The sequence below is a fragment of the Pinus tabuliformis genome, chromosome 9, assembly GCF_031772625.1.
Source record: "Pinus tabuliformis cultivar Carrire ecotype Pingquan chromosome 9, CPIR1, whole genome shotgun sequence".
Classification (NCBI taxonomy): Eukaryota; Viridiplantae; Streptophyta; class Pinopsida; order Pinales; family Pinaceae; genus Pinus; species Pinus tabuliformis.
The window spans coordinates 1,626,262,531-1,626,406,709 of record NC_142307.1 but is presented as its reverse complement, the minus strand read 5'-3'; the positions used below and the strand labels follow the sequence as shown (position 1 = coordinate 1,626,406,709).

Here is a 144,179-nt window from a genome sequence, read left to right as displayed (position 1 = left end):
CATGGGTCAATCATGGCTAATCAATACTACATGCCCAAAACCATAACTTATTTCACAAATCAAAATATTTGATAAATAATTTAATTTACTTTAATTTAATACCATTTTTTTTATTAAATCTAAAAGGAAAAAGGTTATAATTACTTTTGAGATATATCTAAACCCTCTATCCTCATGACTACTAAAAATATTCCCATAGAAATTAAATCAAGGTTTTAATAAAACTAAAATGAGAATACCTTTATACATAGAGATGTGAAATTTATATAATATAAATAATATTATAAAGAACCAACATAGATCCATCTAACTATGATCCAAGCGACGAGAGCAAGGAAAGTGACTAACAATACTACAAGAAAAATAGTGCATGATTCTTTGAAGTTTATCATTATTTTATTTTCTTTGAGATGGTTGATCCAAAATATATGTTTAATATTTTACAACCAATTGAGTTTTTTTAATTTAGACACTTTCTTAAACACGATATAATGGGATCACATTTAAGAGAGGTGGAGTGGAGAGAGAGAGGGAGGGAGATAGTGACACAGTTGGAGGTTGGAGAGAGAGAGAGAGAGGAAGGAAGAGACAAAGGAGGGGAGAGAGAGAAGGAGAGATGGGGGGAGAGAGAGAGATGGATTTGGAGGGTGAGAGAGAGAGAGGAAAGAACAAAGACATAGAGAGATAGAGTTGGAGAGAGAGAGGGAGTACAAAGGAGAGATGGAGGGAGAGTAAGGGAGAGAGGAGAGGAGGGAAGAGAGAGAAGATGAGTGGATAGAGATAGGGAGAAAAGGCGAATAGAGAGAGAAGAAGACACATAGATGGATGGGAGAGAGACAAGAAGAGAGGGAGGGAGATAATGTTAGAGTTGGCGAGAGAGAGAGAGAGAGATTGGGGGAGAGATAGAGGGAGGTGGGAGAGAAAGGAAGAGAGATAGGACTCAAGGGATAGAAGGGGAGAGAGGAAGGAAGAGAGAGAGGACTCAAGAGAGATAAGGGGAGAGATAGGGAGAGATGGAGTTGGATGCAGAGAGAGGGGGAACAAAGAAGAAAGACATATAATAAGAAAGGTGGAGAGAGAGGGAGAGACAAGGGAGAGATAGAGAGAGAGTGAGGGAGAGAGGAGAGCGGGAGGGAAGAGAGAGAGAGTGTGAGAGAAGGGGAAGAGAGAAAGGGAGAGAAGGGGAAGAGAGAGAGAGAGGGAGGGAGAGGAAGAGGGAGGGAGAGGAAGAGAGAGGGAGAGATAGATAGATAGATATGGATAGAGATTGTGTATGTTTGGGGTGTGCGATAGAGAGAGGGATTAAGAAAGAGACACATAGATACAAATATAGATATTATATAGTATTATACAACCATCCTAAATCCATCTTAACCCTGGGTCTATCAAGCACGAGAGAATCAATTCTGTCTAGGTGCAAACCTTTCCTCAAGTTTTTCACTCAAAAAAGAGGTGTGCACCTCAAGAGATTTTATCCCTCTCGGCGCTTGATAGATCTGAGGTTAAGATGGATCTAGGTTGGTTATAATTGTATCCTTTGTCTCATATATATATATATATATATATATAATCATCAAATATTGTCTTGTACATTGTATTCATTGTAGAAATAGGTTTCCCCCTTGAAGAGGACGATAATTTTTGGTTTCTTATCATTTTATGGTGCAAGGTTCATAATAGGAGGGGTCAAGGAAGAACTCATAAAGACACTAAATATCCTATCAAACGAGGATATCTATTTGATGGACTACAGAGACAAGCACATTTTCAAGAATCACCCTAGGGAAATTAAGAAAAAAGATAGAAATGGTAACAATATGCTAAATTATTCTTATCCTTCCTTTGTAATCACAAAAAATGAGACAGGTAGAATGTTAGAAGATATGAAAACAAAAATTATGTACTAACTAGCCCTATAGATGGATATTTTACAAGAAAAGAAAACATTGTTATAGATACCAAGAGAAATTAAATAAGAGAAATACATTTATGAGCAACAAAACACACATATAAACATAATGTTTATCATGGAAAAACCCTAATTCAAGGAAAAAACGAGCTAACAGAATATTCGATCAGTCCCTTGGCGAAAACCCATCCAAGCCAGCCAAGTGAGCCTTCATTGGTCACATCCATGACACCTTACAATGAAGTCTTCCCAAGCCTTTTAAAGGCTTCATTACATGTAATCCATGAGCACAAAACCATGGGCAACCAAAACCATGTGCCCAAATGCACCATTTTTGACCAAGTAACTTTGACTCTTTCATCGAGTCAAATTTACCTAACAATTTGCCCTTAAAACTTTGTGGGTTTCCCTTGACCAAATCTAGGAAAACTGACCAAGTGAACCAACACCACTCGCCTACAATCCCTAACCCCATCAATGTTTATATCCAAGGTTTCTTATAATTCTGGATGCCCCGTATCACCTAGGTCTAACTCCAAAATTTACTAGTAATTTCCCAGGGGTATGCATGCCTTACCAGGCCTTACAACAATATGTCCATTCACATGTAAAAATTTGCAACTCCATCATAACATTTTTTTCATTTATTTATTATTGGTGTTGTTTACGATACACAACTAACATCTCTTTCTTGAATAGATCACCCATTTCACCACTAAAAATATACAATATGAAGCAAACAAACCATGGAAAATCATATCGTTACAACATTTCGTCTAACACTTTGCTTGTTTCTTTAACATAAATACAGTCTCAACAACAGGCTTGGCATGGGTTTTCTCTTACACCTCCTTGCACATATCCATGAGCCTTGTCATTCTCACACTTCTTGATCAAAACAGATCAAGCTTTTCTCATGGTTTCACCTCATCTCATGGCTCTGATACCATATTAAAAAATTACCAAGAGAAGTTTATTGAGAGAGATAAAAACCAATAATAACAACAAAACATGCACACAATATTTAATCTAGAGAAATTCCAATCCAGGGTAATGCACTGACTAATATAATATTTTATTAATCCCTTCGCCAAAACTTGACCAAGCTGGCCAAGTGAGCCTTCATCACTAACATTCTTGGCACATTACAAAGAAGTCTTCTCAAACCTTTTAGAGGCTTCATTACATGCAATCCACGAGACAAGCCTGTAGGCAACTAAAACCATGTGCCCAAAACCACTATTATTTACCAAGTTTGACTCTTTCAATGAGTCAAGTTTACCTAACAAAAATAAGAGGAAGTAGAAAGGACATTAACCATATTTTCCCCTAAATTCACAAGAATGTACCCTTGCAATGAAGGTCCACTTAATGTTGTATAAATATGTGGCTTTTGTGAAGAGACTACCCAACTAATAAGTGCCTCTCATTGGTAGGATTCAAATTTGTGTTTCAGGGAGCAAAATGAAGTGTGGAATTAGTGTTCTTCATTAATAAAAAAAATAACAGGAGCACCAAGGCCATTTAAATAAGGCATGAACCATATATCTCCACAATATTTAATTAGTTATAATGCATGTTTTACACACTAGCCTTTGTATCAACCTAATCCACCTTCTTGGGCTATGACCAACCACTAGCATTACCCAAGTCAGCCCATTCCCCCCTATCAACCATTTTAGAATGAAAACCCACAATAATCAATAATTTTATCCTCCATAAGATGGAGGCCTCCACTTCCTCAATAACTAACTTTGATTCTTACACTTCCTCTTCAACCAAAACAATATCCCTCAAAGTACTACTCCTCCAAAACAACCTCAATTCCCTACCCAACCAACACCAAATGCCAAAAATAAAAAAACACAACTAGTTTACAACAATGAGGCTACTTATCAAAGCTACTCTCTTTCTTTTCAATAAATCAACTTAAGGTTAGGAAAAGTACTTCATGATCCTCCCACACCTAACTAAGTAGAAGAGGAAGAAAATGATAACAGAGACATTTTCACCCAAAAACTCATTCCTCTCCAAGTTCCACCTTATCTTAAGAGGTTAAACATTAAGAAAACTGATATTTGAAGAAAATATACTATTAGGAAAAATTAAAATCTCGTGTATCAAAATTCCCCTTTTGCAGGTTATCAAATATGTTCCCATATACAACAATTTCATCAAGGAGGAATACTCTAAAATGCTTGGGAGAAAGAAGTACTCATACCATAAATGTCACAGAACTAATAGACCTTATGCTTGGAGGTTGATTACTCCTAAGTATTTGGAGCTAGGTAGCCTCGTGGTCTATGTCAATTTCAACCAACTCTCCATATAGAATACATTAATTGATTTAGTTTCTATGATCACTGTTAAGACTAAAGACACAAGGATAATATTAAACCTCCAAGATTCATTAAGGAAAACCGCTATTGCACTTCATCTTGTTGATAGGTCAATAATACAACCTGAAGCAATGTTAGAAGATGTTATGATCTCCATTGATTATTGGGAGTGTGCAACTATTTTTTTAGTACGTCAACCATAAACAAAAATTCAAGGTCTATCAAATCATATTAGGTATGCCTTGGTTTGCAACAATAGATGCTTACATTAATTGTAAAACATGCAACATGACCATCACAAATGGTCAATATGAAATTAGCATGCCGTTTACCCTCCTACATAGCGATTAGTCAAAGTAGAATTTCCAACATCACTGGAAGAAGTAGAAGAAGTCTATGTCCATACTTCAATCTATCACATTTGAATAATTAATCAGGATTTGAGCACCAAATAGGTTGATGAAGATACATTTATTTATATTTTTTTTTGCAAAATCAATATCCCACTATTATACAAATGATTGGCTTAATTATACAACAATTTACATTTTTCAGATAACCGAGAAAGAGATGTGTGGGCATAATTGTTCAAATCAAGATCTGATAAGCCTGCTACCAAAGCCACAGAAATATGCCCCATTAAGACCCTAAAAATCAACATAACCATCATCGATGATCATGATAAGAAATTTCTCATTGTTTTGAAAAATCATGTTACAAGATTTGCATGGGACTATAAGTAAATAGAAGGTATCCACCCCTCCATTTGCATCCACCACATCTACATCAAAGAAGATCACAAACTTTTCAGACAACCCCAAAGAAGGATGGACCCTATAGTTAAAGATATTTTAAAAGAGGAACTACAAAAATCCTAGATGTTGGATTCATCTATTGAGTCTCTAATGGTGGGTGGATCTCACCTTTGGTTATTGTACCTAAAAAAATGTGTGTAGACTACATGAAGCTCAATAAAGCCACTAGGAAATGTCATTTTCCCTTGATATTTATTGGCCAAGTCCTAAATGTTTTAGTAATAAATGAATACTTCTCATTCTTGGATGAATTTAGTGGGTACAATCAGATACATCTGTCTAGAAGACCGAATTAAGACTACCTTCACCTATCCTTGTGGTACATTTTTTGAGAGGGTACTTCACTTTGGTATATGTGGTGATATTTCCACCTTCCAAAGAGTTACATTGAATATATTTGCAGACCTCATCCATGATACTATAGAATATACATGGATGAATTCACATCTTATGGCAGCTCCTTATTGGAAGCTTTAGCCAATCTTGATAAAATCCTTCATAGGTTTGAAGAACTGGACCTCTTCCTTAGTATTTAGACATGTTATTTTTTTAAGAATGAGGTGGTTGTCTTAGGGCATCATTTTTCTTCCAGGAGAATTGAGGTAGGGGCAAGCAAATTGGACATTATAAAACATCTTCCCATTCCTCATAAGTTGAAATATGTCAAAAGTTTCCTTGACCATGTCGGTTGTTGTAGGATATTTATCAAAGATTTCAATAAATTGGCCTCTCCTTTGTTTCCCTTATTAACCAAGGATAGAGAATTTTGTTGAACCCTACAGTGCCAGAAATATTTTGATTGCATTAACTCGCATTAGTGCCCATCCTACAAGGCCTCAATCGAAACCTTCCTTTCCATATTCATATTGATGCCTTAGATAAAGGAGTAGGAACAATACTGAGACAACAAGAGAATAAGACACCTTATGCTATTCACTTCATCAATAAGAATTTTACCAATGCAAAATTACATTATGCAGTAATTGAGAAATAATTCCTTGTATTGGTTTATGCTCTTAACAAATTTAGGCATTATGTTACTAGCTACAATGTATTTGTGCACATAGACCATGTTACCATCAAATACCTCATTTATAAATATGATATTGATGGAACAATTATTAGATGGCTTCTATTATTACAACTTGATCTCACTATAGTTGACAAGCGAGGGATCCAAAATGTCATTGCATATTTTTTGTCAAGACTAACCAATCCTATAGATGGAGAAATGATAGATGATTAGTTCCCAGAAGAACACTTCTTTTCCATCTTGCACATACCCCTTGGTTTGCTAACATATCCAACTATTTGAAAACAAGGAAGTTTCATTGACATTTTTCTTACAAGGAAAGATGAAAACTTGTTAGGAAAAGTGCTCCATACACTTGGATTACATGAGGTTTGTCCAAGCTTTTAGTAGATCAGATCTTGAGAATATCAGGGAGGGAGGATGAACTTCATGATATCCTCAATGCATGTCATTATGAGCCATATGGAGGGCATATGCTGCAAAAAGGACAACTTACAAAATCTTGAGGGCTAGCTACTTTTGGCCTACCCTAAATATGGATGCCTTGAGATATGCTTCTCACTTTGATGAAAGTAAAAGGATGGGGAGAACCACTAGAAAAAGTGAGATGCCACTTTAGCCACAAGTGTCATTGAAACCTTTTGATAAACATTGTATGAATTATATAGGTCTTCTAAATCCTACTTCCAAGAAAAAAATATATATCTTGGTATGCATTAATTACTTAACCAAATGGAGTGAAGTCAAGATAATTAAAGAACCTACTGAACAAAAAGTGGTTGAGTTTGTAAGAGAGAACATCTTCTATAGATTTGGATTTATAAGGGAAATAGTTACTTACCAAGGCACTCAATTCACTTTGTATCTGATTTAGCAGATCATGAAGTAGCACCATTCAAAATAGGAAGTTCACTCCTTATCACCCATAGGCCAATGGATAAGTTGAAGTAACTAGTTGGGAGTTGGAGAACATTCTCCCGAAGACAATCAACTTGAGCAAGAAAGATCAGGTGAATAGGTTGATAGAAGAAACATGGGCATATAAGATCGCATGGAAAACCACCATAGGTTTTACTCTCTATGAGTTGGTTTATGGTAAGAAGGCCATGTTTCCCATTGAGTTTGAGTTTTCTACCTTGAGGACAACTTACAGGATGGGCATGGATTTTCATATGCATAAGAGGAAATGAGATAAAAACTCAATGCATTAGATTAAAATAGAATGCAAGCTATATTCCATAGGTATACAATCCAACTACAAAGCAAAATTTGGCATGATAGGTGCATCAAACTGGGAATTTTCAAGGAAGGAGACTAGGCACTACTATATGACTCTAAATTCAAGGATTTTAAAGAGAAACTCATGACAAGATGGCTTGGACCATACTTAGTTGAAAAATGTTATGATAATTGTTTTGCAAAAATCAAAACCATAGATAAAGAGAAAATTCCATTATCAGTGAACGGTTTTGGGCTTAAAATTTACAAGAATCCCTTCACAAAGGAAGAACATGTAGAAACTATAAAGCGATATTCGGATGTGAATGACTACAATAGTTATTTCAATCTATCTTACTCCTGAAGAAGAGAAAAAATAAGGAAAAAACAATAAAATTCCTACATGAAAACACCGATGGGGCATCTGGGACAGGCTTCTAGTTGAAAACCTCCTTGGATACAACTTTAAGTCTATAAAGAAAGAGAAAAAAGGGGAGAAAAAGAGAAGGAAAAATAGAAATAAATATCATGTCTTATTTTTTGTGTGTTTGGAGATATCTTTTTTCAAGTCAACACCTACATAATAAAAGGAGCTTTAGTGACCAAACAAGAATTGAACAACAAAATGATCATAAATGCTCAACTTCAACACAGGAATCCATAAGCATACCATGTTGCCTTAACAAACCCAACCTTTTTTTAAAGGAAATTGGTACCCTCTACTTATCTTCCTTGTCAACATCACCTCTACCTCAATCTCCATATCCATTTCTTCCTTGCACTTAGTTGGTAATGGATTGCATGCCACTCAATACGTTACATCAAGTCCATCATCTTACATCATTTTGAATTTCCAACAACATCACCACCTTGTGTTATCAATCATATCTTCAAAATGTATCACCAACATGATATCCAATTCCACTCCATAATACTTCATGCCCTTATTGGCACCTGTGCACCATTCAAGGATCAAATCAAGAAGAAAAATAAAAAAAATTTACGCGTATAGGGTTTCCTATAGGAAACTTTGAGAAACCTTTAGGGAAGTTATAAGTTTACAAATGGGTTACAACAAGGACTCCTTATCACTTAATGCAACTTATTTAGCAACAAAAAATTTCATATTATTCAATAGAGGCCTCACCAATAGTCATATCTAGAGTCATGAACCTTCTACAAAATCCCTTGTATTTCTACAGGAACCCCAATATCTAGGAAACGTTGCAACAACAACACTATTTTATTACCAATCAAACTAATAACCACTCCAACAACCTGAATACAAAAAATTACACACACGTATGACATATTTAGTGCAACTAATCTTCTTTGATTTGCATATAAATAACACTATGCATGTTTCAAGGTCAACAATAAAAAGAGTGGTAGCAAGAATAAATTCATAAACTGATATCACCAAAGCAAAGCCAATAGCCACATGTGGTAGCAAAGAGAAAGTATGAAAAATATTCATGGGTTCATAAGCAACACGAATCTGCCACTTAAACTAATGATATTAGTAGCGGGATGAACAAAAAGGCAGGAAAATTCACAATAATTGAACTTGATGATAATAGGACATTGGATTGAAATTGCCATCATGATATGTTATGCACCAATCTTCACATCAAAGCTATCACCTTTGGATGGAGTCAATTAAAACATTGAGCTTCCATGCAATTTCCCTGAATAACTCTTATTTGGAAAAATAATGATCTACAATCCTCCTCCCTCTTCTATAGGAATTCAAAGCTACACAATTATAGCTAGAACCAATAATGGCATACACAGAGCATCGCATGGCAACATTAGTGAACATTTTAATCTTCTAGTTTAGCCATTAAATTTGAATTTATTATGTCCCTACCCTTCGTCTATATTTAATTGAGCACAAAACTTATGCCAATCAATTACAATATATACCTATAGCAAAGGAGGAAGTATCTTAGCTAGAACAAGTACCCCAGTTAGGCCTAGAATCCATAACAACAGTAGGAATTCCATGCCTAAGCATAATTATTCTTGCATTCCTTTTATTGGGCCACACCATAGTTGGACTTTAGAAAGCTAGAGTTGAAGCACATGAGTGAAGAAAAGCAGCCACAAACTAAGGGATGCGAGATTATGTAAAGCTAAAAGAGCAACTAAAACAATAAAGAGAAGACATGATGGTTTTGAGATTGCAAGAGGAAAGAAATAAACAACACTTCCTAAAGGATTAAAAAACACTTAGGTAAGAATTACAATAAGTTAAAAAGGAAACAATAGTAAAATATCATATAATTGGAGCATTGGAAGCATCTCTAGGGAGAATGGCTCATTTAGATATGGAAATGGTGAAATATATGTCACTAACCAAGACCTATGCCTTGTTTCTTAAAGAAAAGTGGTGCAAGCATCAAATTTATATCCTGACACAATAGATGATCCAGGAGGATCCAAAAATGCTCAAAATTTGAAGAATCTTAGTAAAAATGGCACCAATTTGTAGATCTCATCGAGATCTTTCAAACAATGCAAAGGACACCTCAAAAGGTCTCCTCATGAGGAAGTTATGGCATTATAAAGGTTTGATGAAACAAAAAAAGGGGCACTAATAGTGCCATGTGGCACCCCTAGAAGAGGCCACATAGCACCACCCCGTACACTGCATGTGGCATTGCATCAATATCCTTGTTGGAAATCACATGGACCAATCAAGGCTGTTAAGTGGCATCACCTAATTGGCTGGATAATTTAGCACAAGAGACAGATTGGTTGGCCACGTGGTGGCACCACAACAATCCACTATGGTCAAGGAGGCATATAATAGTTGCATGTTCATATATATATATATATATATATATATATATATATATATATATATATATATATATATATATATATGAAAGAGATCTCAACCAGTCTGCCAACGGACCTCGTTGGGATTCCACTCGTAAAAAAATATTTAAACCTTATTCTATTCATTTGTTGGGAGGAGTGACCCATGGGCATAGTCATGAGCACAACTTTTGAGACACCTTCAATCATTGCAGAGTATATTCCGTCTATGTGGCACAGTCTATGAGGCATAGGATTTCAGAGGAGTCTAGAGGTGATGGTGACAAGACAATAGGGTGTTTAAAGTCATTTTTCACAATTTTTTGAGACAAGTCCACTGGTGCAAACAAAATTTGGATTCGAGCAACAAATTTTTGGGTCATCTCTAGATTTGAGGTATTGTCATTTATTTTGCGAAAAATTTGTTGAGATAATATAAAAGTCCTCTCCACTAAAAGCAAGGGTCAGAGACGTAGTCCCTCTTTGGACAAATTTATTATCAAATTTTGGTGCAAACATCCTCATTGTCATTTCTTCATGTGGAGAATGATGAATTTCCTATAGAGAATGAGAAGGATTTCCAAAAATATTTCTACCAAATTTCAGACACGGTGGATAAATTGTTTGCATATTATCAAGAGAGAGCGGCAAAGAAGGAAAAGAAGAAGGAAGTTAAGGTTGAGGATAATGCTTCAGTGAACTAGAGAATTGGAGGAGACCCTCCTAAGCCTCATTCTCCATATTCAAGTTCAATTTCTTCTTCTTCCTCTCATTCTCATCTTTCAAATGGTCATTAGAAAAATGTTAGATTTTAAGCTTCTGTGGCAGTGTTTTGCAGTGGCATGATCCGGATAATCCACAGTATTGTTTTCATTTTGTCGACGTTCAAACCCCAAAGGGGGTCCATCATCAGGACTAAATTTTTAAAGAATATGAATGAAAGTTCTTTGAGAGAAGAGACTTTCGACCTGAGTATAAATAAACCTAGATCCCTAATTTTTATAAAGAAGCCGACACTTACATATGATTTCTTATTTATTTATTTATTATTTTTTTTATTTTTTATTATAATAATTTTATAATAATTTCTAATTTAGTTTATTAATTATTTAATTCAGATTATTTAGCTTTAATTATTCCAATTTTTACCTAGTTGATTAATTGTAAGTTTATTTTAGTATAATGTAATAAAAAATTAGTTTAATTAATTAATTAATTTATAATTCTTTCTATTGTTTTTATTTTTATTTATTTAATTAATTTAAATTTAATTGATTAATCAATTAATTTAATTTTAATTAACTTTATCCTGAGTTAATTTTTGGTTATTATTAATTATTTTAGTTTAATTAATTCACTAATTTTAATTAATTTTTATTTTTATTTTATATATATATATATTTTAGAATTAATTAAAATTAATTTAATTAATATAATTAATTAAATTAAATTAATTAAATTAAATTAATTAATTTTAATTAATTTAATTAATTTTTATTAATCTGATTTAATTAATCTAATTAAATTTTATTTATTTATTTATTGACTAATTTTAATTAATTTTTATTTTTAATTAGAATTAATTTAATTAGTATAATTAATTAATTAAATTAAATTAAATTAATTAGAATAGATATCTATACCATATGAAAAAAGAAAATCGACCACATTAACATATTGACCCATACCTATTTATTGACATATGTGTATATCCTATCTGTATATGTATATGAATATGAATAAATATCCATAATTAATTTTTATTAATTTTAATTAATTTGATTTAATTAATCTAATTAAATTTTATTTTTTAATTAATTAATTAATTAATTAATTTTATTAATATGAAAACCCTTTGATATTATACTTCTAAAGGCCTTGAGGGGTTTATTTGTCTGATCAGGGGAAGCCAATTTCCACTAATTTCACTCCCATTGTCCTTGTTGAGGTTTTGAGGAAATTTCATAATTTCGATGGCCTCCCTGATTTTCCTTTTTTGATAATTATCCTCTCTTGCAATTATCTTAGCGTCTTCCAAACACACATGATGTTTGGTTTTGGACGAGTGTTCTGCAAGGGCCGATGTACGGGATCTCTCATTCTTTATATCAGCGCCGTGTTCTTTAAGTCTTATTTTCAGAGACCGACCTGTTTCCCCAATATAACTCTTGCCACAAGAGTAATCAATCTTGTACACACCCTTGAGTTGTTAAAGCCAGATCACTTTCCACAGTAGATTCGCTGTCAACATCAGAGTTTTGTTGTAAACCTACGCCTTCTTCTAACTTGGCCAGCTTCCTGGACTGTCTTTCCCGGGCAATTCTACCCTCTGTCTGGCCCTTCAAGGCAGCTTTTGCATCAATTATTTTCCATAGATCGAAGCTAATTATCATGGTTAGTTTTAGATGAGTGGAAAGGGCAGAGCGACTGAGCCTATCTAACGCAGCCCTGGTTCTTCTGATTTCACTTCGAATTAGGGCCAAACTTAATTTTAAAAACAATTTATTATTATATTGATTAAATAGTCTATGATTTACCTTAGCAAAAGGAGGAATGATTTTCTTGTTTCTACATTGTTTCAGAAATTGCAGGTCTGCAGTTCTCCTCTCAATTTTTATCCTTAAGATTTCGAGAAGACAGATCTCCTTCCATATATCCCCTCCGTACAGGGAAGTTATGTTAGATTTTAAGCTTCTGTGGTAGTTTTTTGTAGTGGCATGATCCGGATAATCCACAGTATTGTGTTCATTCTGTCGACGTTTCAAACCCCAAAGGGGGTCCATCATCAGGACTAAATTTTTCAAGAATATGAATGAAAGTTCTTTGAGAGAAGAGACTTTCGACCTAAGTATAAATAAACCTAAATCCCTAATTTTTATAAAAAAGCCAACACTTACATATGATTTCTTATTTATTTATTTATTATTATTATTATTATTATAATTTTATAATAATTTCTAATTTAGTTTATTAATTATTTAATTTAGATTATTTAGCTTTAATTATTCCAATTTTTACCTAGTTGATTAATTGTAAGTTTATTTTAATATAATGTAATGAAAAATTAGTTTAATTAATTAATTAATTTATAATTCTTTCTATTGTTTTTATTTTTATTTTTATTTATTTAATTAATTTAAATTTAATTGATTAATCAATTAATTTAATTTTAATTAACTTTATCCTGAGTTAATTTTTGGTTATTATTAATTATTTTAGTTTAATTAATTGACTAATTTTAATTTTTTTTTTTTTTATTATATATATATATATATTTTAAGAATTAATTAAAATTAATTTAATTAATATAATTAATTAAATTAAATTAAATTAATTAATTTTAATTAATTTGATTTAATTAATCCAATTAAATTTTATTTATTTATTTTTATTTTTATTTTTAAAAATCCATTGTTAAAATTAGTTTTTCCCATGTTTAATGGATAAGCTAATGTAGATAAGTTGAACAATTAGATTAGTCAGATTAAAGTTTATTGTCATGTACAACAAATTGAAGAGGAAGAGGTGAAGATCCAATTAACTTCTCTTAGGCTGGAAGACACAACTCTTGTATGGTGGGAGAAAAAACTACAGAAAGGTAGCAAACATAATGGTAAACTCCTTTCATCACAATATGAATTTACATATGCATTAAGAAATTAATTTTACCCATTGGGTTATACACAAAAAGCCATGATGGAGTGGCAAATTTGAGAGAGGGTACAGGTTAGAGTGTTCAAAGTTTCACATAAGATTTTAGAAAGTAGGCATTGGCATTGCATGTTCCTTTAGACTCATCAGAAACTTTGATGAAATATGTTGGCACTTTACATAGTTACCTTTGTCACTCATTGTTGTTGTCTAATCCCACTAACCTAGATGAAGAATGTGTGAAAGCAACTGTTCTTGAAAAGAGGGGGAAGAGAATATCACACAAAGAAGCCTTCATCCAAGTTCCAAAACAACAATTTTAAAGGAAAAGGAAAGGGAAATAAGACAATGAAAACAAAGAAAGAGGAAGGAAAACCCTCTTGCACTTATTGAAATAAATATGGGCATGATGAGGAGCACTACTAAAAACTATATCTTGAGTTAAAGACTAAGAAATATGGTGGAAAAGGGAAGCATAAAACTATTGCTACAGTGCAACAAGTCCTAGGTTCTAATTCAAGTGATGAGATGAAGATCACAATTGTTGGCGTACAAGGTACAAATTCATTTCGTGCTATTTCAAGTTATGAAAATTCATCTTGTGAGAATGAAAGAAAAATAATTGAATTATTCCATATACGAGTTGTATCAAAAAACACAAAGATAGATACTATGTTTGATCTGTGTTCTCAAGTTAATTTGATTTTTGAAACAATTGTTAAAAATTTGGGTTTTGCCAACAAGGCTTGATCCCAAACCTTCCCCTATTGGTTGGGTATGCGATAATGAAAAACTCAATGTCACCAAGCAATGTAGGGTTTGATTTGCTATTGCTTCAAAGTGGATAGATGAGGTTGATTTGGATATTGTCTCACTTGACATTTGTGGCATAGTTTTAGGAAGCTTGTACTTATATGATAGAAAGGCAATATTCTTCAAATATGATAAAAAATACCATCTCACCAAAGATGGAGTGGAGTATATCGTCAGAGCTTATTGTATGAAATTTAACTCATCTCTTGTTAGTGCAGGACAAATGAAGAGACTCATCAACTCTAACAAGAAATATGTGCGCATGGTTATGAGAGAGAAATATGTTGAGCCATATGAGGCTTTCCAAGGGTGTGATCCTCACAGGAAATAAATGTTTGATATTGTTTCTAGCTATGATGAGATTTTTAGGGAACTAGGTGGATTGCCTCCCAAAAGGGAAATTCAACATGAGATCCATCTTAAACAAGATGCCCCTCTTCCAAATGTGGGCATGTACAAGATGTTAGTTGTGGAAATGGTAGAGATCAAAAAGTAGGTGCAAGACTTTTCGGGCCAAGGAGTCATGAGGCCTAGCTCATTTCCATGTGGTTCACCAATTGTAATCATGCTGAAGAAATATGACATATGGAAGATGTGTGTGGATTATCATGATCTTAAAAAGATCACAGTGAAAAATCGATACCCTTTTCTTCGTATAGATGATTTTCTTGATCAATTAAGGAGTGTTTTTTATTTCCCTAAGTTGTATTTGCGTAGTGGTTACCATTAGATCAGGATTGCAGAAAATGATGTGTGGAAAATTGCTTTCAAAACCAAGTAGGGTCTACTTGAGTGGTTGGTGATGCCATTTGAGATTTGCAAAGCCCCAAAAACTTTCACGCATGTAATGAATGATTTATTTCAACCATTCTTAGATGACTTTATGATTGTGTACTTAGATGATATTCTTGTCTTTAGTAGAACTTAGGAAGATCATGTATGAAATGTTAGACAAATGTTAGATACTTTGCAAAGGGAGAAATGTTGGCTTATTGGGGCCTGACCCAGGTTCAGAGTTAATTAGCCAAATAAATCCCTGTACTACTGACCCTTTTGGCAACAGTCTGCAGAGCGCGGACTGAGATCTCACCCGAAGTAGTATGGGGGGGGGGTGTTGGAACTAGGTTTCTGCACCCTTGAGATGTCCAAGGGGTTGATTCGGTCCAACTGTTAGTTCCTTCCTGCAGGTTACTTCATGCACTTTCCTAGCCTTCGTGCCCTGATATATTCACCTTTGCGCAACCCTAACTAGGGGCTGTAGGGCTTCCGTGCTACTGGAGCAGTGCTCTGCACTATTTCCCTAAGTCACACCTGAGATCTTACTTATCTTCTTACACCAGTTAGTTATCTTTGCGTAAACAGATGCCTTATGTTATATTTACTTATTCAGCACATTCATATGAGTTCGCTCAGTAAATAAACAGTAAACTTGCAATTCATACCTAATAATACATGAAACAGGAAAAGATACACAGAAATATGATATAACTTCTCTTTTATTAATTCCTCCCATGGTTACAGACTCGACCTGCCCTACGCACTCAGCTGCAGGGGTCCGCGCACTCAGCTACGGACTACTAGGCCTCTACACACACAGCTGCAGAGCCTTCTCCTACTCTACGACCCAAAGACACAACTTACACTTCGACTCAATCAATTCCTTAGACTCATATTTTTTTCCTTTTATTCACTTAGAGCCTCGCTCTATTTATACAATCCCGTGGTCCGCGAACCATGGGCAGATATTTCAAGCCGACATTACATTACAAAAACAAGGGCGGACAACCCTGTGACTCTATTATGACTTCGCGATCTACGCCCACAAATCGCGGAGTCTTTACAATGGACTTATTCAAAACTTGTGCTTTAAGCCCCAAAACATGCCTTGGGGGCATTCCACGCCCAACAGGCCCCTAACACAAACATCGTGACTCACCCTCGAGTCACTCTATTGGTGCAGAGATCTTCACGTGAAGGCCCTCCAACTCTGCTCAAACAGCTACAAGGTCGGCAACGCACTGAGCGACTACCTGCTGAATCTCTTGTACATGTTGTTCTGAGACCACGGTGTTGGAACTGCTTCCCTAGATCTGTTCCTGCGTCCCTTGCATTTACGTGAGCTTGCCTTCAGTTGTTGCTGTAATGATGAAGGCCTCGTCAATCCAAGGTTGAACGCGTGCCTTCAAGACTACTTCTTTGTGCCGTGCTGCATCCACCTACTCTTTCAGTGCTTTGGCTTGTTGCATTCACGCGAGCCTCTGAGTGAGGGCCACCGTCTGCGTGGTCCCTTTGACACTGTCATACTGCTACTGGAGCTCACACACCTCTGTCTCTAAGCACTAGATGTTAGGGTCCTCCTGCAGATTGATGGGGACCTCGAATGACTCTTCCAACATCCTGGTGCAGTCCCTCACGACACTGCTGATCTCTTCCATCCCCGATGTAATAGCGCTGGCGCGCTGTTCTCTTACTTTCGGAGGGGTGGATGGCTGCGCCTTCAACCGCAGCTCTGCTATCTGAAGGTTCAGCTCCAACTGAACCTTGGTCATTTCTTCTCGCGCCTCGCGCACCCCTGCTACTAATCTGTGGATGTGCGCCTCTACTAGTGTGTCTGTTGGGATGGCCAGCTCAAGGACCATCTGACAAGCTTCTTCCAGTACCTGTACCATTTTCCTGTTCTGTGACACCACTTTATCGCGCTGCAAGCTCAACTGCTCCATGTTGATCTTTTGCTCGCTCAGCACTTGCAATGCACGGCTCTCCCTAGCCCGCAGTTCTGCAGTAATCCCATCCTGCAGAACATAGAGCGTCTCCCGCAGGAGCGCAACCATGTTGATCCCTATCCCTTTTAGTGCACTAATTGTAGGCCTGTTGGCCTCATTTGTTGTAACCAGTGCCCCCTCTGGCAGCACTATGGTGTTGGTTGTCCGAGTGCATAGCATTTTCTCAAATGTAGCTATCCCAACTATGAGGCTGGTCGAAAGCGTACTAGCCTGAGGAGTACGCACCTGCAACTCCTGAATTTGCGCTCTGAGGGCCCCCGACACAATCTGGTTCTCCTCCATGAAATTCTGGAGGGCCTTTGTGGTGACATCGCGCATTGTTTCGCCTATGTCATGTAGATCACCCTTAGTAAGGGTGATTGGGTTTATTTGGTAGCTTGGATGCTTTCATCTTTTTGCACGGCCCCATCCGCTCGCTCGGGTGTTGGCACTTCAGTGGTGTTGACGTTGTTTGTGGGTCCGCGCCACCCTCTTCTTCCTCTATTTCCATCTCTTTCTGCTGCCCATACGAAGGTGACTTCTGGCCCTCACGCGCCTTCTCGTTTGCCTCCTGTGCCACTGCTATTGCGACCTTTTTCTGTTCTGCTGCTGTCTGCACAGGTGTCTCGCACCTCTTGCGCTTTTGCTACTGCTGCTTCTTGCTTTCTCTTTTCTGCCAACTGCGCCATGCGCAGTTTGGCCTCCTCTTTCTTCTTCTACATAGCAGACTTCTCCACCACAGTGATATCTGGGGCACGCCACTCCGGCAACCATGTCTCCAGTACATAAAAAATTACATCATCTATGGCTATGAAGGGTAGCTCACTCCATTTCTTGGCCGGGTCCTTGCGCGCTCTGATATATATGTTGTGGAAGTCCGCTTTAAATTATGCAAAACTTTGCAGGCTGTTGTAGACAGTGGGTGATAACCGCGGTTTGCAGTTAATCCCCATTCTGATGTTCATCTCCATGAACACCCAGAATATCTTACTGTTGCGGATTCAGTTCGCGTCTTTCGTGGCCCACAACGAAGTGTACTTCGCGGCCTCCGGCAAATCCCTGTCAATTATGGGGAACTCGCTATCCTCCAGTAATTCTCCTGTCACCAGCACTATGGACATCAGAAGCCATGAATAGTGGAACGTTTTTCGTTGTTCCTGGGCCTCGCGACAATTTACCAAGAAATCTTTGCATAAGAACTTGGACTAGTTAAACTGGATCCCCTCTGCGCACTGCTCAGCAAGTGCAACCATCGACGTGGGAACCTCGTCCACGCAACACTTCCGCATGAGCTTGCTTGCTAGTATCTGGGTCACCACTTTAACTACTTTGTTTTTGATGCTAGATATGGCGTAGCCCTTTTCTTATTCTCCAACTTGTATTTCTTCTTCATGGCCTCGGCGATGGCCAAATCACTACTCTTCCCCTCCGAGATGTCTACGGGGTCCTCTCCTTTGCACGTGAGCCAGGGAATGTGATGGATTAAGTGGTCCGTGATGGAGATGGGATCCTCCAGCCACAAACACCCACCATGCACCAGGCAGAGTAGCTGCCTGATGACAAATATCATTATTGGGGTGCGGTGGAAATGCGGCACCTAGAGCAGGTTTAATAACCCTGCCTTTTCCACTCCGCATAACCACTTTCGTGGCTCCAATTCGATAACCCCCGCCGTGGTGTTCTGCTTGGGCTTCATGAGCTGTGCGGTCTCTAGATGAGGGAATTTCTCGTGGTTAGCGAGATCCCAATCTTCAAACTTCAAATTTGGCACGCGCCCCAGGTGTGTGCCCTCAAAGGTGATGTCGTCTGGGAGGAGCGGAGTTTGGAGAGAGCTCTTGCTCTCGTCGAGGTCCTTGGGCACTTTTGCCTTCCCCTTCCGCGGAGGGATATACGCGGGCAGCTTGGTTGGAGGGTGCGCAGCCTCGGTTTCTACTTCCATGCCCTCATCCTCGTCTTCTTCAATTATGAAATCCTCCAAGTCTTCCTCCTCCTCGTATATTTCTAGATTAATTGCTTTCCCTTTCTCCTCCATTGTTAATCTGGTGCGGAGCGGATTTCGCGGGGACACATGCACCGGGATCATCGATTGTTTGTCCTTCTTTGGCCTCGGCGTGTGTGGTGATTTAGGGATTTCTACCACAATCCTGACGCCTTTAGGGGCATCTTCCACAGTTAGGGCCTACGTGGCCTCTTCGGCGGTCATCTCTGCAATTTCCCTAGCTTCCTCGGATGCTGCCATCTTGCTCGTCCAAAAATCTCTCAGTTGCTTAATCAGGGGCTCAATCAACGCTCTACACAGGGAAAACAGGTCTCGGCTTAGAATATGCGGGGCATATGACAGCTCAATTCGCAAATGACAAAGTGTTGTTTGTTGGGAAACCCTTTGTAATTTAAAGCGTCTTTTGAATTTGAATTTCATTGTTCCCCCCAAATCTGGTTCGTTAATGCTCCCTTGGTGGCAGATTTTCCCAAATCTTGCCCATAAAGCACATCTTAAATGCCTGCCACCCGCTCCATTTGGTCTCAAGTCGAGCATCACATTGTGAATAGTGACTCCAACGGTCACTTTCCGGCCAACCCGCGCGGCAGCGCAACCCCCCTTGCACGGTCGCGAACCTTATGACACTTTGCTCCTACGCACAGCTCCAACATCGCACAGCTCCTGGGCAGAGTAGTTTATAGTCCTACACATCCTTTCAACTGCTTGGAGCACTAAGACTGTACTTCCCATGGTTAGTCAGGTGGCCGCGCCACCTGTATAGGGTTTCGATTGGTCATCCATCACTTTTCCTGGAAAACCTCCACCTTTTATTGTTACTGGTTGCATCGCACACTTTATCATCTGCAACACGCCACCATGGTTGACCCGTTTAGTAATATGCGGTCCAATCCAAGGCATCAGGCTGATCAACTCTCAGCGGTAGTCCCCAAATTCGTCACTGTGATCGTGCGCACCCTGTTTTATCACCCTGGGTTTCTTATCGAGAAAATCTTCCTTTATTTCTTCCTCAAGCTTCTTGACTTCCGCTTCCACCAGAGTGCTTTTCTCCCTTAATCACACCCTTTCTTTCATAAGTTCCTGGAGCCTAAGCGCATCCTGTTGGATTGCTTCGTCAAGTCCCAAGCATTCTACAATGTTTAGCTACACGATCCCTTCTTCCAAGGCTCTGCGATCCGTCATATCTACTGGCGTTGCTATGCGCAGACTAGGCATTTTATACTCTATGGGGATTATAGCATTCACTCCATACTGCAACCTCGGAGGTGTCTGTGCCATCAGTTTCTTGCACATGGTCCTATAAGCCCACAAAACTGCTAGTACATGCAAGTCTCACTCTGTTTGCTGAGCACCATATACCTTGTTCAGTGCTTCGCATTTTTTGTTAAAAGCTTCTGCGTGGACAACCTTCTGCACACTCATTCTTTCCATAATTCGTTGTTCCAACTGGGGGGGGGGTCGTTCGTGCAATTGCCTCAACCACACATGCTTATTGACCATGTCTCCTAATGCAAAGTCTGTGTGCATCCGTGCAGGTTTTTTAAAATATGCCTGTATCCATCTGGATAGGTGTGCGCGCAGATTGTTCCGCCCAACAATATTGTCTGTTAATCACATATGAGGCTTCCCAAACCGTATGCGCATCATTCTCCTACATTCGTGCCAGTCCTCAAAGCTTCCTTGGTGCGTACCCCATGACCTCGCAGGCGTAGCGCGCAGTACCCATTTCAAAGCTTCAAAACGTTGTTGTTCCGACACCTCTCTTTCAAATCTGTTCAGGAAGTCATCTACCTCGCTTAACCCATCATACATAGGCAGATCCCTTACCTCCGTTGATATGCAGTGCAACAATCTTGTCATCATGTTGCAGTTTAGCATGGTTACCTCATGTAACCAGTTCTACCATCCCTCTATCTCTTCGTCAGAATCTGATGTACAGGAGCTTTCGCGCTCCCATGAGATTCGTCCATCTGCGGTGGGATTTACCCAGTCTTTCTCTCACGCGGTTATCTTGTAGATGCAGTCCAAGTCGTCGTTTCTTTCATAATCACACACTAGCTCTGTGTAGTGCGATCCTTCTGCAGGGTCCAAAGGTACAACTACGCACAAAGACTTTTTCTCAAAAATCATCTTGCGCTTCTTCAGATTTATCACCCCATTCATATCAGTGGCCCAATCTATCCCTAATAGCGCAAGGTAGATATTACTGTAAGCAACAATCTCTATCACTTCGAAATCTGCTAGCACGCTTGCTCCTTCGATATCCACTGTGATTCCCTGCAATCTTCCCATAGATAGGATCTTTTGCTGGTTTGGCATTCGCAGCTTGATAGGAGACAATTGTAGTGTAGGCCTTCCCATGCGCTCCCATGTCTGCTTCGGCAGAACGTTCGCGTCTGATCCTAGGTCCAGAATCACTTGGTCCATCTCATATTCTTCAATCTGTGTGGTCAATATCATCTCCCTTCCCGTCCTCGTTGCGTGCTTTCTGATCTTCCGGACTACGCGTTGTTGAAAATAGCAACAATAAATGCTAAAAATAGAAATTCTATAAATATCATTGCTATAAATAGCATTTCAGGTACCAGTGTTGGAAATAGCATCAAGGAATGATAAAATAGAAATGCTAAAAATAGCATTGCTATAAATAGCATTTCGGGATAGATTCCAATTCTAATTAGTCCCTAAATTAAAATTCAAATTTGAGCTCAACAATTGTTTGTAAAATAATTAATTAATTCATCTTGTTTAATCAGTTGGATAAAATCAAACATGAAGTCTATGTGAAGACATGCAACAATTATCCCTTTGATTGAGGAAGTTATCCCTTAATTAAGGAGATCAGGATGAGTTGTACTTTGAGTTGTAATTAGTTAGCTCAGTTAACTGAGTTAAGTCCAGTTAGATTAGTTCCAATAGTTTGTGGAACTGATTGTGAGTTCAGTTAGTCAATGCATGCATGCATGCAACTAGTGTACTTCAGATAACTGAATATTCTCTCATAAATAACTCATGCATGTCAGTTCAGACAGAGACCCAGTTGAGATCAAAGGAAGGGACAATGTACTATCAGTTGGAGGAATTTTCCTATATAGGAAACTCATCCATGCAGAAGGAATTATCTCCTTCAAGATTGCGCAGTTATTTCAGAGGTTGGTGAGCAGTGTGTGAGGTAATTACACACAGGTGGCAGCTTGAGGACCCAGGAGAAACTGCGCAAGGAAATAGGAGGCTTGGAGGGTAGAGGAGAAGGTTTGTGAGAAGCCTTTGACTGTCTATGAGCAGCAGTGAGGGATTTTACTGAGAGTTGGATAGCTTGTGAGCTAAAGCTTTGTGTAATCCTGAGATATTTCCACTTGTATGATAATATAGATAGTGGGGTTTTTAGCTGAGGCTTTCCTAGAGTATTCTTCTGTGTTTCATGTGTGATTGAATCTTCTTCTCTGTTATGTGGGTTCTATTTGATCTTCTTTAAAGTCGATTAAGCTTCCACAAGTTTGATTGTAGAAGTAGATTAAGTATTTTTCTTTATTACATTGCATAATCAGTTTAATCTATGGTGAAATTTCTACATGGTATCAGAGAAAATGTGATCAAAGCATAGAACAATATACAAATAAGGGAGAAGTTCAAAGTTTGAAGTTCTTGATTGTAGAAATCAAATTCTTATCACATCTCAAAGTTCACCAATGGCGTTCAATGGTTTGAGACTCAAGTATGCCCTGGATGGCAGCTCAAATTATATAGCATAGAAGGATCGCATGGAAGCGGTATTAGAGGACAACGGTTTGAAGGACTTCATTGATAAAGAAGTCCCCAAGCTAGCAGCAACTAATGCCCAAGAATTGGCGGAATGGAAGAAATGTGTGGCTAGAGCAAGGAGGATTCTTCTAGAGGGAGTTCGAGACCATATTGTCTCGAGTCTCCATGGGAAGGAGACATTGTTTTCAATGTGGAAGACATTGAAGGATCTATATCAGAACAACAACAATCAGAGGACGCTGGCGCTGAAAGACAAGCTTCAGAAAATCAAGTGTGAAAAGGGCTACATGATCTCTACATATTTGAACAAGATCACCACTTGTAGGGATGAGCTTGGAAGTGTAGGAATCACGATAGCTGATGATGACATGGTGAGTCTTGCTCTCCTCGGTCTTCCTAAGAGCTGGCATAGCTACTAGGACTCAGTGAATGGAAGAGAGAAACTTCCAGATTGGGAACAATTGTGGTCGGATCTGACACAGGAGGAGATTAGGAGAAGCATCAGAGATGGTTATTCATCCAAGGAGGATGAAGAAAATTGTGCCTTAGCGAGTAAGGCAAGGAAGGTGAAGGAGAAGGATTCTCATCCCAAATCGAGTTCTTCTCATGGAGGGAAGAAGATTGAAAAATCTAAAGTGAGATTCTTTAATTGTCATGAGGTGGGCCATTATGAAACTAATTTTCCTTTGAATAAATCCAAGAAGGGATCCAAGGAAGGATATGAAGGTGAGGCATTGGCCTCTCAGTTCAAATTGGATTTTACCCTCATTGCATGCATGGTTTCGTTAATGATGGGTTGTGGTTGGTTTCTTGACAGTGGAGCCTCATTCCACATCACCGGCGATAAGAGTCTGTTCAGTACCATGGAGGAGAAAGACCTCAAGATACTCATAGAGATGGGTAATGATGAAAAGTATAGTGCTTCAGGTGTTGGCACGGTTTCTTTTTAGAGGGAGCATGGAGCTCGCATTACCTTGACAGAAGTGAAGTATGTGCTAGGACTGAAGAAGAACTTGGTATCGATCGCAATGCTGGAGGACAAAGGCTATGATGTAGTCTTTAGTAAGGGAAAGGTTTTCCTTAGACACATCGCCACGAGACAGGTGAAGTAGATCGGTTCATGAGTCAAGAACCTATATGCTCTTGAGGTTCAAGATGCATGCAAAGCCTTGAGGAGCAAGGCAACTATTGGAGACTTGGTGGTTGAGAGGGAGAGTACATTACCTCTCAACATGCAGCGCTAGAAGAAGTCTCAAACAATTTTGGAGGAGCCACAATTGGTGAAGTAGCTTCAGGAGGTTGTGGAGCAGCCACAACTAGAGAAGCCGAGAGGAGACCGAGTGGAGGCATCCACTCATGCAGAGACCTCTAGTAGGGGGAAATTTCGAGCCAAGTGGGCAGAGGGATCACATGCATCCATACCTCTAGGTGGGAGGTGGGGCGATGTGGAGTGATAGTCCCAAGAAGGCTGAAATAGGGGTAGGATCCTTGAGGTACCTAGCCTCTTTGATTAGAGCTTGCTACGGGAGCCTCGGCAAGGAGTAGCAAGACTGGCTGAGTGGGTAGAGACAGATGCGGATGGAGTGACAGAGGGAGCTTCAGCATCAAAGGGTGTTTTGAGCCCAACAGGGAGGTCAGTCGGGAGATCAGTTACTTACTTCTCAGTAACTGAGTTGCAGTGCAGCAGTGGGCAGCACGATGCAACATAATGAGAGGAGGTGCAGTGCAGACGCAGTGCTGGGAGACAGGACTAGCAACAACACAGATGCAACAGGAGGAATCAGTGTGATTGGTGTAGTCAGAGATCAAAGTGAAAAAGGCTAGAGTAGTCAGATACTGAAGGGCATAGAGGTGCAGAGCTTTTAGTCGACAGAGGCAATAGTAGTCAAAGACTTTGATGACAGAGGCATCATTCTAATTCAAGTTGGATATTTTTGTTTCTAGAGTTGCTGGAGCAACAACACTTGAGAGAAGTGTTGCATGCAGAACATTCCAAAGGTTCAGGATCGGGTTCGAGTTGAATGCCTTTCTTGTTGAGAGGGAGTATTGAAAATAGCAACAAGAAATGCTAATACTAGAAATGCTATAAATAACATTTCAGGTACCAGTGTTGGAAATAGCAACAAGGAATGATAAAATATAAATGCTAAAAATAACATTGCTATAAATAGCATTTCGGGATAGATTCCAATTTTAATTAGTCCCTGAATTAAAATTGTGAATTAAAATTCGAATTTGAGCTCAACAGCTGTTTGTAAAATAATTAATTAATTCATCTTGAGTTAATTAGTTAGAGAAAATCAAACATGAAGTCTATGTGAAGACATGCAACAGTTATCCCTTTGATTGAGGAAGTTATCCCTTAATTAAGGAGATCATGATGAGTTGTACTTTGAGTTGTAATTAGTTAGCTCAGTTAACTGAGTTAAGTCTAGTTAGATTAGTTCCAATAGTTTGTGGAACTGACTAAGAGTTCAGTTAGTCAATGCATGCATGCATGCAACTAGTGTACTTTAGATAACTGAATATTCTGTCATAAATAACTCATGCATGTAAGTTCAGACAGAGACCCAGTTGAGATCAAAGGAAGGGACAATGTACTATCAGTTGGAGGAATTTTCCTATATAGGAAACTCATCCATGGAGAAGGAATTATCTCCTTCAGGATTGCACAGTTATTTCAGAGGTTGGTGAGTAGTGTGTGAGGTAATTACACCCAGGTTGCAGCTTGAGGACCCAAGAGAAACTGCGCAAGGAAATAGGAGGCTTGGAGGGCAAAGAAGAAGGTTTGTGAGAAGCCTTTGACTGTCTATGAGTAGCAGTGAGGGATTATATTGAGAGCTGGATAGCTTGTGAGCTAAAGCTTTATGTAATACTGAGATATTTCCACTTGTATGATAATACAGATAGCGAGGTTTTTAGTTGAGGCTTTCCCTAGAGTATTCTTCTGTGTTTCATGTGTGATTGAATCTTCTTCTCTATTATGTGTGTTCTATTTGATCTTGCTCAAAATCGATTAAGCTTCCACAAGTTTGATTGTAGAAGTAGATTAAGTATTTTGCTTTACTACATTGCATAATCAATTTAATCTACGGTGAAATTTCTACACGGTTCTCCTGGCACGGTCCCAACACATCTATTTATGAGTTCCTACAGCCCCTTTACAGCCTTGCTGTCGCGCAGCAGCTTCATGCATGTTTCCAGGAATGTTGTGAGCATCGATGGGTCCATTTCCGTCTCTGGTCTGTCTTTGCTTCCTGAAGTGGAGGCATCAACGAAGCTTTTCCTAACTTCCATTAAGGTTTCCTTAGCGTGCTCTAAATCGAACTCTGGTTCTTTCGTCGGAGCCTTGCGAACCCAAGTACTATCTTCAGGGTGCTTGCCTTTGTCATCCCCTGTTGTAATTCCACTTCGGAGCACAATGTTCACATTAGGGTCTTCGTCGTGTGGCTCAGACCTCATTTGCATGTTCTGAGTCGAGGGAGGTTGGAGCGCTCCCTTGTCGCGCAACCTTACTTTTAGTGTGGGACAATCCTCCATTTCATGATCAAACAATGTACAATACAAGCATGATGGACGCATCGGATTCGCACAATCACGGGCATAATGTCTTGGCCCTCCACAATTGTAACATATTAGTTGTCTGCGACCTCTTCCAGGTTCTCCTCCACCTCGGCCTTGTCCGCGCCCTTGAAATCTGGTTCGTGCCATCCCTGTGTTCTGGTCAAGGGGCCGTGTTTTGGCCTGAACTCTATAGGTAGGAGTGCTATCCATCATCAGCTCATAACTTCTACATTTGCACTCATCATGTCCCAATGACCTACAAAAATTACTGAACTATTGCTGCGAATTTTGCGTGTACTTCTGCAATAAATGGCAGTTATCCGTAGCATGATTTCCTCCTATTTGACAAATCGCGCACCACAACGCAGGCGCTGCGCTAGGTCTTGCTTGTGCCTCCAGTATCAATGGCATTGGTCCTCCTCTTGCAAGGTAATTCATGAACACTAGGTAATGGTCCTTGTCATGTCCCTGACCCTTGCACTTTACGCACCATACCTCGTCGCGCACTTCTGGGCGAGCTGTCTTGTCTTGTTTCAGACTCTGCATCTCAAGGCACAAGTTTTTCAACTGCGCGTGAATCTGCTGAACTCCCAGGTTGGGATCCTGTATTGGGGTCTTGTGCAGTCTCATCGCGATCTCCAAGGCCTCGACCTGAGTTGTTAGCCTTTGTTGTGACAACGCGTTCCTTAGATGTGGCATTAACGATGCTACAAACCATTCGCGGTGTTGTCCATCCATCAACGTCATGTTAGCTTCGCAAATTGTGCACTTCAGTCTCTGATCCAACTCCCAAGGGGTCTCGCTTGGTAGCATTGTGATTTCCTTGAACCCAATGATCGACTGCGCCTCTGACTTCAGCCTGCTAAATTCCCTATTCAACGTAGTTTGGATGTCTGTGATCCCCGCATTCAGATTGTCATTAGAATGCTTAATGTACCAGGTCACCGCGCGATCCTGTAGAGCACTAACCAACATTGCTTTCTTTATATTGTCATCCGTGACTTCTTGCACTTCCCATACAACTTTTATCATGAACCAAAACTAGTCCATATCTTCATTTCCTACTCCCTTGAACACTGGCAACTTTATCGTGCTTTCCATATTAACTCGCGGTGGTGGTGGAGGTGGTATGGGTGAAGATGGGGGTGAAGATGGTGAAACTAGTGGTGGTGTGGGTGGGGGTGGTATGTGCGGAATCCTCTGCCTTATCAAATTGATTGCACTTCTTGGTGAGACCTTCGCGAGCTCTTCCTCGTCCCCTCGTGGAGGTGAAATCAAGGGGCTAGTTTCTAGTTTTGTACTACCTTCGTTTATGTAAATTCTCCCACTTCGCGTAGCCCCAAACATCAATTTATTTGCATAACCCATTTTTCACACAGCAGCATTTTAATCCAAGTGTTCAAAGACTTAACGTACTGTTGAGGCCCCGAAAATCGGGTCGAAAACAAGGGGGATACCCACCCGGTCCGGACCTTGGTTGGCAGCTCCTTATCCGTTTGGTATAGCGGGTCCGACTGGGGATAATGGGACCAGTTTCCCAATCTAAGGGTGTGTGTGTGTGCAGAGTTGGATGATGCTGATCTAAGAGTTCTAATCTAAGATACTTTAATCTAATTCTATGCTATTGCAATCTAATGAAAACAGCACATCTAATCTATGCTAACCCGGGGTGTATTTCTTCTATTATGCGATCTAAAGAGATTTCAAACAATAACTGGTAATAAAGATCATTCAGCTATCATAAGAATGGAGATCAATTAAGATGAACCACTTTGCATAAAAAGTTAGGCAAAACAGTTAGGCAAAACAACATATCACATAATAAGTTATTCATATATCAAACATAAATAAATGACTCCACTGTACAAAAGTGCCAAATGGTAACTCATGCATTCATGCAATAACATATAAACAACTAAAACTGTATATCACTTTAAGAATATAAGCAGAAATGGCCAAGAGATAAAAGTACCATTTATGACTGGTCCTACTCATAAGCTTCAAGTAACAATGATTTATCTCTCCTTGTTCTAATATCTACCAAGAGTACAGAAGTGCAACATCAGTAGCAGATATCAAATGCAAACATTAATAAACCTCGATCCATCCATTCATCAAAACCTCCTCTGAGGGTGCAGAAGTGCATGTTCTGAGGACAAGTTTTTGACAAATTTCTGGACCCTTCTCCAAATGCATGAGAAGGGTTAAAATACTACTTCCTAATTCTAATAATAGTTTATTTACAAAATTTAGGATGCGGTTTTCAAATGACCGTCCTTTTTCTAATCTAATTTTAAAGAAAAAACAACATTCTAAATAAAGTTACTTCTGAATCTGATCCTTAAAACTACATGCATTCATCATGGGTTTGAGGAGAGTCGGCTGGCTGACTTCTGCTTTGAGCTGGGCTGAGAAAACAGAATCTATGAGAGCTGGCACTACTTTCTCGGCCGCATTTATGATACATTTCACAGTCATTTGCTGACTATGCGGCTTCACCAAGTATGCCTAGTAACACTCCCAATTTAACCTGTCTAGTGCTTGGACCACTTTTTCCTTTTCTTGTGCCTTCTGTTTCCATTCTGCTTCTAGTCGCAGTTTATTTGGTAAATACCCTGGGGTGGTCTCTGCGATTAAGTTTTCTCTGTGCAAATTTTCATTTACACAGTCGACAAGAATGCTTGCTGTCGTGGCCGCTGTTTCTGCTGCTTGTTCTGCTTCCCTGATTTGATCGTCCCATTTGTTGAAGAGCAAGTCTTTATGATTTTCATTTATCTTGGGTGCGCCTACTCTTTTTCCCTCGTCTTCTTCCTACCAAGACAAGTACTCCGTCACTCGTTTGTCAATCTGATCATAGTCACTTCGCAAGTCTACCACTTGATTGGTGATTTTATCACTCAGTTCGCAATAATAACTCCACTGTGATATCTTCTGTCCCAACTCTTCCTGTTGCTGCAGTAGTTGTTCGTTCAAGGCAATAGACTCTGAAATAAACTCTGTAATTTTGGGGTCGTCTCTGTGCATCTCCTGTACATCCTATAATTGTTTTCCCTTTTCATCCAAACTTCTTTGATAACTTATTTGCATTTGCTGGAAGTCTTCCTGCAACTTTTCAAGCTATTTGCGTACCTCATTATTGGCATTGGCTTGTTGCAATTGTAGTTGCAGTACCTGTATCTGATTTTCTTGCTCTTTCAGCAATTGCTGTACTTCTGACACTTTGTCAATAGTCGCAGAGGCATACGCCCCTGCGATCTGAGACAATTTGGTGAGATTTTCAGTTGGATTATTGACAGGATCTTTCCACAGGACATCTAAATGCTCAGCATCCTGAGAAAGTGTGTTTTCTAACTTTCTCTTTTTTCTTTGCCTTCTTACAACTGCTTTATGTTGGGGATTGTAAAATATGTCCAGTGGGGGAATTTCTTCTACATTTAGTAGAAGCTCAGAAGATGGAGCGATAGGAATATGATCCGTTTCTGTGACATTGCTGACCATGGTTGAGCACACTTCTTGTGTTACCTGTGTATTGCTCACAGGTGTTTTTGGGGCCTGTCCTTCAAGATTGATCAGTTCGTTGAAGGTTTCCCATTCTTTGTCTAATTTTGTTGTGACGGGTGGTGCTTCAATGATGAGAGGGGGAACATCTCTTGACGGGGAGGCGATAACTTGCTGCTGTGGAAATTCCATTGACTGAGCGGTGTCCTTAGCTGACTCTTCGCCTCTATCTTGGTCATTTTCGGATTTTTTAGAATGCTCAGGCATCTCTTGTCCACTCTTAGATTTAGATCCGGAAGTGCTTGAATTCCCACTAAGGCTAATGCTTGGAGTAGGTTCTCTGGCAGGTAGTTGCAGCTTTTCTAGAGGAACAGTGGCTAGTCTTCTTTCCCTGTATACCATGAATTTTTGGAGGTCATCTGGAGACAATCGCGATTGAGCTTCCCGCAAAATTTCCCGGAGTGAGCTTTTATTTTGAAATAAATCATCAAATAAATCCTTCTTTCCAACCAATACTTTTATCTTGACGTTCGTTGTGAAATCTTGGGAAACTTCATTTGGGTCAAATGGCCTTGCCGGGAATTTAAATAATTGTAGACACGTCATATTCTCCACTTCGGTGAACGCGTGACCTACATCGAACAATGAAAAGGCCCCACAAGCTACAGGAAACTGGGGCCATATGGCCTTCTTTTTGTCTTTTAGGTCTTTGGTTAGGCCGCCTTCTGAACAAGTTTGATATGCAATTTCTCGAGCCAGCAGTTTGTCAGGAATATACAAAGGTAGGACATGAGGAGGGACGGTGCTTCCAAATACTCTAATATAGGTGAACCATTCTTCTCCGAACCATCTTGCGATGGGGATGATATCTATCTGTGCCTCAGGTGAGCACCTCGGGGGTTCTTTATCATACATCATTCTATACATGGGTAAGATAAGCCCATGACAAATTTGGTAGAAATGTGGAATGAACTGAGAATCCCATAATATCTTATGATAAACATGGATGGGTAATGGGTCCTGAGTTGTCCATTTCCAACCCATAGAGGGAAATTTAGACACATAACAAATAGAATCCATAACATATGCAGATAGGTAAAAAGGAGGATAGATCCTTTGAGACATGGATCTCTTAGACCGGTAATTGATAATAGCCGTGAATAGGTTATCAGAAAAGATCTTGGCCCAATCTATAATAACGGCATTTGTGGCAGCATCAATCAATGGTAACCATTCAGACGAAAACTTATTGATATCTGGCATCCCAAATAATCTACAAAGCATGGCCGCAGCAAAACAATACGGAGAGGTGAGGGAACCAGTGCTGTACATACCGTTTTTATCCTTTTTGAGCGGTTCATCTTTTCTGGACCAATCTTTAGTGGTCTCTGATAGGTTTGGGTTCTCCGCCACAAATTTTTTAATGAATTGTGCATTGTAAGTCACCTACGGTTCAGGAAGATGATACATGAGCTTTAAGTCTTGTGCAGCGAATGACCCGATGAGCCCATGTCCTTGAATCTTGAACTGTTTGTTGTTCATTTTTGCATTGTCAAGTATCCACTTGATCATATCCATATATGGGAGAATTTTAGGCCTTGCTGCTATCCGATGAAGGAATGAGCACGCTAGTTCTTCTAAGGATGCTTCAGAAGAGCCCTATGAATCTGCGACAACGGTAACCTTCATTATTCTGGGGTTTTCTTCTTCAAGCAGTCTGTACATGCTTTCCCACGTCGATATCCCTGCGTCTCTGTTACAAGCTGTGTCTGTATATAAAGGTGCCATCTCCTTCACCTCAGAGCCCTGAGCCTTACTTTTCTTTCCCATTTCTTCTTGCGTATGGCTTGGTATTGCCCTTCGTTCTTCGTTCCTGCAGCTCACAAATGGAAATGATTGATCAAGAAAGGTGATGGGAGAGTCTTAAATGCAGCAGATATATCAAATATTCCACCTTACGTGAAGTAATTCTTTGCAAAAGCACGCGTCTATATTTAATAGATGACAACTAATTCCTTTATTATCATTAAAAGTGCATGATCTTAAGTCAGATTATGGTAAGTGGCTTTTCTTGAATAGCGCGCCCGAAATATTTGTGATGGAGTGATTTTGCGATTTGGTTCGCAATCGTCGCAGATCGCGACATCGCATTATTGCACCATCGCGCTCTCGCACCTATGCACAAATAAAACATCGCAGAGTTGATTTGGCTTAATATCGCAACCATCGCAGATCGCAAAAGTTTTATGCTTGCCATATTTTGTTAGCCCATTCCCTGCGATATGCGATCTTGCAATCGAGTTTATCGCAAATCTTAAAATCTTGAAGTCTTTCTCATTGGCATTACCTTATTGCGATGCGATATATCGCTTTAGTACGAGAATCTTGCACATACCAGGATTATACCCAAATGGAGGTGTTTTTCTGTCATTTTATGATGCAACTTTTTAAAGTTTTTTCTTATCATAAACTTAGGTTTTAAAGTATTCAAAAGATCTTCCTAAGCTTACGATGGTAACCTTATTTTGAAGAAAGGAAACTCTTGCTTTTCCTAAGGTTTTAACTAAGGGTCCCCATTCATTTAGTATTTTGGACAACACTTAAATGAAAAAGGGGGGGGGGGGGTTGTTGCTAGCCACAACACGTACTTACCTCGCGGTCCTTTGAGGAAGTGTCGCTCTGCCTTGCTGTAGCTGATTGAAGTATCTACTGCGAATTCAGTAATGAATCCTCCTATAATTCGATCGAGCCAGTGATCAATAGCGCACATGATCTTATCCTCCGATGCTTCCAATCTGCACACCAATTCTGGAGTCCACATAATAGGTCTGTCGAGCTTGCACCTTCCTTGGCTATCTGCTAGCTTTGTGATCCACTCGTATAGCTCAGTAGGGAAAGATGTGAAGAAAATTTCATGGATCTCTGTGTATAAGTAGCAGTCTAACCACTCTTCTTTTGATAGTCATGGATTCCTATTCTCCTGCGCCGCGAACTCGTGAATCTTCCTATCCAACAAATCTTCAATTCCTTTCTTAGTTGAATTCCAGTGATACGACATCATACATCTCTATGCAGATCTTGGTCCCAGCAACAAAACCATTTGTTGGCTTGTTGGGACCTTACCCAGGTTTAGAGTTAATTAGCCAAACAAATCCCTGTACTACTGGCCCTTTTGGCAACATTCGGCAGAGCGCAGACTGAGGTCTCACCCGAAGTAGTATGGGGGGGTGCTGGAACCAGGTTTCCACACCCTTGAGATGTCTAAGGGGTTGATTCGATCCAACTGTTAGTTCCTTCACACACTTCCCTGGCCTTATTGCCCTAATATATTCACCTTTGCGCAAACCTAACCAAGGGATGTGGGGCTTCCACGCTGCTGGAGCAACGCTCTGCACTATTTCCCTAAGTCACATCCAAGATCTTACTTATCTTCTTACACCAGTTAGTTATCTTCACGTAAACGGATGCCTTATGTTATATTTACTTATTCAGCACATTCATATGAGTTTGCACAATAAATAAACAATAAACTTGCAATTCGTACCCAATAATACATAAAACAGGAAAATATACACAGAAATATGATATAACTTCACTTTTTTAATTCCTCCCATGGTTACAGATTCGACTTGCCCCGCGCACTCAGCTGCAGGGGTCCACGCACTCAGCTGCGGACTACTAGGCCTCTATGCACACAGTTGCAGAGCCTTCTCCTACTCTACGACCCAAAGACACAACTTACACTTCAACTCAATCAATTCCTTAGACTCATCTTTTTTTTTCCTTTTATTCACTTAGAACCTCGCTCTATTTATACAATCCCATGGTCCGTGGACCATGGGTAGATATTTCAAGCTGAAATTACATTACAAAAACAAGGGCGGACAACCTTGTGACTCTATTATGACTTCGTGCTCTGCGCCCACAAATCGTGGAGTCTTTACAATGGACTTAGTCAAAACTTGGGCTTTAAGCCCCAAAACATGCCTTGGGGGGATTGCACACCCAACAAGAAATTGTATGTAAAGTTGTCCAAATATGAATTTGGAAAGACTTATTAGTGGACTTGGATCATCTTGTTGGAGGAGGACAACTCAAGGTTGATCCTTCCAAAGTTGATGTAATTGTAAGATGGCCTAAGTCTACAAATGCAACATCAGTGAGAAGCTTCTTGGGAGTAGTTAAGTATTGGAGAAGATTCATAGTTAACTTCTCATACATAGTATCCCCTTTGCATGCCCTGAATAGTGTGAAGCAAACCTTTCAATGGAGAAATTTCGACACCTTGAAAGAGAAGATTAGCACACCACCAGTATTAGCCTTGCCAGACCCTCAACAACCATTTGAGTTTGAGACTGATGCTAGTGGATATTCCATGGGTGTATTATTGATGCAACATAGTAAGCCTATTTGTTACCACTTTGAAACCTTTTCTCAAGTTGTTGCTAAATATCCCACACATGACAAAGGGTTGTATGCCTTGGTTCAAAGTGTCAAGAAATGGAAGCACTACTTGATAGGTAAGGAGACAATCATACATACAAACCATCAACCCTTACAACACCTCTAGTCACAGACCAAGTTACAACAATATTGTCATTTTAGATGGATGGGTTTTCTTCAATAATTCTATTTGGTATCAAGTAAAAGAATGGTACAAATAACAAAATGGAAGATATGCTTTCTAGGCCTCCTATTTCTACATCTATTATTTTTAAGAATGCTTCTTTATCGCATGATAGCTATGTTGAACAACATGCTATTGATGATGATTTTAAAGATGTCTATGAGAGGCTAACCCATGGTCCATAGGTGGAGAAATATTCTTTGCAAGGCAAGTTACCATACCATCTTGTAAATCTATGTATTCCTACAAGTGAAGTAGTCCATGTAATTTGAGAAGCTCACACTTCTCTTGTATCTAGGAATTTTGGGGTAGGAAAACTATGGCTCATATACAAAGGTTTTGTTATTGGCCTCAGATGAAAGAAATTGTAACCAAGTATGTAAAGGGGTGTGTGATGTGCTCTACTTGTAATCCCACTAATAGAAAATTAGGGCTATACACACCACTCCCCGTTCCTTCTTATTCTTGGGAGAGTATCTCCATGGATTTTGTAGGGGTTTCAAAAGGGGGTCATGACTACTTGTATGTAGTAATGGATAGGTTTAGTAAGACGTGTATCTTGATGCCATGTAAAAAGTAGATTACTGTTGAGAAAACTACTCACCTTTTCTTTCAACATGTATGGGTCCATTTTGGACTGCTCACAACAATTATCTTGGATCAGGATTCTCGATTCCTTGAGGATTTTTGGACAAGATTGTGGAGGATGATGGACACCAAGTTGAAAAGGATTACTACTTTCCATCCACAAATAGACATAGGTAGTCAATAGAACAATGGTTCTTTTGCTCCGAGGGTACTGCAACAAGCATCCTAAGTTGTGGGATGGATAGATACATTATGTTCAACATGCATACTACCAATCCTTGCACTATTCCACCCAAAGTTCACCATTTGAGACATGCTTTGGGTAGTTGCAAAAATCACCATTACATATGATCTTTGGAAAAGATGTAGATTCTAATGAAAATAGTGATGAAGACAAAACTCTCAAGTTGATCCAGAGGATCCACATGATACATCAGGTAGTGAAGGAACATTTGGAAAAGAGTCAGGCAAAGTATAAAGCCTGACTTGACAAGCATAAAATTGATCATTAGTTCTAGGTTGAAGATCAAGTATTGTTTCACATCAACAAAGACAAGTTGAAGGGAGAAGGTAAAAATCTCAAGTCTATTAGATATGGACCATTCACCATCTTGGAGAAGATTGGCACAAATGTTTCCTGCCTTGATCTACCACCCTATAAATAAATCTATTCTGTGGTCAATATCGAGAAATTGAAACTTTATGAGCCTCCAATGATCATGGATCCAAAGGAGAGTGGTCAAGTTCCATTAATAGATGACTTTGCTCCAGAGTAAGTACGCAGATAAGTTGATGGAAGACATCATCCTGGAGAAAAGGACAAGGATTTCATAATGAAGTGACGTGGAATACCTCTGAATGGGTTTCAAAGGAATGCATCCAAGAAAGGCATGATGGATCAAGAAAGAGAAAGTGAGGGAGAATTTCCTCACCTATCTATTAATTGATAAGGATTTTGGAAGCCTAAAAGCTTCTTAATGGGGAGGAATGATCCGGGAGGATCCAAAAAGGTTCAAAATTTGAAGTCCTCAAATCAAAACAAAATGGCACCAAGTCGTAAAGCTCGTCAAGAGATTTATAATGGCACAAACAACACCTCAAAGGGACTTTGTATGACGAAGTTATGGACTTTTGAATATTTGGTGAAAGGACAAAAAAGGGGGACTGACAGTGCCACATGGCACACTGGAAGAGGACATGTAGCACCACCTCATGCACCTCATGTGGCATCATTGTAGCAACTTTGTTGGCAATCATGTGGACCAATTTGGGGCCACTAAGTTGCAGCAACATATTGGCTGGATAATTTGGCACATGGTCGCAGGTTCTCTCTCTCTCTCTCTCTCTCTCTCTCTCTCTCACACACACACACACACACACACACACACACACACAAGCCAAGTTGGGAGGCCCAGGAGCTTGACCCCAAGACCTCCTCCAACCATATGCTTTATTATAACTCTGCCAGTTGATCTACCAACGGACCTCATTAGGATATCCACTTGTAAAAACTTATTGTAGCAACTTTGTTGGCAATATTGTGGACCAATTTGGGGCCACTAAGTGGCAGCACCCAATTGGTTGGATAATTTGGCACACAGTCGCAGGTTCACACACACACACACAAGCCAAGTTGGGAGGCCCATGAGCTTGACCTAAATACCTCCTCCAACCATATGCTTTATTATAACTCCGCTAGTCGATCTACCAACAGACCTCATTAGGATATCCACTTGTAAAAACTTATTTAAACCTTATTCTATTCATCTATCGGGAGGAGTGGAAAGCGCGCCCAGTCATGGGCACAATTTTCTCGGCACTAGCAATCATTGCAAAGAATATTCCATATGTGTGGCACAATCTATTGGCATAAGATCTCAGAGGGGTTTTGAGGTGACAGTGTAGATTGTGTTTTTCATGGTTTTTCGAGATGAGTCCAATAGTGTAGATATAATTTGGATCTTAATAGTGAATTTTTGGGTCATCTCTAGATTTGAGGTATTGCTATGTATTCCAAAATTTTGTTGAGATACTATAAAAGGCCTCTCCAGTACTAGAAGCAAGGCCCAGAGACATAGTCTCTCTTTAGACAAACTCCATTATCAATATTTGGTGTAGTTTTCCTCATTAGCATTCTTCATGTGTTTTCTTCTTCATGTATGTTGCACTTATGGTTATTTCATGCTCTTTCTGCAATTCGTTTAAAGTCATCGAATAAAATATCCTAGATCAATAACGGAGAATTCAATATTCAAATGCCATAGAAATTAATACAAACATATCATAATAGAAATGTGGAGGAAAAGGCAAGGCTATATGACTTCCACCTTCACAAATTCATCCTTTCTCACCCACATACTTGGGACCCTACCTTTACATGGAAGATGTACAATTGGTGGCCCTAGCCTCATGGCTAAGGTATGAAGAATTAATATTAAGAGATGAAGAAGTATATAGAAGAAGAATTATATAGCTCCCTATGTATTAGAGATGAACCCCCCAAACCAAAGATAATCTTAACAACCTGTGAGATTTTGTCCTATGATCAAATAATGGCTCCTATTTGGAGAAGTAGATAGGAATATGTTGTATCACATCTAGAGGATACACTCAAACTATTAGGGGATGAGGGCACCCTGGTTTTCCAAATAAGATGAAAATATATACCTTATAGCCTTCAAATTAAAGGACCCTAATCTACATGCTCCTATAGTAAGGACAACACTATATAAGAAATCAATACAAACTATGGGTAGAATATGAGTTGGACTAAATTTTAACCCAACTCTCTTGCTCATGCCAAAATCAAACTTGGATAAAAAGGACAAAGAGCATGAATGGAAGATTGTTGAAGAATCAACAAGTTTCTACCATTAGGGAGACTTCACCAAGTACATCACCCAAGATATTAGGAAAGAATGCAAATATTAGCATGACCAAGAACAACAACAAAGGGAACAATATGACTAGAAGGTACAATTGCGTAAGGATGTGAAAAGATCTAAGTTAGGGGTACGATGAGCCTTTGTAATGAGTACTCTATGGGCCCATCTACAATGCAATTTCTACCTAAAACATATATTTTTGTCCTTGTCAATATACATTTTTAATATTTTACATGACAAATCATGATGTTAAGTAGGCGACTCAATTAGTATGATAATGCTTATGTTTTTGTTCTTTTTCGTAGGAATAGTGCATTGGATATGGTAGAATACTATGAGGGACCTTTCACCAACAACCATGCAAGCAAATAAGAATCCTGCTCTTGAGATTGCTAGAACTTAAACTAAAGTTGCTCAAGTTACCCAAGGACATATCACCAGTTGAAGATCAAATATGCCAGTGAAATTAACTCCAAATGAAAACTTCCGCAAATTTTAAATTTTTTGGAGGGAATCAACCCCACTTATTAAGGGGGGTTGTTCCCTATTACATGGATAAATTTAGGAATTAAACATTAGAGTAGCTAGTTAATTTTTTTGCTCTATAAGTTGGTTTTAGTCACATACAATTTTAGACTTTGAAAGCATGTATTCAACTTTATCATGTTAATGAAGAAAGTTCTCTATTTAGTCTATTGATGGTAATTTTCTTAGTTTCATGAGTACCTTGGGGAGGTCCCACACATAGTACTCCAAGAAACCTTTTGTACTTTGTTTTTAAGTCCTCTTTTCTTCTTCATCATCTACTTATAAATCGTTGTTACAAAATTTCTAGACTTACATTTATTTACTTTGTTGTAGAAAGATAAATTCCATGATATGACTCCTATATTAAGTACATATTTGATTGTTATGACTTGTTTTAGGTTAGTCAAGTAGTTTTTATGAGCATAAAACAATTTCATCTTTGTTTACAACTTTCTTGAACTAATTGGGTAAGTTTCTCGTAGTTTTGCCATTGTTTTGTAGAACAATTTAGAACTCTTTGTTTTAGCATATTTATCCACAATAATGTACATTTTGTTTACAACGCTACTAATTATATCAGGAAATGGGGTTCAACCTAAGGAAAATTAGGATTTGGGTAGTCTTCCTTTAAATTGTTTTTGTGGGTGTTTATTCTTTCCTTGCATTTTGAATTTTGATTTATGCAAATGAGATAAATAACTCTTCCTTTTTACATGCAACAATTTCTTCAAGTTGAAGTAGTTATAACTCATAAATTAAACTTTTGTTCCAAGCATTGGTTGGTTTCCCTTGCAATTGAGTTAGATAACTTTCCAGTAGTAGCCATGGGTTTATTTGCATTTACTTGAGCCATTAGAGTAAGACCTAGGGTTCCATTTGCCCCTTCAATAGCTAGGGTCATTAACATATGTAGAAACAAAATAAGGGAAAATTGTGTGGCTTACACATATAGTGCACAACACCTTTGAAGTTTGTACAAATGTTGGGTTGATGATTAAAGTTAGCAACTATATAAGGGTAGCAATCTTGTTGCAATTCTAAAGCCCAACACAAGGCTAACATGAAGGACAACTTTCCCCTCCAATATGGATATTATCTCACAACAATTTGTAGGATCACAAATGATGCCTATCCTTGATGGATTTTCAAGTTACTATTAAATTCAACTCAAGGGATAAGACCAATATAAAACAACCTTTACCACTAGTTGAGGCACCTTTTCTTATGAATGTGTGTTATTAAGCCTGATTAATGTAATTGACACATTTCAAAGGGATATGCATATAGCCTTTGACAATTTAATTTGTATGATAATTTAGATTTATATTGATGACTTTAATGTTTCTTCTAAGTTGTGACGAGATCACTTTGAACATCTTGAACAAGTATTTTTGCTTTGCAAAAGATATGGTGTGTCTGTTAATCTAGCCAAGTTTGTTTTTGGTTTTGTTTCAACGAAATTACTTGGGCATATTGTATCTAATTTTGCCACAAGCATAGTCCCCAAGAGAGTTTGAGCTATTCAAAAACTTCCCACCCCATCTTTAAAGAAGGGAATTTAGTCCTTCATGGGAAATATTAACTTTATTTGATGAGTCTTCACTGAATTAATTGAGATGGTTAGACCTATTCATAATTTTCCAAAGAGAATTATTTTTTTACCTAGACATTCAATTGAAAGGGTCATTCTTAAGATAAAAAATGATCTCTTTTTTTCACTGATGCTTGCTAAACTTGATTTTACTAAGGACTTTATCAACTAAACATACTCTATTGAGGATTCCATCTCTACTACCCTCTTACAAAATGTTGACAAAGGTTCCAAACAACCGACAATTTTCATGGACCAAATTCCTTATGATGCTAGGTTGAAATACACTCCAATTGAAAAACAAACATATTATCTAGTTAAAAAATATTGAAAAAAAATAACATTTTATTCTTGGTAAGCATACTAAAGTCAAAGTCCTTTTATCTGTTGTTAAGTTTTAACTACTTCAAACTTTCCTTTAAAGGAAAATCACCATTGGCTTACCAAAACCCAAGAACATGACTTCACTATTTCTACTTCTCATACTATTAAAGGAAGGGATTTAGCCTAGGCATCCTAAACCAAATTTGAGAACAAATCCCAAAGATGATTCTCTATCTACCTTGTTTTTGTTGAGGAAGAGAATGGAGATGTGGTATGTCATTCTTAGTACTGAGATGTGGTTTATTACTTGCAGAATGATTAATGTCCTCCTCACTTTGAAAGTCATGAATGAAGAAGGTAGAGGTTAGAAGCCTTAAGGAATCTCATTTTGGGTATTTGTTGTTTCACAAATCCCCTAACAACATGCTCCTATGTCGTGTTGATGAAGAAAATTTCCCATAGTCTATTGAGTGTTTTACATGGTATGGCTACTGAGACTATCCATATTGGTGGGAATTTCATAGAAAAAGAAAGTATTTACAAAATTATTTACACTAGTTATTTTTGGTTATCAATTTTCTAGGATTCATATAAATTTGTTCGTTCATGTGATGCATGCCAATGAATAACAAGGAAAGAAAAGTTTCCTACAATGATTTTGTAACCAATTATTCCCAATTTTCCTTTTGTTAAGGGTGGTTTAGACTTCATTGGTCCAATCAACCCCCCTCCTCTATGGGTTATACATGTATCCTTATGGCTATTGATTATTTTACCAAATGGTTCAAGGTTGTTTTGGCCAAAATATGTATTATTTTACCAACATTTAATTATAAAAATGGGATCGTAATACTTGGAGATGCTAGAAAAATATATGTAGGATCAAAGCCTATATTTAATGACGACAACTACTGAGCAATCAATTTCAAAAACTAAATAACAACGTTGATAAACATATTACAACTAAAATCCATTTGTCCAGCCCTTGTCTCAAACCCCCTGGCAAAGCCTTAGAATGCAATCTTTCACTCTATAAAGTAATGTTCATGCATTCAATCACACGTTAGGTTCGAAAGGAAAATGCTTCTAGTTATGGTTTCTAGCATCTCAAAACCAAATGCAAAACCTTAAAGGCACAAGTCAATGTAAATGAAATAGATCAATCCCAAACTAAACTATCAAATCGACATGAAGTAAGTGCTGAAAATTAAAGGAAAGTGAAGTAACTTGAAAATGAAATACACGATAAGCTTCTAATTAAGCAAACTAATATAATAAAAACATAGATTTAAGACATGGCAAATCAAACACTTACAATATCAACTAACAAAATAAAAGGGCGGAATGTTACCTGGGGTTGAGGGGCCCTTCCCAACTTGACTAACGTTGCAAAAATGATTTGATCAACTAGAGTGATACACCAAAACTTGAGAACAAGCAACCTTCATTACATCAATTATGTTTATAGAAGAGAGCATCAAACAAAATTGTTGCTATATGAATCTCCTAACAACTACTATTATATGCAAATTACAAAATGAATTATCAACATCCCCAACTATGTTCTACATCTGAACATTTGTACAAGAGGAGCACAGAGGTAGATCAAAACCAATCCCCTAATCTTATATTTGTTAAAATGATAACATCCAAAGTAAGATTGGGTTATTTCTCCCCAAAGTACAAATAAGATGCAACAAATAATTTCCATAATTCATCATGGCTGAGATTCATGCCTCCTTTGTTGTGTTGACCATTAATTTTGTGTTTTCCTCAAATCTAGGCACTAGTTTTAATTATGGGTGGAATTGTACATTTTGGGAAAATTGGCGTTAAACGACCAAGCATATCTCCCAAATCATATTGGATTTCTGAAAAAGGTTTGAGATGTATCCAGTTTATTGTACTAGGAAAAAAATCCATGTTCTATAATTTTCAGATTCACCCTAATCTCCTTGGGAATTGTGCCAAATTTGATTCTCTGGAAACTTTGACCTATAACATTCTTTTTGAGCTAAAGCTTCACACGTGCAACCTGGGTACGATCTGACAATCCTAGAATTATTTTAATACCTTGGTCTTGAAAACAGATGTGGTGAAATGTCTTCTAGAAGGGTGCAAATATACCAACCACAATCAAGTACCAAAATTGAATTGCTGGTATATGAATTGGGCGAAAAAACCCATCATTAGCAAAATCAACTTAAAATTCAATGAATCTATTAGAGACTTAGAAATTAATGAAAATAAACAACTTTTTACCTCAAAATGTGTGTAAAGGGTTTGGGTTCAAAGGGGAAAAGATGTATAATAAGACGGTCAATATACGGTTATGAGTGTAGGTTATAAGTGGTAAAACGGTTAAATAGTGTATCAATTTTTTTTCAAAGTGGCAGCCAAACATCTCCCCCACACCAAAGTATTTGCATGTCCTCATGAAAAAAGAATCCATCTTCAACAAAATCATGCAGTATTAATTAAAATGGTTAAATTATACCCAATCTGTTTTTCTATGCTTTAGTCCAATCTCTGGAATCTGAAAAACTTCGTTCACAACAATCTGAGTTTTGTGGACAATAAAAAATCACACTTGAGTTTCTAGCTACGATGGGATTGTGCTTGTAGGTAGTTGTAAAAAATTATTCCTAAGCCTTTCTAGCCATATTGATGAACTGAGCACAATGGTTTCAAACTTCTGTGCCCACTGTTCTATCATTTGAGAGAAAATATTTGTCCATGCTAACTCTTCATTTATCCTCCTTTCTCTCCAATCATCTTCATCATCACTATAATATAAGACCTACAAAGCTCCCATATTTATCACTATTGAGAAGGGGTTCGTTTCATCCATCAAAGCTGGTTGATTCAAGGTAATCAAATGCCTTTCCATCAACCTCTACTAGTTTTGTTCCTTTACACCAATTCCTACAATCTAAAGTTGTATTTCTCTGGATACATGATATTCATGCTTGTCATAGTCAATCTTGAAGAGCTTCAATAACATCTTTCCATTTCCATCTCAACTGTCTCAAGTCTTTGAATGAGGTGACCTTGGGACATTAAGCTCCTTAGTATTATTGGACCAAACTATCTCACCCTTTTGTACCAATTTGACCAGGTCTACATATATCAATTTAGATTTGTTTGTGATAATGAGTTGCATCTTTTTATTGTAAAGTTTCTGAACTTTCTTAGCCAATGAAACCATCAAATGGACTCCCTTAGATCTAGAAATTTCTTTATTTTAAAATCAAAATCATTAATAGTAGAATAATTAGCCTTGGTCTCCTTATTCTTTATTTCTGCTAATGATGAGGCCATTACTTTCTCCTTGGGAGGCACTTCATCGTTAATAGAACCACATCCATCGTGTCAAAACAACCACCCAACATCTTTAGCTTCATCTTCCTTGTTAATAGTTAATGGAGATGCTAACTTCAAAGCCAAAATACCCCTGATATTCTCCATTGAAGAAAGGATGGCTTTTGAGAGAAGCATATCCATCTGGGCCAGAAGCCAATCTTTCAGGAGGGTTCATATCCAACAAAAAAGCAACAAGGTGTCATGCTTCCAAAGAAAAATATTCAGGAAATTTGAAATCCTTTGGAATTATCAGAATTAGATCATTATATGGTTTGTCATCCATCTCAATGCGTTTGGAGTGGAAAAAGTGGAGGAATCAACTCACGGGATTGTTTTTATTGGTGGGACCCAGTTTGGCAAAACGGGGTATGAAACCTTCCAGGAGTGTTTTGAGGCATCAAATGATGCTTTTTGGGGGGTAAAAATTTTCCGCTTTTGTGCCACACCTTTCCATGCTATTCTACACACTGAGACCTTTCCAATGATGCAAGAAACCCATCAATCAGAGTCCATATGCAAAAGTTATGCCACTCAGAAGTTGACCTTCCTGTTTTCACACCTATAGTTCGGGAGGATGCCACATCAACCCACATTATTCATGGAAAAGGGTATAGCCACGTATTTTTGATGTAAAAGACTCTAGAAGGGTCTATTTTGTAACTCTAGTTAAGAGTTGATGTAGTCAAAATTAACCACTGGTAGGCTATCGGGTTGTGTCAATATCGAGCCACTAGGAGGAAGAGGCATTCCGTTGTTTCGAGAGAATTTTGTTCCATAACTGAGCAAATAAATCTAGGAGAGATAGGAGGTAGAGTACACATAGAGGATTTGTGCACTGTAGCATTCCATAGGCCACAAGCACTACTTCTTTGTACCCACAGCCATATTTCCAGACAGAGAAAGAGAGCGAAGCGACCTCACCTTCCAGTTGGTTTTTCTCCCAAAGGGTTTCCCAGAGAGAATATCTTGTGTCTTGCGTGTGTGTGTGTGCTTATTTTCTTATTCTCTACTTTTGTGCATAATTTCCATTTCGACGCATGCACTAATTATAGTTAAATCCACATATCTTAAAGTTTAATAAACTATAATAGTGTATAATTTTAAGAGTTTTAATATAATATTATTAGATCTATTGTGAAGAACTGTCCAGTGGAATATATATGAAAATTTACAGATCATTTGGTACCAGAGCAGTTTTATTTGGGTATTTTGTGAAGATTTCATGGATCTAGATCGGCGGGGCCGAAAATCATAAAACCCTAATCATGGGCGATGAATCTATAAACGAACCTTGTGATCTTGCAGAGGTGATTTTTTCACGGCTCGAACAACAAGTCGCAGATATAAACCGCAATGTAAACCTCCTCATGGTAGAGGAAAAATCAGAAGGGAGCTCAGGATATCAGGAAGACACAGAGTGTTATGAAACCAACTCAAGAAAAAGATAGAAAAGATAGATCAATGCCTTAGAATTCAGCCTCTTCGAGGGAGCAACCTCCTTTACATTACATAAATGAACAATTCTTGGATGATTCAAATGACAAAACCTCCTTTCTATATATAGGAGTCTAAGGAGTCACAATATAACCCAGCCGACCTAACAATAATAATATAAAGCCACAAAAATAACAATAGAGGGATTCTATGGGGCACAGTAATAACAATATGGGGATAACAAGGGCACAACAATATTAATAAGGGGTACAACTACAATAGTAATGGGGTAATCACTAGTATTATAGGGACCCAATGGTGGGCCCCAGTATTGTAGCAATAATGCTACAACTCCTGGAACTCCCTTCTTTAATTTTATCAACCCGGTAGTTCGTAACAAACTTGAAAGCGACGGTGTTGTATGCACAAGTACTAGCTCTTGCCGCAGCTGTCACTTGGTCAGCTGGCACAAGTCCACTAGGGGCTCAAGCCAACTTCTATGAACTCTTAGAAGAAGCTTTTTAACTGATGGACGAAAGCTAACTCAAAGGAAGCTAATCTACTTGCGGAAAGAAACTGAAAGCCAAAAAGAAATACAAACCCTAGCAAACCCTAATTCTACCAACTAGTCCTACTGATGCAAAAATGAGAATGCAAACTACGAGAAGAGATGCCATTACTTCTAGGAAGGTAAAATGCATGTGTCTAAGTTATCACTATCTGAAGAAAACATCTTTTTGTATTTTTGCTTAAGTTGTTGAAATTATCGTGCATGTGCTTCTAACTAGTTTTCCACTGTGCAGGGATGGATCAAAGGATGAAATGATTTGGGAAAGGTTGGAATGGTACAGAGAGGGTCTAAGGGATCCCTAACATTCTTTCTGAGAGTTTCACAAAGTCTGGATGCCATGCAACCGTGTTCATGAACTTCTACAGGAAGTCTGCAGGGGTTTCTACAGGAAGTTCTGTAATTCTTCTACAGGATGTTTCGAAATGGGATTTTTGAGGATGGGTGATTGATGGAAGATGCATGGATGGTTATGGAGGTAGGATGGGGGTCTAAAGTGACCCAGGAACAGATGGATGGAGTGGTGAGATGATATGTGGAAGGCTGATTTGGCTTTAAGGTAGTTGAGACAACAATGGAGAAGAAGGTAGGGTTACGTGGGCAAGAGGATGGGTGTGAAGCGAGAAGCGTAGATATGGGATGAATAAGATGGCTCTGATGAAGCTTGACCATGTGAGTGAGTGATAGAGATGCCCTGCACAATGCACATTCAACCGAATCAATGAATTCTTGCAAACAAACTAAGTCCTAGCTAACTTAATCTAACTGTCAATGAAATGAATAAACAACAACCTCGTTTGGAAAGAGAACCATGTACATCACGTGAGCAAGAACATTCCGAAAGATCTAAATGCATGACAAACTCCTAACAATCGATTCCCAAACATAAAAAGCTACTTTAACCAACAAAAACAACCAAAATAACAAAGCAAGATCTAAAGAGCAGATTTTATTTTAAGAACGCAACAAACACACATAAAGATAAACAAGGGAGGTACTGGGCGCATGAGATGGGCCCAACCCCAAGAGCTACAGCCTCCTAAGAGAAATTTAGAGCTGGTGCAAAGCTGGATTCATCTTTATTGATCAAGAAATGAAGAGTTACATCAAAACTGTCCACAAGGAGAGCTTGAGAATGAGCTGAAAGCAAAGCTAATCTATTGCATAAAAATCGAACTACAAACTAGCTACAACAAGACTACGAAATGACTATCTACCAGCTACTATCTACTGGCTAACTAGCTAACATCCACTGGCTAACCAAAATGAGGCCCTAAGCCTTCTTATTTATACAATTTGAGGACCCAACACTCCTCCTAAACTTTTGGGACTCGGCTGCCCAAAACTTGGAGTTAATAGCAGTCCTACTTGACTTGCTTGGCTGCCCTTGTGCTGATTGATTCGGTGGCCCTTGAACTCCGAGCTGATGGTGGAGAATTCGAGGTAAGGGCCCATAAATGAAGGGGACACCTTCCTACAAATCCTCTAGCTTGTTCTCCCACGAATTTGGCTGCCAAGTGCTCATTAAGACCTTCAATTTTGTCTCCAAGTTGACCAAAAAGGCTACACAAAGCACCCATTAGACTTGTTGGCATAATGACTAACCAAATTCACTCTATTAACATAAATATAATAAAAAACATGCAATAAACTAATGATAATGGTGGATTAAGTCAAATTAGGAGGTTGAATGAGCCCAAATAATTGTCCATTTTTGGGGCTCATCATCACCCCCCTACTGAAAGTGTTGCTCATCCTCTGAGAAACCAATCTCTCTCCTCATCTTTGATGGCCCTGGTGGCCTCCCTAGCTGAAATCTCGACCGATTTCTCCTTCTGCTGCCCTTTCTCCAAACTTCCTGTAGAAACAGTTCTCTGTCTTCCTGTAGAAACAGTCTGCTAACTTCCTGCTGTTCATTCCTATCATTCTATTTTTGCAAGATGTCGTCTTCACAGCTCTCATGGTGATCAGAATCATTCCATGGCTCATCATCACTTGAGGTAGCTTTCCTCCAGTATTGATCAGGTACAAGTCATCTTCCGCTTTCTTAAATGGTTTGCTTGATCCTTTGGAGGTTTCTCAACCTCGTTGGATTCTTGAATATTGACAGGCCTTCTAGGCCTTCGGAATTCATGTGTGGGAGGATTCAGTTTAGGTAAATCTCCTGCATCAAGCAACTTTGTTGAATGTCGAGCTATTGAGAGTGCAGACAATGATCTGGAAGCTTTTGAGACAGAATTTAAAGAAAATTTGTCCCCATCATCCTCTGTTTTGGCAGCTTGGTTTAATGCCAGTGTTCCAATCACTGATGTTGTTGGATACATCTGTAGGGTTGTGCTTTTCTGGCTTGTCACCAACTTGTCATCATTTGCCTTGCCCCAAAAATATCTACACCGAATGCTTTAGCCTTGCTTGCAAAATAATCGAATGAAGTAGTTGCAGCACCTGCCTTGACTTGGGCAGCGAGTTCAGTGGCTTCAGCTTCTTTTTCTGCAAGCCTTTTTGCTTCTGCTTCAAGTTGTTTAGCAAGCTCCTATTTTTTTCGTGAATTTTCTGCAGCTATGCACTCTTCTTCTTCAGCTTTGGCTTTCGCTTGGGCCTCGACGAAAACTTCATTTCTTCCATCTGTTGGAATGGCACTTAAAATCTCATAAACTGGCAGAGAAGGTGCAGAAGGGCTGGCTGCAACATCAATAGTCTTGTTCTCTGAGATGGAAGTGTTTGCGAAAACCTCAGCTACCACAGATGCAACTTGTGTCTTTGAAACCTTAAACCATGGAATGCAATGCTGAATTTGCATTGATTACTTTGTTGTTTACGTCTGCACTTCCTTCCGCCTTAAGAACAAGGTTGCAGTCTTTCTCTGAAATAAAATCATCTGTGGAACTGGCCTTCAGGATAGTGTAACTTAATCCCATTTCCACAATTCTTTCAGTAAGCTCTGATAATGATATTTCTGATTTTCCAAACAAGTTGCTGAAAAGTGAAGAGATTCCATCAAGAACATTTGAAGACCCTCCATCAGATTCGTAAACACAACAATATGATTCACATTTGCTAGCTTGGCTTCTTCAATAATGTTCAAAGCATCAGTTGTAGTAACTTTGGAACTAGGTCCATCCTCTGTGGGTCCTATTGATACCACTGCTTTACTGGCATTTCCGATGGCTTTAGCTGTGGATTCAATATCCTCAAAACTGAATTCTACTGCATTAAGACGCTTGGCATCCTCTGCAGCAATTATCTTTCTCGGGACTCCAAATTTGTCGAAGAAAAATCCATTTTCTCTGCTTTTGAAAGCTGTGTCGTACTTCCTGTAGAAGACCCACCCGTTTTCTGTAGAACGCCCTTGCATAGGTGGGTTTTAAAAAAAATATGGCCGAGAAAGCTTGGTGGAGGATGACAAGTTAATAGATTGTGGGAGCAGAGGACGCGTACTTCGGCTAAGAACATTGCAGGTGCAAATGAATCAGCGGGTGGTGAGAGTCAGCCGAGCCTGTTTTTCAATTACAGCGTGATTCGTGGTGAGGAAGTGAAGTGGCCAGGCATACGTGGCCACATGCAGACTGCAGTGCTATCATGAACTGCAGTGGTTAACTGTGTGTTCTCTGCCTGTGATCTCATCCATCAGTTGCACTGGAGTTTAGACTACCCACACTGTCCGTGTTTTTTAAATTTCACGTGCATGACTGATCCATGCATGCTGCGTGACTTTCTCGTGAGTACTAGAGAACTGGATGTCTTGCTATATTCATGGCTTAATTTCACCATTCCATTCGTTCATGCAATTCTTAGACTAGATTCATGCAATAGATGAACAAGGTTTAGTCACGTACCTGAAGTCAAACGGCTGCTTGTGAAGCTTTTTGCTGCTGCATGCTCATGTTCTGCTGCTGCATGCTTGGATCCTTTGGTTGCATGAGGTCTTGGCTTATGATTTTTGATTGATTTTCCTTGTGCAGGTGTCCTCTGACCAGATCTAAGCTGCATGCATTTGTTTCCATGTTCAAATCTGCACCTTCAAGCTGCTGATGCTGCAATGTCACAGAACCAGAACTTGTTTTCGCCATTTCTCCCAAACGGTAAAGCGGATTGATCTGAAACTTTCTGAGCATGTTTCTATCATCATGATGCATCTCCCATAGCAAAATAGTGATCAATGGATGCACGGATTTCGAGAAAAATGGAAAATGGCTGAAGATTTCAGAGATCGATTTCTCGGAAACCGTGCATCGGAATCGGCTGAAACTGCTTGGGTAGGTTACCATCACTCATATGCATATCCCCATGGAACAGGTTTTGAAACGGATGCACGTTTATGGAGAAAATGCAAAAATGGATGATGGTGATGGAGGCTGATTTCTTGGACACCGTGCACCGGAATTGGCTGAAACTGCTCAAGCATGTTGCCATCACCCTTGTACAATTCCCCATAAAACGGTTTGTTAAATGGATGCATGGTTTTCAAGTTATGGCAAAAACAACTTTTGTTCTATGGATTTTTGCCTCGAGGCTTTTTGCAAATGTTTGCATGGAAGGAAAAACTGAGCTTGGGCTGTGATGCAGGTATGGAGATGATGGAGGAAGGCGAGGGATGGACACACAAGTGCTTGCAGGCCTAACCAATAGACTCCCACCATTAGATTCACTTTTGAAATTGAATTTGGCTCGTCCAAAGGTTCTACAGGATGTTTCCTGTAGAAATACAGAGCTTCCTGTAGAAGGCACAAGAAAAATTCCTTCGACCTTGATTTGAGTGCTCCTCCTGTCATGAAACGTCCTTCTTGCAACCTGCAATTAGCCAATGGAAATTAGTTTTATTTTTATTTTTCTTTTTCTCTTTTTTTTTTTTTGAAAAACAACTAGGGCGCCTCATGGAGGTTTTCACCCTAATTGCCTGCCCTGGGCGCCTCCAAGGAAGGTTTTCACCCAGGGATCTTATTCCATTTTTATTTTCTCTTTTTTCCAACCCATTGACCGCCTCATGGAGGTTTTCAATCAATGAGCCAATCTAAGGCGCCTCCAAGGAGGTTTTCACCTTAGATTTTTATTTTTCTCTTATTTTCATTTTTTTCTCTTTTTTTTCTTTTTTTCTCTACCCTACCCTACTTGAAAAACAAAAATCATTTTCAAGTATAAGAATACTTCCAATGGAGCCATGTGCACATCGAGATTAGAGACAAAATGATGCGAAGGCTCAAAATGCATGCTTTGACAGGTATCCAGATCTCAGAGACCAAATGATCTGGCTTTGAAGGGATCAAACAAAGCTGAGGAAGAAAGTACTGCTGCAACTTAGTGACCTTCTGAAACCATATCTCAATATAGTTTTGATATCCTTGGTTCTTTTGTTGATCTGGATCATTCTTCATGTCACCTTCTATCATGACCTTCTGATCTTCCTCTTTTTGTTGATCTTTCTCTTGAATACATGGAAGATTTGATGGTAACCATGAGGGAACTCTCTCGATCTCTGATTCTGATCTCTTCTCTTCATCAAGTGCAGCCCATGGTTCTTTGATCTCCTCTTTGGAATCTTCTTTTGCTTTTGGTCCTTCAATGTTGTCAATATAATCTCTGCTTTGCAACACTCTTCCTGAGCTTTGGTGAAGATCATTGGGCTCAAGAGGAGTTGTTTGGATATGTTGTGCCTCAGATTTGCAATGGGGTTGAGCTGCTCCATTGTGTGGCTTTGGAAATGGTATGGGTAGTTGAGTGGAGGTGTGAAATTGAGATGGAGATGGATGGCATTGTGGTTGGGTAGGCATTTGGGGTTGCCTTGGTGGAGGAGGAGGCGATGGTTGTGGATGAGCAGGTGGTGGAGGAAAATAAGCGGGAGGAGTGTTGTATTGGGGCCTCCACTCCTGATAAGGTGCATTCCACTGAGGCTGTGGCTGAGCATAAGAGTGAAATGAATGAGCAACTGGTTGGGCATAATATGGATCTGTGAAGGAACAAGGAGGATATGACCAAGGAGGAGGTGTAGACCAGGAAGGATGAGCAGGGGGACCCCAAGAAGGCATGAAAGTGGCTTGATAGGGGTCATAATAGGTCTCGGATGTCCCTTGCAGTTCCTGCTGGTAAGATATAGGTCCATGCGGCCTCCTTTGGTTCATATAATAGAGTGATTCAGTGGCTTCTTTGGTTCTCTGATATGCAACTTTAATTCCGGGCAAGGAAGGGCACTGATCTATAGGATGGTATTCTTCACAGATGAAACACACTTCTAGGGAGTGCATTGGACATTCGTTCCTAGGATGCTTTTTAGTGCACCTGGGACAAAAGATGACCAAAGCCCTCTTGGCTTCCTCTTGCTTCTTTTGGATCCACAGGGTATCCAATTGCATGGCAAGAAACTGCCTCATATCACTCTTGAAATCTTCTATCTGGTCTTCAAATTCGTTTTTGGACAAGGGACTGCTCCCAACATTTCTGCTTGTAGCCATTTGCTCCAGAGGAATGGTTTCTTCTTCTTCTCCCCTAGAGGTTCTTTAAATATGCCTTGATGTCCACCCAGGGGTTCTTCAATCACAGCCATCGAAGAAGAGAGAATGTTGGCTGTGTGAAGCAGTGGGGGTGTTGTGCAATCATTTTTTTTAACTTATCTCTACTCCTACAAGGCATGAAATGAAATCTTTTTGGTTGTTTTTTCTTTTTTTCTACTTCTACTTGCAAAACTGAAATAGATTGAACTGCAACTAACTATCTTGCTAAAATGAAAATGCGGAATTGAAATGAAAGCAGGAAAGGACTAATCTATTTTGCTCAAATGAAATTGCAGGAATGAAATGCTAGGCTACGCTTGCGGAATTGAAATGCTACCCTACGCTTGCAGAAATGAAATTGCGGAATTGAAATGCTAATCTATGAAAGCAGGAAATGCTAATCTACTTTTGCATAAATGAAATTGCATAATGGAAATGAAATAAACTACTTAGCAGAAGATTGGAGTGGAAAATAGAAGAAAAGCAACAATCACTAATACTCTGACGCTTCCCCGGCAACGGCGCCAAAAAGATGGTGGGCCCCAGTATTGTAGCAATAATGCTACAACTCCTGGAATTCCCTTCTTTAATTTTATCAACCCGGTAGTTCGTAACAAACTTGGAAGCGACGGTGTTGTATGCACAAGTACTAGCTCTTGCCGCAGCTGTCACTTGGTCAGCTGGCACAAGTCCGCTAGGGGCTCAAGCCAACTTCTATGAGCTCTTAGAAGAAGCTTTTTAACTGATGGACGAAAGCTAACTCAAAGGAAGCTAATCTACTTGCGGAAAGAAACTGAAAGCCAAAAAGAAATACAAACCCTAGCAAACCCTAGCAAACCCTAATTCTACCAACTAGTCCTACTGATGCAAAAATGAGAATGCAAACTACGAGAAGAGATGCCATTACTTCTAGGAAGGTAAAATGCATGTGTCTAAGTTATCACTATCTGAAGAAAACATCTTTTTGTATTTTTGCTTAAGTTGTTGAAATTATCGTGCATGTGCTTCTAACTAGTTTTCCACTGTGCAGGGATGGATCAAAGGATGAAATACTTTGGGAAAGGTTGGAATGGTATAGAGAGGGTCTAAGGGATCCCTAACATTCTTTCTGAGAGTTTCACAAAGTCTGGATGCCATGCAACCGTGTTCATGAACTTCTACAGGAAGTCTGCAGGGGTTTCTACAGGAAGTTCTGTAATTCTTCTACAGGATGTTTCGAAATGGGATTTTTGAGGATGGGTGATTGATGGAAGATGCATGGATGGTTATGGAGGTAGGATGGGGGTCTAAAGTGACCCAGGAACTGATGGATGGAGTGGTGAGATGATATGTGGAAGGCTGATTTGGCTTTAAGGTAGTTGAGACAACAATGGAGAAGAAGGTAGGGTTACGTGGGCAAGAGGATGGGTGTGAAGCGAGAAGCGTAGATATGGGATGAATAAGATGGCTCTGATGAAGCTTGACCATGTGAGTGAGTGATAGAGATGCCCTGCACAATGCACATTCAACCGAATCAATGAATTCTTGCAAACAAACTAAGTCCTAGCTAACTTAATCTAACTGTCAATGAAATGAATAAACAACAGCCTCGTTTGGAAAGAGAACCATGTACATCACGTGAGCAAGAACATTTCGAAAGATCTAAATGCATGACAAACTCCTACCAATCGATTCCCAAACATAAAAAGCTACTTTAACCAACAAAAACAACCAAAATAACAAAGCAAGATCTAAAGAGCAGATTTCATTTTAAGAATGCAACAAACACACATAAAGATAAACAAGGGAGGTACTGGGCGCTTGAGATGGGCCCAACCCCAAGAGCTACAGCCTCCTAAGAGAAATTTAGAGCTGGTGCAAAGCTGGATTCATCTTTATTGATCAAGAAATGAAGAGTTACATCAAAACTGTCCACAAGGAGAGCTTGAGAATGAGCTGAAAGCAAAGCTAATCTATTGCATAAAAATCGAACTACAAACTAGCTACAACAAGACTACGAAATGACTATCTACCAGCTACTATCTACTGGCTAACTAGCTAACATCCACTGGCTAACCAAAATGAGGCCCTAAGCCTTCTTATTTATACAATTTGAGGACCCAACACTCCTCCTAAACTTTAGGGACTCGGCTGCCCAAAACTTGGAGTTAACAGCAGTCCTACTTGACTTGCTTGGCTGCCCTTGTGCTGATTGATTCGGTGGCCCTTGAACTCCGAGCTGATGGTGGAGAATTCGAGGTAAGGGCCCATAAATGAAGGGGACACCTTCCTACAAATCCTCTAGCTTGTTCTCCCACGAATTTGGCTGCCAAGTGCTCATTAAGACCTTCAATTTTGTCTCCAAGTTGACCAAAAAGGCTACACAAAGCACCCATTAGACTTGTTGGCATAATGACTAACCAAATTCACTCTATTAACATAAATATAATAAAAAACATGCAATAAACTAATGAGAATGGTGGATTAAGTCAAATTAGGAGGTTGAATGAGCCCAAATAATTGTCCATTTTTGGGGCTCATCACCCAACATGCCCCTCTCCTTCAAAAAAGTGTTGTCCTCAACGCTTGAGAAGTTCTGGATGATTCTGTATAAAATTCTCATCCTCCCATGTGGAATCTTCAACAGATAAGTTCTTCCACTTGATAAGATACTCTGAAATTGATCGATTTCGTAGCTGTCGAGTTCTTGTTTCTGTGACTGCTTCCGGTTCCAATATAATTTTTCCTTCCTCGTCAAGTTCTGGCAATATTGTTTGAACTGGGAGCTTGTCACCTATAACCTTCTTTAAACATGAAACATGGAAAATTGGGTGCAATCGAGAAGCTGCAGGAAGCTCCAATTTGTATGCCATAGTACCAATCTTTTGCAACACCTTGTATGGACCATAATACTTTGGTGATAATTTATTATACTTCTTAGCTTGCTTGAGGGACATTTGCTTATATGGTTGTAGCCGTAGGAATACCCAATCACCTACATCAAAACTTCTTTTGCTACGATGTTGATCTGCGTGTTGTTTCATTCTATTCTGTGCCAACACGAGGTTATCCTTTAAGAGTTGGAGGACTTGTTGTTGATGTTCAATGTGATGTTCCACTGCTTGAACCTTAGAATTTTCTCTTAAATAGGATGTGATGGATGGTGGCTGATACCCATAAAGTGCCATAAATGGGGTCATTTTTGTTGCTGTATGGAAGGAAGTGTTATACCACCATTCAGCCAGAGGCAACCATTTGACCCATTGTGTCTGTTTATCAGATACAAAGCAACAAAGATATCCTTCCAAACATTTGTTTACTATCTTAGTTTGCCCATCAGAATGAGGATGATAAGATGAGCTATGAGCTAACTGAGTACCAAGACAAGAAAATAATTTTGTCCAAAAATTTCCAGTGAAAATGGGATCTCTGTCACTTACAATAATCTTTGGGTTTCCATGTAGCTTTTGAATTGTTTCCATAAATGTAGTAGAAACTGTACTGGCTTTAAATGGATGTGATAATGCACAAAAGTGTGCATACTTGGTAAGTCTGTCAACTACCACCATGATGACACTCTTTCCCTCAGACTTGGGTAAACCTGTGATAAAGTCCATTGAAACCTCCTCCCAACGTTGGCTTGGAATGGATAAAGGTTGTAATAGACTTGGTGTCTTAATTGTTTCAACTTTATTTTGTTGGAAAACCAAACATTCCGCCACAAAATTTTGAATATCTGCTTTAAGGCCATCCAAAAAAAATTCCTTCTTAACCCTGTGGTAAGTTTTAAAAAATCCTGAGTGCCCTCCTAAGGGAGAAGTGTGCAATTCCATAAGAATCTTTTGTTTAGCTGGGAATTCTTACAGAGGTATAAGCGATCTTTGTACCATAACGAATCATTTTGCCAGCTAAATGTATCATACATATTGGAATCTTGTTGTAACTTTCGAATAAGTGCCCACACTTCTTCATCATTCTTCCATTCCTCCCTTGCTTCGTTTATCCAATCTGGTTGGATAATAGAAATGGCGCACAACAATGCTTCCACATCCTCATCCTTTCTTGAGAGTGCATCTGCCACCACATTTTGCTTCCTTTTTTTGTAGATGATTTCAAAGTCATAACCCAACATCTTTGTGACCCACTTTTGTTGCTCTTCAGAGGATAATCTTTGTTCTAAAAAGTATTTAAGGCTATCATGATCCATTTTTACCTTGAAGTGTCTTCCCATTAGGTAGGGTCGCCATTTCTTAAGTGCATGGAGTATTGCCAACATTTCCTTCTCATAAATAGCTTTGTGTAAAAACTTTCCCTTGATTGGACGACTTTCAAAAGTAATGGGTCTTTCATCTTGCATTAAAACAACACCAATTCCATTTCCTGAAGCATCACATTCCACAATAAAGGTTTTTGTGAAGTCCGGTGTAGCTAAGACTGGTGCTTGGCACATTGCCTCTTTAAGATGTTCGAATGCCTTTGTTGCTTCTGGAGTCCATGAAAATGCATCTTTCTTCAATAATGTTGTTAGAGGTGCTGCTATTCTCCCATAATTCTTAACAAACTTGCGATAATACCCTGTCAACTCGAGAAATCCTCGCAGATGCTTTATGGATGTGGGAATTTTCCATTCCTTAATGGCCTTAATTTTGCTAGGGTCTACCTTGTAGAGCTATAAAAAGGGTCTCTTTCACCTCTAATTACCTCACATTAATATGTTAATCCGGGACCATTTGGTTGTTTCAAAGAGTGACTCAATCTGAGGCTATTTGTCAGAGTAATGCTAGTAGTACAACGTCCCACAAAAACACAAGAGTAAACTAATGCTTATCTATGACTAAGTTCCTTCAAATGACTAAAGCACACACTCTTAAAGCTAGGCAACTTTATCAGTCAAGGGTTCGACAGCAATAGCCCATCCCTTTGGAAACTGATGGAAAGGAAACTAGAGCATGGACCACGGGTCTGGGAGCGAGGCAGTAAATGCGGAGGCTCACTACAGCCACAAATCGTCTCTCACACCAAATGCGAGTAAATGAAACGACAGATAAAAATGGAACGACAAACAGGAAATTGAACAACAAATCTAGAATGGAACAGCAATGCTTAAAATGGAACAACAATTCTGAAATGGAACAGCAATCGCTATAACTAAACCTCGCGAGTAATAATCAAACTTTATCCTATCAACTCAAATGCTCTCATTGCAATCCAAAACTCCAATCTTTCATTCTCCAAGCAAATCACACAACCAACTAATGGAACGACATTAAATACTAATTATGGAACATCATATAAAAATCATACACACATAACACTCTGAAGAAGTAATCTGATTTAGGAATTACAATTGTGTTTCAAAATGGAACAGCATGAACCCTGAATCATAAAGAACACACCTTTCAGATAATTTCCTTAACACACATACTCAGCATAGAAGCTCCATAACACAACGATAAAAATGTTCAATTAAGTCTAATAAGATTGCATCCTCTCTGAAACTGTTGATAATATAATGCAGAGTCAATAGAAAGAACATTAACAAATGAATCTTAGTAGAGCATGTGATGTAACTTATAAAGCATATGATATTACCAACTAGTGACGATAAGAAAACCACACAGAAATCAAATCGTAGTGATATAGAAGCAAGTGTCCTCCGGGGCCGGGCCCTTAGCCTCAAGGGTACACCGCTTTAAGTTAATCCAGACGCAAAGATAAGATAATCACCAAGTTTATATTAATGCATAAAACAGAAAGTACAATGAGCCAAGTTCAACGAGACTCGATGAGCAAAGTTCAACCTTTAACAAGAAGTTATATAAAAGCATCTCCCCCTAGACTAACAGTGCCGTCCCTTTATATAAGAGTAACGGCGGAGATGTCTAAGCGATAAGATAAATAAAGCAGCGATCCCTCAGGATCGAAGATCCTGAGGGATTCGCCAAACTGTTAATCCTTAATCACTTCTTTTCTCCTCCGCCGAGCTGGTGCCTTCTCCTCCTTTTCCAGACCGGTTTGCTTCAGCCTGCTTTGCCTCGTTTTCACTCGGTCCTTCGTCAAAGGGACAACAGTTACCCTATTCTTATCTTCTTCCTTGGAACAACAACTCCTCGTTTTTACCCTTTCTTGCACAGGACAATGACAACTATCAGCGGATAAGTCTTACCTACTAATTCCACATATTTTATCACAATTCTCTATTGTTTTCCACATTCATGATGTAAAAGATTCATAAGTCCTACTGAAAAGCCACTGAAATGATCATTAAAAACATACCTTTTTAGTACTCCACACACCCCCCTGCTTACCCTGTTTCATGCCCTCATGAAAACGTTGTAGTTGACATGCAAAGCAGTGAGAGAATAGGCTGGAGAAGGAATCTCATGCGGAGGCCTACAACCATGGTGAGTGACTAGGTAGTCAAAGAACTGGCCTGTTTTACCCTCAGGCATCTCATATAGGGCTTGATATCCGGGTATCGTGGGAACAGATTGTTCCCTCTCAGTATCTCCTATCTCTTTTTCATCATGAACAGGCAGATTTCCTTCCTCTGCCTCTTCTGCATGTGGTTTTTCAGGTGCATCTTCTTCCTGGGGTTTGTCGCGGAGGTATGATGGAGTGGAAGGTTGGCCATACTCACCCATATTGGCCAAGATTGCGGCCAATTCCTCTTCTCCCACTGGGTCCTGTGGTGGACTACCTACCTGCTGTCCCATTTCCTCCTCCTGCCTGGATTGTCCATCTTCTGCCTCAGGATGCTCAATTTCCATTTCAGGATGCTCGGCTTCTATCTCAGGATGCTCAACTTCTGTCTCAGGGGGCTCGGCTTCTGTCTCAGGAGGCTCGGCTTCTGTTTCCGAATGCTCAGCTACTTCATCGTTTTCCTCTTCGGATCGCTTAGCCTCCTCGGCCTCTCCTTCCTTTTCTCCTTCAACTTGTTCTTCTTCTATTTCTGGTCGTGAGGGTTGTTCATCCTCAATTACCACTGGCTGGCTGGTGCTTTCCTGGAGTTTTTCCAGCCTTCCTCTTATCTGGGCCAACCAGACTGATTTTCTGCGTTTCTCTGGCTGTTCCGGTGTATCAGTGTCATGCTTACGCTTTGCTGATTCCTGGCGTGTTTCCCGTCGTTCGGATGTGCTTGCAACATGCTTTTGTTTTCTTAATTCTCTGCGTTTTTTCGGATGTTCTGGTGTGCTTAGAGCATGTTTACGTTTTGGGGAAGGTGCTGTCGCTCTCCCCTCAATTATTGCGATTAATTCTTTCCAGCTACTTTGCTACTGGGTGAGGCTATGACTAACTATTAGTCGGATTAATCCATGGTGGCTGACAACTGATTCTACATGCTGTGCCTTTTTCAGGCTTCGTGCGACGTCATGGAGTAAAGAATTCAAAAGTGCAGGAAGGTTTACAGAGCATTTCTGCTTTAAAACAGCTAAGAGTTTAAGGTGTCGTGGCCTTACCACGTCTTTTCTCCCCTCGCAGGTGATGTAGCTTTGCACTGTTCTCGCTAATTCTGCCCAGGGTTCTCCTAGCATTGCTGGCAGGACTCCCTTCCCTTTAATTGTTAAGCTCTGGCCTTCGTCCTGGAAAATTTCCAAGATCTTCTGGAGTCTTTCCTTCTTTAGTGTCCATACAGGTCCGGTGGCTAGTAGTCTCGAGACTTCTGCAATTATATCGTCGGTGACTGCTATCCACTTCCCCGGCACCATGGAGTGATCCTCCTGTAGGTTCTGCAGAAATTCCATCGCCACTGTTTCATTGGACTCCTTCAGGCGACTGAGATAAGTCAGCCACCCTGCTTTTTCCAGGATCTCCCGAGCAGCAGCAAAGACTGTCAACTCCTGTGGTTCGCTTCGAACTGCCCTGCCTCCCATGGTTTCACTATGGATTCTCAATGGAACAGCAACTGCTTGTGCTGTTTGAAACACAGAGAGGGTAGTAATCGTCGGATTTAGAAAAAAAACACAGAGTATGCAACAGAAATGACTTATGAATAGCAACTTGTATAGAAAAAATAGAAATGTTATGCCGTTAAACCGTGCCATTTCCTGGTACACTATCTTTCCCGAATAGTGAGCTGACACATAACCCGGGGAATCATGAGGTGAACCTCCCCCCCCACAATGCGATAGGCTGCCCTAGCCGTCAAAGAAAGGAGCGGCACCCGATCTGTAACCAAGTCATAAAGGAACAACGTATGAAAATATGCCATGTTTAGAAAAACAACGGATTGCCGAAATCGAGGCGTAAAGTTAGATCGCGTATTACGTAAGAGGCTGCTGTGATATGATGCGAGGGCGGGGGATAGGACGTTTGTCGTACTTGCCAAATCTCAAGTGGTCATTGTCACCTCCTTTGCCATGATTGGTGTAATAAATGTCCATGTGGTATATAAGTCGGGAAGTAATGCATGATTAGTGCCTAGGATATAAGAAACAAAAGAGTATTAGTATCCTACCTATTGGTGTAATTAATGTGACTTCGATACCATTAACAGTGCTCTGCTGCCGACAAGTGTCCATAACCTTGGCAGAGTTGTTTATTTCACCCCCGGAACCACGATCCTTTATGTACATATTAAGGAATGTGATGTCAAAGTGTAGGCCATTATGCTGGCTTGGTAACCAGTTAGCCATAATGCCATTCACGAGGAGGGGGCGAAGAGTGGGCAGGCCGGCTCGTGATAAGACCTCCTGTTCCAAGGTTTGTTTATTTGCTATACCTTTTGGACCATATCCCTGGTGTGGTGGCCATAGTGGGAATGCCACTTCGCTTCCATCCTCATGATAATGGTAGGCTGGCTCTTGATGAGACCCCCTATCCTGCATTTGACAATTTATAATTCATTTTCTTTTTCTTTCTCTCTTTTTTTTTTTCATAAAGCACTTTTCTTTATATATCCACAAAGGGTGGTTCAACACTCCTTAAGAGTAGGAATGGTGGAAGAAGTCTTATCATCTCAATAGGAGGATATAAATCCTTTGCTCTTATTCCTAAACAAAAATCAAAAGGAAAAAAAAATGGCATGATAAAGATAACCAATTAGGGCAAAATTAATAAGACAATGACAAAAAAAGATAAGTATATCCTTCCTTCTGTCCTCTTACCAATACATAGCCTTATAAAGATAACGATTTAGAATTGTCTGATTTCAGTATGTTGGGATTTTGTATTCATTGCATAAGTGCATCGCTTGTCTCTAAAAGACTTTGAAAGAATAGGGGCAAGAAGCATCCTCACTTGGACCAGCAAGAGGTTAGCTGTTTCACAAAAGAGAGAAGAAGTATGCTAGAACAATAAAGGAGCATAGGTTTCAAAAGTGCAAATGTCGTTCCTTTTGAAAAAGGAACAGCAGAACACAGCAATGCCGTTCCTTTTGAAAAAGGAACAGCAGAACATACCAATGGCGTTCCTTTTGAAAAAGGAACAGCAAAACAAGCAAACACCGTTCCTTTGGAAAAGGAACAACAAAAATCAAAGGTGTTGTTCCTTTTGAAAAGGAACAACAGAAAATCAAAAAGTGCTGTTCCTTTTGAAAATGAACAATAGAAAATCAAAAAGTGCTGTTCCTTTTGAAAAAGAATAGCAGAAAATCAAAAGTGCTGTTCCTTTTGAAAAGGAACAACAGAAAATCAAAAAGTGTTGTTCCTTTTGAAAAGGAACAGCAGAAAATCAAAAGTGCTGTTCCTTTTGAAAAGGAACAACAGAAAATCAAAAGTGCTGTTCCTTTTGAAAAGGAACAGCAAAAAATCAACAAGTGCTGTTCCTTTTGAAAAGGAACAGCAGAAAATCAAAAGTGCTGTTCCTTTTGAAAAGGAACAACAGAAAATCAAAAGTGTTGTTCCTTTTGAAAAGGAACAACAGAAAATCAAAAGTGCTATTCCTTTTGAAAAGGAACAACAGAAAATCAACAAGTGTTGTTCCTTTTGAAAAGGAACAACAGAAAATAAAAAGTGCTGTTCCTTTTGAAAAGGAACAACAGAAAATAAAAAGTGCTGTTCCTTTTGAAAAGGAACAACAGAAAAATCAAAAAGTGCTGTTCCTTTTCCTTTTGAAAAGGAATAGCAGAAACATGCAAATTCCATTCGTTTCAGGAACGGTAGAAAAATTGAAATCTATGTGTGCACAAACAAGTTTGAAGAAAATAAATTATGTACAAATTGTGAAAAGAAATGAATTCCTTAATGAATTACAGGTAAGGAAGATTTCTCTTCCTCTCCTAAAATCTCCATATCAGCGTCTTTGCGTAGCTGTTGGAAGAAGAATTCCCGAGTGAGTGGTTTACGATAGAGATGAACTCGGTGGCCATTCACTTTGAAGGTATATCCAGAACCGTCAATGGTGATTAAAGTGATGGTCCCATTGTCATGTACCTTCTGGATTTCGTATGGTCCCAACCAACGAGTCTGGAGTTTTCCAGGGAAATCCTGAAACCGAGAGTCATATAATAGGGCCAAGTCTCCCTCATGGAAGACTTTGTTTTTGATCAGGGCATCATGCCATTTAGCTCGCTGCTGTTGAATCAATGCTGTATTTTGTAGTGCGGAGAGCCTAATTTCGTCCAATTCATTGATCTGTTGTAGTTGATTAATCTGTGCCTCAGTTAGATCTAGGCCAACTTCCTGTGCTGTTCGTAATGTTTGGATTTCAAACTCTATAGGGAAAATGGGTTGTTTTCCAAACACTAATTGATAAGGTGAGTAACCAATGGTGCTTCTCCATGTTGTTCTATAGGCCCAAAGTGCTTCAGGTAGTCGGGCAGCCCAATCACGCCTATGTGACGCAATGGTTTTTGTTAGGATGGATTCTATTACCTTGTTGCTGCTTTCTACTTGTCCGTTCGCCTGTGGGTGGTATGGAGTAGTAATTTTGTGCTGGACATGATAATTATTAAGTGTTGCTGCTAATCTATTGCTAGCAAATTGTGGTCCTCCGTCTGTGATTATTTCCCTTGGAAGGCCATAACGTACAAATAGATGGAAGAGGAACTGTATAACAGAGTCCTCTGTGGCTCTTGGCAATGCTTCTGCTTCAACCCACTTGGTGACATATTCTGTTGCCACCAGGATATATGTTCTCTGATTTGATGAGGGGTTGATGGGTCCAACGAAATCAAGAGCCCATCGCTCGAATGGTTCGATGACTAACTGAGGTTTGAGAGGCATCTCGTCAGCTTGACCAGGACGTCCTGCTCGCTGGCAGTTGTCACAGGCTTGGACAAATTTCTTTGCATCTCTGAAAATCGTGGGCCAGTAATATCCTGTCTATAATACTTTGTGTCCAGTTCTACGCTCAGCGAAGTGTCCCCCACATGGTCCGTCGTGACAGGCTTTTAGGATGTCAAAGATTTCATCTTCTCGAACACATCTTCTGATATGCATGCCTGCCCCTGTATGAAACAAATAGCCCACAATCCAGGAGAATCGAGTACTCTTCTGAACAATCTGTTTTCGCTCATTAGGGGTTAAGTGTTTTGGTAGTTTACCTACTGCAAGGTAATTGGCAACATCGGCATAGCAGGGTGTTCGAACGGCAACATCAAACAGATGTTCTTCCGGAAATTGATCTTCAATTGCTGCTACATCAATTGGCTTTGGCATTCTCGAGAGAAAATCAGCTACAGGGTTCTCTTTGCCAGGCTGGTCCTTGATTGTGATATCGAATTCCTGCAATAAAATCAACCATCTAGTTATTCTGGCATTTGTGACAGGCTTATTTGCTAAGTATTTTATGGCGGAATGATCCGTATACAAAATAACAGGATAGCCTGTAATATAATGTCTAAATTTATTGACAGCATGTATTACAGCTAGGAATTCCTTTTCAGTAACAGTGTAATTTAATTCAGCAGGGGATAAATTTTTGCTGATGTAATAGATAACATATGGTTTTTTATCCTCTTCCTGCCCAAGGACTGCGCCAATGGCTGTATCTGAGGCATCAGCTGATATCTGAAATGGCAGATCCCAGTTTGGTCCTCGCAGGACTGGGGCTGTGGATACAAGCTTCTTTAAATCCTTGAAAGCACGTTCACATTTTTCTGTCCAAAGAAAATCAACGTTACCAGTTAGTGCATATAAAGGTGCAACAATGTGTGAATAATGTTCTATAAATCGTCTATAATATCCAGAAAATCCAAGAAAGCTGCGTACCTCTGTTTGAGTAGTAGGAGTGGGAATAAGCAAAAGTATTTGGATTTTGGCCGGGTCTACCTGAATGCCGGCTGCTGAAACATAGTGTCCCAGAATAAGTCCTTCAGTCATCATCATGTAACATTTTTCGTGACTTAAGCAAATCCTGGTAGCTATACAGCGTTGTAGGACTTTTTCTAGGGTATTTAGTGCTGGATCAAAATCATCTCCATAGGGTGTAAAGTCATCCATATACACTTCAAGTCCATCATTTATTAAATCTGCAAAAATGCTAAGGATAGCCCTTTAGAATGTGGCGGGAGCATTACATAGGCCAAAAGGTAGAACTCGGTAGGCAAATGTCCCCCAAGGACAAGTGAAAGTTGTTTTGTCCTGGTCTTCAGGGGCAATCTGAATCTGATTGTATCCACTGAAGCCATCCAGGAAGGAAAATAATTTTTTTCCTGCCAAAGTATCTAGCACTTGGTCTATGAATGGGAGTGGAAAGTGGTCTTTTTGTGTTGCTTTATTGAGTTCCCTGTAATCCACACAAATTCTCCATTTCCCATTCTTTTTTGGTACGACCACAAGTGGAGAGACCCATTTACTGTCAGAAATAGGATAAATAAAATTAACATCTAACAGTTTCTGAAGTTCCGCTTTCACCACATCCTTTAAATGAGGATTAAGTCTTCTCTGCGGTTGACGGACAGGTCTAGCATCTTTTTCTATATAAATGTGGTGTGTACACAAATGTGGGTCGATTCCTTTCATATCAGGGTAATCCCATGCAAATTCCTGTTGATATTTTCTTATGAGCTTAGTTTCTTGTTAGATGTGAGGTTGGCATTGATATTTAAAGTTTTTCCCGGTTCAATTTCCACAATTTTACTATTTGCGATAGAAGTAACAGGTATTGTTTGATCATGTGTGTCTTTCAGAGGATCTTCTTCTAATTCATTATCAAATGCTGCTTCTATCATGTGGCATTGTGTGCAGGATTCAGCTTCGGTTTGACTAATGAAATTGTTAATGGCATCATCTTCTGTTTGGTCTTTAAAATCAAGTGCCTCTTGCAAAGTCAATGGAGATCTAATGTTATCAGTAAGGTATGATACAGGATACTTGTTAGTTTTAATTATTGTGAGACTTGGCTGCGCTGGAGGGTATAGAATCAAATTCTTAATATCAGGTCCTTTAGTTATGGTCATATTTCCTTGCTGGCAACCAATGTAAGCATCGGCGGTGGCAAGCCAAGGCCTACCTAAGATTAGCGGGTGTCCATCAAGTCGGGTTTTTGGATTAATTATCAGGAAATCGGTCGGATATTCCCAGGAGTCTACAGAGACCATGACATTGTGTAGAGTACCTTCTGGTCTAATCACAGATCGGTCAGCCAATTCTAATAAAGTAGAGGTAGGTTCTATAGATGTAATGCCGAGTTTTTGACAGGTGGTGGTTGTTAAAATATTGATTGCAGCTCCTATATCAACTAAGGCATTAGACAAGGTCTAACCGTAAATTTGAATAGTTACAATTGGATTTCCTGGGTCTTCATATTTGATGGGTGTTTCTTTCCCAGATAAGAGATCAGATAAAGTACCGACTACTTGGACTCTTGGATTAGTTGTTATATTCCTCCTTGGTTTCTTTATGCACAATTCTTTAATAGTTTTTGCATATATAGGAATATCTTGAATGGCTTAGAGGAACGAGATTTTTATATACAAATTTTGTAATTCCCCCAGAATGTCAAAGTCAGGATACTGTAAAGGTCAAGGTATGACTAATCGTTCTGGGAATGGGGGAGAGGATGTGGTTGCTTGATTATGAGACTGCTGATTATTTGCATCCTCTCGTTGCAACTGATGTTCTCTTACTAACTGATCTTCATTATGAACTGTTTTATCTCCCTCATTTTCAATGATACGTCCAGATCGTAATTGAAGATCATTACACTCCCGCAGGTTGGGTCCTATTTCTGATGTCTCTATGATTTGAAGAGATTGGACTGGCCTGTTATTTGGATTGGGGTTGGGTTGGGCTGGGAGTTGCGGTCTCAAATTAGACTGGGGATTTTGTTGTAGAGCTGGCAGAGTAGGTTGAGGGAGCGGAATAGTTCCTACTGGCTGTTGCATCGGTCTTTGCCAGTTTGTCTGCCAGGATGAACCTTGTGAAGTAGGGGGAGTCCATTGCGGAGGATATGGGCTATTTTGCCAATATGGTGAAGTATAAGGGAAATTCGGCCAACTAGATTGATTTGGATGATTCATCCATGGGTTTGAAGAAGGAAACGGTGGTGGTGACCAATTTGAGAATGGGGGTGGGGGCTGATTTTGCCACATATTATATTGTTGAGCATTATATTGTGGAGGCTGAAAAGAAGAGGTTGGGTCTGAAAACATACCAGATTGTCTTTGCTGCCACTGGCGGCGCTGGTTGATCAAGTACACCGATTCTGGTTCTTCCTCTGCTTCCTTTTATACTGCTTTTAATCCAGGAAGTGAGGGGCAGCTTTCCGTAAGATGATCGTTTGTACAGATGGCACATGTTTGGACTATATCCAGTGGACACTCCTTGTGACTATGTTTTTTCCTGCATCGGGGGCAGAAGATTACCAAATTCTGTTCTACCTCCATCTGCTTCTGTTTGGCCTGCATAGTATCAAGTTGTGTAGTTAGTGTCCCTAGAATATCAGTTTTAAAATTTTCTAATAAATTTCCAATCTCCACACACGTTACTCCTTCTGTTGCTATTTTATTGTCTCTTGCAAACCAATCATATTCTGCCGGTTTTATTCTTGTGCTGCCTCTCGAACTCCTGATGCATAAATCAATAATGTCAGCAAAATTCTCTTGATAAATATCCCCTTTTCCCATAATGTTTAATGTTTCGATCCACTGTTCCTTCATGCCTCTTATCAATGTAGTTTTTAACACATTATCAGGTAAAGGTAGTGATGCATAAGGAGATCTTTGTAAATTATATTGAAAACGTTCCACATATTCTTCTAATGTTTCGTTTGGTTTGGCTGTCATTTGAAATATTTCGTCTTTCAATTCTCTAGACCTACAATAATCCTGATATTTTTTTAAGAAGGATTCTTTCATCTGATCCCAATTGTTGATGACCCCACCACCTAGTCCCATAAACCATCTTAGAGCAGCCCCCTTTAATGTCGAGGGGAATAATTTCAATTTCTGGGGATCGGTGGTGTAATCATATCCCCTACACAACACATCAAATTCGAATAAAAATGCATCCGGATCTTCTGATGTAAGACCGTGAAAGGTAGGGATATGTTGAAGAGGGATAGCTTTCATGGGCGCATTTGCTGCCGAATCCACTATAGGATATTGTAATGTAGAGGTTTGAGTATTTGGCTGATTCTGAGCCATGGGATCGAATATATGCCAATAACCTTCTGGGATATCTAGGAGGGTATTCCTAGGTTGAGAGGGAACGATTTTAGCAGGGATAGTTTTAATGGCACTTCCTTTATCTGGGATAAGAGGAATACCTGATGTCTGAGGAGATTGAATTCCCTCAACAATGATTTTTGCAGCGCTCCCCTTATCTGAGCTGTTTAATGGTTGATCTGTTCCAATGGGAGATTTTGGTTCCTCTGTTTCCCCTGTTTCTCCTTCTCCTTCACAAAAGTTACTGAAATTCCCTTCCTGCAATAGTTCTGGAGTAGAATTTTCAGTTTCCTGAAAGTCCTGCTCTTCAGTTTGACTATGCACCTTAGCAAAGGCTACAGATGGTGATCCTGTGGCCTGAAGGGAACTAGTAGGCTGCTTAGAAATGATTTTCCTGGGACCTACTGATGGCTGAGATTCTGTTTTCTTATAGATTTCGTCTATGAAAGTTGTTCGGCCAAGGGTCACCGGCCCCTTAGCTTTTTCAGGTTTAGATGGAAGCTTGATATTTTTTTCTAGTTTTTTCTGCTTAGTCATGCACTTAAATGAACTGCTAAATTCTATTCAATCAAAGCAAGAGCAAATCTGTTAGGAAAGTGGACAGTGGAGCAGGGCTTTTACATGCTCCGCACGCAGGTTCTTACCTTTCGTTTTTAAGATCCAACTCTTCCCTAGGAGGTTCGTACACTACTCTGAAAAAGACAAATGGCTACACTCTTTCCCCGGTAATGGCGCCAAAATGTAGAGCTATAAAAAGGGTCACTTTCACCTCTAATTACCTCACATTAATATGTCAATCTGGGAGCGTTTGGTTATTTCAAAGAGTGACTCAATCTGAGGCTATTTGTCAGAGTAATGCTCATAGTACAGCGTCCTACAAAAACACAAGAGTAAACTAATGCTTATCTATGACTAAGTTCCTTCAAATGACTAAAGCACACACTCTTAAAGCTAGGCAACTTTATCAGTCAAGGGTTCGACAGCAATAGCCCATCCCTTTGGAAACTGATGGAAAGGAAACTAGAGCATGGACCACGGGCCTGGGAGCGAGGCAGTAAATGCGGAGGCTCACTACAGCCACAGATCATCTCTCACACCAAATGCGAGTAAATGAAATGGAAGATAAAAATGGAACGGCAAATAGGAAATTGAACAAAAAATCTAGAATGGAACAACAATGCTTAAAATGGAACAACAATTCTGAAATGGAACAGCAATTGCTATAACTAAACCTTGCGAGTAATAATCAAACTTTATCCTATCAACTCAAATGCTCTCATTGCAATCCAAAACTCCAATCTTTCATTCTCCAAGCAAATCACACAACCAATTAATGGAACGGCATTAAATACTAATTATGGAACAACATATAAAAATCATACACACATAACACTCTGAAGAAGTAATTTGATTTAGGAATTACAATTGTGTTTCAAAATGGAACAACATGAACCCTGAATCATAAAGAACACACCTTTCAGATAATTTCCTTAACACACATACTCAACATAGAAGCTCCATAACACAACGATAACAATGTTCAATTAAGTCTAATAAGATTGCATCCTCTCTGAAACTGTTGATAATATAATGCAAAGTCAATAGAAAGAACATTAACAAACTAATCTTAGTAGAGCATGTGATGTAACTTATAAAGCATATCAGATTACCAACTAGTGACGATAAGCAAACCACGCAGAAATCAAATCATAGTGATACAGAAGCAAGTGTCCTCCGGGGCCGGCCCTTAGCCTCAAGGGTACACCGCTTTAAGTTAATCTAGACGCAAAGATAAGATAATCACCAAGTTTATATTAATGCATAAAACATAAAGTACAATGAGCCAAGTTCAACGAGACTCGATGAGCAAAGTTCAACCTTTAACAAGAAGTTATATAAAAGCATCTCCCCCCTAGACTAACAGTGTCGTCCCTTTATATAAGAGTAACGGCGGAGATGTCTAAGCGATAATATAAATAAAGCAGCGATCCCTCATGATCGAAGATCCTGAGGGATTTTCGAAACTGTTAATCCTTAATCACTTCTTTTCTCCTCCGCCGAGCTGGTGCCTTCTCCTCCTTTTCCAGACCGGTTTGCTTAAGCCTGCTTTGCCTCGTTTGCACTTGGTCCTTCGTCAAAGGGACAACAATTACCCTGTTCTTATCTTCTTCCTTGGAACAGCAGCTCCTTGTTTTTACCCTTTCCTGCACAGGAGAATGACAACTATCAGCGGATAAGTCTTACCTACCTATTCCACATATTTTATCACAATTCTCTATTGTTTTCCACATTCATGATGTAAAAGATTCATAAGTCCTATTGAAAAGCCACTGAAATGATCATTAAAAACATACCTTTTTAGTACTCCACATACCTTAACTCCTTCATGAGATACAATATGACCCAGATATTCCACCTCTTGTACTCCAAAGAAACATTTGGATCTTTTTGCATATAATTGTTTCTCCTCCAATAGTTGTAGCACCCTGTCAACATGTTCAACATGATCCTTCCAAGACTTGCTGTAGATTAGTATATCATCAAAAAATACTAACACAAATTTTCTAAGGAATGGTTTGAAAATTGAATTCATCAAACCTTGAAATGTTGAAGGTGCATTGGTAAGGCCAAAAGGCATGACCAAAAATTCATAATGACCCTCATGAGTTCTAAATGCTGTTTTGGGAATGTCTTCAATCTTCATTCTGATTTGATGATATCCTGAACGAAGATCCAACTTGGTGAAGTAAATTGATCCATGCAATTCATCTAGTAATTCATTAATGACAGGAATGGGAAACTTATCTTTAATAGTGAGCTTGTTGAGCTGCCTATAATCCGGACACATGCGCCATGATCCATCCTTCTTGTGCACCAAAAAAACTAGAGCAGAGAAAGAACTTTGACTTGGTTGAATTATACCAGCCTCTAGCATTTCTGCAACCATACGTTCAATTTCACTCTTTTGGGCATAGGGATATCTGTACGGCCTGATGTTTGAAGGAACACTTCCTGGAATCAGATGAATAGCATGATCATGATCACAAATAGGTGGGAGACCTTTGGGAGTCTCAAATACATTGGAATGATTGTCCAAGACTTTTTGGAGATCTAGAGAAATAGATGATTCCACTGTGGACACATCTAGCGAACATAATTGTGCAATTACACCTCTTTGTTCCTTTTTTAGAAGCTTTGTCATACTGTTAGAGCTGATTATCTTTCCCGGTTTCCCTGCAATACCCCTTAATTCAATTTCCTTTCCTTCCACAGAAAATTTCATGAAAAGTTCTTGAAAATTAAAGGTTATTGTACCCAAGGATTGTAGCCATTGGACTCCTAGTACAACATCAGCACCTCCCATTGGAATGGAAAGCATTGGGCTAGTCAATACATATTCTCCCATGGATAGCTTGATATTATGGCACTTTCCCGAGCAATTTATTGTTCCTCCATTTGCAACCATCACTTGACACTCTGGTGTTGGATATAAGAAGCAATTCAATTCTCTTGCTACCTTACAATGAATAAAATTGTGGGTACTTCCTGAATCAATCAACACTATTACCTTTTTCTTCTTGATTTGTCCTTCTATCTTGATGGTTTGAGGAGTCGTAATTCCCGCCAATGCATTACAAGATATGGTCGGATTCATTTCTTCTTTATCTAGGCTTTGTTCCTGGAGTATATCCTCTTCTTTTGACCTTTCTTGATCCTTTTCTTCTTCCTCTTCACAATCTATGTAGAATAATTTCTTCTCAGCACACTTATGACCTTTAGTGTATTTGCTATCACAACTGTAACAAAGCCCTTTTGCTCTTTTTTCTTCCAATTGTTGTGGTGTCAACCTTATATGTTGTGGAAGACTAGCGGCAACAACACTTCCGTCTTTATAGTTGTGAGTGGTATGCTTCCTGGTTGCCATAATTTTGCTTTCCATTTTTCTTGCTAACCTGAATGCCTTCTCTAATGAATCAGGTTCCCAAAGGCAAACATCATGTTGGATATTATCCTTTAAAGACCCTATGAACACATCAATCCTATGCTCCTCTGGAATATATTTTACCCTTATGTTCAATTTTTGGAACTCCTCAATGTGCTCCATTATTGAACCCTTTTGTTTGAGACTTATCAATTGGCTAAAAAAAGTGTTGCTTTTTGTATCCTCATAATGTGCTATCAATTCTTCCGTAAAAATTGCCCAAGTGATAAATTGTTTACGAGAGCAAAGCCATTGATACCATACAAACTGATTTGGTTCCAAATATAAAGTTGCCATACGTACCTTTGTGTGTTTTGCACATTATTGAGATCGAAAAATTGCTCCATCTGTAATATCCATGTTGCGGGATCCTTGCCATCAAACTTCCTCATATCGATTTTTGGAATATGGTGGGTCTTTGATCCAACATTAGAGTCTATGGAATCATTATTAACATTTCTTTTGTTCTCATCATGAGTTTCCTTTACTACCCTTGCACCATTAGTGACCCTTTCTTGTAGCAACTTATTCATATTTATCTTCAATTCTTCCATGTCTGTCTTCAAATCTATCTTCAAATCATCCATCTTAGCTTCCACATCATTCATCTTAGCTTCTACACCTTTCTTTAAAAAATCCATCTTAGCTTCTACGCCTTTCTTTAAACCATCCATCTTAGATTCTGTTCCTTTTTGTGCAAGGGACAGTTGTTGCACTTGGTCTTGTAATTTTGATATATCATGTTGCATTTCTTCCTCTTCTTCATGAGTCATGCTAGAGCTTTCAGGTTCCTTACTAGGTGTTTGCATTTTCTTTCCTCGGGGCATCAGTTACCAATAATAATGCTCTACTATGCCCTTTGAATTCCTTCAAAATAAATTTTCAAACCAAGCTTAAGCAAAAATTTAAGAAAATCTACACACCTTTTTTCACTTTGTAGGAGCTTGATATTGCCTCTGATGTATCTCTGTACTTTCCAATCATCTAGATCTGAATTTGTGATTTGCAATAGCCCTCTGCGTCCTCTTTCCAATGCCACAAGTCTGACCCAAATTGGATTCTGCAAGGAAGAGTTATGTGAAATCTCCCACAGTGACTTGATTATAGACTAGTTCAGTAGAGCGAACTTGTACGACTTGCCACGAGTCATTGTTTCGACCTTTGGATCTGAAAAATGCATACAAGAAACTACAGTCCATCCTCTTTCTGTACCTTCTTACTAAATTTCAATCCGATCCCCAGAGAGAAAGTTATGATGCTTTTCCCCAGGTCACCTGTTTGGAATGTAATTCAAGAGTTTGCAAAAAGACCAACTTCCTTAGATCATATCTCCGTAAATATAGAGCGAACAACTTTGAAATTCGCACCCGAGGTTTAGTGCGATTTCTTCTCAAATGGTTTTTTTTTGCAACTTTTGAAACGTCGCAGAAAAAAAGTTATAGCGAAAATTCCACGATGACCTGTTTGGAGCAGTGAAACCCTAGAATCCAAAGCTCCGATACCAAATGTTATGAAACCAACTCAAGAAAAAGATAGAAAAGATAGGTCAACGCCTTAGAATTCAGCCTCTTCGAGGGGGAAACCTCCTTTACATTACATAAATTAACAATTTTTGGATGATTCAAATGACAAAACCTCCTTTCTATATATAGGAGTCTAAGGAGTCACAATATAACCCAGCCGACCTAACAATAATAATATGAAGGCACAAAAATAACAATTGAGGGATTCTAAGGGGGACAATAATAACAATATGGGGATAGTAGGGGCACAAAAATATTAATAAGGGGTACAACTACAATAGTAATGGGGTAATCACTAGTATTATAGGGACCCAACACAGAGAACCAGTCGAAGAAAGAACCTGGAAAATATCAACCCAGTTCGAGTGTCGTGAATCAATCCTTGTTCAAAATGCAAGAAAAAGTCAATGTCAAGTCGTACCACACCAAAATCGATGCTCTGAAGCTGAACCACTGGTTTCAGCAACTGGAAGTTTATTTTAGTGTCCATCATATTGAGGAAGGTCAAAATATCTCATTCACATGACTTAAATTAGAGGGCCATGCACTGACTTGGTGGGAGAACCACACGGAAAACCTAAGGTTGGAGGGTGGACCTCTAGTGACTAAGTGGGAGGATTTCAAAACCTTCATTAATTCATATTTTTATCCCATTGGGTACGTGGAGGACTAGTGGATCTGGTGGCATTACTTCAGGCAAAAGTTGGGCCAAAGCATGCAGGAGTACACCACAAAATTCAGAAATATGGCTATAATGTTGGGTATCTCTCCAAAGAACCCATATGTACTCCTCAAGTATTTGGGGGGTCTGCACCACCATCTGTGTGAGCAAGTGATGTTGTTCAAGCCCAAATCGGTGGACAAGGCTTGTGTACAAGCACAATACTTGGAGAACATAGGCCTGAAAAGAGCACAATCAAGTGGATCGAAGAAGAAGGAGAAACAAGAAGCTTCTAAGGAGGGGAATAAGAAGAAAAAGGGGGGAAAAGATAAAAAGATGGCAGCCATAACACACCAATGCAAAGATCCTAGCAACCACTACAACATTAATGGCCATACAGAGGAGAAGTGTTGGAAGTTGCATCCAGAGCTAAACCTGAAGAACAAGAAGAAAGATAATAAGAAGAAGAATCTCATGGCCACTGATTTGAGCAACCAAGTTGAAAGAAACTCAGGCGTGGATGCGAATATCGTCTGTACATTAGTGCAAAATGAGGTGAATCTGAGTAGACTTCAACAATAGGAAGAGAAAGACATGACCAAACTATTCCATATAAAGATACAGGTCAAGAAGACAAAGGTTGATGCTCTGTTTGACTCAGGATTACAAGCGAATCTCATTGCAGCAGAGCTGGTCAAGAAGTTGGAGCTAGAATTTTATGATCATCCAAACCCATATCCACAGGGATGGGTAAATAAGGATGCAGAGTTGAAGGTAACAAAATAATGCAAAATTAGATTTGCTATTAGTGCTAATTTTATTGATGAAGTAGATCTGGATGTGGTTCCCCTTGATGTATGTGGAGTCATGTTTGGGAGTCCACACATGTACATGCGTGATGCAATATTCATGAGGAGATCTAACTAGTACCAACTCATCAAGAATGGAAAATCATTCATCATTAACGCGCACAAAGGAAAGTCAAAGATTTCATTGGTAAGTGCCAACCAAGCTAAGAAATTGATCAGTTCCAACAAGAAGTATGTTTTATTGTTTTTAAGAGACAATCGGTATGAAGAGGAGTCAATAAGAGGTATGGCATCCCTGGAGGGGTGTACTAAGAAAAAAAAACAACAATTGGAGGAGTTGTTATAGGCATACAAGGATGTGTTCCAAGAGCCTAAAGGATTACCACCTAAGAGAGAAGTGGAGCACGAGATCTAGCTATCTCCAGACTCCCTATTGCCAAATATTGGGTTGTACATGCAGTTTGTTATAAAAGCAAGTGATGTGAAGAAAGAGTTGAAACATCTACTGGAACATGGTGTCATTTGACTAAGTACATCACCATGCAGGTTAGCCATCATAATTGTGCCAAAGAAGGATGGGACTTGGTGGATGTGTATAGATTACAGGGCGTTGAATAAAAACATGCTCAAGAACAGATACCCCCTGCCCAAGATAGACAATATGCTAGATCAATTTCAACAAGAAAAGTATTTCACCAAGCTGGACTTGAACTCTGGATATCACCAGGTTCGAGTCAAAGAAGAAGATACATGGAAGACTGCCTTCAAAACCAGGCAATATTTGTATGAGTGGTTAGTTATGCCATTTGACCTATGTAATGCGCCAACTACGTTTACGACATTAATGAATGATATATTGCGCCATTTTATAGATTCATTTGTTATTGTTTATTTGGATGATATACTGGTATATAGTGCTACTTGGGAGGAGCATATTTCACTTTTGACACAGGTGCTAGAAACATTTAAGAAGCACCAACTGCTAGCAAATCTCGAGAAGTGTGAGTTTGCACAACAATATTTAGTGTATCTGGGGTATATGAACGTTGGAGGAGAGCTGAAGATAGATCTTTCCAAGATGGAGCCATCATGAAATGGTCAGTGCCTACTAATGTTTCTAATGTTAGGAGTTCCATTGGGGCAACACAATACATGAGGAAATTCATAGGCTCATTTTCAACGCTAGCAGCACCACTCCACGCCATAATAGCAAGTGGCAAGGGTTTTCAATGGGGAAAAGGTCAGCAAAAGGCTTTCGAGCAGCTAAAGAAGAGGATCAATCAAGCACCAATTTTTTCATTACCAAACTTGCAGCAGCCCTTTGAAGTGGAGAAAGATGCGAGTGGGTATGCTATGAGAATTGTCTTGATGTAAGAAGGAAGAGCTGTTTTCTACCATTCTGAAGTATCTCATGGGGCAGTTATTAACTACCCTAACTACGATAAGGATCTCTATGCCATGGTGCAAGCTGTGAAGAAGTGGAAGAACTATCTGATGGGAAAGGAGACAATAATCCACACAGATCACCAACTATTACAATACTTGGAAGGCCATAATAAGTTACAATAGACCAGGAATCACAAGTGGATGGGGTTTTTACAAAAAATTCATTTGGTGATCAAGTATAAGAAGGGAAACACAAACAAGTTGGACAATATGCTTTCAAGGCCACCCACATAAAATTTTATAACTTTGTGGACTCTTATGCACGTGGAGCCATTCACCCCTGATGCATACAAAGAGACATATTCAGAAGATGAGGACTTCAAGGAGGTGTATCAGTAGTTGTAGAGTCAGAGTCATCTGCACAATGGCGACAACACCATTGACTACCATCTCCAAGATGGATAAGCTATGTGTTCCTAAAGGTGAGCATTTGCAGCTGATTAGAGAGGCTCACACCTCCAAGGTTGCAGTCAACTTTTGTGTAGGGAAGACCGTGGCTAACTTGCAGAGGCATGTGTATTGGCCCAAGATGCAAGAGCATGTAGCTAGGTTCATAATAGGATGCATGCTTTGTTGTACCAACAAGCCTAGCAATAGGAAACATGGTCTGTATCATCCCTTACCTGTACCTACTCATCCTTTGGAAAGCATTTCCATGGATTTTGTGGGAGGTTTACCAACAACTAGGAATGGACATGACTACCTGTTCGTGGTAGTTGACATGTTCAACAAGATGTGTGTTCTGATGCCCTGTAAAAAGACCATCAGTGGACAAGAAGCAACAAACTTGTTCTTTGGATAGGTCTGGGTGCACTTTGGGATACCAAGGAGCATCATTTCAGACAGGGACACAATATTTCTCAGTGCATTTTGGACTACATTGTGGGAGAATATGGACACAAAGTTGAAGATATATACAACATTCCATCCACAGATAGATGGGTAGATATAAGTAGTCAACATGACTTTGGTGCAACTTCTAAGGGGATACAAATAGAAGCATCCGAAGACCTGGGATGAAAATATGGTATATATACAACATTCTTATAACAAAGCAGTCCACACTTCTACAAGAAATTCCCCATTTATGGCCTGCTTTGGATATTTTCCACCTTCACCTTTAGATATTGCATATGGGAAACAAGGAGGAGTGAGTGAAGATCTTATAGGATATGTTTTGAGGGTTAAAAAATTTATAGCGAAGATCAGGAAGATCCATCTATAGGTACAAGAAACACTGCAGAAGTCGCAGGAGAAGTATAAGGCCAGGCATGATTAACACAGAACAAAGAAATCATTCAAGGTGGGAGACAAAGTATGGCTACAATTGAACAAGGAGAGGCTACAAGGGCCTGGTAAGAAAATCAAGGCTCTAAGGTATGGTCCCTTTGAGATACTGGAAAAGGTGGGTGATAATGCATATCGACTCAGTTTACCATCATAATGCGCATTTACTCAATTGCAAAAATAGATAATTTGAAACTCTATGAGCCTTCCATGTTAGATAAGTAAGATTTGACACCAGATGCTTAGGCATAGTTGACATAAGATACAGTTTTACAAAAGAGGTCCAGAACTAAAAGACATGGGTAGCATGACCTTTGAAATATTAGGTTGAAGGGATAGCTTCCAGGCAAAGCTAAATGGTACACCAGAGAGAAGGTGGAGGAAAAATTTCCTCACCTCATTCAGTAAAATCTTTTGGAGACCAAAAGCCTCCAAAAATGGGGAGTGTGATCCAAATTGGATCATTATATTTTTTTTCATCCATCTCAATGCATTCGAAGTGGAAAAAGTGTAGGAATCAACTCACTGGACCGTTTTTACTGACGGGACCAAGTTTGGCGAAACGGGGTTTGAAACCTTCCAGGAGCGTTCTGAGACATCAAAAAACGTTTTTTGTGGGTAAAAATTGGCAAAACAGGGCCTCACCTTTTCATGTTATTCTACACACAAATACCTTTCCAATGACACAAGAAGCGCATCAATCAGAGTCCGTATGCAAAAGTTATGCCACTCAGGAAGTTGACCTTCGTGTTTTCACACCTACAGTTTTGGAGGATGCCGCGTCAGCCCCCATTATTCATGGAAAAGGGGCTAGCCACGTGTTTGTGATGTAAAAGACTCTAGAAGGGTCTATTTTGTAACTCTAGTTAAGAGTCAATGTAGTCAAAATTAACCACCAATAGGCTATCGAGTTGTGTTATAACCGGGCCACTAGGAGGAAGCGACATTCCATTCTTTCGAGAGCCTTTTATTCAATAACTGAGAAAATATATCCAGGAGAGATAGGAGGTAGAGCACATAGAGAGGATTTGTGCATTGTAGCAGCCCACTAGCCACAAACACTACTTCTTTGTACCTGCAGCCATATTTCTAGATTGAGAAAGAGAGCGAAGCGACCTCACCTTCCAGTTGGGTTTTCTTTTGGAAAGGGTTTCCCAGAGAGCATATCGTGTGTCTTTTGTGTGTGTGTACTTATTTTTTCGTTCTCTAATTTTCTGCATAATTTTCATTCCTTTGCATGCACTAATTACAATTAAAATTCGCAGATATTAAAGTTTAATAAACTATAATAGTGTATAATTTTTAAAGTTTTAATATAATATTATGAGATCATGGAATGTGAGCCAATCATTTCCATTCTTAAAAGGCGATATGCCAGAGAACATCTAATACAAAGTGAAACCTAGTGCTGATCCAAATCGGATCCATGAAAATTATCAGAGAGCCATGACTATATCAAAACAGGATAGACTTCGAATTTATGAACACAGAGCGATCAAGAAGATCTCCGGACAGTGGCAGTTTGCAGTCAGCAAGGAACGAAGAGGACCTCGGTCAAAGCACGCTTATCGAGGCCCATGGAGATTGCGCAGGAGGCAAAACGGGCACTTGGGAAGCCCGGATTGGGAAACAGAGGCCATTTCTGATGCGTCGCATCGCTGGGAAAAACCCCTCGAGAAGGAAAGGCCCCGAGTGCTCGGTCGCATGGGAAGCCAGGAAACCGTGGGGAAAGTGCTAAGGTGAAAGGTGGGTCCTGCGCTCCAAAACCGGCAGTATATCGGGGGCATCCTTGGGCGGTAAGAGGATTTGCTTGAAAACGAGCGATCCCATTCAGCGCACGACGCGTGTCCAGCAGATGAGAGAGAAAACCGCCTCTCATCGCGCGCTAACAGTTGAGCAATTCAACGACGCGAAATGAGCGAATATCGTAGGATCTGGCGGCTCCAGATTTGACGGTGGAGATTGCGCCCGATCGAGGAACCGAATTTGATAGGGGAATTAAGCTGCGGCATAGAGAAATTTGAAGTCTAATTTGACCGCTGAGTTGGAGGATGAGTCATTCCACAATGTAACTAAAAATACCAAACCATCGAGGAAGAGCTGGCACAGTTTGTGAGAGGACAAGTGGCCACTTCCCTGTGGATGATGGCGATGATGCAGAGGCAGGGAACTCCAAGTGAACAATAGCAGGCAATCTGAAGGGGTGAAAGAGGAAGCGACCAGTGAAGGAAAAATTGGCTTTAAGCCATGAACAGACAAAGAACAAAACACACAAAGAGAAGAAAAGAATGAAGACAAAGAGAGCGAGAGCGAAGAAAATACAATGAAGCAAGAATCAGAAAAACAGAGAGTCGAGCTAACCTAAGGTAGCATCGAGTAGACAGAGAGCTTGAGAGGTTCAAGCAATCCCTGACAGGATCTGTCGGGAATTGAGAACCACATTGGGCTCCTCCCATTAAAGACCAGAGAGGTCAAGATCTGGCAAGGAAAGAGTCTATGCACTCTAGTGGCTTGGGGAATCCAAGAACCACCCTACCAACCATTATCTGTTTCAGGAGACTCAGATTGAGCTCCTCATTGTAAATCTCTGCTTTAAAGACACAATAAAAGAAGGCCACCATTGAAAGCTGGACCAGAGACGTAGCCTGAGAGGATAGGGTGAACTCCTTATTAATTGTTGTGTTCTTGCATTTTCTTACTGTGTTTCTCTTACTATTTTCCATCTTCTAGTGTCTGTGTATTTTGCAATCCGATCCATCCGTTGCCTAAAATGACATAGACACACACCAGCACATGAGTCTGTAACACCTTCATTTATTAATTATTTAACTGAGATCACTCAAGAGTTATTTGCAGATCAAGTGGTATCAGAGCTTTAGGCTGTAAGGTTAGTGATCTGATAATCACCCTATGAGTGACCTTAATTAAAGATTTATTAAATGAAGGTATTACAGACTCGTGTGATGGTGTGTGTCTATGTTATTTATGCAATGGATCGATCAAATTGCGAATACATAGACACTTGAAATGGAAAACATCAGAGAAACACAGTAAGCAAATACAAGAACGCAAGAAATTAATAAGGAGTTCACCCTATCCTCCAGGGCTACGTCTCCAGTCCAGCTCTCAGTGGTGGCCTTATTTTATTGTGTCTTAAGCAGAGAATTACAATGCAGGAGCTCAATATGAGTCTCCTGAAACATATTTGCTTGGCAGGGTGGTTCTTGGATTCCCCAAGCCACTAGAGTACACAGACTCTTTTCCTTACCAGCTCTTTGACCTCTATGGTCTGACAGATCCTCTCAGGGATGGCTTGAATCTCTCAAGCTCTATGGTGCTCGACGCTGCCTTTGGTCAGCTCGACCCTCTGTCTTTTTTCTGCTTTTTTACTTCACTGTTTCTTCTTTTCTCTGTCTTCTGTCTTTGATGTTCCCCCTATCTTTTGCTTTGTCTTGTTCATGGCTTTAAAGCCATTCGGGCTCATGGTTGTTCGATTCCTCTTCCCCTTTGTCGATCCGCCTACTACAGCTCCTCTTGGAGTTCCCTATCTTGGCATTGTCATCAAGCTCACAGGGAGTGGCCACTTGTCCTCCTGCAATTGCACCAGCTTTCTTCGTCGATTCATTTCTTCAGTTACGTCGGGGAATGAGTCTTCTGCCACCTTGGCAGTCAAAGTAGACCTCAAATTCTTCAAAATCGCAGCTTGATCCCTCATTAAATCCGGTCTTACTGTCGGGCATATTATTAGCCGTCAGATCTGGATCCCCCAGATCCAACACCATCCGCTCATTTCGCGCGGTTGACTTGCTCGATCGTTAGTGCATGATGAGCGGCGGTTTTCTCTCTCCTCAGCTTGCCACATGTCAGGCGCTGAGTGGGATCGCTCTGCTTTCACCAAAACTACTTACCGCCCAAGGATGCCCCCGATCAATACTGCCGGTTTTGGAGCAGGTCCCGCCTTTAGCTTTTATCCTTTTGTCCCATGGTTTTCCCGGCTCCCACGTGACCGAGCGCTCGGGGCCTCTCCTTCTTAAGGGTTTTTGCCCAGCGATGTGCGATCAAAAACTCCCTCTGCTTCCCCGATCCGGGCTTCCCAGGGGCTAATTTCGCCTCTTGCACAGTCTCCATGGGCCTCGGTCAGCGCGCTTTGACCGAAGTCCTCGTTGTTCCACGTTGGCTACCAACTGCCACTGTTTTTAGAGGTGTTTCTAATCACTTCTCTTTAATTATTTGAAGTCTGTCTCGATCTGATACAACCATGGTTCCTTTGATTTTCTTCATGGATCCAATTCGAATCACGGCCTTCCCACTGAAAAGCTTTTGGACCACCAAAAGTTGGGTTTTCAAGCGTCGACTAAGTGAGGATACTGCTGTCTCACTTGTCTGATCTCAATCCACCTTACACTGCTCGGCTTTGAACCTTTGAGCCCAATTCTGAGGTACTCAACATCTCCTCTGCACGTTGTCCTCACCTTCCTGTCCAACACTGTGTCTTCCTGCAGTTCATTAAGATATTCAGGTAGCAGGTCATCAATAGAAGGCAACTGACTTTGCTATTCAGGATCCTCAATTAGAGAAGGTTCAAACAACCTCAAGAAATATGCATTTATGACTAAGTAGATGTGCATGTAAGCTGGTAGATCCAGGCGAAAAGCATTTTCACCAATCTTCTCAAGTATTTTGAAGGGTCCATACCTGATAGACTTTAGCTTTTTACCTTCGCCTTGCATCCTGTCCTTGTTGATATACGGCCAGACCTGGTGACCAACTTGGAAACTATGCTCCAACCGATGCTTGCCATGCCTAGCCTTGTATTTGGCTTGGCTCTTTTCCAGCTATTCCTGTACTGCCTGGTGGATCTCCTGGATCTGTTCAATGAACCTAGTTGCCTTGTCCACATCACTGTGTCCATCAACTGTGGTATATTTACTAAAGACAAAATCTAAAGGAGACCTTGGTGTGAAACCAAAACATGTCTCAAAAGGAGATCTCTGTGTAGAAGAATTTTTTGCTCTGTTGTAAGCATGCTGCACATAACACAAATGTTCATCCCAAAGCATAGGATGTTTACTGCAATATCCTTTGAGTAACTGGATCACTGTCTTGTTAACTACTTCTGTCTGGCCATCAGTTTGTGGATGAAAAGATATGCTTTTCTTCATCTTGGTGTCCATTAGTTCCCACAGACTTAACCAAAACTTCCCCACAAATTGGGTGTCTCGATCCGACACAATGGAAGTGGGCAATCCAAAATGAACCCATACATGTTCGAAGAATAGTTTTGCAGTTTGTTCAGCTGTAATCTGTTTATTACAAGGTATTAAAATACACATTTTTCTAAACCTATCCACAACGACATATAGATAATCATGACCTTTCCTAGATTTAGGCAGTCCTCCAACAAAATCCATGGAAACGCTCTCCCAAGGGTGAGAAGGAACTGGTAGTGGAGTGTACAAGCCTAGTTTTCTGTTGCTGGGCTTGCTTTTGGCACACATAGTACACCCTCTTACATATCTAGAAACTGTCTCATTCATTTTTGGCCAATAACAAAATATTTGCAGTTGTGCAACTGTTTTACTTACCCCAAAGTGACTTGATATCAGAGAAGTGTGTGCTTCTCTAATTATCTTTACTCTTTCAGTTTGCCGAATGCAGAGTTTCCCACAATGATATAAGAGTCGGTCCTTCACATGATAATCCAATTCTTCTACTCTTTTGCCTTGACTCAAAGTTGCATATACATCTTTAAAGTCTATATCTTGAGCATATTGTTCAATGTAGCTTTCATGTAGTACAGAATTATGCTTAAGTATAGTAGATGCATTTATAATAGGTCTAGATAACATGTCTGCAACTTTGTTATGTATGCCCTTTTTATATCTGATGACTAAATGAAACTGTTGTAGAAAACCCATCCATCTGTAGTGTCTAGATAGTGTAGATATTGAAGTGGTTGATGATCAGTATGTATTACTATCTCTTTGCCCATTAAGTAATGTTTCCACTTTTTCACACTCTAAACTAATGCATACAATTCTTTATCATATGTATGATAGTTAACTACTGCAGGATTAAAAGTCTCAGAATGATAGCATATGGGTTTACCGTGTTGTGTCAACACTGCTCCCATGGCATAGTCACTAGCATTTGTTTGGATCTCAAATGGTCTTTGTAGATTAGGAAGTGCTAGTATAGGGGCTGTACTAATATTTTCTTTCAAGGTGTCGAAGGCTTTTTGATGTTTGCCTCCCCACTGAAACACCTTGTTCAATCCTGTTAAAGCATGTAAGGGAGCTACAATTGAGGAAAAGTTAGAAATGAACTTCCTCCAATATTGTGCTACTCCTAAGAAGCTTCTCACTTTTGTAGCAGACTTGGCTTTAGGCCAGTTTACAATGACTGCCACTTTAGAGGGATCTATTTTTAGTTCACCACCCCTTACTATATGATCCAAATCATTTAGAGATGTTCTGCCAAATTCACATTTTGAGAGTTTAACATGAAGTTTTTCTTTTTTCAAAACATCTAATGTCTGCTTAACATGCTCTAAGTGTTCTTCCCACGTTTTACTAAAAATCAGAATGTCATCCAGATATACAGTAACAAAATCATCAAGAAAAGGTCTGAGTACATCATTCATTAATCTCATGAAATTAGCAGAAGAATTGGTCAAGCCAAAAGGCATAACCAGCCACTCATACAATCCTTGCTTTGTTTTGAAAGTAGTCTTCCATGAATCTTGTTTTGCAACTCTGACCTAATGGTATCCATTGTACAAGTCCAGCTTGGTGAAATAAACAACTTCTTTCAATTGATCTAGAAGATCATCTATGTGAGGAAGGGGATAACAATTTTGATTGTTATCTTATTCAGTGCTTGGTAGTCAATGCACATTCTCCACAAGCCATCCTTCCTTCTCACCAAAACAATTGGTGACCCACATGGTGATGTGCTAGGCCTGATGAACCCCTTCTCGAGAAACTCCTGCACCTGCTTCTTGATTTCAACATTCTCTAAAGCAGACAACTTGTACATTCTAATGTTAGGCAATGGAGCATCTTGCTGCAAAATAATATCATGTACTATTTCATTTTTCGGTGGCAGACCTTTAGGTTCTTGAAACAAGACATCATACTCTGAAACAACCTTTTCTATATCAGCTTGTTGTTTAGCATTACAGCCCTAAAATACATTGGTTTTATCATGTTTCTTTTCCTTTATAACCATCAGTAAGAATTGTTTGCATGAGTTTGTCATTCTTTTCATCTACCCTGTTTTATGAGAGTATAATTATTCTTGAGCTTATGAGCTCTTACAAAGTATTCGATTCCATCTTTAACAAGCAGATACTTGTTCTCAGCTTTATAGAAAATAGCTTTTCTATCATTCAAGTAAGGACTTCCTAAAACAATTCCACATATATCCAAAGGAATTATGTCTAACTCAACCTCATCTACAAATGCTGACCCAAAAGAAAACTTGAGTTTGCACTGTCTAGTCACTTGTAGTTGTGCTTTATCATTCAACCATACTAATGGGCATGGTTTCTTGTGAGGTGTAGTTACTAATCCCAATTTCTTTACAATTGCTTCAGAAATCAAATTTACTTGTGAGCCACTATCAAACAAAGTATCAATCTTTTGATATTTGGAAACAACTCGAATATGGAAAAGCTCATGTCTTTTTCTCTCATGCTCTTCATCAATAATAGATTGAGCAGAATTACTAGTAGATGCTTCAGAATTCTTACCTTTTATACTTGTAGCTACAATGGTTGTTTCATATCCTGAGTCTGACCCCAAATCTTTCTAAATAGCTGCAACAATCTTCTTCTTCTTGCCCTCGAACTTCTTAGGTCTCAGCTCTGGATGCAAAATCCAACAATGCTCATCATCATGCCCAACCTTTTTACAGTGAGTGCATGAAGCTTTGCTTTTCTGTGCAGTGTTTGCCTTCCTTTCTTTCCACTTTTGTTTTCTTTTCTCCTTGCTCTTGCTTGCAGTGGGTTGGGATGGTCCCCCAACTTCTGGATTTCCATTCTTTCCTCTTGCTTCTAGATGAGTAGCTTGTACAGATACCTCATCTATACTAGTGGGATTAAACATGAGGATGGTATGCCTCATGTAGCTATGTAGACCACCAATGTACTTCAAAAGAGTCTCTGGTGAGTCTAATGAGATCCCTAGAATCAATGCTCTCTTTCTAAATTCTTGAGTATACCCTTGCACACTTTGCCCTTTCAACTGCCGAAGAGTTTTCCAACTCATCATGGCTTGTTGCATGTAGGCCAATGGATAGAACTGCTTTTTGATTGTAGACACAAAGTCACTCCACATAGAGATAGTCTTGCCATGTCTTTTTATGTTAGCTCGGGTTCTGCCTTCCCACCAAACCAAGGCAGTGCCTCCAAGGCGTAGGCTTACCAACTGAATTTTGCTCTTGTTTGAGTTGATGTTCTGCACTCTGTAATACACATCAATTTATTTAATCCAATTGTCCAACTTTTCAGCATTTAGCTCTCCATCATATACAGGCAAATCAAATTTTACATCTAGTTTGATCAAAGATGCTTTCTTGTTATGCACAGGGCTATTAGGAGGTATGAGAAAGTTTTCCTCTTTCCCTTTTCCTTTTGAGTGGTCATGGGAATGAGACTCATCTTCTTGTTTGTCTTGTTTAGAACCTGATGAATCTTCATCCTTATGCTTTCTAAAGTCCCTATACATTTCTTTTACCATAGACTTTATAACTAGGAAACTTTCTATGAATTGAGGGTCTGGTCCCTATTGTGGCCAACAACAATCCCCCTTCTTATTTAGTGTAATTCCTAATACTAAATAAGTGGGGACCCTTAGAAAAATTTTTAAAAAATCAAAGTAGTGTTTAAATTTCCTTTTTCGAATAAAATTACCATCATAAACTTAGGAAGCCCCCCTTGAAAAATCCAAAAAATCTAAGTTTTATGATAAGGTAAGACACAAATCTTTCCTTAGGAATATCACATTGCAAAAAGATAACGGGATACCTCCTTATGAGCTGAATTTTAAACATTGCGAGATTGCGATGTGTGATAATGAAATATCGCATCGCATACAACACAATTTACAACGAAACACTTTAATTTTCTGATATGCGATAACGCCGATCGCAAAATCGCATTTTGCAGAAAACAGGTTAACAAAGATTGTCATACATAACATTTCTGCAATATTGCGATATTGCGATCTCGAGATATCGCGATATAGTGACAATGCGATAATGCGATATCACGATGCAGCGGTCAGTGACATTATCATTTCGTGATGTTGCGATCTGCGATATTGCGAAGCAAATCACAAAATCGCAAAATCGCAGATCTTTTGGGCTCGTTATTCAAGAAAAGTATTTTACTTAAGCTGACACCCGATTATGTGCTTTAATGCTAATAAATGAGTTAGTTGCCAGTTATTAATGGAATATGGGTGCGTGCTTATCGAAGAATCATCTCACGTAAGGTGGTATACTTTATGCGTCTGCGACATTTAAAACTTTCCCATCACCCTTCCTTGTCATTCATTTTCACTTCACTTGTGAATTGCAGGAACGGAGAACAGAGGCCAATACAAAGCAATACGCAAGATAAAATGGGAAAGAAAAGCAAATCTCCAAGCTTTGAAGAAAAGGAAATGGCACCCTTGTATACAGACACGACCTGTAACAGAGATGCGGGAATTGCTACGTGGGAAGGCATGTATAATCTGCTTGAAGAGGAGAATCCCAGAGTAATGGAAGTTGTTGCTACTGCGGGCTCAAATGGTTCTTCTGAAGCATCCCTTACAGAGCTAGCTTGCTCATTCTTACACCGAATAGCAGAAAGGCCCAAAATTCTCCTATACACAGACATGGTGAAGTGGATATTGGACAACATTGATATCAGAAACACACAGTTTAAAACTCAAAGTCAAGAGTTCACAGAAGTATTATTTTTACAAATTTTGAACTTTATATCTACTGGAAGGAAAAAGCGCAAAAGGCGAAAAACGCATCAAAGAAACCCGGCTCAAGAAATGGAGGCAGTTTGCGATTAGTGCCTAGCGCTAATCGCGCATCGCTGAGAAAAATTGCTCGAAAAGGCAAGCTGCTAATTGCCCAGTCACCTGCAAGCTCTGAAAATTGCATGACAGTAACTACAGGCAAATTGGAAGCAGAAGGCAAAAGAAAAGGCAGATGCAATTCACGGGTTAACCAGGTTAAACTGGGATTATTATTGGGCTTACTTGGTAAAGCCACATAGCCAGTGGATGACTCTTAAGTGTACCATCAATTCAGCCGAAAAGATGGCGCCAGCTCTTGTCGATTCTGTTTTCTCAGCTCAGCTAAAATCGGAAGTCAGCCAGCTGACTCTTCTCAAACAGATGCTGCATGCATGCGATTTCAAGGACCAAATACAAAAGTAGTTTAATTTTAGATTCAATTTTAGTTTTAATTTTGTTTTATTTTCCTGAAAAGAGGACGGTCATTTAAACCGCATCCTATATTTTTGTAATAATTTATTTTTAGATTTAGTTAGTAGTATTTAAACCCTTCTCATGCATTTAGAGAAGGGTCCTGAAATTTATCAAAAACTTATCCCTAGAACATGCACTTCTGTACCCTCTGAGGAGGTTTTGATGAATGAATGGAACAGGATTTATTGATGTTTGCATTTGATATCTGCTACTGATGTTGCACTTTTGTACTCTTAGTGGATATTTGATCAAGAAGAGATAAATCGTTATCGCTTGAAGCTCATGAGTAGGACTAGTTATAAATGGTATTTCTATCTCTTAACTATTTCTGCCTTGTGTTAAAGTGGATTTCAGTTTAGTTATTTATATATTGATGTATGAATGCCTGAGTTATCATTTGGCACTTTTGTACGGTGATAGCGATTTATTTATGCTTAGTATATGAATAGCTTATTATGCGATATGTTTTTCACAACTGTTTCGTCTAACTTTTTATACGAAGTGGTTCATCTTTATTGAATTCTTTTCTTATAACAGCTGAATGATCTTTATTACCAGTTGTTGTTTGAAATGATTTTAGATTGCATACAGGAAAGGTTACACCCCGGGTTAGTGTAGATTTACATATTTCTATTTATTAGAATATAATTTCCTTATTATTAGATTAGAATTAGAGTAGAAGTATTTCATTTAGAAACTGTTAGAAACAGAAATATCCATCTTTCTCACACACACACATAAATTGGGAAACTGGTCCCATATCCCCAGTCATACCCGCTATACTAAACGGAAAAGGAGCTGCCAACCAAGGTCCGGACCGGGCGGGTATCCCCCTTGTTGTAGACCCGATTTTCGGGGCTTCAACATATTTGGCACTAGAAGGAGGGCCCCGAACTGTGAATGGCAAGCAAATCTAAATCTAAATACCATTCTGAGAGTAAATCGCCCTCACCATCTCCTCCGACTTCTCCATTGCATTCAGAAACCTTAAATCCAGAGTTAGAAGTCACTGGAGCAACAACCGCTGCTACAAACCCTGATATTTCAAAACAATCTACTATTGAACCTCCTGAAGTTGAATATTTGATTCACAAAATTTAGCGATTTTCTATATCTCCTCAAAAATCTGAAAAATCTCAAGGCAGTGTGACTTCGCAATATAATCCTGCTCATCCTCTTACCAGATTAAAGAGCGAAAAGTTTGGTGTTCAGCCAACCGAATTACCTCTACCTACTAGGAAGAGAGCAAGGAAGTCTCCTAAAGGATCTGATAGTGAGACTCTTTCATCATCATCATCCATCTCAACCTCTTCACCACAAAGTCAACCATCCACTCCTCCACTTCAGATCATCGTCCATCAGCCTATTGCAACTTCCTCAACTCCTTCTCAACCATCTGGAGTCATAATATCCTCATCTTCTCAACCACAAGGATCATCTTCTGCACTTTCCTCTGTTAGTAGTTCAGCAATGGCCCAAACTCCATGGAATAACCCAGGGGCAGTCTTAATGCCTGCACCCTTGAGTCAGATACCGGCCCATCCTGAAAAATGGTTGCCTAAGTTTAACCCTGAGGCAGGCATGCTAGCGGAAGAACATATAAATAACTTCATGTTATCTATAAATCTCAACGGAGTTGTTAATGAGGATGCTGTTGTTCGAATTTTCCCTTATACTTTGCAAGGAACAACGAGATCATGGTATTTCTCGTTACCTTCTAGATCTATTACTAGTTGGGACATCTTCCAAGAACAATTCCTGACCAAGTTTGGTGATGACAGGTCTACAGTGACACTGATTAATGACTTGTCTAACCTTAGGGCCGAGTCAAGAGAACCTATCAAAGATTTCAATTTACGTTTCAATAAAATCTTAAACAAAATTCCTACTGCCTCTCAGCCCAGTGAAGAAGTGCGAAGTGAATGGTACATTACTGCTTTACCATCAAACTTAACAATATTTGTTGATAGGGCTAACAAAACAACCTTGGTTGAAAATATGAAAGAAGCGATAGTAGTAGAGAAACGTATTACGGCCCTAGAAAAGAAAAATGCGATGGAAGAATGAAAAACTAAGAAGGTCTCTTTCAAAGAAGATCCCAAGAAAAAACAACTGAAAGATCCATTTGATTTAGAAGGATTACAAAAAGTTTTGAAGACCATGTCTAATGAAATGGTTGACATCAAGAAACAAGTGGCAGAAACTTCTTCTAAAAAGCCATACATGCCTTTTAAAAGAAATCCTTCAACTGATTCCAAACCCCCTAACGCTATATCAAATGCTGAGTCAGAAGAAGAAGAAGAAGAAAACACTACCGAAGAACATACCGATGAAGAAGAAGTTGTAGAGTTACAAGGTATGTGGGATTTCATCCTCCCAAATGAAGAAGATCAAGAGGCATTCCTGGTTAGTACTCGCAACAGAAATCAACTTGATCCTCAGCCTACACCTAAGCCAAAGAGCGCAAGCTCAACAACTAAGGATAAAGTCGCAGCCAAGAAAACATCACCTAAAGCGACTCAAACCAGCCCAGTCCAAACAGACACATCTACTCCATCTAAAATGCTAATCGTTTCGGATGAAATGGAGTATAACATCGTAGAAGATATGAAAAAGACTAGGGCCAATATTACTCTTTTTGAATTGAGCAAGTTAAAACACCAGCAGAAAGTACTTTTGAAAGAATTACATGCTGTGCCAGTTGCACCTTTACCAGCTACTGTAATCTCTCAAGCTTCTCATGATATGGGAAGACCTCCAACTAGTATGATGAATAAAGTTGATCCAAACGATATCACATTAATTGGAGGAAGATCGAGATCGCATACTCCCCCATTTCTCCTTATGAAATTTTCAATAAAAATGTGCATAATTGCTTAGTCGATTCTGGAGCTTCATCAAATATTTTACCAAGATCAATTTGCGCAAAATTGAATGTTCAACCACAGAAATCCGCTGTACGCATAGTCCAATTAGATCGATTGCAAGTCGAAGTGATTGGCGAATTAAATCAGGTTACCATAAGGCTGTCATCCAACCCAAAGGTATGTCAAGTTATTGACATTTTAGTTGCTGATATTCCTGAATTTTATGGCTTAATTCTTAGCAGAGATTGGTCAGAAAAACTTCATGGATACTTTGCAACTGACTGGTCGCACATGTGGCTCCCTTATAATGGTAAACCAAACCAGATAAAAGTTGAACGCGAAAAACATCAGAAATACATAGTAACAGAACTCGAGGGAGAAAACGAACCAGTAGCATACAATTCTAACATCATAGGCAACTATTCAGTAGATTCTTTCCTAGGAAATTTTAATGCTCACACTTCACCTTACTTAGAACATTCTGTTTTATCTCAAGTAGAAAATTTTTCTCAAACAGATAGTTCTAAATGCATTAATTTTATAGATAGTCCTGTAAATAAATCTTTGTTTTGGAAATTATTTTTTGATGGTTCTAAGTCTAACAAAGGAGCAGGAGCAGGATGCGTGTTAGTAAGCCTAGAGGGAGATAAAACCATGCTAACTTGCAGACTCGAATTCAAGTGCACCAACAATACCGCAGAATACGAAGCTATAATCCAAGGGTTATACAAAGCAATCGGATTAGACGTCAAATACCTGCAAGTTTTCGAAGATTCTGAAATTGTAATCAGACAGGTACGTAATACTATACACTGTTTATCAGGTCATTTAAAGCATTACCAATCTTTAGTTCAAGATCTGACTGAACATTTTATAGCATTTAATATTTCATCAATTCCTAGACTCTAGAATGCTAGCACAAACCTCTTATCCAACGTAGCTTCCAAGCTCATTCCTTCAGAAGATTTTAGCCCTGACCGATTTTCAATTGAGTTAATTTTTAGACCATCTATTCCTGATAACATTACCAATTGGAGGATTTTTAACGACGATCCTGATATCGTGAGTTTTCTCACATCTGAAGGATCCTACACCAATCAAATAATTGACGAAGACCAACATGACCAACAATTGCAACAGGATAGTACTAACAATGCTATACCTAAATCAGTAGTCAAGTTAGAAGACCTTTAAGATTGGAAAGATCGATTCAAAAGATTTACCAATTCAAAACTCCAAAGTTCAACTTTGAATTATGAATTAGTAAATCTAGGAATTGATGCCAAACTGTAGAATATCAACCTAGGCCTTGGCCTAGCCCCTGAAGAAAAATTAGCATATATCCATCTCTTGAAACAATACAAAAGTGTCTTTGCTTGGAATTACGATGAACTCAAAACATACGACACCTCCATCATCCAACATACTATCCCAATGATTGATAATGAAAAACCTGTCCAACAAAAGCTGAGAAAGATCCATCCAAATTTAGAAAATCAGATCAAAACTGAACTCAACAAGTTATTGAAAGCCAAAATAATCTTTCCCGTTAGACATTCTAAATGGGTCTCCAATATGGTACCTGTTAGAAAGAAAAATGGAGATATTAGAATCTGCATTGACTTTCGAAACCTTAACAAGGCCTGCCAAAAGGATAATTTTCCTTTACCTCCCATGGAACAAATACTGCAGGCAGTTGCGGGCTCAAAATTAATGTCATTCTTGGATGATTCTCAGGACACAACCAAGTGTTGGTACATCCCGACGATCAATTAAAAATGACATTCAAAACTAAGTGGGCACATACGCATATCAGAAGATTCCATTTGGTTTGATTAACGCGGGTGCCACATTTCAGAGAGCCATGGACATTGCATTCAAAAGGTTAGTTAATAAGTCAGCGGTAATCTATTTGGATGATATAACTATTTATTCCAAGAAACAAAACAACCATCTCAGGGATTTAAAACAAATCTTCCAATGTTGTTTAAGGTATGGGATTTCGCTTAACCCGAAAAAATCTTTTTTCACATTAAGTGAAGGAAAGCTTATAGGATTCATAGTGTCAAAATCTGGAATTCACATTGATCCTAATAGAATCAAGGAAATTTCCACAGTACCCCTACCTCACAACAAGAAAGCCATGCAATATTTCCTTGGCCAGATTAACTTTGTAAAGAGATTTGTCCCAGATTTCTCAAGAATCGTGTCTCCTTTACAAGGCATGATTAAAAAGAAAACAAATTTTAAATGGGGCCAAGATGAACACGAGGCATTCAATCTGATCAAGCAAGCAATTATCAATGCTCCATCTTTAGCAACTCAGAATTTTTCCGATCCTTTTATTTTGTACACATTCGCCTCAGATAGATCATATGCTATGATACTCACTCAAACAAATCAAGAAAAGGTGGAAGCACCAATTTCTTTTTTTAGTTCCAATTTACAAGGTGCTGAGCTGAATTATTCAGATGTGGAAAAACAAGCTTATGCTGTTTTCAAAGCAATTAAATATTTCAGACCTTTTTTACTCAAAACACATACCAAGATCATAGTACTGTTTCCAGCGATAAGAAATCTTCTAGTACAGAAGGATGTGGGTGAGAAAAGGGCCAATTGGGTTACTTCCTTACAAGAATATGACGTAGAAATCAAACCAACAAATATTGTAAAAGGTCAAGGCTTTTGAAAAATGCTGGCAGGAGCATCGCTAATGCTCGAAAATCCATCTGAAGAGGTACAAGTGTACGAGGTAAGCCTAAACGATGCTGAGTCATTATATGCTGATATTATTTATTCTCTAAAAAATGGATATGCCCCTTCAAACCTCGATCATACCAAGAAAAGAGCCCTAAGGTTAAAAGCCAAACAATATCAACTTGTGAATGATGTTCTTTTTAGAATAAATTATGATTCTGTTCTTCTTAGATGTCTTGAGAAAGATGAAGCTGAAAAAGTCTTGTAGGAACTTCACGATGGGCCAGCAGGCGGACACTACGTTGGAGACACCACTGCTCACAAAATTTTATGCGCAGGCTATTATTGGCTCACATTATTCAAAGACTCACATAATTATGTGAGGAAATGTCAAGTCCGTCAAACTGCTGCTGGGAGATAAAAGAAACCATCCTTGCCACTGCAACTAGTTATCATCGAACAACCTTTCGATCAGTGGGGATTGGACATAATATGTGAGATCGTTCCTCACTCTTCTAAACAACATAGATACATCCTTACAACGATAGATTACTTTACTAAATGGGTAGAAGTAGTTGACTCAAGACAGCTAACGCTGAAAATATCATTGAATTCATAGATCAGTTCATAATCACGAGGTTTGGATTGCCTTCCACTTTAATGTTTGATAATGCATCATACTTTTCTAGTAATGCAATCACTGAATTTGCACTCAAAATGGGTTTCAAGCTCAAATACTCGGCCAATTATTATCCACAAGGGAATGGGTTAGCTAAATCTACAAATAAGAACTTAATTAGAATTATCAAGTGAACCATTGACCAAAATCATAAAAATTGGCATAAGTCTTTAATATATGCTTTGTGGGCAGATCGAATAACACAGAAAGTCTCTATGGACACTTCTCCCTTTAATTTAGTTTATGGGAAAGAAGTGGTTCTTCCAACACATCTTGCAATTCCCTCTTTAGCCTTGGTTCAATATATTGATGAAGTACCAACTTCCTCTTTACAACTTAGGCAGATGGAATTAATTAAACTAGAAGAACAACGAGAACGGGCTAAGGTAACTCAGGCTCATCATCAAGCATTGGTAAAGGCCTCTTTTGATTCCAATATGATATCTAGAAAAGATTTTCAGATGGGAGATCTAGTTTTAAAATGGGACAAGGCTCATGAGGAAAAGGGAAAACATACAAAATTCCAAAGAATGTGGCTTGGTCCTTTTCAGATCATAGCAGTCATAGGTTCGTCTACCTTCATGTTACAAGATTTAACAGGGAAAAGAGATTCTTTACCTGTTAATGGTCAGATCCTTAAGAAATATTTTCCATAGAAGAACATTCTTCTATTTTGTAGAATAGTTGTTTTTCTTTTCATAATAAAACCAGTTGTGAATGGTTACAATAGGCATTTACAAAAAAGACACCAATTCTCTTTCAAATTTTGATATTTCGCTTGTATAAATAGAAAATCTTTTGGAAAATTGATCTTTATTATTGAAAGATACAGTAAAAAACCTCTAGCCTAGATATGATACTAGTTTCAACTTCATAAAATTTGATGAAAACAACCTTTAGTGAGAAATTGTTTTATATCAGTGCAATGAAAGGTATCAATAACAAAATAAAGATTCTCTGTAGAACAACTATTTCCAAAAACTCTATTATTGTCGTCCAGAGCTATCTTAAGGAAACAATGACTTCCTCCCTACTAAGGAAATCACAACTTTCAGAGGAACAATCCAAGGATACACTTTATCTTAAAGAGTGAGAGGTCTCATCACGAGCCGGCTTATCATGATCATAGATGTTATAACTTGCTGACTTTTCCAATACTGCATACCACAACAGGGCAATGACTCAAGATTGTTGCAATCAAAAGACAAGGGGTCTCATCACGAGCCAGCTTGTTCAGCAAAGTTATAAATCAATGAATGACTGTGTCATGAATTGGCTACCAAACCAAGACATTGCTCTTTAAGAATAAAAAGAAAATGAAAGAAGAAAGTGTGGATGTGGATTCTTCTTTGGGAATTGTAGGTTTCTTTAAGTAGGATACAAGATCATTGCTGGATAACAGGTAACCCTGTCGAGGCTATAAACGCTTGCTGGCAGTAGACTCGGCTCTACCTATGACAAATGAGCATATTTAAAACTGGTTTACAGAGAAGACTTTGTTTTATTTTTACAAGCCAAGTAATGACTGATGTAAATACAAGGACTAGCTTGAGGTAGCAAATAATCGAAGTTGAAAATAGTTGAAACAAAATGTCATTGACAGGTCAAAGATTAATGTACTTTATCTTTCTATAATAAAGTTTAACTTTCTGGAAAATTTTCTGTATTGGAAGTTTTGAAAATTCAAAAAGCAGTAGAGATAACTGGTTCTTCCAAGTGAATCACCAATTGTTGTGGCCAACAACAACCCCCCTTATTATTTAGTGTAATTCCTAATACTAAATAAGTGGGGACCCTTGGCAAAAAATTAAAAAAATCAAAGTAGTGTTTAAATTTCCTTTTTCAAATAAAATTACCATCATAAACTTAGGAAGCCCCCCTTGAAAAATCCAAAAAATCTAAGTTTTATGATAAGGTAAGACACAAATCTTTCCTTAGGAATATCGCATCGCAAAAAGATAACGGGATACCTCCTTATGAGCTGAATTTTAAACATTGCGAGATTGCGATGTACGATAATGAAATATCGCATCGCATACAACACAATTTACAACAAAACACTTTAATTTGCCAATATGCGATAACGTCGATCGCAAAATCGCATTTTTCAAAAAACAGGTTAACAAAGATTGTCATACATAACATTTCTGCGATATTGCGATATTGCGATCTCGCGATACAACGACAATGCGATAATGCGATATCACGATGCAGCGGTCTGCGATGTTATCATTTCGCGATGTTGCGATCAACGATATTGCGAAGCAAATCGCAAAATCGCTTCATCGCAGATCTTTCAGGCTCGTTCTTCAAGAAAAGTATTTTCCTTAAGCTGATACCTGGTTATGCGCTTTAATGCTAATAAATGAGTTAGTTGCCAGTTATTAATGGAATATGGGTGTGTGCTTATCAAAGAATCATCTCACGTAAGGTGGTATACTTTATGCGTTTGCGGCATTTACAACTTTCCCATCACCCTTGCTTTTCATTCATTTTCACTTCACTTGTGAATTTAAGGAACGGAGAATAGAGGCCAATACAAAGCAATACGCAGGATAAAATGGGAAAGAAAAGCAAATCTCCGAGCTCTGAAGAAAAGGAAATGGCGCCCTTGTATACAGACACGGCCTGTAACAGAGACGCGGGAATTGCTACGTGGGAAGGCATGTATAATTTGATTGAAGAGGAGAATCCCAAAGTAATGGAAGTTGTTGCTACTGCGAGCTCAAATGGTTCTTCTGAAGCATCCCTTACAGAGCTAGCTTGCTCATTCTTACACCGAATAGCAGCAAGGCCCAAAATTCTCCCATACACAGACATGGTGAAGTGGATACTGGACAACGTTGATATCAGAAACACACAGTTTAAAACTCAAAGTCAAGAGTTCACGGAAGTATTATTTTTACAAATTTTGAACTTTATATCTGCTGGAAGGAAAAAGTGCAAAAGGCGAAAAACGCATCAAGGAAACCTGGATCAAGAAACGGAGGGAGTTTGCTCGAAAAGGCAAGCTGCTAATTGCCAAGTCACCTGCAAGCTCTGAAAATTGCATGACAGCAACTACAGGCAGATTGGAAGCAGAAGGCAAAAGAAAAGGCAGATGCAATTCAAGGGTTAACCAGGTTAAACTGGGATTATTACTGGGCTTACTTGGTAAAGCCACATAGCCAGTGGATGACTCTTAAGTGTATCATCAATTCGGCTGAAAAGATGGCGCCAGCTCTTGTCGATTCTATTTTCTCAGCTCAGCTAAAATCGGAAGTCGGCCAGCCGACTCTTCTCAAATAGATGCTGCATGCATGCGATTTCAAGGACCAAATACAGAAGTAGTTTAATTTTAGATTCAATTTTAGTTTTAATTTTGTTTTATTTTCCTGAAAAGAGGACGGTCATTTAAACCACATCCTATATTTTTGTAATAATTTATTTTTAGATTTAGTTAGTAGTATTTAAACCCTTCTCATGCATTTAGAGAAGGGTCCTGAAATTTATCAAAAACTTATCCCTAGAACATGCACTTCTGTACCCTCTGAGGAGGTTTTGATGAATGAATGGAACAAGATTTATTGATGTTTGCATTTGATATCTGCTACTGATGTTGCACTTTTGTACTCTTAGTGGATATTTGATCAAGAAGAGATAAATCGTTATCGCTTGAAGCTCATGAGTAGGACTAGTTATAAATGGTATTTCTATCTCTTAACTATTTCTGCCTTGTGTTAAAGTGGTTTTCAGTTCAGTTATTTATATATTGATGTATGAATGCCTGAGTTATCATTTGGAACTTTTGTACGGTGATAGCTATTTATTTACGCTTAGTATATGAATAGCTTATTATGCGATATGTTTTTCACAATTGTTTCGTCTAACTTTTTATACGAAGTGGTTCATATTTATTGAATTCTTTTCTTATAACAACTGAATGATCTTTATTACCAGTTGTTGTTTGAAATCATTTTAGATCGCATACAGGAAAGGTTACACCCCGGGTTAATGTAGATTTACATATTTCTGTTTATTAGAATATAATTTCCTTATTAGTAGATTAGAATTAGAGTAGAAGTATTCCATTTAGAAACTGTTAGAAACAGAAATATCCATCTTTCTCACACACACACACATAAATTAGGAAACTGGTCCCACATCCCCAGTCGGATCCGCTATACAAAATAGAAAAGGAGCTGCCAACCAAGGTCCGGACCGGGCGGGTATCCCCCTTGTTGTAGACCCGATTTTCGGGGCTTCAACAGTCCCATAGAACCTTCCTATGACATTGTCTTCCAAGGATAGACTCTCCCATTTTCAGGATTAGCTTCGACCAACTCTCCTTCTCCTAATTTGAGCTTTGATCTAGTGAGCATTCAACAGCTAAGCCAACACAAGCTTGTCTAACCTTACAGCCTAAAGCTCTGATACCACTTGATCTGATAATCACCTTATGAGTGACCTCAGTTAAAGATTTATTAAATGAAGGTATTATAGACTCGTGTGACAGTGTGTGTCTATGTTATTTATGCAATGGATTGATTAGATTGCGAATACACAGACACTTGAAATGGAAAACAATAGAGAAACACAGTAAGAAAATATAAGAACACAAGAAATTAATAAGGAGTTCACCCTATCCTCCAGGGCTACGTCTCTGGTCTAGCTCTTAGTGGTGGCCTTATTTTATTGTGTCTTAAGTAGAGAATTACAATGCCGGAGCTCAATATGAATCTGCTGAAATAGATTTGCTTATCAGGGTGGTTCTTGGATTCCCCAAGCCACTAGAGTACACAGATTCTTTTCCTTACTAGCTCTTTGACCTCTCTGGTCTGACAGATCCTCTCAGGGATGGCCTAAATCTCTCAAGCTCTCTAGTGCTCGACACTGCCTTTGGTCAACTCGGCCCTCTGTCTTTTTTCTGCTTTTTGCTTCACTGTTTCTTCTCTTCTCTGTTTTCTGTCTTCGATGTTCCCCTTGTCTTCTGCTTTGTCTTGTTCATGGCTTTAAAGCCATTCGAGCTCATGGCTATTTGATTTCTCTTCCCCTCCATTGATCCGCCTGCTATAGCTCCGCTTGGAGTTCCCTGCCTCAGTGTCATCATCAGGCTCACAAGGAGTGGCCACTTGTCCTCCTGCAACTGTGCCAGCTTCTTCGTTTCTTTAGTTACGCTGGGGAATGAGTCTTCTACCACCTTGGCGATCAAAGCGGACCTCAAATTCTTCGAAATCACGGCTTGATCCCTCATTAAATCCGGTCTTACCGTTGGGCGCATTATCAGCCATCCAATTTGGATCCCCTAGATCCAACGCCATCCACTCATTTCACGCGGTTGACTTGCTCGACCTTTAGCACGCAATGAGCAGCCGTTTTTTCTCTCCTCCGCTTGCCATGCGTCGGGCGCTAAGTGGAATCGCTCCGCTTTCACCAAAACCGCTTACCACCCAAGGATGCCCCCGATCAATACTGTCAGTTTTGGAGTGGGTCCTGCCTTTAGCTTTTAGCCTTTTGTCCCACGGTTTTCTCGGCTCCCACGTGACCGAGAGCTTGGGGCCTCTCCTTCTTGAGGGTTTTTTCCCAGTGATACGCGATAAAAAACTCCCTCTGTTTTCCTGATCTGGGCTTCCCAGGGGCTAATTTCGCCTCCTATGCAGTCTCCATGGGCCTCGGTTAGTGTGCTTTGACCGAGGTCCTCATCGTTCCATGCTGGCTGCCAACTGTCACTGTTTTTAAAGGTGTTTCTGGTCGCTGCTCTTTAATTATTTGAAGTCTGTTCCGACCTGATATAGCCATGGTTCCTTTGATTTTCTTCATGGATCCAATTTGGATCAGTTAGACAAGCTTGTGTTGGTTTAGTTGTTGAATGCTAACTAGATCAAAGCTCAAATTAGGAGAAGGAGAGTTCGTTGAAACTAATCCTGAAATTAGGAGAGTCTATCCTCGGAAGACAATGTCAGAGGAAGGTTCTATGGGGCCAGACCCTCGATTCATAGATAGTTTCCTAGCCATAAAGTACATGGTAGAAGAAATGTATAGGGACTTTAGAAAACATAAGGATGAAGATTCATCATGCTCTAAACAAGACAAAGGAGAAGATGAGTCTCACTTCCATGACCACTCAAAAGGAAAAGGGAAAGAGGAAAGCTTTCTCACACCTCCTAATAGCCCTGAACACAAAAAGAAAGCATATTTGATCAAACTGGATGTTAAATTTGATTTACCTATATATGATGGAGAGTTGAATGCATAAAAGTTGGAAAATTGGATTAGACAAATTGATGTTTATTGCAGAGTGCAAAATATCAATTCAGACAAGAGCAAGATTCAGCTGGCAAGCCTACGCCTTGGAGGCACTGCCTTGGTTTGGTGGGAAGGCAGAACCCAAGCTGACATGAAAAGACATGGTAAGACTATCTCTATCTGGAGTGAATTTGTTTCTGCAATCAAAAAGCAGTTCTATCCATTGGCCTACATGCAGCAAGCCATGATGAGTTGGAAAACTCTTCGACAGTTGAAAGGGAAAAGTGTGCAAGGGTACACTCAAGAATTTAAAAAAAGAGCCTTGATTCTATGAATCTCAGTAGGCTCACCTAAGACTCTGTTGAAGTACATTGGTGGTCTACACAGCTACATGAGGCACACCATCCTCATGTTTAATCCCATTAGTATAGATGAGGTATCTGTACAAGCTACTCATCTAGAAGCTAGAGGGAAGAATGGAAGTCCAGAAGTTGGGGGATCATCCCAACCCACTGCAAGCAAGAATAAGGAGAAAAGAAAGCAGAAATGGAAAGCAAGGAAGGCTAACACTGCATAGAAAAGCAAGGCTTCATGCACTCACTGTAAAAGGGATGGGCATGATGATGAGCATTGTTGGATTCTGCATCCAGAGCTGAGACCTAAGAAGTTCGAGGGCAAGAAGAAGAAGACTACTACAGCTATTCAGAAAGATTTGGGGTCAGACTCGGGAGATGAAACAACCATTGCAGCCATAGGTATAAAAGGTAAGAATTCTGAAGCATCTACTAGTAATTCTGCTCAATCTATTATTGATGAAGAAAATGAGAGAAAAAGACATGAGCTTTTCCATATTCAAGTTATCTCCAAACATCAAAAGGTTGATACTTTGCTTGATAGTGGCTCACAAGGAAATTTAATTATGAAGCAATTGTAAAGAAGTTGGGATTAGTAACTACACCTCACAAGAAACCATACCCATTAGGATGGTTGAATGATAAAGCACAACTACAAGTGACTAGACAGTGCAAACTCAAGTTTTCTTTTGGGTCAGCATTTGTAGATGAGGTTGAGTTAGACATAATTCCTTTGGATATATGTGGAATTGTTTTAGGAAGTCCTTACTTTTATGATAGAAAAGCTATTTTCTATAGAGTTGAGAACAAGTATCTACTTGTTAAAGATGGAATCGAATACTTTGTAAGAGCTCATAAGCTCAAGAATAATTATACTCTCATAAACTCAGGGTAGATGAAAAGAATGATAAATTCATGCAAACAATTCTTACTGATGGTTGTAAAGGAAAAAAAACTTGATAAAACCAATGTATTTGAGGGTTGTAATGCTAAACAACAAGCTGATTTAGAAAAGGTTGTTTTAGAGTATGATATCTTGTTTCAAGAACCTAAAGGTCTGCCACCCAAAAAGGAAATAGTGCATGATATTATTTTGTAGCAAGATGCTCCATTGCCTAACATTGGAATGTACAGGTTGTCCACTTTAGAGAATGCTGAAATCAAGAAGCAGGTGCAGGAGTTGCTCGAGAAAGGGTTCATTAGACCTAGCACATCACCATGTGGGTCACCAATTGTTTTGGTGAGAAAGAAAGCTGGCTCGTGGAGAATGTGCATTGATTGTTGAGCACTAAATAAGAAAACAATAAAAAATCGTCATCCCCTTCCTCGCATAGATGATCTTCTAGATCAATTGAAAGAAGGTGTTTATTTCTCCAAGCTAGAATTGCACAGTGGATACCATCAGGTTAGAGTTGCAGAACAAGATGCATGGAAGACTACTTTCAAAACAAAGTAGGGATTGTATGAGTGGTTGGTTATGCCTTTTTGCTTAACTAATGCTCCTGCTACTTTCATGAGATTAATGAATGATGTACTCAGACCTTTTCTTGATGATTTTGTTATTGTGTATCTGGATGACATTCTGATTTTTAGCAAAACGTGGGAAGAACACTTAAAGCATGTTAAGCAGACACTAGATGTTTTTAAAAGAGAAAAACTTCATGTTAAAATCTCAAAATGTGAATTTGGCAAAACATCTCTAAATTATTTGGGTCATATAGTAGGGGGTGGTGAATTGAAGATAGATCCCTCTAAGGTGGCAGTATTTGTAAACTGGCCTAAACCCAAATCTGCTATAGAAGTTAGAAGCTTCTTAGGAGCAACACAATATTGGAGGAAGTTCATTTCTAACTTTTCCTTAATTGCAACTCCCTTACATGCTTTAATAGGATTGAACAAGGTGTTTCAGTGGGGAGGCAAACAACAAAAAGACTTCGACACCTTGAAAGAAAAGATTAGAACAACACCTGTACTAACACTGCTCGATCTTCAAAGACCATTTGAAATCCAAACAGATGCCAGTGACTATGCCATGGAGCAGTGTTGACATAGCATAGTAAACCCATATGTTATCATTCTGAGACATTTAATTATGCAGTGGTTAACTATCCCACATATGATAAAGAATTGTATGCATTAGTTCAGAGTGTGAAAAAGTGGAAACATTACTTAATGGGAAAAGAGACAGTACTACATACTGATCATCAACCACTTCAATATCTACACTCCCAAACTAAGTTGCAGCAATCAAGACACAATACATGGATGGGTTTTCTACAACAGTTTCATTTAGTCATCAGATATAAAAAGGGCATACATAATAAAGTTGCAGACATGTTATCTAGACCCATTATAAATGCATCTACTATACTTAAGCATAATTCTGTGTTACATGAGAGCTACATTGAACAATATGCTCAAGATATAGACTTTAAAGATGTATATGCAACTTTAAGTCAAGGAAAACGAGTAGAAGAATTGGATTATCATGTAAAGGACCGACTCTTGTACCATTGTGGGAAGTTATGCATTCCACAAATTGAAAGAGTAAAGATAATTAGAGAAGCACACACTTCTCTGATATCAGGTCACTTTGGGTAAGTAAAACAATTGCACCACTGCAAAGATTTTGTTATTGGACAAAAATGAACGAGACAGTTTCTAGATATGTAAGAGGGTGTACTATGTGTGCTAAAAGAAAGCCCAACAATAGAAAACTAGGCTTTTACACTCCATTACCAGTTCCTTCTCACCCTTGGGAAAGTGTTTCTATGGATTTTGTTGGAGGACTGCCTAAATATAGGAAAGGTCATGATTATCTATATATTGTTGTGGATAGGTTCAGCAAAATGTGTATTTTGATACCTTGTAATAAACATATTACAACTGAACAAACTGCAAAACTGTTCTTTGAACATGTATGGGTTCATTTTGGATTACCCACTTCCATTGTATCTGATCGAGACACCCGATTTGTGGGAAAGTTTTGGTCAAGTCTATGGGAACTGATGGACACCAAACTGAAGAAAAGCACAACTTTTCATCCACAAACTGATGGCGAGATAGAAGTAGTTAACATGACAGTGATCCAGTTACTCAGAGGATATTGCAGTAAACATCCTAAGCTTTGGGATGAACATTTGTGTTATGTGTAGCATGCTTACAATAGAGCAAACCATTCTTCTACACAAAGATCTCCTTTTGAGACCTATTTTGGTTTCACTCCAAGGTCTCCTTTGGATTTTGTCTTTGGTAAAGACACCATAGTTGAGGGACACAGTGATGTGGATAGGGAAACTAGGTTCATTGAACAAATCTAAGAGATCCACCATGCAGTACATGAACAACTGGAAAAGAGCCAAGCCAAATACAAGGCAAGGCATGACAAGCATCGGATGGAGCATAGTTTCCAAGTTGGTGACCAGGTCTGGCTATATATCAACAAGGACATGATGCAAGGTGAAGGTAAAAAGCTAAAGCCTATCAGGTATGGACCCTTCAAGATACTTGAGAAGATTGGTGAGAATTCTTTTCGCCTTGATCTACCAGCTTACATGCACATCTACTCAGTCGTAAATGCAGATTGTTTGAGATTGTTTGAACCCTCACTAATTGAGGATCTCAAAGAGCAGAGTCAATTTCCTTCTATTGATGACTTGCTACCTGAATATCTTAATGAATTGCAGGAAGACACAGTTCTGGATAGGAAGGTGAGGACGACGCATAGAGGAGATGTTGAATACCTCAGAATTGGGCTCAAGGGTTCAAAGCCGAGCAGTGCAAAGTGGATAGAGAGTGGATGAGTGAGACAATTGTACCCTCACTTAGTCGATGCTTGAAAACCAACTTTTGGTGGTCCAGAAGCTTTTTCAGTGGGAAGGCCGTGATCTGAATTGGATCCATGAAAATTATCAGAGAGCCATGACTGTATCAAAACTGGACAGAATTCAAATTTATGAACATAGAGCGATCAAGAAGACCTCTCGACAGTGGCAGTTTGTAATCAGCAAGGAACGACGAGGACCTCGGTCAAAGCACGCTGACCGAGGCCCATGGAGATTGTGCAAGAGGAAAAATTGGCACTTGGGAAGCCTGGATCGGGAAACAGAGGCCATTTCTGAAGTGTGATTAGCGCTTATCGTGCATCGCTGGGAAAAACCCCTTGAGAAGGAAAGGCCTCGAGAGCCTAGTCACATGGGAAGCTAGGAAACCATGGGGAAAGCGCTAAGGCGAAAGGTGGGTCCTGCACTCCAAAACCGGCAGTCTATCGGGGGCATCCTTGGGCGGTAAGCGTATTTGGATGAAAATGAGCAATCCCATTCAGCGCACGACGCGTGTCCAACGGATGAGAGAGAAAACCACCTCTCATCGCACACTAACGGTCGAGCAATTCAATTGCGCCAAATGAGCGAATATCGTAGGATTTGGGGGCTCCAGATATGACGACGGAGATTGCGCCCGATGGAGGAACCAAATTTTACAGGGGAATTAAGCCGCAACATAGAGAAGTTTGAAGTCCGATTTGACCGTTGAGTTGGTGGATGAGTCATTCCACAATGTAACTGAAAATACCGAACCGTCGAGGAAGAGTTGGCACAGTTCGTGAGAGGACAAGTGGCCACTTCCCTGTGGATGATGGCGATGATGCAGAGGCAGGGAACTCCAAGCAAACAACAACAGGTGATCTGAAGGGGTGGAAGAGGAAGCGAACAGTCAAGGACAAATTGGCTTTAAGCCATGAACAGATAGAGAACAGAACACATGGAGAGAAGAAAAGAACGAAGACAGAGAGAGCAAGAGCGAAGAAAAGACAATGAAGCAAGAAGCAGAAAAACAGAGAGCCGAGCTGACCTAAGGTAGCATCGAGTAGGTAGAAAGCTTGAGAGGTTCAGGCAATCCCTGAGAGGATCTGTCGGGAATTGAGCACCAAATTGGGCTCCTCCCATTAAAGACCAGAGAGGTCAAGATCTCGTAAGGAAAGAGTTTGTGCACTCTAGTGGCTTGGGGAATCCAAGAACCACCCTACCAACCATTATCTATTTTAGGAGACTCAGATTGAGCTCCTCATTGTAAATATCTGCTTTAAAGACACAATAAAAGAATGCCACCACTGAAAGTTGGATCGGAGATGTAGCCCGAGAGGATAGGGTGAAATCCTTATTAATTGTTGTGTTCTTGCAGTTGCTTACTGTGTTTCTCTTACTATTTTCCATCTTCCAGTGTCTGTGTATTTTGCAATCTGATCGATCCGTTGCCTAAAATAACATAGACACACACCAGCACATGAGTCTGTAATACCTTCATTTATTAATTATTTAACTGAGATCACTCAAGATTGATTTACAGATCAAGTGTCCATACATCGTTTCCAATTGTTGGAACACATGCTTAAGGACCTCTGCTGGAACATAGACAATCGTATCAAAAAATGTGCAGGCCTTCTCATTTTATGCCATTAAAGTATTTCCATTGATTTCATGCTACCAAAATACGATATTTTCATATGTCTATATGTAGTAAGAAGTGTATTGTGCGGTGTTACATCTCACACAGTCATAAACATTTCATGTAATATAAAAATGTTAAAAACATAGTGATTTCCCCATGCTATGGTTTTGTGCTCACAAAATTGCGCTAGATTTAAAAATAACAAAATCCCCTTATTGAATTAAGACAAAAAGAGATTATTGTGTACACTTTATTTTTTATTATTTTATGGAAAAGGGAAAGTTTATAATTTATGGCACACTTTCTTGTAGCCATACACAAATCGGGCCATCTCTTCCATACACACTTGGGTTTTCCTTCAACAACCTAAAAAGCATCATTGAAAATCTTGTCAGCAATATAAAGATTTGTAAAGAAATTTGTAGAAGGTTTTCATGACAGAGGCTAGTGAGTTGCGGGATATATATTTACATCTTGACAAATAATTACATCCTATGGATGGATTCTGGAACGTGTTTGTTGCGACGAATTCCATGTATAAGAAGGAACTATACTCCCCCATTAAAAAACGACCGCCTTATCTTCTTCATTTGCACTACTAACTATATACTTTGATGATGCTAGGGAACGAGATCTATCATCAAGATTTTTCTTGGCTTTATCAAAATTATTCATGAAATTATATCTCAAGTGATCTTTATCAACTAAATTCCATTGTCTTCTTAGCATGTATAGGCACCTCTAGAACGAAAGAAAGGAAGAATTTAAACTATGTTGGTTCATTGCTACGGAGTAAATATATTTTTTTCTTGTGCCAAATACGATTGTTAAAACAAAGAGAACCAAGTAGTTGATTCCTAGAGAAATTCCATTAAACTTAGAGCTATGCATCATTTCACGATGACCCTAACTGTATTTTTTTCTAAGAAAATGATAATGAATTTGATTGCTTCTGGGCTTCGAGTCGACATTTGAACTTGAAAAAGTTTGAGATAGTTTATTGTATTCCAAGCATGGTTTGACTCTTATCTTGAGCAATCTTTCTTAAAATTCATTGGAAGAAAGAGAAGAAACATCAATAAAATGTTCTACTTATGCTTATGCTTGTATGTGCTACCTACATTTAGTGCCGTCATTCCAAAATATTCATGTGGTAATACCAAAATAGAGGAGGTGACGATCTCTTAGAAAAATCATATTTTGATTATTTAATCTTATGCTTATATTTAACTTAACATAAAGCACACTTAACTTTAGTTAGCTTTAGCTATCTTTAGTGCTTTCATGCGGTGTACATGCACATTGACATAACTTAAAGCACACTTAGATTTAGTTAGCTTTAGTCCACATCAGGTACTAAACTAGGATATCATTCCAAGAACTGCAACAATTCCCTTTGCTTGCAATAATCCCATCATAATCGTTATTAAAGAACTTTCCTAAACTTGTTCTAACGTCACTCATAACACTTTTCCTTAATTCATTGTTTGAAACCATAGATTTCTGTAACTTGTCCCCTTTTTTATAACTCTAACGCTCCATGGAGTTGAAATTGTAATAAAAACATATTTCCATGAAGCACAAAAAGTATTTCCTCTAGTAGTCTGATACAGTTTGAACAATTTGGGCCCCCGAACCAAAAATTGATTTCCCTTCCATAGTAATCATGGGCAAAAAATAAGGCAACTATTAGGATATTTGGGGCTTTTTCCAAATGAGTTTTGACTCTATAGGTACTATACAATTAAATGCAATTGTACCACATACTTGATGTTATTTCATGTATCTTCTAATAATGGGGAAGAATGAGAATTCTCACGACACAAATAGGTGGGTGAAAAAAACAAAGTTATTGTAACAAACACAAGCAAATTCCAACTCATTTTCCTTCTATGATGTGGCCAAAACAAGTACCCATGCCCAATACCGAACCTTTTGACGTTGCACCATACCATCAAACATGTTGAATACAAATCCACTATTATCTCCCATTTCTTGACTAGAAACAGGGTCCTTAATCCAAATCTATGTGATCTCATGGGCATAAGCAGAGAATTATAGTAAGTAACAAAATAATTTTTCTTTGATGCACTCCACCAACTTCTTGGAAAATAAGTCTTCAATATCCTCCTCGAGGTTTGTATAATGTGAAATTTGTCCAATAGAGGACAAGAATCAAGTTTTTGGATTGAGGGGTTTGTTTTTAAGGTGGAAAAGAGAAGTTGAGATAATAAGCATGGTATAGATTGGTAAATGAAATTAGATAAGAAGAAGAATATAATGACGAGCATATGAGAAGTTGCATATAAATTTTCCTTTATCCCTAATAAATTAAAGAAATAAAAACATTTTTCCTCAAAATTTGTTTAGCTGCCAACACTTACTAAGATAATTGTTAAATCTGAGCTTGTTGAGGATCAAATCTGAACTGTACAAGGCATAAATATTTGGAACTAATGTTGTGTAAAAGAAGGATGGGGCTGATGTTGATGGATATTAGCTATTATTTTCCTAAAATAGGCTTAAATTGTACACATACTTGTTGAAATGATACTGAAACTATAGAACCGTAAGATGATATTGGAGAGTGGATCCCTCTCTATTTTTTTTTGTTCGCATGTTGCTGCAAACTAATGTTAGAATCATGAACCAAATATTATTCGACATAAACCGTATCTAGCATAATTATATCTATGTGAATAAGCTTTGCTGAAGTCAAACATAGAAAGAAATAACTGGATTACTGACCATTAATGGATGCCATTAAACAATCTGAGACAACTCACCATTAATCTCAATGAGTGTCAAGGTGAAAGTATGCATTCCAATAAGTATGAATGGATGTGTTGAAGTCGAGTCACCTGTGGGATATAGAAATCAAGAGAAATTGAAGTATTCCCTTGTTTTTAGTGAAGAAGTATGCCATTAATTTATGCAAACTCTAAGGAACTCAAAAATATCTCTAATCTTGGTCCCATATAAGGTGTTGAAGTTGATGGGACAAGATCTGTTGGATGGTGGGCCTAAAGGAATCCCACATTCGCCAACTTGAGCATAAAACCAAGAAAATTTTGAAGGACCAATGGAACCAATATAAACTTACAAAGTTTATTGTGGATCTTTCCCGCTAGGAAACCTAATTTTCAAGCAAGATCCATGTCTAGTTGCACCGGTTGACCGATTTTCATAATTAGGCTTATTTTTATCTTTACTGTTTTATTCATTTATTCATCATATTTCCATATCGTACTTTGAAAAAGAGAACCCCCCTTCAAGTGTAAGAATACATCCAGTGAAGTCGTGTGCATAACACGACAATAAATGTACTCATACTCAGGTTTAAGAAATAGGCTTCAATGTATACCATAGTATGAGAAACCAACTACTTTTAATGATAAGATGAGGAGAGTTGTTGAAGAAGAGAGTGGTGCTTTGATCTGATGGTCATCTAGAACCAACTTTCAATAGGGTTGTGATGTTCATGGCTCTCTTTCTCATCTAATCCATTATGTATATCCTCCTTTACAATGTCATGTCGATCTTCTGCTATCGAATGATTGGTCTCTTGAGTGCATGCTAGATATGGTGATATGCATGTTAGGAACTCTTCGATCTCAGGTTCTAATAGCTGCTCTCCATCTAGTTTGGGCCATGATTCTTTGGTCTCCTCATAATATTGATGAAGATGATTAGAGAAGACTTCTAAATCTACTTGTGTCTCACAAAACTTTTGGTCTTCTATCACTTCTGGAGAGGTAGATATGTTCTTGAAAGTTGCCAAGATTTCCTCTTCTTGAAAGGTGAAGACAACAGTGGCTGCTAAAATCTGAGAAATTTCTTGGAGGAACATTCTTGAAAACCTTGATAAATTTTGAGTTCATCTTGCTAGTCTTTGATCCCTGTCTCACACTCGGATTAGTAAAACATGGTTCTTGCAACATCCAAATAAAAAATTCTTAAAGGAATAAATGAAATATACTAAAAGAAAACAATTTCGAAGAAAAACTTGTCATGTACTTGGACACCTTCACATTACTAAGATCTACTGTCACCAATTATATATTAATCATGAGTTAGTTTCTTCCTTTCCATGAACTAAGCTAAAAAGAAAACACAATTGCTTACAGACAACTAAACCAACATGACGGGGCTTTGGAGAAACCCATTAAAGTGGATGTGTTAGGCTAAAACCCTTTCAATAGGGTGTCAATGCATCTTACTATTTCTCCTTGCCAAAGCCACAAGTGTTAGAAAACATAAGAAAAGAACTAAGTTATCAATGCTCTAAGACCTTTTAGCACCTCATCAATAATGCTAAAAAAGTTGGTCAAAATATATATATTATATTACCAACATTTAATACTATCAAATCGGGTTCGTAGTACTTGGAGATGCTAACAAAATATATGCAAGATCAAATCCCTAATCTATCTAATGTTGAAAACTACTAAGCAATCAATTTCAACAACTAAATAACAATATTGATAAACCCCATGGAAAAGCCTAAAAATGAAATCTTTCACTCTATAAAGTAGTGTCCATGAATTCGATAATAGGTTGTTTTTTAAAGGCAAAGGATTCTAGTTATGGTTTCTAGTCTCTCAAAACCAAATGCAAAGAATTAAAGGCACAAAGCAATGTAAAGGAAATAGATCAATCCTACACTAAACTATCATAGCAACATGAAATATGTAACATCCCTGGTGAAAATTCCATGTAATAAAAGTTAATAAAGGCAAAAAGAATAACCACAATTGATGGGACACTTATTCCAAGCTGAATATTGGGCAAAACATCCTAGTGGGTGTTCATTCGGTTTATTATGGCTAAGGAAATTGGCAAAGGAAATGGCTAAGGCTTTGAAAAGGAAAAATGGCATTTTTGGCACATTTATTTATGAAAATAATGAAAATTAGGAGAAAATGAAGTTGAAAGGTCACAAGTTTCATGTGAGGAGGAAAATGAAGAAGATAGAGGCCTAATTGATGAAAATGCTTCTAAGGATCAGTTTGTAACTTTTTGTCAGTTCAGTTTTGGAGCTCTCTCATCACGCTTTCTCTATCTCTCTCTCTCTCTCACTCTTGGACACTTAGAGTTTTCTTGGAGCACTTTGGAATTGGATCAAGAAAGGAAAAGAAGGTAAGAAGAAGGAAGGAGCAAGCAAGGAAGAGTAGGATCAGGCAGCTACAAAAATATTATTTTCAAGTATCGATTTGCATGTGTATTTTCCTTGCTAGATTTGGCATGCATGGTATTGCATGTGGTTCTTTTGTTGTTATGGCATGGGTTTTTCTAGGTGTGACAGTGTTTTTAGCCTAGTCTTGCCATTTCCGGATAGCCATGGTGTGATGGGGTTCTCATGTTTTGGTTGAGATGGATTTCCGAATGGATTCGAAGCTAAGTGAGGTGGATATTTGAATGATATAACACATGGCCTAGTAACCCCCGAACCGGACTGTGGGTTGCGGTAATGATGGATTTTGGGTTGCCTCGGTGGGCCTAGGAATCCTTGCTGGTGATTGGTAGGATATACGGTAAATCCAAGAGGTGGATTTCTCTTCGTTGGGCATAGTAATCGGGGTTGGGATATGCGGTAAATCCTGGAGATTGGGTCTCGGTTTAGGGCCTAGTGATCTGGTGTGGATAGCGATAAAGCCTGAGAGACTAGGAGACATGAAAATTCCTCACAGTGTCGGTGGAGATATCTGGTGGCATCCATGCTTGTTTGGCCTAGTGATCGGGTGGAGATCATGGTAAATCTTATTATTACATGTTTATTGTGTCGGCCTAGTGATCCAGGATGGATTACGGTAAAGATTGGTTTCTATTGATGAGGGTGAGGTGGATTAGCCTCAAGATGCTCTGGTTGGTTCTATTGGTTTGAATCCCACATTCATGCTTAGAATATGGCATGGGGTTGAATGGTTGAAGAGAGATTTGGCTCTGTCATTCTATGGTTGGATGGAATGTGGTAGTCCCATCTCGGGTTTGGATTTTGCATCGTCAATATGAGGTTATCTCTCCTTATATTTCTATGAGTATTATACTGGTTTATATGTGGATAATATGGTTGTGATTTCCTTGGTATTTATGTTGCTATTATGCTGGTTATGTATATGTTTTATGACAATCGCTATGTATGGCTCTCATCATTTTTTTACTTGTAAATGCATGGATAATGTATCTATGACCTAATAGATGACAGTGCAACAAATGATATAAGGGAACAATGATTCATAGCGGCTCTTAGATAAGTATGAGACCCCGTGCTTAAATTTTTTGTTTACACCTGTAGATTACATATTTGTGATATGTTTAACGAAATTCCTGTCATGGTTAGTAGGGGTCTGGTTAAGGGTTTGTTCAAGTATTTGCATTTGCATCATTGTTTCCTTGTTATCCTTTTGTTCTAAAGGTGTCATTCAATTCTGGGCAGTGACCTAGTCTCTGAGCCTGAAAAAGTGGCTAAAATCCTAGGGTTGCTTGCACAACACTGAGAAAAATGGTCCCTGGACATTGGCATGCCTTGTCATGAGAGCGTCTAGAGCCTCCTAGACGCTGTCAGGTCCATATCATAGGAGCATCCAACGATCAAGTGGTCTAAAACCTCAGTGGAACACAAGGGCTAGCTACTTGAGTTGATGGGATGGTTCCTGGGAGTCCTGTAGCTAATGTGGAAGGTCTTTATGTTGTGTTTCCATTGATTCCACTTCCTTAAGGTCACATAGGAGGTTGAATCCAATCATAGTAGCCTCTTGTCACATGTTTACCCCGGTTGGCCAATTACTTGGGTAGATGTGGGAGGAGGGTGTTACAGAGTGGTATCAGAGCATGGTTCATCCCTCGAACTGGATGAGCGGTCTGTTGTTCATGCATTCACATCGTTTGCACGTGTGTTAATCATCCTTGTGGTCTATGTTCTTGTTGCATATGCATGGTGTCAGTCATGGTTGTAGTGATGTCGCCATGTGAAAGAGGATGTTGTTGTTATGAAGTATGTTGTCATGAGTGTATGATTGGTTACATGTTGTTTATGCTTGCGTATTGCCAGTATACATTGGTATGGTTTTTGTTGTCATGCATGAGGTCATGGTATGTGTAGTTGATATGGTCATGCATTGATGACTGGACTCTAGCTAGACTGATGGTTGCATGGTTATGTGCTTATGTATTATATGTATATATGTATTCTATGTATTATATGTATTATACATGTAGTGCATTGATTGGTTATTCTTGTAGATGAGATATCCTCCTCGAATTATGCTAAGGTACATTGGTTTATTGTGAATTGGTTTAGCTGACATAGTATGCCTTATAAGAAACATATTAAAATGACTAGCAAGATGGTAGATTGCAAAGAATCTCCCTATGAATCAGATGAGTAGCATGGTGTTGGGAACTCTTCTGACTTGGTAGACACATTGAGAATATTGAAGGAAGAAATAAGGAGTTGTAAGGCAGACAATGAAAAAATCATGCACGCAAAAGAGAAACAAGTAGAGGTTAATGCTATACTTCTTGAAAGTTTGTCAGAATTGCAATGACAAGGGCCACTTTTGATCAACCATGGATAAGAGGACAAAACTAATGGGGCATATGGCAGTAGGTCTCATGGTGGTCATAGGTTGGATAGAGATGACACGGTTAGAGATGGCAGATTGTTGGATACTCTGGATAAGTGAGGTGATGGATACAAGTATTATTCTAGTTCTGGTTTAGATAGGCATCATAATCATGATCATTATCATCATTACATGAGGAGAGATAGGGAATACTTGCTAGATGAGTTTAATAAAGCAAAGCCACCTACTTTTGATGGAGATGTGAAGAATCCAAAAGATGCATATGCTTAGATACTTGGGATGAAGAAGTTATTTGAGTTTCATGAGTACACAAATAATATGAAGGCCATAATAGCTATCTTCAGTCTGAGAGGTAAAGCAAATATCTAGTGGGAAGATGTGAAGCGGGTTAGAGACATTAGGACAAATGAATTGACTTGGCATGAGTTCAAGATGATTTTTAGGAAGAAATACTTGTCAGAAAGGTACTACGATAGTAAGGCCAAAGAATTCTATGAGCTAAAGATGTGATCAATGACAAATGAAGAGTACATGACTAAGTTCTTGGAGCTATTGAGGTATATATCTTATCTTAAAGATGAGAAGGCTAAAGTTCAACGATTTTTCAGTGGTTTTCCCTTAGCATTTATAGATCAGATTGAGTATGATGAGCCTCGGTCACTTGAGGAAGTTATTGGAAAATTTAAGCATTGCTATGAATAGTCAAAGCATAAAAAATGAATCTCAACAAGGATGGAAAGGAAAAGACAAAGGTAAAGGTAAATGGCAGCTAAAAAGAGCAAGGCCTCATAATGCATATGAGAAAGAAAATGTGGCACCACAAAAGATGTTTAATGCAGCTAGACATGGACATGGGTCACAACACCAACATAGAGGTGAGGGTATTGGTTGGTTGGAGTGTTGGACATGTGGTAAGGAGCACCTTAAGAGAGATTGTCCACAAAATCAGGGTGGTAGGCCTCAAATATATAGTGCGTAGGAGACACAGGCTGTTGGGAATGTTAGTCAGATCGTTCCTCATATTTATGCAGCAATGGGTAACAAACAGGCAGACCATCAAGAATATATCATTGAGATGGACGATAACCTTTGTGATCAAGTTATTTCTATTTTGATTGACCCTAGATCTAATTATAGTTATGTTAGTCCTCACTTGGTGGATAAGTGTGGTTTGAAAAAAGAAGTGCATGCAGAATCTTTGTTAGTGCAATTAGATACAGGTACAAAGAAGCAAGTTCATCATTGGGTAAGAGCTTGTGCATTTGATTTGAATGGTACGCCTACCGCAGTACATTTGAACGTATTACTGTTTGGATCATACAATATGTTGTTGGGCATGGATTGGTTGTACCTTCATAGGACCAAGGTGGATTGCTATGGAAAATCCATTGAGTGTGTGGATGACAATGGGGAACCAAGAGTCTTACAGGGAAAGAAGAAGGCCACATCAGTTAGGATGGTGATAGTTATGCAGGCAAAGTGTAGTGGTAGAAAAGGGTGTGTGTTATTCACAGTGCACATTTCTTCTAACAAAGGTAAGGAAGTTGAGGATGCATATTTTGAGAAGGTACCCAGTTCTAGAATAGTTTTAGGATGTATTTCTTCAGGAGAATTGAGAGTTTCCAACTCACAGGGAAGTAGAATTTTCTATTGAGTTAGTGCGAGGGGAAGCTCCAGCATCAAAAGCACCTTACAGGATGAGCACACCTGAGTTGGTAGAGTTGAAGTTGCAGTTGAAGGAAATGTTGGACAAGGGATACATTAGGCCAAGTGTAACATCATGGGGTGCACCGATATTGTTTATAAAGAAGAAAGATGGTACTCTCAGATTATGCATTGACTACAGGAAGTTGAATAAAGTGATCATCAAGAACATGTATCCATTACCAAGGATTGATGACTTGTTCGATCAGTTGACGGGGGCAACAGTGTTCTTGAATATTGATCTAAGATCTAGATATCACCAAGTATGCATCAAAGAGAAGGAAATTTACAAGACAACTTTCCAGACCAGGTATGGGCATTATGAATTTGTTGTAGTTCCATTCAGTTTGACTAATGCTCTAACTACATTTATGTGTTTGATGAATAGTGTGTTGCATCCATATTTGGATAAGTTTGTTATTGTGTTCATTGATGACATATTCGTATATTCTAAAAATGAGGAAGAGCATGCTGAGCATTTGGTAGAAGCATTGAGGTTTTTGAGAGAGCATTAGTTGTATGCTAAGCTCAACAAGTGTAGTTTCTTTCAGACTGAAGTACACTACTTGGGACATGTTGTTTCAAACGAGGGTATAACAATGGATTTAGAAAAGATAGGGGCCATCATGGAGTGGGTAGCTCCTAGGAATGTAGATGAGGTGAGATATTTTATGGGGTTGGTAGGCTATTATAGGAGGTTCATCAGGAACTTCTCACATATTGATTATCTTATCACATCATTGTAGAGGAAAGGTAAGAAGTTTGAATGGACAGAGGAGTGTGAGGGCAATTTTGAGCAACTTAAGCAGTTGTTGACACATGCACCAATGTTACAGATTGCAGATCCGAACAAAGGGTTTGTAGTATGTACAAATTCTTGTGAATGAGGACTTGGTGGAGTATTTATGCAGGATGGATATGTGGTATGCTATGAGTCACAAAAATTAAACGAGAACGAGCAGAACTACCTGACACATGATCTCGAGTTAGCAACGATCATACATGCATTGAAGATGTGAAGGCACTATCTTCTTTGCAGAAGGTTTGTGCTAATGAGTGATCACATTGGGTTGAGGTATTTGTTTGACCAACTGAATCTAAATGTCTGATAGTCTAGATGGTTCTCCACGATCAGTGAATTTGACTTCGAGATCAGGTACATCAAAGGAAAGGAGAACAGGGTGGAACATGCTCTTAGTAGGTGGGTACAAGTAAATCACTTATAAACTAGGATCTCCAATGGGACAGACTTACAGGATAGGATCTTGTAGGAATGTCGACAGGATGTCAGGTATATGGAGATTGTGCACAGGTTGCAACAGAGTATAGGTACAGGTACAGGTGTAGGTGCACAGGATGTGGACTATTATCTTACATCAAATGGATTGGTTAGATTTAGGGGACATGATATATGTGCCAGACAGTAGTGAGATCAAGAGATTGATCTTGAGGGAGTTTCAAGTGAAACCATATTCAGGTCACCCAGGCTACCAGAAGACATTGACCGCAGTGAAGAAATTTTATTATTGGATAAATTGAAGAATTATGTAGCAGATTTTGTGGATAGGTGTTTCAATTGTCAGATTGTGAAGGTACAGTGTAAGTATCCAAGTGGACTGCTACAACCAATTGTGATTCCATAATGGAAATGGGAGGTCATTTCCATGGAATTTATCACAGTTTTGTCGAGGACAATGAAACATCATGATTCCATCATGGTTGTTGTGGACAGGTTGACAAAGGTTGCACACTTCATTCTAGTGAAGTCTACATTCTTAGCTAGTGATGTAGCATAGTTATTCATCAGATATGTGGTTAGATTGCATGGTGTTCCAAAGAAGATTGTGTCAGACATGGATGCAAAGTTCACTTCCAAGTTTTGGAAGGAATTGTTTGCAGGTTTGGGCACAGAGTTGGTCTTCAGTAATGCTTATCATCCACAGACAAATGGACAGACTGAGAGGGTCAACAGGATATTGGAGGACATGTTGAGGATGTATGTGATGCATTAACAACGAAAGTGGGAAGAGTATCTTCCATTGGTAGAGTTCGCTTATGACAAAGAGTATTAGGAATCTTTGAAGATGAGTCTATTTGAGACATTTTATGGGCAAAGTTGCAATACTCCGATCAGTTGGAGTGATCCAGTTAAAAAGGTGTTGATTGGACCGGACATGTTGGTGGACATGGAACATGAAATGAAGGTTATAAAGAAGAATCTAAAGGAAACATGGGATAGGTAGAAGAGCTGTGTAGATCAGAACAAGTTGTTCAAGGAGTTCTAGGTTGGGGAACAAGTGTATTTGTGCATCAAACCAAATAAGAGCTCCTTACGGATTTTATCATGTGCCAAGCTAGAACCATGGTTATGTGGACCCTTCAATATTATTGAGAGGATTTGGATAGTAGCCTATCGACTTGCATTGGCTCCGATAGTGAAAGTCCATGACATTTTCCATGTGTCATTGCTTAAGAATTATGTTAAAGATGTTGATCATGTGATTGACTGGTCTGTATTGTAGGTGGAACTAGATGGAGAATTCCAGCTAGAGCCTTAATGTATATTGCATGAAAAAGTTCTCATTCTCCAGAACTAAGCAATCAAGCAGGTTAAAGTGTAGCGGAAGCACTTTGGGCATGATGAAGCTACACGGGACATGACATATTAGATGTAGGCTATGTATCCTTCATTATTTACCGGTTGAGGCAAAGTAATTTTGGTACGGTGTTTTGGTATATGTTTTGGTACAAGTTTGATGACGTTTTGGTATATGTACATATGTATATGGATTTACATACCACCATGAGATGTGTTATAAAGCTGCAATAAGTGGTATGGGTGTCATGTTGTTATGTTGTCATGTTGGTTTGCTTTTTAGCAGGGTGATCACTGTAAACACTGCATCGAGCTATGTTATAAAGCTCCATGGGCAGTATGTTTTCTTTCCAGTGGCTTTGTAGAGGTATAGGTGTGGTTGAACACCGAGGTTGGTGTCCCCCAAGGGGGAGGGTTTTTTAACAGCCCTGGTGAAAATTCCATGTAATGAAAGTTAATAAAGGCAAAAATAATAACCACGTTGATGGGACACTTATTCCAAGCTGAATGTTGGGAAAAACGTCCTAGTGGGTGTTCATTCAGTTTATTATGGCTAAGGAAATTGGCAAAGGAAATGGCATTTTTGGCACATTTATTTATGAAAATAATGGAAATTAGGAGAAAAGGAAGGTGAAAGGTCACAAGTTGCATGCGAGGAGGAAAATGAAGGAAAATAATGGAAAATGAAGAAAATAGAGGCCTAATTGATTAAAAAGGCATCTAAGGATCAGTTTGTAACATTTTGTCAGTTCAATTTTGTAGCTCTCTCATTATTCTCTCTCTCTCTCTCTTAGTCTTGGACACTTAGAGTTTTCTTGGAGCACTTTGGCATTGGATCAAGAAATCAAAGAAGGCGAGAGGAAGGAAGGTGCAAGCAATGAAGAGCGGGATCAAGAAACTACAACAATATTCTTTGTAGATATCAATTTACATGTGTATTTTCCTTGCTATGTTTGGCATGCATGGTATTGCATGTGGTTCTTTGCTATTATGGCATGGGTTTTTCTAGGTGTGACAATGTTTTCAGCCTAGCCTTACCATTTTCAGATAGCCATGGTGTGATGGGGTTCTCATGTTTTGGTTGAGCTCAATCGCTGGATGGATTCGAAGCTGAGTGAGGTGGATCTCTAAATGATATAACACATGGCCTAGTAAGCCCTGAACTAGACTATGGGTTGCATTAAAGCCAGATTTTGTGTTGCCTCAGTTGGGCTAAGAATCCTTGCTAGTGATTGGCAGGATACACGATAAATCCAAGAGGTGGATTCCTCTCCATTGGGCCTAGTAATCTCGGGTTGGGATATGTGGTAAATCTTGGAGAGTGGGTCTTGGTTTAGGGCCTAGTGATTTGGCATGGATTCCGGTAAAGGCTGAGAGACTAGGAGATAGGAAAATTGCTCATGGTGTAGGTGGAGAAATCTGGTGGCATCCATGCTTGTTTGGCTTAGTGATAGGGTGGAGATTATGGTAAAGCTTGTTATTACATGTTTATTGTGTTGACCTAGTGATCTAGGATGGATTACGGTAAAGCCTAGTTTTTAATGATAAGGGTGAGGCGGCTTAACCTCGGGATGCCTTGGTTGGTTCTGTTGGTTTGAGTCCCACATTCATGCTTGGAATTTGGCATGAGGGTGAATGACTGAAGAGAGATTTGGCTCAGCCATTCTATGGTCAGGTGGAACATGGAAGTCCCATCCTGGGTTTGGATTTTTCATCATTAATATGAGGTTATTTCTCCTTGTATTTCTATGAGTATTATACTAGTTTATATGTGGATCATATGGCTGTGATTTCCTTGGTATTTCTGTTGCTATTATGCTGGTTATGTATATGTTTTATGATAGTGGCTATGTATGGATCTCATCATGTTTTTACTTGTAAATGAATGAACAATGTATTTATGACCTAATAGATGATAATGCAACAAATGATATAAGGGAACAATGCTTCATAGCAATTCTCAGATAAGTATGAGACCCCTATCCTTAAATATGTTATTTACACCTATAGATTACATATTTGTGATATGTTTGATGAAATGCCTGTCATGGCATCGTTGTTTCTTTGTCAACTTTCTGTTCTGAAGGTGTCATTCAATTCTGGGCAGTGACCTGGGCTCTGGGCCTGAAAAAGTGGCTCAAATCCCGGGGATGCTGGTACAACACTAGGAAAAATAATCCTTGGACACTAGCATACCTTGTCATGAGAGCATCTAGAACCTCCTGGACATTGTCAAGTCCATATTGTGGGAGCATCTGGGGGTCAAGAGGTCTAAAACCTTAGTGGGACCTAGGGGCTAGCTACCTGAGTGGTTGGGATGGTTCATGGGAGTCCTCTAGCTAATGTGGAAGGTCTGTATTTTATGTTTTTGCCGATTCCACTTCCTTAAGGTCACGTAGCAGTTTGAATCCAATCATATTAGCCTCTCGTCACATGTTTACGCCGATTGGCCGGTTACTTGGGTAGATGTGGGAGGAGGGTGTTACAAAGTAAGTGTTGAAAATTAAAGGAAAGTGAAGTAACTTGAAAATGAAATACATGATAATATTCTAACTAAGCAAACTAATATTCCAAAATAAAGATTTATGACATTGCAAATCAAAGACTTTTGTAATATTAACTGACAAAATAAAAGGGTAGAACACTACCTAGAGTTGAGGGGTCGTTCCCAACCTAATTGACACAACCAAAAAACTGAGATGAACTAGAGTGATACACCAAAACTTGAGAACAAAACAACCTTCATTAGATCAACTCTGTTTACAAAAGAGAGAAACACACAAACTTGCTACTATATGAATCTCCTATTAGCTACCTATCCTATACAAATTACAAATGTAAGGATTAACATCCCCAACTTTATTCTACCTATGAATATTTGTACAAGAGGAACATTGGGGTGGATCAAAATGAAGTCTCCAATTTCATATTTGTCCAACTATAGAATACAACCAAGATGACAAATGATAACATCCAAGGTAAGTTTACGTTTTTTGCTCCCCAAAATACAAATAATATGCAACAAATAATTTCCATAATTCATCATGGTTGAGATTCATACCTCCTTTGATGTATTGACGATTGGTTTTTTCTTTTCCTCAAATCTAGGCACTAGTTTTAATTCTGGGTGAAATTTTTTCATTTTGGGCAAATTGACGTTAAAGAACCAATCATATCTTGCAAACCATATTGAATTTTGGAAAACAATATGAGATGTGACTGATTTTTCATACTAGGAACAAAACCCATGTTCTGTAATTTTTATATTCACTCTCATTGCCTAGAGAATCGTGCCCAAATTTGACTTTCTAGAAACTTTGACTTGTAATTTTCTTTTTGAGTTGGAGCTTCACACATGCAACATGGGTGCATTCTAACTAGCCTAGAATTATTTTAATTCCTTAGGATTACAAACCCATGTGGTGGAATTTCTTCTATAAGGTGCAAATATACCAACCACAATCCGGTACTGGAACTGAACTATTGGTACAAAAACTGGGCTAAAAATCCATCATTAGCATTCAACCTAAAATTCGATTAATATATTATAGACTTAAGAAATAATGAAAAATAAGCAACTTTTTACCTCAAAATGCATTCCAAAGGGTTTGGGTTGAAATGGGAAAATATGTATAATAAGCCTATGAATATATGGTATGAGTGTATGTTATAAGTGGTAAACCGATTATATAGGGTATCAAAAATTGTGTAAAATGGGAGCCCAACATGATTTTCCTTGAAAGATGAAAAGTATGACCAAGTGATCAGATTTGGGGTAACAACCTCTAGTTGATTTTCTATGTAAATAAAAAAATAAGACCAAGGCCATGGGACACCTATTCCAAGATGAATGCTTGGAAAAACATAATGATAGGCATCACTGGGGATTAATTAATGGATATGGAAATTGGCAAAGTCATTGGCAAAGGAAAAGTGGAAATATTTGTCATTTTATTTATGAAATAAAGGAAAATAGTAGAAAAGGAAGGTGAAGAGACATTGATTTGCATGATAGGGAAATTGAAGGAAAATGAAGAAAATAGAGGCCTCAATGATAAAAAGGCTTATGAGTATCAGTTCACAACCTTTTGTCAGTTCATTTTTGGATCTCTCTTCTATTCTCTCATTCTCTGACACTCTTGCACACTTAAGAGAAATATTGGATCATTCTTGGAGCACTTTAGCATACATTGGATTTGGAGAAAGAAGGAAAAGGAAAGCGCAAGGGAACAGGTGGATCAAAAACTACAACTGGATTACTTTGTAGGTAACAGGTTGCATGTGTAATTTCCTTTTTGATTTCTTGATGCATGGTACATGCGTGTGATTTTTTGGTTATGTGTTGTCAATGGCACAGAGATTTGCCTGGATTGACAGTGGTTTTAGCCTTTCCTTGCCATTTCCTGGATAGCCATGGTGTTGTGGGTTTTTACACTTATTGTTTTTGTTATTGGTTCTCATGTTCCTTATGGCTGTGGGTTGGAACAAACACTATGGAATCCATGGAAAAACTTGGGTTGAGTTACTAGTTCTGGAGCCTAGGTTGGGACAAATACTCTAGAGCCCTTGATGGGTTGAATTACTAGTCCTTGGATTCGGGTTGAACAAATGCTTTGGAGCCTTGGAAGGTTGTGGGTTGAGTTACTAGTTCCTGGAGCCCTGGAAAAATTGGGTAGAGACCGATCTGGTTGGTGTTAGTGATGTCCAACCATAGAGGTGGAATTGTTGTGGTTAAGGGTTGAGGTGGTTTGGCCTCTGGAAGCCTTGGTTTGGTTTTGTATTGATTTATTCCATGAGATCCCACATTCATGCTTGGAATATGGCACGAGGGTGATTGGATGAAAAATAGATTTGGTTTAGCCCAATCTATGGTCGGGTGATATGTGAAAGTCCTTGACTTGGTTGGTATTTTCACATGTTAATATAAGAAATTTTCCTATTGTGATCTATGAACATTGGTAGTGATTATGTTGGTAATATTATGGCTGAGTTGCCATGGTTTCTATATTGGTTATCTTCTGGTTATATGACGTGTATTATCTATGGATCTTGTCATGAATCATTTAGTTATTGACTGGTTGATGAATATATGGACTAATAAGTGTTGTTGTTGCTATGTGGAGAGGGAATAAATCTTTCTTAGTGATTCTCATATGAATCTCATGCTATTATAATCAAATATGCATGCATGTCCTATAGCTTACATGTTTTCCATGTGTTTGATGAAATGTCTGTTATGGGATAAGCATGTCATGGGTAAGTTCTTATTCAATTTTTTTATGAAAAGCTTTGTCATTATGTTATTTATCATTTTGAGAAGTCAAAGGCAGTTCTGGGCAGTGGACTGGAGGCTGGCTTGGAATTGTGGCTCAGATCTTAGGACCATACCCTCTGAACTAGGCAAGTTGGGTCGTAACCACATGGAGGTAGTGTTGTGCATGTGGTTGGAGGCCTATAATCACACCGAGGCCTTGTCATGCATGTGATTGTGGACCTAAGTCAGTGAAAGGAGCCCAACTCAGGGTTTAGTCACCTAGGGTGGTCCTTTAGCCTTTGAGTGTCTTGTAGCCTAGAGGGATGTTGTGAGTTGTTAGTTTGTGGTTAGTTTGTAGGCCCCACTTCCTTAGCTGGCACTGGGAGGTCGAGCCATATCATAGTAACTCTTCATGTCATGTCTACCCTGATAGGCCATTGAAATTGGATAAATGTGGGAGGGGTGGTTATAAAGTGGTATAAGAGCTTCCAGGTTCAAACACTTGGACTAGATGTGAAAAATGTGTTTGTAATGCATGCATGTTAGTTGTCTATGTGTTTGTTATGCATGCATTGTGATAATCATTGTTGCATTTGTGTCATCATGTAGAGGTTGATGGTGTTGATGTTGAGATGATTGATGTGTTGATTTCGTTATATATACATATGTTGTGCTAATTCGGATTGACTGCGCAGACTAGATAGCCTCCCCTAAACTTCACTGAGGTATGTTTGATTATGTTTATATTTGGTTATTTGACATGGTATTTTTGTAGGAAGTAGAAGATTAGAGATGACAAGCAAAATGGTGGATTATAGTTCATGTGAATCTCCTTATAGATCAGATGAACAACACAAACATGAGTACTCTATTGACATAAAAGATACCTTGAGAAGTTTAAAGGCATAAATCCGAAGTTGTAAGGAAGATAATGATAGAATCATTTAGTCATAGGAAGGACTTGCCAAGGCACAAGAAAAGAAAGCAGAGGTCAATGCAGTGATCCTTCATATTTTATCAGATTTAGAACTATAGGAAAAGCCATGGATCAGTTATGGACAAGAGGAAAGGACTAATGGGGCATATGGTAGCAGGTCTCATGGAGGTCACGAGTCAGAAAAATATGTCACGACCAAAGGTGGAAAATGGATGGATACACCTAACAGGAGAGGTAGTGGTTATGGATTCTATTCTAGTTCTAGATCAGAGAGACAACATGGTCATCACCGTTATCATCCTTACAAGAGGAATGAGAGGCAATACTTTCCAGATGAGTTCAAGAAAGACAAACCACCTACATTCGATGGAGAGTTGAAGAAACTAGAAGATGTAGAAGCATGGTTGCTTGAGATGAATAAGTTCTTCAATATGCATGATTACACAGAGAATATGAAGGCAAGGATTGCTATCTTCAGTCTCAAGGGAAATCACAATTCTGGTGGGAAGATGTGAAGCATGTCAGAGGAATCAAGACAAAGGTTTTGAGTTGGCATGAGTTCAAAAGACTCTTCAGAAAGAAGTACTTGTAAAAGAGATACTATGATGGTAAGTCTAAGGAGTTCTACGAATTGAAGATGGGATCTATGACAAATGAAGAGTATATGACTAAGTTCTTAGAGCTGTTGAGGTATGTACCATATCTTAAGGATGAGAATACGAAGGTTCAAATATCTGTTAGTGGATTGCCATTAGTATTTAAGGACCATATTGAGTATGATGAGCCTCAGACATTGGAGGAAGTAATTGGGAAGTTGAAACATTGTTATGAGCAGTTTAAGCCTAAGTCAGAGCCTAAGTAGGGGTGAAAGGGTAATGAAAATACTAAGGGAAAATGGGATAAGAAGCCAGGAAGACCACAAGATATACGTAATAAGGAGAATGCGACGCCATACAAGAAATTCAATGCAGTTGACAAAGGACAAAGATTTTAGTCTGAGGAGCAGAACAAGGGTGAGGGTAGGAAGCATTTACAGTGTTGGACTTATGGCAAGGATCATCGTAGGAGAGATTGTCCACAACATCAGGGTGTCAGGCCTTAAATATATAATGCTTAGGAGGCACATGCAGCTGGGGATGTTGGATAGAGTATTCCTCATAATTATGCAACATTAGATAATAGGCAGGCTGATCATCAGACATCTATTATCGAGATGGAAGGTAGGCTTTGTGATCATGTTGTTTCTAATTTGATTGACCCTGGATCTAACTATAGTTATATCAATCCTGACCTGGTGGATAAGTGTTTCTTGAATAAAGAAGTGCATGTAGAGTCTTGGTTGGTGCAGTTGGATACATGTACCAAGAAAAGAGTTCATCATTGGGTGAGATCTTGTGTATTTACGCTGAACGATATATCTACATCAACACACCTAAATGTGCTTTCGTTGGGATCATACAATATGTTTTTGGGTATGGATTGGTTGTACATTCACAAGACTAAAGTGGATTTCTATGATAAGGCTATTGAGTGCTTGGATGATGATGGAGAGAAGAGAATCTTGCAGGGTAAGAAGAAACCTACATCAGTGAGAATGGTTATAGCTATGCAACCAAAACATAGTAGTAGGAAAGGTTGTGTATTGTTTTCAGTTCATGCTTCCAGTGACAAAGGGAAGGATATTGAGGATGTTGAAGTCTTGAAGAGGTATCCAATTTTGCAGTAGTTTCGGGATATATTCCCAACAAAGATTTCAGAGTTACTGCCTCATAGGGAAGTGGACATTTTGATTGAGTTGATGTCAGGAGAAACACTAGCATCTAAGGAACCTTACAAGATGAGCACTCCAAAGTTGGTGGAATTGGAGTTGCGGCTTAAGGAAATGCTTGATAAGGGATACATTAGGCCAAGTGTGACACCTTGGGGTGCACTAGTGTTGTTTGTGAAGAAGAAGGATGGTATTCTCAAGTTGTGTATTGATTATAGGAAGTTAAACAAAGTGATGATTAATAACATGTATCCTTTGCCACATAATGATGACTTCTTTGATTAGCTCAAGGGAGAAACAATGTTCTCGAAGATTGACTTGAGATCAAGATATCATCTGGTACGTATCAAAGAAAAGGACATATAAAAAGCCACATTCTGTACCAGGTATGGGCATTATGAGTTCGTAGTAGTTCCTTTTGGTCTTACTAATGCTCCAACTGCTTTCAAGTGTTTGATGAATAGTGGTTTGCATCCTTATCTGGACAAGTTTGTGATAGTGTTCATTGATGATATATTGATATATTCTAAGAATGAGGTAGAGCATGTAGAACACCTAACAATAGTGTTAAGATTGTTGAGAGAGCATCAATTGTATGGCAAGCTTAGTAAGTGAATTTTATTTCAGACAAAGTTCATTACTTAGGACGTGTTGTTTCCAAGGAAGGTATAGCAGTTGACCCAGAAGAGATCAAAGCTATCATGGAGTGGGAAACTCATAGAAATGTGGATGAGGTCAGATCATTCATGGGACTAGTAGGTTATTATAGGAGTGTTGGGGGTGCTTAGTTGTTCCGAAAGGACCAACTGATCTTTACACATTAAATCATCAACCCGAAGTTTCGTCTGTTTATTTCAAGGTTGTCCACATAGTTTGTGCAAGAGACAATGCTAATTTACCTAAATTGTAAGATCCTAATGAAAAGTAAAGACATTTGAATAAAGGGAACAAATTGGACTTACTAAAAGAAACAACTCGCTCTTAATTTCTAGACTTCAAGCTTAAACAATTGAAACTGCTAAAAGAATAAAAAAATTAAGTTTCCTACTAGAAATAGTGAAGTAATCCAACTAAATACAAAGTTGTTTCCTAAGAAACTACATCTGCAAGAAAGGAACAACACTATGACTAGAAATCAACCTGCCAGAAATGATATCAAATCTTCAGAATTAAAAATTCTACATTAATCATAGGAAACAACAAGGAAAGATAACACTCAAAGAACCAATTGCAGTAAATCTAACTCTATAATATTCAACTGTAGCTACTGCAAAAACTCATACTTTAACAACAAATATGATAACCAACAATAATATATAGAAAACAATTGAGTAATTGTAGAACAAGAACTGAAAGCATAATACAAATTTAATAATACAAGAAAGGACAATAGTAGTTCTAGGATTGGGCCCAAAATCATTGGAATTCAACTACCTCGTAGCTAACTTAGCGCAATAAGTTAAAGTCGAACCGCAAAAGTATCCATTAAATTATAATGAGTAAATTACAAGGAATGTCTGTAAAAATTTACAATATAGATCAAAATGACTATAGCTCGAACTAAACTACTAAGGTTCAATTCCTCATTTTTATATTAAAAACGAGTCTATTTTCAAATAGAAAAATGATCCTAATAATATGAAGAATCTGAGGATGCTTTATTCAAATTACAAAAATCTCCAATGTTTTCCCGGAATAGCAGGGCCAAGATCTCTTCCCCAACTGATCCATCCATGATAGAAGTTGATCTCATTCAGTTGGTTATAATTAACCCGAACAACTACTCATAATCCATTCTTCCTCGATTATTCCAAGGAACAACATCCAATATTAGATATCCCTGTTCAAATAATGGCTCAAATCGTAAGTAAATCACACTTTTCATAATTTAAATAAATTTTTAAATAGATAAAATGATTAAAAGCCATCGACTCCTTTCTAGGATCTATATCGCGCGAGTTATCTCATTCCGCATACAAAAAGTATTAGAAAACAAACATAAAAATAAGAAATAAGATAAAAAAATTGTATAAATTACGAAGCCCAACATCACCCCCCAACTTACCTTTTTGAATGACCTCATGCAAATAAGTGATTGACATGAAGAAAAGTTAAGGAATAGGTTGGGTGAGGTTCTTCTCCTACATGTCGAAATCTGTTCCTACTCTAGATTTCTTGAAAAGCAACATACTTACCTACATTTGTCAAGTCATACTTAGATTTGTAGTAGGATTGGGGACACCATATTATGGGGCATCTATATTTGCACCCCATCCAACTAGGACCTTCTTCCAATACTAGATGAGCATAATCATGTGCCCTACTCATAGCATGTTGGAAATTTCAAAAGCCAAAAGGTTCTCTATTTTTAATTTTTCCAGATGATGCATGCCACCTCTTCCTAGCTCCTCAAAGTGCTTCAACCTTTATGTCTAACATATATAATAGTCTCTCTTGTAGAACATCATTGTGGATGGGTGCCAAGGCATCAAAAACCCTAAACTGTTCAACAAACTTTCTATGATGGATAAGTGTGTGCACACGGCTCTGTGGTTCTCCTCTAACCCAGAGGTCCAGGCCAAGCTCTCTTCTTTGAAATGTATGATAAGATTTAGCCCACTTTATCTGATTCCAAGAGAATGATATAAAAGCTTGAAACTGCACATCCCCTATGAAAGGAACATGATTCTCATCCACCTTCTCTTCTAGGAAGAAGTTGTGCATGTACAACTCACATAAGAAGTACCTTGTATGATCATCCTGCTTATGAAAAGAGGTAACAAAGTCCAAAACATTGTTGAATTCATATGGCTCTCTAAACCGTATGGCTTTGACTTTAAGCAATAAATATCATTCTAATAGAAATAAAGCTTGATTTGGGGCCAAAGATCTATAGGACAGAATATCAGAATATATAGAACATACTTCTTTATTTGTCCCATAGCCTTTTCAAGATGACCCTCTAGAATTTGAATCCTTTTCTCAGCTACTCTAAGCTCGGCATAAGTCTCATCCTCCCTGATCGGCAATGCCTTAAAATTTCGAAGTATCTCTTGGTGTTCCTTTTGAGGTACTACCTCTTTCTAGTATTGAGCTATAGTTTCTCATTGTCCCTGTTGAGCTTTGAAATTACACCTCTCCTACACATTTTCCCAGACTTTTTCCCCTCACCAGTACTCCATAAGCTATCAGAAATCATTGCATATTGATTCTAAAAGAGCATTTAAGTGGTTTTCTAACTATGTTTTTGTGTTTGCTGTTTGACTTAGATTTTGCTCATTAGCTACGGAATGCAGCCACTTTCCGCAGCTGATTCAACTTTCCGCAGCTGTTTTTGTTAAACTCCAGGTTGCAGGTGTCATCAGGCAAAACAGGACACGTGGGCAGATCAGGAATGACCTGGACATGGATCAGGTCCTATTGGTTCAGCCGGATTCATCAAGGAAAGCCGTGGTCAACGGTGGTCAAGCGGTGGTCAAACAAAGGAATCCTACAGCAACAGGACTCCGTCTTCAAGCACGTGAAGGATTCGTGGCCATTCCTAGATCCTTGGGGTCATGTTGACAGCTGTAGACTGCCCCACGATGCGAATCCAACAACCACTTTTGATAGATTGAATAATCTCGGCAACCATTATGCTAAATCCATGGACGCTGTCTTTTACGTGTCCTCTGTTGACGTAGTTTCACAGGAAAATAGTTATGAAGCTTTTGTTATAAATAACGTGTTTCCAAACGCATAGAGTTAGTCTTTGTTAATGTAATTTCACTGTTAAAGTTTACTGTGCCGTGACATTAGTCCCACTGTGGTAACGAGAGGATTATTCCTCTGTTTTGAATTATAAAGAAGACTCTGTTTTTATATGACTACGTGCGCATAATTTTGGATTGATAGCCTATTGACCAAGGCCGTGCAGAGGGCCCCTGCACGCTGAGGTTTTGTTTCCTTATTGCTGTACAGTTTTTATGTATTGTTTCCTTATTTTCACTGCACATGTTTCATAGTTATCCACCTGTGTATATATTTCATCTGTTATGATATTAACATTTCATTCCTGTTTATGATTTTACAAGCTTTGTATATTGCTGTTAACGCTGATCAGTGTGTGTATGTTTCAGGATAGAGTAGGCCCGGGCATTTTCATATAATTTTCACAATAACTAGTGACATGGGATTAGCCTCTCTGCTGACTTTGCTTTTCTTAGTTTTTTTTAATTCCAGTTCTGTTTTGTTGATTTCAGTCTTATTCACTTGCTTTGTTAGTTAGCTTAGATATCAACTTGCTCATATCATTGACGATTATCTCCGAAAGCCATAGCTTAGACTACCTGGTGAGGAATCGGATTATGAATGATGTGATTTGATTTTAGTTTTACTTTTCTGCAATTAGACATCAACTTGCTCATATCGTTGACGTTATCTTCGAAAGCGATAGCTTGGACTACCTGGTGAGGTATCGGATTATGAATGATGTGATTTGATTTTAGTTTTACTTTTCTGCAATTAGACATCAACTTGCTCATATCATTGACGTTATCTTTGAAAGCCATAGCTTAGACTACCTGGCAAGGTATCGGACTATGAATGATGTGATTTGATTTTAGTTTTACTTTTCTGCAATTAGACATCAAATTGCTCATATCATTGACATTATCTCCGAAAGCCATAGCTTATACTACTTGGCGAGGTATTGGACTATGAATGATGTGAATTAATTTTACTTTTACTAGATTGCAATTTTTGATTTATTTGAGTGCAGTAGCTTAATTCATTTTTTTGTATTTAGACAGCAGCAGAGATAATGGTTTCATGATCAGTAGTTCATTATTTGCTTGATTTGAATAGTAGCACATTTTTGTTCAAGTATTAATTTCATCACTAGTATGTTCTAAGACCCTCTGAAGTATTAAGTTCTGGAAATCATTATAGAGGACATAATTGCCTTAAAATCTATATCCGTACTTGCCTTCTAGAGTATTCTTAAAACTCAGGGATAGGATTTCCATTCATATTAGGAGATAAACGAAGATAAAAACCCCCAAAACAAAATAAAAATTGAAAATGACAAAAAGGTAAGAAAGAGGTTGTCTTGCACATATAGTGCACCACACTTCATCAGTCTATGACTCCTGGATTGATAATTAATGTAGCAATTTAGGACACACTAAATTGACTAAACAGTCCCTCCATTGTTTTTTTTAAAACCTGGATGGTGGCTTCCATAATTAATGGGGTATATGGAGGTACATGTTCTGTCTGTGTTTCTCTCATAATGAAAATTGGTGAATCTGTTTGGGTCCCTGCTTCAGTAGTCGAAACATCAATTATTATTGGGTCCAACTCAGTTTGAGTTCCCATAGTAGAGGTAACAACAAAGTCTACAAATTCAATTTGAGTCTCATTTTCCCGGACTTCTCCTATCTTATCATTTTTCTTATCATGACTCCTTTGAGGCTTAGTGTCCCGCAACCATTTGTTCAATTGTTGTGCGTTCCTTTGTAGCTTCCTATTTTCCTTTCTTAACAACTCAATTTCTTTATTGGTCTCTCTTTTCCTTTTAACCTTCGGGTCTTTGCTAATATTTTGTGTAGTTTTTTTGGCGAGAGTAACTGGAGAAGAGGAAACAAGGGTTATGGCCTAAGGTCCTTCAAATATCATTTCTTGGGTGGACTCTATTAGCCTCGCTAGCACTAGGCCCAAAATTGGATCCATATATGCTCTTAAAGTTTCCAAATTTGCTTTAAAATCATCCCAAGGGATCTAAAAATGCTCTTGAAATCTTCAGCATTTGCTCAAAATCATCCAAAGGTCAAAATCAGCGCAAGAGGAGAGCCCTTGGAAGGGCGGAAATACACTATCGGGAGGAAAAAAAGCTTGAAAAACCATGAAAAACCAAAATTGCAGGCTTTAAACAGTGAAAGAATAGCAACCGTTAGATTTGACCAATCAACAACCCAGATCTATGCGGCTAATCACAATTGGCACTTCAGAGAGGATGACTTAAAGGAGGGGCGCAAGACACCGTCAATCAACGATCTCCGATGATGGGATCGGTGGGTTGCATCGGCGGGTCGCATCGATGGATCGCTATCGGGGATTACTATGAGCGCTAACCATGGACCTCTGGCTCGGGCGATATGCGATTGCGATAATATCGCATCGCTGTATTGCAGCGGAACAACACTAAGGGGCAGGGCCTAGGCACAGGCATATGTGCGACCCGATGAGCTCGACCTGACGACATTATAAGTATGAAATACATAATATTTCAGGTCCGTGGAAAGCCGGTTTTCAATGCATTTGTCATGTATTTCGTTATTTAACAGAATACAAAGGGAAGCTGGGTTTTGCGATAATTTTTCAAGTCCGCAGATTGACCATTTTCAATACATTTGCGCGTATTTCGTTATTTGATGAAATACAAAGGCACCAAAGAGTAGCGATGATGCGATAGGTCCCAGACTCGAAATGGTTCGAGAATGAAAATATGTAATATTTTCAAGTCCGTAGAAGCCATTTTTAACGTGTTTTCAGCGATTTTTTTATTTTTAGAATACAAAGAAAATACACGGGCCAGGCCGCTTGCAATTTGCAATCGCGACCCAAAGGGAGGACCCGATAGAAAAGTAAGCCATATTTGAGGACTGATTGAAGTCCGAAAGAAATAGAAATGGGTGCGATTTTTACAGTATTGTTGTGTTTTTTGTATTAAACAGAAAACAGTCACTGTCCACATTTTAGAGGGATTTCATAGGCCTGAAGAGCCATTCCACCACAAAGCAGAAGGCAGAAAGTGATTAGGGAGCATAGACAGTGCAACACAGCCAAATCAAACAGAAACAATCATGGAACCACAAAACAACACAGCCAAAACAAACATAATGATTGTGGGGCATCTCTGGCACGAGAGAGCTCCTAGACAACGCAACAATCTACCCAAAATATCTGAACGCGGTTATTCTTATATCAGAAGAAGAAACCCCCGAGCCATGCGTGCCTAGTCATGGCATCAGGTTGTTGAAAAGACAGGAAGGATAGATTGAGACTTCGAGCCTTAGAAGGTTCAGCATCATTGTAAAGAGCTATATATATCTGAAAGCAAAATGTAATAAGGGTTCAACTTCTGGAGATTGTTCCTCCTATGTTCCTTCAAGCTTCTCATCTTCATTCTAGCAATATAAGCTTCTTTTACTATTATATAATAAATGTCCATTCTCTTTGTTTTTCTATGCTTGCACTTGAATAGGTTATTCATGTTTTCTGCTGTGTCTAATGCCAGATAATTGTCATCTTATCTCTGCATTGATAAATTAGATTTGCTAGTCTCATTTACTTCCTGTAGCTGGCCATTCATATGTGTTTATGTATGCAATCTGCTGGTACAGTTAGTATTCTCCAACTATTCATTGAATCTATAAACTATTGAGCATTAGTGGTCTAAAGCCTTGTATTGTTGAGGGTGTTCATGCATGCCTTGAGTGAGAATAGAGTTGAAATGGTTATCTGACTTGATCCAAACCATCATCCATTCCAATAGTTCTGAGAACAATATTGAAGATTATATGTTACCAGGCATATCTGAGCTGCAACCTAGGAGAGTTTCCTGGAGTGATAACAGAATCAACTGTAACATTGATTACATGTTCCACGTGATCTCTGTCACCTTGAGGTTTAGTTGGAAAATTGACTTCTCGTTCCATGTTTTCCAAAGGAAATTGTAAAGCTACTTCTTCAGGGGAAGGGGGTTCACAGATAGTTGAAACAAAGTCTGTATAATGTTCTTGGGGGAAAATTTTTCCAGTTTCTCCCAAGGTGTTATAGGGAAAAGTGTCTATGCAGAATTGCTAATCCCACTAAGGTGTGGTAGCTACCTTAGAAACAAACAAAGTAAAACTATTTTTGTTTTCCTTTATGAAAGATAGATGAGAGAAGAATAAAGGAGACCAAACTTTGCCTTGCGCTTGGTTCCTTGCTCGATTCCTCTCTCTTCTGATAGTCCTTTGCTACTTTCTTCTTTGTATACCAGCTTTACAGAGTACCTGTAGAATCAAAGCAACATAACACTATACGAGAACATGGATCTATTATCATAAACAATCTAGGATCAGATGTAAATTGACCATACAAATGCATGAAACATAGATTACACAAGAGTATGGAGGAAAAGTTGAATAGATTTATTGATAATCAAGAAAGAGCCAAGAGAGTTACAACCAGTTGTTCTGACCCAGCATCATCCTCTCAGCAAGTAAGCCCTTCTTCACCTCATGCAAATCTTAGATCACCCAACACTATGATGTTGCCTCAAGAAACCAACAACAATTCCTTACAAGATGCAAAATTCCAACCTCTGGATCTCTGAGATGAGGGATCCATATATAGATATCTGTAAGGGAGATGAGTCAGCTTGTGATTTGATTAGTGTCTTCCCTCTGATAGTTCTTGCTTCCACTTCGAGATTGATGATCTCTTACTCATCCTTGGTCGAATTCAGAATGGCAAGTGTCACAGGAGAAGTTTCTGGAAGATTCCATGCTTCTCCACCTCGCGGATTGACACTGCCATTTGTGTCTTCTCTCCCATCGCACCCCATAGAAGGGCTTTTTGAAATGCAACGCACCCACTGAGTGTACTTAGGTGAGATGCAATGCACTTTGCCTATGGAGCAAGTGAAATGATCCTGTTTTGACCAGTTCTGAGTAGTTTTTCATGGAGAACTTCTCGGAGAGACTGTAATCAGTTGACCTTGTTCCTTTAGGGGTTGGAACAACACTTTTAGGGACTTAGGAGCCCTCAGTTTATGGACATTTTATGCTTGGGGTTGCAGTGCCCAAAAATGTCTATAACAGTTGCCCCCTAAAGCATGAGGTCGTTAATCTTTTTTGATGTCGGGTGAAATGCTTTATCATGAGGATCCGAAGTTATTTCAAGCTAGGAGGAGACTTGTAATAAGATACAATACAATACATTATCTTCATAATATTTTCATGATCTAGTTGAGGCGGACATTCCCATGCTCAACTTTATAAATTCATTTTCATGTACATAGGACAGACAATCGTTTGAGTGTAGACTGATGATTCTTGTAGAGCCATCATCCCATAGATTGGATGATTATCTGTGTATCAATGATGTACATTTGATGTCTTTATTTTCCTGAATATATATCGCAGCCCGGATGGATGAAACTAGATTCGGGGTCTTCAATCTCGTTCGATCTTCACTCAAAGTACAAGTCGATCCATGTGAGAGATGTTCTGGTGTCGAACATGGAAAGACATCGCCTGATTACCAACCAATGATGTAAGTTGTTAACAGGCGCGAGAGGAATCACCGATAATGATAATGACCCTCAAGGTACTGTAGTACAATTCACGTGGTGTGAATAAAGGACTTGGCATTGAACACCACTCAAAATCTTTTGGTCGAAGGTCATTGGTGTAAACCTGTCACCGGAAGTGAGAAACTTGCCATTGAGGCATGCAAGCTTCAAAGTACTGAAAGGGGTGTCCCTAGATCGGCTTCTTGGATAATGAGCTGATGTCGAAAAGAAGTGATCCGCCATAGGAGGGCCTTAATGAATCCCACATCAATGACACGGGACGGAGCAAATGATTTTAATGGAGGTGAAAACGGTCTGGTGATATAAGATTCAGGGTGGTCGTCATGAAAGAATGGAGCGTAAATGTATTGCAGTGGGTGAGACACAGGTGAATTCTCTGAGTGACTTCTCTTGAACATATCGGTGACACTAACGTGATGGATTGGTAGCATTAACCCCAAATGTGGATGGTGTGATGGGACCATGGTGATGTGACTGGTGAATGAAACAACCCAACCCGACTTGGATGCAGAGTGAAAGTGTCATGTTCAAGAGCGACTTGCTACCAACAAAGTTTCTTCAAGTTTTCTTCCCAATTTTTCCCCAGTCATTGCTGACCAGTACCTCTTTATTTTTGTCAAGCTTGAGGAGGATAACATATGCTTGTTCTATAATTTTCCCTTCGGGCAAACCCATCACTATGTTTTAATGAGCCTAATGATAGTGAAACTCATTCTTGTCTGCTATGGACAAGTTTGTCGCTATTAGGTTTTAACGAGTTTAATGACAAAGATAACTCTGTCCTTTTCAATTTTAGAGAGTCTGAAAAGGGACGTAAAGGAAACTCCAAAATCCTTTTTCTTCATCTAATCCCTTAAGTCCGAAAAAGTATAAAACAATACAGAAGGTATGAATTTTCAATACTTTTAACGAGCCGAACAAAACAAGCGCTCGATCTTTTTGTGTAATAATCCCTCAGGTCCAAAAAGATTAAAATCTAAAGGAGGGATAGCACTTCCGGTCCCTTTAACGAGCTGGAGAGGCCAATGGCTCGGAAATCTTTTCATATTTTATGAGTCAGTTGAAAAGAGCTTAAAGGAGACTCATCTTTGAGGAACGAGTGATAAAATTGGGTAGCAACTGATTCCAGGTAAGGTTTGGAATTTTCCAATCATGGCAGTGTTACAAGGATGGCTAATAGGATCACTCTTCGCAGTTGTTCCTCAAAAGGGGTAAACAATCAAATGGAGGTGAATGATCGGCCAATACAGAGTGGAGGTGATGATGGGAACACAACCAAGGCTTTAAAGGCTGAAGTACTACATTCACGATGATTATTTACTGGGAATTGGTTCATTTTTATTGAGCTTAAACGCTGGGGGAAACATTTGCTCATTGCTTATGTTTATTTTTTAACAAGCATGAAGTCCGCGTTAAAACTGCTCGATTAATCCAGTCATATAATAAGAATGTCTCATATATGAAAATGGAAATTTTTAGAGTTTTGCCCCACATCCTTTCTTTATGCAAGTTAGGAAACGACCAATCCTACGAGTTTAAAGGGTTAGAGGACCTACAAATTTAAAAAATAAATGGTCGCTCTTTTCTTGCACGCCAAAAGGTTTGCATGCCCCCAGGTATAAAATAGAGTTTCAAGGTCATCTTTTATTCTACCGACAAGACATTCGTTTTATCGGGAAAGGCCTACCTCTTTCAGGTTACCAAAGATTGTTTTATCTGTCCTGCAAACAAAACACTTCTTCAGCGATGCGTACCGAAATAGACAAAGGAGAGTGGTGCAGATGCCTCCACCCACATAACTTTGACAAGGGAATCTTATTCCAGTCCCACCCCCTCTTCCAATCACGGACGGGAGTATCGGACTAGTCATATATCTCTCGCGGAAACCTATCCTATATCTGAAGTTTTCCTGCCGAAGCAGACCAGGGTGCATGCCCCCTGGGTTTCAGTCATGTCCCCCGAATCACTCGTGCTCATCAAGTGGACGGACTGGGGATTGATGAGACATTCCTTGTGTGAAAAGACCATTCAGGGATGGTATATGACTATTTGCTATGCGTGAATCGGGGAATGAAAGCTGGTCTACGAGCTTGACCATTCTTCCTTCATGCGGAAAACACATTACTCTAAAGAGTGATGAGACAATGGCTCCCATGCAATAAATATAGTCTCGTCCAAGGAGTAGATTATAATCCAGGGGTCCTTGGACTACCATTATGTTCATGTGAACGGTTTTCCCTCTCAATGTTATGGGCACATTGGGAAGGATCCCTAACGGTCGACTGGTTCCTTTGTCAAAGCCTGTTATATTTCTCATCTCAGGCAAAAGCGATGGCGAACCAAGCGCTTTCCAAGCAGTCGAGGAAAGGATACTCACAGAAGCCCCTTCATCTATGATGGTACCAGCCATAACCATTCTATATACTTGAGCAATGATTTAGAATGGTACACTAGCCGGTAAACGGGGTCTGCCTAGCTGATTCCAGTCGAAGGAAACAACTAGGTTGCTTGGAGGTGGGACCGAATAGATGGTCGGGTACGACTTTGACGAACTTCCTTCCTGCAGTAAAGGAATGGGTAAATTGCCCCATGTTCATCAGAGTCTGTGCTTACGAAAAGAATTTGGACAGTGTCATCCTTGTTCTCTTCGGTGACTGTATCATCTAAAGATGGAACCTCTGAAGGCAAGACCGGGTCAACTACCGCCTCGACCTTTTGACTTTCGTCTGGTATGGGTTCAGATGGTTTATCTTCAATGATAGATGCTTCGGCCGACCACCTGGGACGGTCAGCCGGATTTTCAACTAGCGATGGACTCGGGAAGAGTTTCTTATATCCAGGAGGAAGTCGTAACGGTGAAACCGGACGATTGTCCAAAACTCTTTTAGCTTCCTCTAAGAAGGGACAACGGTGGACGGCGTGATCGCCTTCACACATTTTACAAGGAAATTTGCACTTTCCTCTTTGTCCAAGTACTTCACTTTCACTAGTTGACGGTGTGTTTTCAACATGATCATCAGAGGTCGATGACACCAGGTTGTGCAAACGAGGAGACCAGTCCCTTAAGATCCGAGGGATGTAGGGACAATCTCTATGATAGTGGTCTCCTTTGCAAATGACACATGGCGATTTAGGCCTGGTCGGTGCAGTGTGTGGATTTTCGCTAGACGACGCTTGGTTGCCCCCTTTCGCCTTTGGCTCCTTCTTCTTCTTCTCTTTCTTCTTCTTTTCCTTCTTCTTCTCAGATACTTGATTTTTGTCTTTACCAACCCCATCAAGCGAAGAGGAAGGAGGAGAGGAAGAATTGGACGAAGTAGAGGGTTGGGGGGTAACTCTGGAATTGTCTAGTTGCTAACTCGATTATTCAGGAATCGCGGTGTTCTGAACGATGAAGTTTGAGAAAATCCATACGGGCAAGCCAATCGTCAATCCTGGAAGTGACAATGTGGCCATGTGGGGTGCACCAACATCTCCCTAAGAGGAGAAGGGACTAGGATTTCCTCCAAGGGGAACTCCTTGGTTGGTAGACTCCATTTTCTCAACCTAAGACCAACGTAGGAAAGGTGACAATTATTCCGTTTAAAATAAATTTTAGACGCTTTGACACAACTTGTTTTTTCAATTTTAAAGAGTCGAGAAAAAACAAAAGATGACTCTAGTCGCCTTCGATTTTTAATGAGCCTGAAGTGACAAGTGCTCAGATGGACCTTTTCCGTTAAGGAGTCTGAAAAGGAACGAAAGGGACTGCTCTGGAAATCTAGGCAGAGGGATTACCAAACCAATCGCAAAACTGCATAATACTTTTTACGGTACGGCAGTCAATCTTCCCGAATGTTGTGTTCAGTGCATTGCGATTGATAGGGTGGCAGACACAACTTCCTATGGATAAAGGATTAAGCCTATTGTGGTCTCCCAAAATATACTCGACAGTACGTGGGAGCACAAGTCCGTACTGGCACTTATCGTCTCAAAGTGGAGGAATCACCCAACCAACAGTGAGAATAGTAGTTACCAGGCTTTACGACGCCGGAATACGTCTCTAGCCTAGACTTCTAGATGTTGTGCGTTAGGTTCCAAAGCGTTGTTAGATTCATTAAATTTATTTTATAGTTGATCTTGCTTAAGAAATTTTCCTTTCAGGTTCACCGCGTGATGTAGATGTACAATTCCTAAAATGCAATCTAAGATGATAAACAGTCTTTTATCTTCTTTGTGCAATGAAAATCCTAGCTACTAAGGAAAGAAAGATATAATTATTTCAACAAAGAGCAAAGAGCACACACTATATGCACTGTCCTAAATCAAACCAATCAAACAATCTAAATGCAAATGCACATGCGTGTATTTGTTTTCAGCCTTCTTAATATGTGAATGATAAAAATAAAGCTAATGCGCAAATCTGAATTACTTTTCAAGCGACAATTACTAACAAGTTTCTTTTCAAATTCAAAATGAAGACATTGACAACACTTTGCGATTTGGAAATGAAGACTTGCTTTTGACACTAGAAAAACTACTAATTCAGATCAAATACAACAGTAACAGGGTAATCGACTATCAAGAGCAATCAGACTCTCTTCTATGACTGAAAACGACACTTGCAACACTTTCAAATCAAGAAATGACAATACAATTACGTTACTTTTTGCAAAGGAGAACTGAAAATGACTCAACAAATACACAAAAACACTTACAGTTATTTGCACAATGGAGGCGGAATATCAGCAAGGAAAGGGGTTTCAAACAGAGGTGTACTGACTACAGGCAACAAAATTCTTGAATAGATCTGAAAAGAGTGAACAGAAACCAAAATTCAGGAACAATGCCTAGTCTGATCAGCGCACCTGTAACACAGTGAATTTGAAATGCAGCGCACCTACTACACTCGGGAAGTGCGCTGAATTTCAGATTCACAGAACAGAGAGTGCACTGGGCCAGGGACGAGACTTTGCTTGGGTTCCGGGTCACATTTTGCAATTCAGTTCAGGGATTTTGGCCGAGCAAGCGGTAATCAGTAAATCAACAACATGGGTAGATCTAAGGAGGCTACTAGAGCCACCACAAGGGCAATTAGGGAGTTTGTAAATCAATTGTTTAATTCATAAACAAAACCCGGAGATTGACTGAAGCGACATTTATCTGCTTTGCATTTGCATAGCAAATGCAGTTCGAAAGCTACCTGGCTCAACTTCAGGCTCCGTCTGTAAGTTTATAAATTAAACAAAATGTAGATAAACAAATAACCTAGTCGCTCCCCAGCAGAGTAGCCATTTTGTTACAGGGAAAAGTGTCTATGCAGAACTGCTAATCCCACTAAGGTGTGGTAGCTACCTTAGAAACAAACAAAGTAAAACTATTTTCATTTTCCTTTATGAAAGATAGATGAGAGAAGAATAAAGGAGACCAACCTCTGTCTTGCGCTTGGTTCCTTGCTCGGTTCCTCTCTCTTCTGATAGTCCTTTGCTACTTTCTTCTTTGTATACCTAGCTTTACAGAGTACCTGTAGAATCAAAGCAGCATAACACTATACAAGAACATGGATCTATTATCATAAACAATCTAGGATCAAATGTAAATTGACCATACAAATGCATGAAACATAGATTACACAAGAGTATGGAGGAAAAGTTGAATAGCTTTATTGATAATCAAGAAAGAGCCAAGAGAGTTACAACCAGTTGTTCTGACCCAGCATCATCCTCTCAGCAAGTAAGCCCTTCTTCACCTCATGCAAAGCTTAGATCACCCAACACTATGATATTGCCTCAAGAAACCAACAACAATTCCTTCCAAGATGAAAAATTCCAGCCTCTGGATCTCTGAGATGAGGGATCCATATAAAGATATCTGTAAGGGAGATGAGTCAGCTTGTGATTTGATTAGTGTCTTCCCTCTGATAGTTCTTGCTTCCACTTGGAGATTGATGATCTCTTGCTCATCCTTGGTCGAATTCAGAATGGCAAGTGTCACAGGAGAAGTTTCTGGAAGATTCCATGCTTCTCCACCTCGCGGATTGACACTTCCATTTGTCTCTTCTCTCCCATCGCACCCCATAGAAGGGATTTTTGAAATGCAACGCACCCACTGAGTGTACTTAGGTGAGATGCAACGCACTTTGCCTATGGAGCAGGTGAAATGATCCTGTTTTGACCAGTTCTGAGTAGTTTTTCATGGAGAACTTCTGGGAGAAGCTGTAATCAGTTGACCTTGTTCCTTTAGGGGTTGGAACAACACTTTTAGGGACTTAGGAGCCCTTGGTTTATGGACATTTTATGCTTGGGGTTGCAGTGCCCAAAAATGTCTATAACACAAGGATTATAAAATAATGATAACAATAGAGTTGGAGGAGAGGTTGGAAAATTAGGCGATGTCTTTTGGTCATAAGGATTTTCTAAACAATTTGTAACTTCTTCTAAATTGACAAACTTCATAAAGTTCTCCAATCCTTCCAGAGTTTAGACTACCTCTATTTCTTGCTCTTGAGGGGAATCCTCCTGATGGCTTTCCTGTTGTGTTCCTTCTCTGTCAATAAATTCTCAGGGCCCACTTTCTTCCAGTGGTTGTTCAGAGGAGTTTATAGAATTTTGTGATTTAGCCAACCTAAACGATCTTCTCCTTTTTCTAGGTAGGGAAGCCAAGAGAGAAGCCATTTTTTTCTTTGCCTTGGTTAATTTCTGATGGGTTGGGTTTTGTGATGTTCCCTATGAGGTACCTTCTATCGTGGGATTTCCATTTGGATTGGCCTCCTCACTCATCTCTAGGTCCTCATTGTTAAGTGGGGTATTTCCAAAATCTTCAATGGATGCTTCATTTCCTGGTGGAGCCTTAAGGTTTCCTAAGAACTCTTCCCAACTCAATTATTCTTGATTCAATCCTTTGAGAACTATTAGTTTTATGAGCCTGTAGTGACTTACAATTGAGGCTTGGTCCTTAGATCTTTTGAGTCTTATATCAGTTTCAAGTAATAATGAATTTAGAAAATAAGGAAGGTTTAGGATTACCTTTCATCTCAATGTTGCCATTAATTTCAAATGTCGGCCTCTTACCACGTCATATTGTCCATCGTAGGTGATGTACCTTTGGACGATGCTTGCTAATTACCTCCATGGCTCTGGCAATGAGGCAAGATTGTACCCTTTTCCTTTCCTGACCTATTCCTCATTAGGGTTCACAAATAAGAACGTTGCACTCTGTAACGTAGTATGCATTTCGAACCACCTCTCTCCTTCTGTGGAAAGGCCTGTCACTTTTTCCAAGACTTCTTCATTTACATGTATTTGTCTACCCTTTACCACTGTTACCCCATTTCTCAAATTCCTTGTAAATTCCAAGGCGACTTCATTATTGAAACCTCGCAGTCGCATAAAATAGTTTGACCACCCTACAAGATCCAGGATATTGTGCACTTGCTCAGAGACCCGCAACTAGGGAGGTTCGCTATGCACTGAATGGCTGCCCATTTCTGTTGTTCCATAGGGAGCAATTTGGAGCTAGAAACAACAAAGTTCAAAAAATACAGAGCTGCACAGGGTGGAGAACCATAACATGCAATGATATTTGAAAAAAAGAGAGCCTCCAATTGTATATTTATCCTTTCAACCCCCCCTCCTGATGAAGTTAGAGGTCCCCTACGACCATTCATCATGCATTTGATACGTTAGTATGGTTGACATGACTAACGGATAAGGGTATATTAATTAGACATAATGGAGCGACCATCAAAAATAGAAATAACGGGTCGTAATTGTTGGATGCATTAATCATAAAGGATGTTGAAAGGACTAGATATTATGACACCCAAAGCATTAAAATAGAGTAAAAGCATGTAAAGATATTTTAAATGTGGAAAAATGGATAAGACAATATGCGCCAAAAGATTACCCTTAGATAGAAACAATTTTTTTTTTCTTAAATAGACTTACCAGTAATTCAAAAATATTACATCCCTGATATGTAAAAGTGAAATTAACTATTTATGAATACTTATCATCACCATTTTTCAAGGAAAATTTCAATAAATTTCCATGATAATCCAACAATTTTCCTCTATTATTGCTAAGGGAAGGAAAAATAGCTAACTTTTAGATTAGCAACTTCAACTGTACTTCAATACCATAGGCATGTCCTTTGTTGCCAGCATGCGACCATACCCTCGATAGGGTTTCCTTTTAACCCATTGATGTGCTAGTGTCCCATTTTACTAAAACAAATTCATAACTTTTTATTTTTTCGATTATCGACAAAAGGCTATGTTCTGGCGTGGTGACTAGTTGATAACATTGCCATTCACCAAAGCTAATGAGTCGAACAAGCGGGCTCGTGATGAGACCTCTTGTTATTCAAACTAATGGTCAAAGGAAATTACCCTGGCTTGGTGAGCAGAGTGGTAATGTTGCCCCATTAAGTCCTATGATCA

At 39.0% G+C, this 144,179-nt stretch overlaps 1 pseudogene; it reads right to left on the bottom strand.

The window, feature by feature from the left end:
• Positions 1–48,115: 48,115 nt before the first annotated feature.
• Positions 48,116–99,849, bottom strand: LOC149155048 (uncharacterized; annotated as a pseudogene).
• Between the last annotated feature and the right edge of the window lie 44,330 nt (positions 99,850–144,179).